The following is a 142930-nucleotide window of genomic DNA, read 5'->3' as shown; positions in this document are numbered from 1 at the left end:
GGTCCAGAGGCAGCAAAGCAGGCCCAAATCATTATGCTGCCACCACCATGTTTCAGAGATGGGATAAAGTTGTTGTGCTGGCATGTGGAGTTTTGTCGTCACTAAACATTATTCTCATTCAAGCCAAAACTATCTGCTTTGGTGCCTGTCCACAGAACATTCTTCAAATCGAGCAGTTTTATGGGACACAGATGATTACGTTGTCAGAGATGGACGTGAGATAAAAAAAAAAAAAAGATAATATCTGTTGTTCTAGAGGACATAGAAACATTTTGTGGTTTAATTTAGAGGCCTCCACAATCATGTAACCTCCCCAGAACTGACATAGATTCCATATTTGCTCTCTGTTCAGCACAGATTCTGTATATATTCAATCTATATTGAATCTAGTGTTGTAGATCATAAGCAATGGTGAGATTAAATATGTTTAATCTCACCACCTCACTATTAATTTTGTATACTTCATATCTGGTATTGCATTATTAATACATTTGTACATATATAGCATGTTAAGACGTGGTAAATATGTGTCTATATTTTGCATGTCTCTGTGGTATAAAGCAAAAAACTGTCATCCTTCTTTAGGTTTAAGTTAAAGCACAGTTTTAGAACAGTGAGACGTCGTCGGATGCCTGGATGTCCCAGTGTAATTTTATATTTCTTTTTTTTTATCTCTAGTGAGTGAGTTGCCAGCTTTAGTAGTATAGGTTACAGAGCAGGCACGCTGGGGGCTATCCGTTTACCACGGCCTGTGTGTGCTGTGGGCAGAAAGGAGTGTGGAGAGAGGTACGGGGGGTGCGTTTGTTGAGTGGAAAATGGCCTCTAAAGCTCCTCTACTCACCTTTCGCAGTGACAACATTTAGCACAGTGTGCCGACCCCCCCACCCCCACTTCACTCCCCTCTTTTACCCACTTGCATCCACATTTCCTTTTTCAGGTTTCACAGCCTGTTTTTGGAGTGATAGAGGGATAAAGTGATTTTGTAGGAATAAATGCCCTTCAGGTGGTCAAACCTTACAGGGGACGGTGGATGTGGGTGTTTGTGTGTGTGTATGTGTGGGGAGAGGGGGTTGAGATCGGGGGGTGAATGTGACAAAATGCAAAGTGGAATTCGCCAGCCCCTCCAGTCCAGAATTGGCCCACGCAAAGAGCATGTGAGAGGCACGATGGCATGTCCTTCGCGGTCCAGGCGTGTTTGGGTGACAGCTGCGATGTTTATAGGCCAGCTTCGATGACAGTCGGGGAGGGGGGTTCGGCTCGGCTCTTTTCAGACAGGAATTAGGTTTGTCATCAGATTCTAAAATCCCTCTGATTTATGACATTTCCACTCCTGTTTTTTCCTCTACTCTTTTGACCCCCGCCAACAAACGCAGCAGGGAGACGATGACATTCTGCAAAACTGTTTGTTTGTTTACCTCTAACTTTCACCACAAAGGATCGATTTCCCGCCCATACCCCCATGCACCACACATCTACATCCACCTTTAGCTGCTGGTGTGTGTTTTTTGAAACCAGCTTTAGTCCAGGCTAGTTTGTTTGACTTTTTGTAAAAAAGTATTGACCTGATTTTAGATCCACCAAATCTAGTTTTCCAACCAACCTCCCCTGTGATTACAATAGATATATATTAAACAGGTGTGTACTGTACAGACTTTTACAAGTTTGAATTAAATAGAAACAGCTGAATCTTTTTTCAGAAAACAATAAATGAAGTGAGAATTAACGTGTTTGTTAAACAGCAGATCTGCTTTAATTCTGCACTAATTGGAAACAAATCAAGTCAAAGAAAATTATTTAGAAATATAAACATAAAGTAAACATGAAGTCCTAGTTCTGTTAAATTTCACCTCTACAGCTCCTCCCACATAAGAGTCCATTGTTTTCTTAACCTGCACAAAATGTTGGCATTTTAATTGAATCATGAGCTGCGTAATCATCTAATATGGCTGACAACAGTCACAGCCAAATTTCACATCATGTGTTGCAGGTAAGAGACTTTGCGTCTTCACTCTTGTTTCAGCTGGCGTAGGTAGAAAAAAGCCAACAATGCCTGCTCTTCTGTACATAATACTGTGTAAGAGTCATTTCATTATGACTTGCTATGATAACTTATCCTGTGATGAGCTTGGTTTCCGTCTCATTAGCCCCTGATCTCTGTGATCCTCCCAACCCCTACCAACCAGCCCAGCCATCTAATTAAAAGAGATTATCTAACCCTATCATTTACAGAGAAACCTCCTAGGATGAACTGATTGATTTAGAGATTACATGCAGAGCCATATCTCAGTTGACCAGGGTATGAAATAGCAAAATATCTCTCCTGACAACCAATTACTAAGGAGATTACATGTGGAACATCTCTTTTAATAAGAGTGTCATCAATACCAGCACGGCGGTGCAGTCATGTAGTGAGCCAGGCAGATCACCCTGTGGAGGGCGTGGGGTTATTTTAGGAAGCAGCATTTGGGGAATAATTGAAATTTGCAGTTTCACTATGTAAATTCAATGCAAAGTCGAGTTTCACCCTGCTGATGATAACTTGTTAAAGCTAACATTTAGATCTTCAGTTTGGTGTTTGCAACATGACGGCATCATATAGTCCAACTGCTTTTATATAATGTGATATGTGCATGTTTTTTTTTTGTAATCTAGATCTAGTACCTCGTAGTATGCATAGACTATGAATGGTTTGTATTGAGAATTTAAATTTAACTGATTCTACCGCTTATATTAGAGTTAATTCGATAATTATTCACAGGATTTAATAGACCTTGACCATCATTTTCAATTTTTCTGCTAAATATATAAAAGTTTATGCAGCATGGGAAACATATCACCATTTTCAACATTGCTGTATTTCAAGAGGAAATCGAGCTGGGCCGCATTTCCTCACATCTTAAAAAAATGACACTCAGCTATGTGACACTTCCCCTCTCCTTATAGTGGGAATTTATAAGCTCTCCTTTGCACCAGGTGCTGCAACTGGCAAGTGTACACACACACAGTATGGAATACACATCATCACAGTTGCAGTACAACCTTAAATACAGTACTTTCCCAGTGCATATACAAATAAATATAGAGTGAACTAATCTGTGTCCCAGTGCAAAGGCCCAGTATCCCTCCAGCTCCCACCACCTTGGTTCTCCATTCTTGCTCGTCTCATGCTGTTAACGGAGAGTATTTCACAAGCTGTAAATTCAGAGCAGATATATAAATCACAGAGGGCACAGTGGGCTTGGTGCCTGTGACAGGATTTGCAGACTTTTGCCCCAGAGGTCACTGGTACTATTCCAATACTGTTCTAGTCAAGCTGTTCAACCACTGATGGGAAGAAGAGAAGGGTGGAAGGTGGAGGGTGGAGGGTGGAGGGTGAGGGAGAGTCACTGCAATGAGGGGGAGTCAGACGGATCCACCACAGTGTGGAAAAATACACTTCAACAATCAATATGTTACAGCACCTATCTTATCAAGACAGTCCTATTTTAAATGTTATGTAATCACTATACTCAGTATCAGAACGCTGGGCACTATAAGGGCATTATGCAAGATCCATGTGCTAATATAGTCTGAAGACCAGAGACCGCTGTGGAAAAGTGCACAGACGAGGCCATCACGAGTAGATAAAGTCACATGTTTAATATTCAACCCGCCTAACCTGGTTGCTTGTGAACTAAATACACAAAAGAAACCTTTAGGCCATCAGACCAAAGAAAACAATCTGTGATTAGACCTTGGCAGACATTTAGGATTGTCCGAGGCTCGTCGGCTGGACTCATGGTTCAGTGACTGTGGTTTGTTTTCCCTGAAACCCCCGTGTTGCAACAAGATGCCCTGATCCCCTCCTCCATCTGAACTTCTCCTCTCCCAATGATCCATCATGAGATGACAGTATGTGTCTGTAGCTGAATTTCTGCTCCACAAATAGCTCAGCCAGACGAGCCTCACCTTTTTGAACCTCACCCGTCAGTCGTCTGTTTGTGTGCTGCAGTGGTGTCCCAGACAATTTTCATAGGGGTAATACATTAGATTTGTGTTTGTGAATCCGCATTTTACATTTAACCAACTATCCCAGTATTTGTTCTAATGTAAATCCGTGAGTTATTACTATTTTCCTTGTGGATAAACCTCTACCTTCATACCAATACACTCAAAGACTCCCTGATCCAACATGGCGGCCGAGTTGACGCATCGGGACAGAATCTATGTACAACAAGCTAACAAGCTGCTAGCAGCCAGCATTAGCCTAATGGAAAATTAGAGTCAAACTGTGTGAGGTGACTTAGTTAATAATAATAATTTTACAAAATGTTGTAATTTTATTAAACTGGCGGCTGCACTGTTTCTTCCTGTTCTGACTTTTCAAGTTACTGCGTTACCGCCCCCACAGGTGGGGGTTGGAAGCGCCTCAGACAGTTAAAACTGGTGGGTTGTATATTTATTTGGCGGATTTATTTGTTTATTCATGATTTATTAGGTTTTGAATTTGTGTCTTGATTGAAGATTAATGTATGGTTTGTCTGAAATCATTATTAGTTATTAAAGTGGGTGGGGAGCTTCTCTGGGGGCCCAGTGGTGCACCATTGGGGTGCTGGTCTGCAGGCGATGACCCTGCAGACCGTATCCTGCCGTGAGGTGCCGACCCCTCACTCCAGGATATTTTCGACCATCATCCCCCTGCACTCAACTCAAACTGTCGTCCTCTCTCTCACCTACAGTATTTCCCCATGCTCATGCTACCTCTCTCCCTCCTCTGTCATCCCCCAGTCATTAATCATCTGCCTGCCGGAGGGGGGGAAAAAACAACAAACAGTATCCCTTCTCGGACACAAGGGAGGATTCGAGTGGTGGCAACAACTTTGCAACTTTTCAAAAATATTCTGTCCCCAGCAGCAGATGAATCTGCCAGCTGACAAAAGTTGGCACTGTGTCAGTAACCTCAGCCCCCGTCTGATGGCAAGACATGCACACCAACAAGAACTTAATAAATCAGTTCCTCATTTTAACACCTTGATTCTTTACGGCATTTGAAGCGTGATGTCTTGGTTGGAGATGTCTAATCTTTGCTAATTAACTGTTCAGACAGGTGAGTGAATTACTGGAAAATGAAGGGAAGTTTCTTTTCAATAGTCAAATTATAATAATTCAACACGTGTGTTTGTATTTTAATTTACATAAATGGACAGAGCAGATGCTGATTATACTACAGGAGTGGTTTGAGAAGTTTCTGTGGATGCTTTGTTATCTTTGTCCACACTTTTGATAAATTTAAGCTGCTGTTCTGTGATGAAGCAAATTACAAACCTGTTATACTCACTTTTTCAAAATGGCTTCCCCACCTCTCTGCTCATATGCAGCTACAAATGTACAAGGACAATTGTGTGTGTGATGGCAAGTGTATGTGGGGAGGGGGCGAGTGGGAAAAACACCTGTGCAAAAGGCAATCTGTCTCTCTGTAAAGAATGTGACAGTGACCCCGGGATGAAGGTGAGTGTGTGTCAGTACTTTCTGTGTACAGAAGCAGGTGCTCTGTTACTAAGCACAATAATGACAGACAGTAAGTCATATCTGTTTAGAGCCTGTAGTTTAACGTAGAGAGAGTGGGTTAATAGCAAAGAGAGGCCTGGTTCGTATTGTATTACGATGCACTGTCCTCACTCTCTGTGACGTGGAAGTTCATAGCAAGTTGATAAAAATATCAACAAAGTTTAAAATTATAGGAGCCAGGATTAAAATATTGCTGTTAAATACTGTAAATGTCTAGTTAGTTACACTTAATCTATTTTTGTGCTCTAAAAACCTGGTAAATCTCTTTAGTTCTGTGCCATCAACTAACAGATATCTGTGACACTTACCCCACAGTATGCACCTGCTAGAACAAACTGTTTACAATTAAAGTTTGAGAAACGTCCTGAACATTTATTTCCCAGTGGTTCATTCTTTGCTAAATGTTTTGAATAAACAGAGGTATGTTTCCAGTAGCTATGGAACATCACAACACCATTTGCCCCCAGTTTGTCCTTTGGAGCCTCTTCTAAAGCTTGGTGTACATACCCTTACATGTAGCCACACTTTTTAATACATTAACGACTCTAACACGATTGCATGCAGCCTGTAAATGTCTGTGATAGTTTTCTTTTTTGTTAGCTTTCATGCTAAATCCCCCTGTCCAAAGCTGGGTATCCTCTGTATATCTGCATACAGTGTATGGACAACACCACAGTACTGTAACCGCTGCAGTGGTTTGAAGCCATGGTAATGTTCACATTCAAGCAGATGTGCAGCAACAAATCAAAGGCATTCCTCTCTCTTAGTTGAGTTTTTGAAATATGAAGAAACTCTTGATCCATGTAGGAAAATAAAAATCTATTTTAACGGGAAACTAGTCAAACAAGTTGAGATTGAATCTCAGATCAATTTTGACTGATGAACCATAAATCATACTCCTCTCATTTAAGTTCCGTATATGCAGCTCTTGCTGAAAGATAACAATCTGTCACTGGCATCAATACACTTAAAAACAAATGCAGCAGATTTTAACAGAGTCTATGTTCATGCTTTGATGCCAGTAGGAGTCCATTAATATTACAACATTTCACACATCCACCGACTATCTTGACCAACGTCATCACTCATCTAATTTTTTATTAGCTTAAATGTTTAGTTGACTGCTACAACATTAGAAGGTCTAGTGAAACTTAAACCTCCTCCCAAACATCACCTCTCGTTCTCACTTGGTATGCTCTGGATGGTCAAGTGGAACATTCCTGCAGACTGCATTTCACTCAGTTGGCTCAGATCTGCTTTAATCACCTCAGCGATGGCTGAGCTGCAGATATAAAGTTACAGTACCAGGGAAATAGAGAGAGACGGAGACGGAGAGAGGGCGGACCTCTGCATTACTTTTCCATCACTGGGCCAAGTGAGGTTTCACGGGGTCAGAGCATGTTCATATCAACTGGCAGTGACAGCACTTTTCAGAGATTCTCTTAATTTTCCTACAGTTCTGTTTGGTACATTTTGTTTCCAGTTAGGTGCAAAGACATGATTGGCTATAAAACAAATCAAACAAAACCATAAAAATGTTTGTTTCAGTTCCTCCTGTGTCACTTCTTTGGTTAAATCAGTATTAATTGACCCACTACGACGACAATAGACGACGCTATAAGCATGTTATGGTATATAGTATGAACTAGATTTACTTTGGACTCAAACAGTAACTCCTCTTTAATCTCTGTTTTGGTCCCCACCACATCCTGAGAGAAATAACAGGGTATTTATCAAGCAATTGCGCAAGTGTGTTCACCAGGCATTCCTTTTAGTGTTGGACAGGTGGTCTACAGTGGGTTTATTCCAGTTTTTTGTTTCCAAAATGTTCCCTATTTCAGTCAGCAGTCGATTGAACAATTTACTAAAAAAGTACAAAGTTACCTGATAATTTTCTGTAGATTCTGTGAGTACAAACACAAACATGTCACCATCACACGCTCTGTTGATCCTTTGAGTGTTGGCACAAATTCTGTTTTTCCGGTGAGGACATTTTTACAAATACATCCATGCCACTAACTGGTTTACCATATAAACAGTTAATTATCAGTCAGAGTGGGAACCTGCTTTTGTTTTGGAAGAAGCTCAGGGATATTTGATATGTAACCCAGATCCGTCAATGTTCCCTGTTCCGCTCAGCCTAAAATCCAACTACAACAGGCCCCCCTCCGATTTGAGGACAGATATCATCCATCTGCAGTGGATCAAATGCCTGTCGGTGCTGTTAAACTAGTCATCTGTACATATAATGTGATATTATACACTATCGCCCTCTCTGTCTCTCTCTCCACTACCCCACCCTTACTTCACCCCCACTGTCATAATGCCATGGGTCTGATCGCTTACACTGCTCATACTGTGTGTCAGCAGGTCGTTATGTTTATTTCAGACGACCACCAATTAGCTGCCTTCTAATTAATCAGCACGCTCCCTGATTCCACGTGTCAGATGAGTTCAGTCTATCACCACGGTGGAGCTGGATCCGAGTTTTATGATTGTCAACTAAAGAGCATGCAATCAATCTTTGTTCTTTGGAAAGCTTCCTAATGGGTGTTTGATGCAGTGCGTTGCAATTCTTTGTTCCTGGTCCCGGTGTAAACGTTGATTTACATTAATTACAGTACTTGTTAACTGTGGATCTGTTTTTTTTTAAACTAAACTTTACATTAATAGTAAATTAGTTTATTTTTTCTGCTGTCACACATGCGTTTTCTTCTTGACTGTAAGAAACGTCATCTTAAATTATGTTTCAGCTGCATTGTACTAGAAGTTTGAACACATCTCCTGAAAGTCTGTAACTATTAAGCAACTAACATGAAGGATGAGCAGATTTATTATTTTATGTCGAGAAATAACAGTTTTCACCTAGCTGTATATATATTAATGTGCCAAAGGACTGTGCTGTGGTTCATAATGTGTTTAAATACTGACAACACTATATTCTAATTAGAAATGAATTAGCGATGTGCAGTTCTGTGGGCTTTAGCTTACTCCTGACTTACATATAAGTGAAGGCACCATTAATGAGGATGGATTAAACACTGAACCAGGCCCCAAATATAGTTATCATGTTATCATTTAATTCAAATATACTCATCATGTAGCAAACAAAACACATCTGTAGATTTTAGCAATATCTAACAATTTCTTTTCAAGTTACAATTGTTTACATGACCATATGTTAAGATGCACTTATCAAGGATGTTAGCATGAGCGGATCTAATTTCTAATCTTGCTGGTATTTGTATCTTACAAATGTCAGTACTTTGCTGAACACAGTGGAGCTATATGTTTCAACATATAAAGTAGTAGCCTGCCTAATAATAATTCTAGATGTGAATGAAAAGTTGGCTCACAAGTGTGAACCCAGATGAAAGAGAAGAGCAGAGTGGTTCACAATTTGATCACTCCATCAGTGAAAATAGCCTGCAATGCTAATCATTTCAGAAGACATGATATGAGCTGCTGCTGACTGATAAATAGTGATGTCTGTAATTATATCTAAATTGATTTATGGGGATACATTTCCAGAACGCTTTGGCTGCATGTAAGGTTGCACCTGTTCAGCCAGATGGAGATATAGATAGACCACAAGGTACAGAGCATATGTACAATGCATATGGTATATAAATAGAAAAGCATGCATAGTAAAACAACTAGCAGCTAAATAAAAAAGAACATTATTATGACCACTATGAGTATGGTGAACATGATTCACATGCTCAATTATACATTGTTAATTTAACATTTAATTAATGAGCCTTCTATTTTTGATAAGTGGGCAATCCATTAAAGTTCAGAAATCAAACCCATCTATGTCTCTAAAGCATGAATATTAAAGCAATAAATCTGTTGTCGTTGTATATTTATATTATATTTAAGTTACAATTTGCAGTGAAGCAACATGTAAGCTGATGAAGGATTAACAGTCCTGACTTAGCGTATTCCTGGATGGGGACATTTGTGGTTGCAATAAAGTTTATGTTACATTCCCAGTCAGCTGCTTTTTAATACTGCACTGTTGAGGCCTTTTACAGGGTCAGTGCAACCTTTCCCGTCATTGAGTCACTTCTCTGCTTTTGAGGAGAGGAAATTACAGCAGGGTGGGCTTTTTACATTAAAGGCCAGTGGAAATCTAAAAGCAGGATCGGGAGCCGCCACTGGCATGCGGGTGGGCCGCCGCAGCATGCTCCAGATATCGTCACATCACATGAAGATTCCTCATTTCACACATTAATCTCTCATCAGGATGACTTTTTGTACCCTGAACCAGAATCTACCAATCTGTGCTCACAAATGTGGAGCCAGCAGGTGTGACTGTGTGTCATGTTCAAAAGGAGATTTATTGTATTAATCGAATAGAAGTGATGCTGTGCAGAAGGTGTTTTGAGTTGCAGTGTGTTCAGTTAAGTTGAAGTTTGCTGCAATAGACAAATATTTTCAGAAAAATACACCTGTTCCATCAGTTTAAACCTACAATGTGCAACTTAAGCTAATGCTAGCTGTAAATCACAGAGCTCCACTCCTCCCAGCCGTCCTCCTCCTTGCTCTGGTGTTCTTAGCATCTACACTCGACCACACTCTGCACAACCCATGATGTATTATTTTAATAAACTATATGTTGAAAATGTCACTAATCAACCAAGAAGCAAATGTCTGTGCACCACTGGCAGTGGGCTCTGTGAGTCTGGACTTACTTATCACTACTACTACAGTTTTTCTGGTTTTCTCTCGTACTTCCATCCTAATCAGCCAGACTGATTTCACTACAGCTTCTGTTAAACACACCAGCTGTGCTGCTGAGGTGCTGATGTCCAGCCAGAGCCTGAAAACCTGAACTGTCCCTACCCCACCTCCAGTTTAAAGTGACAAATTAACAAATGCAGCCCCTTGATTGAACATGTATAGGAGACATCACCTGCCACCATCATTAAAGCTTCCAAATGATGTATTATTGAATTTTTACTACATAACAGCATCAGTTCCTCATTTTAGGTCATCATGCGTCTCTTTGCTTTCATTGACCACCACAAACCAGCAAGCTTGATGTTCAGGAATGAGTTTCTGCAGTATGTTGGGGTATTTAAGTTCAGATATATTAAATAGATATCTCTCACTGCCTGTTTGCAGAGTTGCTAGACTGTGAAGTTACCTATAGGAGCACCTACGCTTCTCAAGAACCTCCCACCTTCACACAATTACACACATTCACTCCTGAGATCTGCTCAGTGCAACCACAGTCTTCCTCTGTTGGCCTCTGAGCCACTGTGGGTTCATTAATTTCCCCCATCCCGCTGTTATCCATTGACATTTCTCAGGATTTGAACTATTGGCCCTTTGGCCACAAGCCTTCTTCTCTAACCTTTAGGATCCCGCCGCTGCCCCCAGTGCTTCAATCTCAGCGAGCCGCTGCAGAGGAATGTGAAAGTCAAATAAAAGTGCTGAGGAGTCGCAGAGAGCTAGACTAAGGTAGGAGGTGTGCAGCACCAAAGTTTGCCCTGTTTTAGCCAAAGATACACTCCGAGATATCCAGCGCCAGAGATTACATCTTTTCAAAGTAAATAAATGGAATTATGATGTTTTTCTTGGCCTTTCACATTGTTTATAAAAAAGCAGAGTGGGCAGTCCATTCACACTTTAGGTGATAACTACAGTAGGCCTTTGTGAAGCCAAATGCTGGCTCAGGAATCATAGTTTACCTTGGAGGCTAAAATTGAGCTCAACTTTGTGTGCAAAGTTGTCAGGATTTGTACCTTGTTTACAGAGCATAACCCGTTTGTGAACTTGTCAGTGTGTGAGTGCATAGTGTGTATCTGGAATGTATGTGTGTGTGTGTGTGTGTGTGTGTGTGTGTGTGTGTGTGTGTGTGTATGTGTGTGTGAGTCAAAATTGTATTTTATCATTTGTAATATAAAAAATAAACATGTTTTTAAAATAAACGTTTTTCAGGTTTAAAAAAATACAACTTACACTCTGGCCTGAAGAGAAAAGATTTTGAGTTAATTACAAAGTGCAATTCAGTAGTTGTGTAAATTTAGCCAGGTGAAGTAGCTAAAAGTGGACTAAATATCCAACAGTGGTCTAAATCTACAGTATTCTGGCTGATTCAGCTCATAGTTACAATACTGGAAATGCTTTTACCAAAATAACTTCTTTTTCTACACCTACATAAGTGCTGTCACCGATGCAGGCCTGCTCATCATTCCTGGACGATGTCTCCATGGTTGTTTACAGAGAAAGTCTCTGATAAGGACTGACAGGTCAATAAAAGCAGAAATATCAACAGCGTCATCATTAACCACGTCCCTGGCTGTAGCCAAGATATTCTCCACGGTGTTGGCAGGCTCCTCCCCAAACATCACCACCAGTCATTTAAAAAGGTGCTAATTTTATGACACTGGAACACTTAAACCTGCAGATACGCCACAGAGTTCAGCACCAATGCACCAAACTGGAAACCAGGGTTGCTTATGTTTTCCCAGCTCGTGGTGATTCTGGTGCCCGTGGTGCTAACATGAGTTCCCCGAGTCGCTTCCCACATACGACCCTGTAACAGACCAATGCTAATATCACCCTAATGCATCAAGGTGTTTACTGACCGTCTTCACACGTGTATTACAGTATGTCACACTGCTGTAGCAGCCCACTCTAGCAGCATTCTGACTATAAGCACACAGTAATTTTTACTGCTGATAATCTTTAGATGTGTAGGCACCCAACTTTATCTCTTCTTTGCTGCTTCTTTGCCTCGTTGCACAGACCGACACATGGAATAAGGATTCTGATCCTGTGATTACTCTAGGGTGTTAATATAAGTGATGTTGTCTACTAAGGAAACAGATTTCTTATAGTAATATATCTTATGAATGTTGATGCGTTTTATTATTATATTTTGAATGTTGATATTCTAATTTTAATATTTAAGAATTGTTTTTTTAAATAAGAAAGAACCTATAAGTTTGCACTAAAAAGAAATACATTTTAATGGCAACTATTTGCATTCCTGTGAGGGAAGTTCTTGGACTGAATGAAGAGGTGAGATTTTTGTTATCAGAAGTCAGAGGTTGTGACCTTGTGCATGTCTTGTTCTCTACAATGCAATCTCTCTGACTGGCCAAGAGGAAATTTCATCTGTCATTATCTTTTTCTGGAAACCAACACTTTCAGTGGTATGTGACAATAAACACATTATTTGTAAGACACAGATCGCAGTGTTTTTCAAAACACAATCTATCATGATGTTTTATCACAAGAATAAAGACTGATTTTATTCAATATGGTATTTATAAATTTATGCTATTCAGCAAAATAAAATCAAATAAAACTTTTCTTAAACTGTCAACAACAGATTATTGACACAAACACTTGTAAATACTGAGAATGCATTAAATAAAAAAGACACTATTGTTAGATAAAATCAAAAACTAAGTGTTGCACAATAAAAACCTAGATGGGTGTGGGCGCCTCGTGTCCTCCACTGGGGCAGAGCGGCTGGTTGAGTTTAGGTTGTTTTGCTGTTTTGCTGTTGTCCAAACTGTTTGATGTTCTATTTCAGCGCACACTTGAAAGACCTCTCTGTCACATTAATCAGGGCTGCAGTGAATGCCAAGCAGTGTTTTCTGTCAATCCAGCACCAGCAACAATTTATTGAGAAAAAAAAAAAAAGCATCTATATTTGTAGCGGCAACCTTTTGGAAGACTTCAGCAGCTGATGTCAGTTAATTATTTGTCCCCTGAATCTAATACGCGTTCCCTTTGCCAAAGCTCTGGGCATGGAGAATCACTATCTCTACACATACACATGCTCACACAGTATAGATAGACACACACATAAAGCTCAGATACTGACGCGCACAAACAAACACACTAGCAGATGCTGTCTCTTGCTTTTGGTCAGTGCGGAAAATCAGACACTCCATCCATCTGCTGGTGTTATTCCTAGCAACCAAAGTTATGTTGCTATGGTAAAGATCTTCCCACATGAACTTGTCAATCAAGCTGCAGCAACTTAATGTTTTTATTGTTCTGACCACCCACCCACCCCAGCTTGTCTTGCTAACCCCATTTGAATTTTTGTTCTTTCCCACAATGCGGTTTCACTGGCTCATCAGGTCGACTGTGTTTCTGTTTACAGCGTTCCTTTGCTAACTTTAGATGTTCTCATTAAAACATGAGTCAGAGCTGAGTGAATCAAAGCAAAGCAAATCTTGTTCTCCAGACAGAAGCTTTTCAGACCTTCTGAGTGAATAACAGCTTTAGTCCAGAATCTGAGTACAGATTACAGTGGTGCACGTCCCATGTGGATAGTGCCACACTACTGAATAAATCAAAACTTGCGTGTAACTAAAATTGAAAAGGTGCTCTGTAAAAGTTGTACGTCACGGTGGGTGAAAACCACATCTGTTTAGACAAATGTGTGATTTAGTATTGTGGGTTTAAGGGAGAAAAGCCAGGAAAACTTGATAAACCACACAAATCCACCATAACCGCAGAAAGCCTCTGTAAACTAGAGTAATGCCCAAATGAAGTGTGAGAAAAAGGGGGAAAAGAATGACTTTGTAATACCTTTAACGACACGGTTTACTCTAGGATGAGTGTCGTGTTTCCTCGGAAATACTGCAGTGTCCGAAATGCGGGGCGGCATTTGTCTCATTTTGCATGCTGACTTATGTTTTGTTATTAGACTGGAAATTGTTATGCTTGGATTTCAAGCTGTTGCACTACGGCATTGAACTTCTTCCACTTCCGATGAAAATATACTCCCATGGTATGTGTGTATTGGCAAGGGACAGATTACTATTTTTATGTGAGATTATTTCTCAGCACAAAAAGCTGATCATGTTAATTATTACTATACTCATGCTATAGACATTTGGTGCAAAGTGTACAGCAGTAAAAAGTAACTACTTCCCTTAAAGTACTTTACTTGAGTATTTTTTGTTACTTCAATATCTGTAGTATTTCTGCTTTAAAACATTTCATAAGAAAATGTTGTACTTACTAAAGTACTTGTGAAATATTATTATAATAATATTAATTATTTAATAGTATTTTCACAGTACATTTGTTTAACCTGTATAGTAACTATGCTTCCACAGTCATTATTGAGTTTGCATTTAATCATATGATCAGGTTGCAAAATATGATTTTGGTTTTGTTTTGTTTTAGTTTTTTGGGTCTAAAGTGCAAATCTGACAAATTTATACTTTTACTTTTGATACTTTAACTACATGTTAATAGTACTGTATTGAATAGGATTTATAGTTTTGACATTTTACTCACTGACTGACTACTTTTACCTTTAATCTGAATCTTGGCTATTAAGTGGGTCTTTAAGCTCACAGATGATGTGCAGGGCTTGATTTTTCATCTTGATGTGTTCTCTGCTCTACAAAATAGTGACAGGTGGCTAAATCTCAGTGACGCTGATGGATTTCTGGGAAGGCCCAGGGTCTGACTGTCCTGCCCAGTCACTCAGATGAGATGAGGACCTTTATGCATTATGGACAGGCTGCTGACCTGTAACAACACGACCTTGCTCTTTGATAACACATCTACAACTTAACACGGACGGGCTCAAGCGGGTTGCGATGGAAAAGTTCTCAGCGTTTCCTGTTTCTCTGTTCCCACTGCAGCCCCAGCCGGTGCGTTCGGCGGCCTCTGCTTTCCCTTTGTAACTTCACAGACGCAGAATCTTAGCCGGTTCTATAAAACCGGTGTTTAAATGTGATGCGGGCAGCAGGTGGGGGCTCCATGCCAAGAATGCCGAGCAGGGAGAAGGACTCTGTGGGGGCTTAAAGATGCCCCTTGGCACTGCGGAGAAGACCTCTGCGGGGTTGCCCTTTAAAGCTGCACGACCAGTGAGAACGAAGTTCAGCTTGAATTCTCTACATGTGAACCTGTCACTCTTCCAAAGTGGAGGCTTGGAGCAGAGGGGGGGGGTGTGTGATTTAGATCATTAGTTCTGGGCTGCCCACACTCACATGTGTGTGCAAAGTCACTGAGGTCTTTCTGCTAATTATAGGCTGAAATCTGGCAGAGAAAAATTAGAGGGAAAAGGGACAGCTGCAAGGTCCTGTGGATGATGATGGGAAGAAGAAAAGGGAGAGGAAGGGTTTTCGATTTCTTTCTAAGTCCTCAAACCCTCCCCCTTGAATGAAAAACAAAATTCAATCATCTTGGTGTCCTTCTCACTCTCTTAGTCCCTCATAACACAACCTCACTGCCATTCTAGCCTTCTCAGACGGGAGTTCAGAGGTCAACCTAAGACAAGATCATCGTGGTTGATCCCTGCTGATGTCAGTGGGTCTCATATTCGTTTAGTTAGTGTTACTACTGCTAATAATATATTCAAAGCTACAATATGCAAGTTTGCTATGCTAGTTGTAGCATGAGATTCCTAAAGGCCTCAAAAACTGATTCTGTGTCTGTGGCATCTCGTAGATGGGTAGAAGAAGCCCTTTTGTTTCGACATGAGACACATAGGGTTTGACCATGTCTGACTGGTTAGAAAGAGGCATCTCTCTCTGGGCTGTTCTGGGAGTCTGTGCCTCACGAGGCTTTGACAGCACCTCACCACATTAAGACAAGAAGTTATGGAGCATATCTCTGCAAAAAAGGGGGACTCACAACTAAATCACTGCACATGGGCTCTACTGACAGTCACTCAAGTCCTTATGAAGGAGTTACGCGATGAGCTGGGAGCGGGAACTGTAGTTTGACAGTTTGACAATGTGCAGCGGATGAATTGAGTATTAATACTGCATTTTTCTCCTAAAAACCATGTATGGTAGTGATTAATTCATCAGTATTACAGTCCATGGCTTATGGTCCATGTATGGTGCAAGATCCCAGGTTGTTCATGAAAATGTACTTCTGTGATCAACTTGAAAGGTTCCTTGAAGTGTCAATTTGATAATTGGCACTGCTTTAGTATCATGGGTAATTTGGGTTTTAGATTTTATGTTGTGCGAAGTATGTTGAAAGTTGACACTCTCTGGTATCAATTTGAATTTGACGTCTTTTGAAGATCCATAAATAAATAATATATTTTTTAACCCGCTCACAGTGGTTTGGACAGATCAGCATCCCAACAAATGTCACACAAACAATTAAAAGTCTGTTTAGTGCTGAGGAGTATGTTACTCATCTCACCATTCATAATGTGCCAGTGTGCAAAATGTTTCTCAATGTCAGTGTAATATTGTAAGATCATTATCTTATTACAGGCGTTTCCGTGAGAAGATCGTGAGCTTGCCTTGGGCTGGATTAACTGTCTTACAGCTGAGGCACAGTAGCCAAGTGCAGATTGTTTCCCTCCTTGGTCTGATTGACAGGTGTCCTACAATCCCCCTGGCTTTGTGCCGGAGATCCGAAAAGGCTCAGTTGAGGCTGTGGTGGGGTCAGGACTGACCTTGCCCAATTCATCAATAGCATTCATTGCTCCCCGGCTGTGTATGACAGGTGCTCAAGCCCAAACTTCTGCCCTGGCCCCCTGGACCTAAATCCAGTCTTTCTGGTCCTCCTGCTATTTCCCTCATCCCTGTTTACTCCAGGGACATTTAGGAGCGAAGTTCAAGTCTCCTCTGGCTCACATTAAATGCCTGTGGTTAATTAGCTGAGGCTGCTGTTACCAGCAGAGGTGGAAACCCTTACCAGTGCACCCAGGCCTGGGAACGCTGGGAGTTGTGTGGCCTCCTGTTTAAAACAAGACAGTATTTGTAGTAACTCATTCCTGCCCCAAACCTTTGACGAGAGGCTTCCTGGCATGTTCCCTCATCCTTAGTCTAATGTATGTGAAGCTCCTGCAGGGAAGCAGGGAAGCAGAAGAAGACTCACATCTCCCCCCTAGTGGTGGTCACTGTACATGGAGCTGTCAAGTTTAGAAATGCAGTTTTGATGCTTTTATTTGTTTTATGATATAGTTTCAGTGCAACTTAGTTTAATCAGCAATTCATTATAAAACTTATTGTGAAAATAAATTTGCAAAATAAACTGGATATTAATATACTTCATTTAGTCTTTTGGCAGATGCTTTCATCCAAAGACATTTACATGTAAACAACGAGAAACTTGGAGATTAATGTCTGTCTCTTGTGTTTAGAAAAAAAACTATTATCCTGAACAAAGCAGACAACTTTGAACTGGCAGTTGAGAGTAGATTTATGAAATCAGCTCTGCTCTATGCACTGATCCAGTATTTTCAGTATCTTGACATAACTCAGCAGCAGAGACCACACTGCCACATTAGCTGGGATGTCTGGGAAACCCCTGGGCCGACTGACTCTGACATTACAGTTCTTACATGCAGCTCACTTCTTTAATGTCTAGATTTGTTCATGAGTCCAAGTTTTGTATCAGAAATGAAAAAGTCAGATGAGTGCATTCCTAATTAGCTCATAGTTATTCAAGAGATAGCACTGACGTAAGTCCAGATCTTACAGTCTGGATACAAGCACAGCAGACTGTGTATTTGTGGAGCCTGTAGTTCTGTAAAAATGGTCTATAAGAGGAAAATGCCTAGAAGGAAAATTCAGAAAGAAGTGTATTAAAGGAGAAACTCAGAAAACAGCTGATTAGTTCATTCCTTATCATTTCTCTTCATCTGTTCCTGGGGAAGATAACTTGTGCTCACATCCCAACAAGATGAAATGCAAAAGTTAAAATGATCCGAAATCTGTCTGAAGATGTTTTAGAGTATTTTAAAACAAGGAAGCAGTAGAGAGGGCAGAAGATTTATGATTGAGTTTTTGAGGACAACTTGTCTAATAGAGCAGACATGGCCAACCATGGTCCACTAGAGCCACAGTCCTGCTTATATTATTATTCATGCCCCGACCACTACTGATTACCTGGATCAGGTGTGTTCAGTCAATGAGAAGCTGTAAATGGTAAGAAAACAAGCGGGACAGTGGCTCTGAAGTATCAGGGTTGGACACTCTGATAGACAGAGTCACAGTGGGACAGTGAGAAAGAAGGTGGCAGTAATGAAATACTGGAACAACCAACTACTATAAAACAAGGAGAGGAAGAAGAAAAACAAAATGGCTGACGGTGCAGCTACCTGCAGTGAATGGCTGGAGAAGAAGAAGAAGAAGAAGAAGAAGAAAGGTGTGTGTGACTGGAGCAAATATAGGTAGAAAGGTACGAAAGACTTTAAACTTCAACACGTGTAGAATTAAAGATGTTAAAGTAACAGTTAAATGAGCAAAGGAAGATTTTTATTTTAACTAAATACCTGGAGCACTGGTTAGGCTTGAGGCCTATTTACTGGCTAACCTAGCTAAGCTAAGTGTTAGCTAGACAATGTGATATCATATAGAGGTTTGACCAGTTTATTTGACTATCACAGCAGAGTGGATCTGGCTATTTTAGTAGTAGTAGTAGTAGTAGTAGTAGTAGTAGTAGTAGTATCAGTAGTAGTTGGTAGACTTGCCTGCACTCTGATGCTGTTAATACAAATCCTTTATTGATACAGGAACTTTGTTGGTCTCACAGTTCATCTTTTGTTCTTTGATTGCCGTGGTTGTGGTTCCTTGGTTACAGGGGTTTGTGTTTATCTCTAAATGTGCTATATGATGAACAACATTCCTGTAATGTTTGGCCTTTTCAAGACCTCAGCACACGAGAGTTGCACTGGAGACTATGTCTCACTCTTGCACAAGTCTTCAGATGATATCCACTCAGGATAGTCATTTATAATACTATGATACACAACAATTCGTCTGAAGGGTGGAGCACCTCTTGTCTCTGAAATCCACGTCGGCCTATAGAATTGTTTTTGTATGTTTTGCAAAGAACGCACATTTTATCTACATATGTCCTTCCATCCATTTTACTGTGTGAAAAATTTATTTCCCGATGTGCTGCTGGCTTAGGATGTCAATTTATAATGATCACTGCTGAGAAGTGTGCACTTATCCAGATGTTCCTTCCATGTACTGTATGAGTGTGTCCTGGCTTCCTCTACAGGCCTGTCTGCTGAGACACCTCCATGTCTTCCCGATGATTTACATAAATCCATGGTCCTCTTGGCCTGAAGACAGCAGGAGTACAGGTGAGACTTGAATGACATCCTTATCTTTCCTGTGCCAACTGTATCATCACATATGCTGATGATACTACAGTAGTGGGCCTCATCCTCAACGACAGCAACCGGGCCTACTAACCAACATAACAAATAGATTATAGTGGATTTCAGAAAGAGCCAGCCAGGCCAATCCCTGCTGCTCACCAACAACAGGGCATTAAAGATGATGCCAAGCTTCTAGGGGTACACAGACAGATTAACCTGGACTGAGACTCACTGATTCTGTAGTGAAACATGCACAGCAGCAGTTTTACTTCCTCTGCAGGACGAGAAGATCACACCTCCCCTCTCCAGTCTTTACTATTTTCTACAGAAGCACCACAGAGAGCATTTTGTCAAACTGCTTCTCCGTGTGGTGCAGTAGCTGCACAGCTGCAGACTGGAAGCGTCTCCAGAGAGTGGTAAGGACAGCGAAAAAGATCATTGGGACTTCTTTTTCTTTGATCCAACAGATCAGACACTAACGCTGCATGTGTCATGCGCACAGCATCATCAGAGACTGTTCACACCCACATCAAGAAAAGTTTATTTTGGGACCTTTTCAGTTGGCATAGCGAGTCAGTGCTTTAAAATTTCATTCAGTTAGAATCTGAATCTGAAAGTGCACCTGATTTGCGTGAACTGTCCCTTTAACACAGTTGTGAAGATTCCCAACTATAAAAATACAGATGAACTTGTGCCATAGTGTATTTCACTTCTTTATCTCTTACTTTGCAGTCTTGTCATGTATAATATTAGTAAATAATAATATTTAATAACATTCACTTATTTTGACTGACGCACTGCAAAATGATATGTTACAGCCAGTGAGCAGCCAGTGCTGCTGTATAACTGTGCTGTGTGAGAAGTTGTTAACACCGTTATTCCTAACCCAGATGAAGGCCGCCTGGCCGGTTGTTCTCAGCTGTGAAGCCTCCGCGGCATCCTGAGGGACCAAAGCGCAGCGACTGTCACATGATCGGCGGGATTAACTCCTAACACCTGTGGGAAAGAAACAAAATATAGCCTTGTAGCTCACAGAGGTTGAACATGAGGGGCGATAAGTCTTGTGAGTTTGTGCTGATCAGCAGTACTCCGCTGTATTTCGAGAGCTGAATAGAAGGTGAAAACCATTCACAGCGAGTCCTTCAGGTTTAAACGAAGCGTCTGCGATGTGCATCATACAGGTGAAAGAGAACAGACTTGTCATGTAGTGTAATATCTTTGCCAAGCCTGGTAGAACTTGTAATCTCCCCGATCATGTCATGTCCAGAGCTGCAATGAAATGCAAAACAACATGGCAGGGTTGTTTTCTAAGACTTAATGACAGAGCTCTGTTTTTAAAGGGTTATTCCACCAAAATTACAATAAAGGCTACTGTCCAGTCATCCATAAAGTGAGAGCCAATGAGGTTATCCTGGATCACATGGCTTCACATTCTCAGAGCTGCATTTATCACTACTAAACCATACCATAAACTAAAACCATATATACATAGTTCTTCCATGACGACACATTTTGTACTAACCCTTATTGAAGACTACAAACCAGAATCTTTTCCTGATTTCAGTCACCTGTGTAACCAGGTTTTTGGAAGTGCTGCACTTAATTGCTCAGAAGTGTTTTAACAAGTACAGAACTGTAGCAAGACCTGAACTTTGTCCTCCTAACCAGCACCACATTGCGTCATGAGGCTTAATGCTATAGTGTATCCCATATTTTATTATGTGCCTGGTTTTCCCCTTTACTGAGTTACTGGGGTTATTAGAGCCTGAATGTAGTGGACCCCTTGCTGTAGATTAGATTATTAGATTACCGAGAATTACATCAATGTATTTTACCAACAGAAAAGAGGTGGAATATGTTTTCCTGCCCCTAGCATGTTTTCACTTTCTGCCTCGCAAAATCCCACAGGAGTAAAGCAGCATGTGTGGGTCTGAGTGTGTATGTTGGAGCACATGTATTTCTATTTGGAGTTGGGATATGTGTGTGTTAACTGGGCTTGTGTGGATGGAGGTGATGTGCTCTCCCTGGCTCATTAAAGGCTGGAAAGGTAACAGCTAGTGTATCCTCACTGACCTATATAATGTCAAAGGCCTTCATCCAAAAACCACCCAGCCTCCCTGAACTAGAAGCATATGGCAGCTTGCTGTATTGTTTGAATGTGTGCATATGTGTTCTGCTCACAGGACAATGACTGAGTTACTCTGTGAGTGAAAAAATGATTAATGTGGTTTCTCAGGACTACGATGTCAACTTTTTCTGCACTTTAGGCGGACGAACAGGTGACTATTGTGTCAGATTTAAAATCACACTGATAAAGTGTCTTCAATCAGATGTTGTGGTGGATGAAGAGGAGATGATTCTTTTTCTTTTTATCTTGGGGATTAGTAGGTAGTAGTTACGCCCATAATCACACACTCTCTCACACTAACACGTTCTCTCAAATCCACATTTGCTCTCAAGCATTCTCTACACTTGCACATTCTCTTAAACACACAGTCAAACACATGCTGTCAGTCTGTCTCTCTCTTTCACACACTCACACACACACACACACACACACACACACACACACACACACACACACACACACACACACACACACACACACACACACACACACACACACACAGAGTTGAGGTTTGAGAGGCGGCCAGCCCGTGAGCACTGTGAGGCCACATGATGGTTGGAGGGAGATTTGAGAAGGCTTATCTGAGGATGGAGAGAGCGGCAGACTGCAGCTGTGCTGAAATGATTTATATCAGCAGAAACACACACACACACACACACACACACACACACACACACACACACACACACACACACACACACACTTTTTGAAGCCTGTACCCACAGACGTGTGCATATGTGTGTGAAACACAAGTGCATGTTATTGCAGTCGAATTGCACATGACACGAATACTTAACTGTAAAATCAATTTGCACATTTGTCTGTGACAGAATCTGATGCAAGTAGATTATTACCTTTGTTTAGTCACAGTATGGACAACAAGCATTTCTTATATTCTGTCTGCAGATGTTCACTGCTCAACATTTCAAAGATCAATCTGAATGGACTTTATCCTAAAAATAAAAATAAAATGTACTGCAGCTAAGGTACTTGCGGCCTTATTGGATAGAAAATGCCTCTTTTCACTACTGGGACTTAACTCTCACTTATTGTCTTAGCATTTAAAAGAGTTGGTGTTCTGCTGATGCTGCTTTAGCAAGAAATTATCACTGACATCAGTTTATTATGTGGTTTCAGTTGCTGTGAGGGAGAAATACTTATATTTACTACAACTTTTTGTCAGCAGATCATAGATAAGATGTCACAGCGTTGGCACCTCATTACTTATGTGAACTTGGTAAGTGTGAGTGTAAATATTTTGTAACGGGGCCAACTTTGTCCACAAATATTCTAAAATGAAACGAAAGTGAGAAAATGAAATATGATTAAAAGCGGTTACTTGATATGTAGATAAGAAGCATTCTTCTGTCATGTGTGATTTGTAATCAGCGTTAACCGGCTTTAGACACCCTCTCGACACCAAGTATTTGGATGTGAGATACAAAAGTCTGAACAGCCGTCAGACTGTCAGGGCTGATGTCGTCCTGGCAGACGAGACTGAGTGGGGCCACAGATGGATCTCTGTGGTGATGCTGTCAGCACACTGAGATCTGTCACTTTCACACTACAACCACACTTTCTCAGATGCCCAGGCGTCATTTTGTGAGAGGCCTTTCGACAGTTTTCTTAGTAACACAGACACTCCTAGCAGTCTGCTTCACTGTGCAAAATCATTAAAGTAGGCAACTTGTACAGCCGTGAGTGTGCACATGGTCTTTGCTCCATCAGCATATTATAGAGCGAAAGTAAAACTGGTCTGTTAACTTGAGTGATTGTTGGAGAACCAGACTGCTGCTTTATTCGACAGCAGATTGTTACACAGCACTTTGCCTTCATCCAGGCTTAAAGCAAAACATTTACCACCTTTACTGCAGCAGTAGTATTACTATTCTCCTCCCTGAAGCCAGTCTGATATTCAAATATAATACTCGTCTTATATACTTACATACTATACCAAGTGTTACACGGATTTTAGCCAGCACAGACCTTTCTGAGGTCTTTCAAATGATCCTTCTCACAATAAAAACCCTTAACACAGAGGTTAAATGTGTTTTAGAATGTGTCATTAACTTTAGCTACAAGGAAAAATATAATGGACATAATCAGAAGAGTTATTATGACATTCACTACAGTAACTGTATTAGTGCATCTATCTACCTAATTGGCTGAATCCAACTAGCAGCAACAACATGCAATGAAAAAAACCTCTTTTGCTTTAGTTTGCATTAGTTTTTCAAAATACCAACATGAGTCTTTTCATTTATATTGGTTATAAATAGTTTCTTGCCTTGTGAATATCACTGCGCCTTGAATTTCAGGTGTTAACAGCTCTATTTATGACAAATAAATGGGTCTGATAGAGTTTGATGCACTGAAACTTAGTAAAAACACAAGCAAAAATAACTGACAATGCTATAAAATATAAAATAATTAAATCCATCAAATAAAAAAATAATATACCACATGAACACAGCATCACAAGTAAAAAAAAAAACAAATTGTTGCACCTAAGATAACCATGCAGCGTAACATATACTGTACATTTTATATTGTGGACTATTTGAGCATTGTGTGAACAGCAGTTGTTTTGCTGAGGGCAACGATCTCTGCCCCTAAGACTCATGTACGATGTGATGGAGCTGTGCTCGCTCACTTGCTGTTGTAAAGGTGAGCATTAGATATATATAGCTCTCTGTCCTGGGGCCCTACAGAGCAGCGTGGACTGCAGTTGGCTGGGGTTTGGGTTACGGGGGGCTTAAAGTGTAAGTTAATAGAAAGTGTACAGTGGCACAGAGATGAGCTGACGCAAAGCACTTTTCTATTTTCACTTCCCAAAACCCCCCTCCGACCTCCTGGATGGAGTGAAAGGGTTTTGCTCTGATGCCGTTAGCAGATGCATGCGTGTTATTGCGGAGAGGGGAATTGGACATTCTCCATATACTGCGCTATAAATAACCTGGTGACGTTTATTGTACTCTCTTGGGTTCAGGTGCTAAAGCGCTTGGATCTGACTTGACCCTTTTGTCTTTATTCATTGTTGTTGTCAAAGTCCAGTCACTTCTGAGGAGAATTGTTAAGATGTGAGTAAGAACTGACAAGAGTGTCCTGGAAAAAACAGAAGCAGGGTTTAAATCCTTTACTTGCCAACTACATTTAGACTGAAGATGTGTTTTTTCCTTTGAAAGACAAAACAGACCAATAAAATACTGAATCAATTTGCAGGAACACAGTCCAGTCCAGTACTCCAATGAGTTGTTTTACTGTAGCCTGGCCAGTAGCTTACTTTATGTACCGCTGTATTAATTACTTTATTTGTGCGTCTGTTTTACTATGTTTTAGCTTGCCAGAGATAAAGATTGCTATGGAGGCCCTGCTCAACACACTGCAACTGAAGAAAACACATGTAAATTGGCAAAACACATGCAAATTAGGAACCAATCAAACAACACAGGTTCAAAATGTATTTTAAATAATTCAAAATAAGAAAACATAACCAAAGAAATGTGCTGCAAATACAGAAAACACAAGCAGATAAAGAAACACGATGTAGCTACAGGGGGTCCTGTACCTGTGTATTAGGAGAATTCAACACACTGCATTTGTTGCAGTTTGTTCCTGTTCTCTTTGGCCCCCTCGCGTACATATAATGATTCACTTGCACTGCTCTAGATTATCCATCCTATTTTCTGTTGCTTTGCCAGTTTTCTGCCTCTATGACCTACTGTAGAACAACACACAGAACTTGCTGTGATTTCAACATTGTGCAAAACAAATGCAATGCAACTACTAATCAGTGCTATTTAAACATTCAATCAGTTTCCTGATTAAAAAAAAAGAGCAGCGACAGTATGTGAACAGTGAATGACAGAGATACAGAAGCAGCTTTTCTACAGATTTATAGGATTCAGGGTTAGAATGATGTGAGATTTACACTGTTGTACTGTGACTTTAACATATTTATTAAAAAGCACTTTTTTTTCTGTGACTAAGTACACATGCTCAGACAACATACAACCTGAGCACAGGCTAGAAAAGATTTTATGATAAGAAATCCTGTAAGGGATTCAAATGTCTTAGCTTATTTATTTATTCTGTTGTGAATTCAATAAATGTAATCTGAAGCACACAGGGTGAATTAGTAGTGTTTCAGTCCTTCCACTGTCTTTCCCCTCGACACATCAAATTTTGATTCATGTCGACAAAATCTTCTCAGGTGCTAATTGTAGTTTGAAGTTTTGGAGGTTTCATTTCGTATGAACTAAACTGTGTAAATATCACAGCCAGGAGCCACTCGGACCTATATCACACACCAAACTTGTTTTATAGAGTCCCCCTAAAATGGAGGGCCCCTCTTCAGCCTGGTCTCCCTGCAGATGGTCTGAATTACCTCACTGTATGGCTTAGAGTTCCCCTGAGATTCAGAGCAAGCATGAGTTGCGTGAAGGTTTTGTGTGGTCCAAACCGTTTCCCTTTTTTCCCCTGCTCTCAGATAACAGTCCCTTTCCCCTTGTTAGAATAAAAAGATGGTGGGGATTGGTTCATCTTCACTTTTTAATCTTTCCCTGAATATTCTTCACCTCTTTTCCTCTGTATCTGTTCTTCTTTATCCTATTGTTTTTCTGTTTCTCCTACACTCTTGTTTTATATCTAGACAGAACAGACATGTTTATAATTTTCATCTTGACATATTGTGTTTTGTAGAGAATAAGAAGCAGAACCTTGACAGCAGAACTTCTTTTGGCTCCTTCACCATCCAGGTTTTTTTTTCTGCAGCACAAAGAAGGAAACACCCGGATTTATAAGAAGAGCTTTGATGACAGAGATGTGCTGCTAATAAGGAATGTGAGCATCTGAGGCTCTCTGTGGCACGTGTACACCGCCTGTTCCCTGGAACACACTCAACCTGATATCGCAGACTTTTCTGAAAGGCCCTGTGTCAGATCACACCCTGTGCTGTCAAAATAACTGTTACTGTTGAGGAAAAAGTACAACATCAGCCCAAGATTGATTTCTCTAGACTTTTCTAGACCTTCTGTCCGAGTTGCTAGAAGAGTGCTCTACACACATTAGACAAATCAGTGCAGCAGAACCAGAGACATAATCTTGTAAACATCTGGCGCCTACATTACCCATAATGCCAAATATTTTGTATGAGATTCAGACAGATAATGTCTTTAAGCTGAAACTACAAACATGCAGCAGCCTAAAATGTCAATTAGAGGTCATGTATCTGGGCTGGTTTCCCCAGATCGTATGTTGTGTGGGGTGAAGAACAATTGTGTTAACAAGCCCCAAGCTGACAGCCGGCCGGCCTTCCATCCCTCAGCTCTTGTCAATGGACTTTACAGACCCACAAAAACTAATCTGTGTGGGAGTGTGGCTGGGCAGATGTAGTAGTAGTAGTAGTAGTAGTAGTAGTAGAAGTAGTAATAGGGGGTTTCAAGGATGGGCGCAGATCTTATATCCCTCAAATGAAACATTTCCTGGGACACTGTCATCAATCATTTATAGGAAGAGTCAGTGTTAATAACAATAGTGTTTATACTGCTGTTATGAGATTGAGGATGACAAACTCCCCCACCAGGAAAAAACTCACTTATTATGTGTTTGATATATTTTCTATATCATCTGTATCTTGTTTACTGTTGCATATTCTTATGAAAAGCTAATTCCTCGTGTTGCGTAGCTGGCAAAAAAGTTCCTTTATCCCTCTTACTCTGAAGTAAATCTACCACAAAGTAGCTTTAGAAAAGAAAGGAGACTCCAGACCTGCTGTGGAATGAGAAAAAATTTAATTTTTCTTTAGTAAAGGATACTTCAGTATTACAGTTTACTGTATATCAGAGAAATTATTGATGATTTGTGTTTCGCCGACTTTGGGACAGAAATACCCGACAGCCACTTCGTATGTTTCCAATCTAACTGGCTAAAGGTTAAAGTAAAAGCGCTGTATGTGACTCACCTCCCCGATGTGATCTTTCTCACAGGGGCTAAATGTAAACCTGCGATCTCCTTTGTGGGTCACACTATCATATTAATAAGCAATCTCCTTATAAATAGAAGAGAGATGTGGATATGAATTCACCAGCATGTTCTTTGCTGTGTTTAATGGGGCTCGTTTCATATTTCAGGTGTTTATGTGCAGACAAGGCTTCACTTGAAAACATATCACTTAAACTAAAATTTAGATGCCATTTTTACATGTTCTATGTGCCGCTTGTTTTATCTTTTGTAGAATTAATGATAAGTAGTGGGAGGTTTGTGTCTGTGTGCTTCTTCCTAATAGGCATGAATGAGTATTAACATGTGTGCAGGTACCTGTGTGTGTGTGTCTGTATTTTATGAGTGGGTGTGCATGTTTTTTCTCAACAGAAGTGAGTGATTGTTTGCTTGTGAGAAATTGCCTGTGTGAGCATGTAGCATGTGCATGTCTGTAGTAAACTATGGGGGTCACCGGAGGGTTGACGCGTTCACTCGTCTAGAATGTATTTGCATCTGAAACTCCAAGGTCAGGGCTAACGTTTTTCTCTCTGGCCGTGTCCCTGAGGAGGGCAGAGAGATTAGCTTGTCATATTTCACCTGTCAAACACTTAAAAAGGACCAGAGAGCCGGTCAGATATGCCTGTGAGCTGGTGGGTCTCCTGAGGTCACAGCTGCCCAACTACTGCCACAGAAGCCCAAAAGACAGGGAATGCTGTGAGAGGAAGTACATCCAGCTCACATCTTTCAAAACGTGGTATTTGTCGGTATGATAGAGACCTTGAAAGCGATCCTGCAATGACAACTGATATTTTTCATAACTTTTAATAAATTCATGTGACTGTGGATCCGCTGTGTGTAGGCATCATGACCAACCAGTAGGAGTCATTGGTGCAGCACAAGGACATGTCCTTGTCCTAGTGCTGCATGTAACAAACAGCCTTGACTGGTTTGAGTGTGCACGTGAGATACCTTGAATCAAACCTTTGGTATATGTAACAGTGAGATCAATTTTCACTTCTGTGGCAACAGTGAATTGAATTGAATTTCTTAAGCATAAAGCAAGGTGACACTGAAGCTCATGTGTCAATTAATCCTGCCTCAACTTGGTTAGAGATTCTCCTGAGAATAAACTTAAGCCTCTTAAAATACAGTTTGTACTGACTTCTAGTGGTTTAATTTTTCATTTTGCTTTGGTAAACGGGTGTACTTTGCCCCCCATATGACATCACTAGTGGGTTTGGTTACAGGTACAGTAAAGCTCAGTGCTAACCACACCTGCCTATCAGACTTGACACTAAGAAAACCAAGCAAAACACTTTGAGCTTTGTGTTCTTTTCAAGTGTAATGCCATTATTATTATTATTAAGTATTACACAAACTTTAAGTATTTCAGCTAAGGCTAAAACATCAGGTGTAAGTATATAAACAATTTTAAAGCTTTAAGTGTTCCCAGGAGCACAGTCGCCTCAGTAATTGTGAAATAGAACCTTGTTTGTTTGATGAAGTGATCAGGAACCCAACCATCAAGCTTCAGTATATTGATGATAGTTTAAATCCTGTAAGAAAACTTTTTTTCTTAATTTGAATAATAAAGAATAATAACCCAAAATTGGCAAAGCAGAGAAATCAGCACCTCCCCAGTTCTAGATTGGATGTCGTCAAGTTCTGGTTCTTTCAATGCCTTAAACGTTTGTGAAATTTCAAAGGGCCGTGGATCTGTTTCCAGTCCAGCAGGCTGTCTATATGTTGGCTTCTTTTCTATAGGTTTCCGTCATGCTTCTTCTGCCAGGAATCCATGCCAGAGTCTGTATCCACAAGAAGCCAACTTCAATGAAGCCATGGAGAACAGAATGAGGGCCATTTTAGGCACAATCTACATCCTCAGCTGTTCACCCTACAACTGAATGTGGTTTGCACAGGGCCAGTGTTGTAGTACACTATATAGTTGCCATTCAATTTCCTAACTGCTTGTCCTCTTGAGGGGCCCAGGAGTGCTGAAGCCTACCCCAGCTGTCATTGGGAAAGAGGCGGGGTAGATCGCTAGTCTATCACAGGGCCAACGGTATATAGTTGTGATGTACAAAATCCCCCAAAACCCAAGAACTCCTATAATCCTGAACATTGGTGATAACGGAGAAATGTCAGTTAATGTTGGAAGATGGAGGGAAACATAATAGTTGCAAGACCGAAAAATAATAAGTGCAAAAACAACATTAAACAGGGAAAAAGGAACCAGGTAATAATTTTAGATGTCTACCACGGGAATTCGACGTAACGACTTCTACAGATACAAGATTCAAAGCTGTTGCATCCTATGTATCCCCACACTCACCTACCATCCCTCTACCCCCCCTCCATCAGGGGCAATGATGTCAGATCCAGTATTTCACAGCCAGAAGCAAGCGATGACGTTGACAATTTGGCCTGGGAGTTCTATCCAACCTTGGACATGGTGTTACAATTACACGCTCCACTGCAGGTCTGACATGCCAGTGATGAAGGGGTGATGGTGTGTACGTGTGCATGTGTGTGCGGGGAGCTGGGGAAATAACGTTCATAGAGTACAGTTCTATCCTTCTCTCACCTCGTAAAACAGAATAACACTGATAGATATCCAGAGGTACAGTAAGGCAGATGGCTATTACTGGAAACATGCATATTTTTCTCCCGCAGCAGTGTTCGCCTTCACTTCCGGTCCAAACAGCCTCCCACACATGAGAACAGACCAAAGTAAGGACCACAGAGAATTATTTAAATTGTACAGTTTATCAGTCAGAACCTGCAAACAGGGAGGGAACTAAGGGTAGAATAATTAGCTTTATTCTTCTGTTTTGGTACTTTTAATTTTTTACATTTACAGGCAGAGTTTAGTTTTCATGACCAGAGTTTGGCCTTTAGGCCGGGGATGGAGCAAAGAGGAATTCTGCCTTGACTTTGAGCCAAGGGAACCCCAGGAAACCCAGCATAGATACTGTAACCGAGTCCGATATCTGAGATGGAATATCTCAGTGTGATGAGGGAAGCTGTCTTTTCAATGTAAAATAACCCTGAGGAGACAATGATGCTCACCCAAGTCTCAGGTGGTTATTTGAGACATAACTGTATTTATGTAATAGTTGAGGTAGTAGATAATGTCAATGAGACATGGAGGGACTCCCCACACAGGCTCAAGTAACACCAAATTCACAAAGCATATATTTTACATGGTTTTTATTGGCTTTCTGTAAAACCACTGAAGAAACAAAGTGGAGATTTGAGAAGGATCCATTCAAGACAAAAGCGAATTTGCAAACACAACTAAGCATTTAATCTAAACACATTCATGATAAACTGATATTAATAAAAACATGCTAACATACTTTTAGGTCCACATACGGCAAAACCAAAGACATTAAGTATGTTTTCAGGACTTGGTAAGACAGAGGTTGTTGTAAATAGCAAATCATTTCAGTTTTCATGTCTTCAAACTGCTCCTACCACAGAGGACTTTGGAAACTGGGCTTAAGGACAAACATCAAAAGATCAACAACTATCTCATACTAAAAATGCTCAGTCTCTATCATGTAGGGGTCAATCCCTAAAAATCTAACCATGACATGTCATCAGAAATTAAAGTAACATGCTAAATTGAAACATTGCCATTGTGACAACAGAACTACAGCCAGTATATTCTCCTTCAAAATCCCATTCCAGCACAGAACGTCTGTTTCTGTTTTAGCATGTGCGATCCCACCCACTGCCCATTTGCCCAGTTACCATTTGATATCACAGGTTGCCAGGCATGAAACAAATTGGCAGGCAATCACAGCATGCTGCAGCCATGGAAGCAAACAAACTGGATCAGCGGTGATGGATTCTACATCACCTAAAAAGCCTTGGCATCCTTTTAAAATGCTCCATGATCAGAAATGTTGAGTGAAATGTGGGTGAATGTTGTAGATCCCTTTGGAAGGGGCACACATCTTAGAACATAGAAGCATTTTAAGTTAAGACAGATACTAAGTTGGATAATTTTGTCCTGAACAGGTAAGCGCTGAGCTTCAGCTAAGGTTAGCCACCTTTACAGCATATGCTGGATGGGCATTTTAAATAATTATGACTGGAAGTCATACTCTGTGGTCTGTGCACATCTAGATTTTTAGCATGGCATGTATTTAATACACAGGTAACTTAACGTTAACGCTAACGTTAACTGCAACCTAGGAACAGACGGTTCCAGTTGTTTATTACTTTTGCAACAACCAGCATAAGAAATAGGTTGCATTGGAGAAACTACAAGTTAGGCAGGTCTGTACTCATATCAATTCAGGTGCAATTTTACTTTTACTTTGTTTAATTTGTTAAGTCCTCAGAGAGACGTTCATCATCAACCTTCTCTGTTATTGTTAGAGCTTAGATTGATCTGAATAACTCAACACCTCCTTGGCCTATCTATCGGATCTGCTAGTGATTGTCACTCTTAAAACTATCAGTGTTATTGACTTCCCAGGAGTCTGTGACTGGGACTTGTGTGAAGTCTAAACACTGTTGTAGAAGTGTCAAGTCCACATTGGATACATCAGACCTATAACGGTGAATTATCCCGCTCATAGGAATTGGCTGCCATATTTCATTCATAGGAATTCAGCAATGACAGCCTTCTCCCCATGGAGGAATAAACATGGAGTCCTCACTCACCACGCCTCTCTCCGCTCACACTTCTTCACCCTGTGCTCTGACATATCCGCTCTCCTCAACACACAGATATCAGCACTGCTCAGGTTTGTGTTGACAGGAGTAGGTGTGATTATGGTAGATGCAGTACAGGATGTTAATGTGGCAGTTTTGGAAATGAAACTGTGTTATCTGTGTTTCGATTCCAGTTCACTTAATTGATTTAGCACATATTTACACTTCCTTCTTATTTCCTTTTGGAGCTGGGAAAGATTTTAGATCCCCATAAACTGATCTTAAAAAAAAAAAAAAGAAATTCTTTGCATAGACTCAAATCATCTCTGTCTCATGTCAGATATATTATATATTATTATATATTTTCAAGATGCTCTCAAGCATCAGTGTTTATTCACTTGATATAGGCAAAAACATCTCATGTTTAGCAGTTTACCAGCTGACAGCATGTTGACCAAGTTAGTCATGCAATTAATGTCTAATATACCACCAGGTGCCTTTTTCAGATTGGTCTAATTGAGATGTTTGCCAATTGTTTTGTACATTGATCTTTTGCTGCTAGCTCAGCATCGAAGGAAAGATGCACCAGCAAAGTCGGATGATCAAAACATGTTAGAGTTTAGTAAATCCCTCTTTGATTCTTTGTTCTTCCTCAAACAGACGTCTGTGTTACCAGACGTGTTTGATAGGTCTGTGAGACTACAATTATTCTGTATTCCCTGTTGGTTTGAGATTGACATGTGAAATGTGAAAGATCCCGGGGCTTTCCTGACATCCAGTGATGTTTCAAATCAAACTTCACCAGACACATTCATGCCACACACGGTGTTGTTTTTATTATGTATTCAGAAGATTAGATTAGTGATGAGTAAGCAGTTTAAGTAAACCTGAATTTCTAACACATGTGTATTTTATAAACTATTCCACAAAAATGTTGTGGCCAGATCCATCTCACTACTGCAGAGTAAGAAGGATGGTTTATTGTAATCTTTCTTGTCTTTACTGAATATTATATTGCTTTTATTATATCAAAGATTTTGCTGAGGAATGTTTCAGACTTATTGTGTCTACGTCCAAATTATAGTTACATGTGTTTTGCTTTGTTTGTTCAGACAAACAGTTTAAAGTGGTAAAAAATCCTGACACTGTGCTGCTTATCTGTCCAGTCCATAAGTATTTGAACACAATGACAACATCTAATAGAGTTATATTTGGACCATTCTGCTAATGTCAGTTTTCTGTTTTGCCAGCCTCACATACAGCACACACATAAACACACGTCACTGCTGGAAAACACTGCTGGGTGAAATTTCAGACTGAAGGCCCAGCCCAGTTCCCTTTAGATTCCCTTTACTCTTTCTCATGACTGATCAAGGTTGGGGTCAGTAGCATTTCATGTTGAAATATTTCCCAGTTTCTTTTAATTGTCAAAATACTGAAACCTCTTTCAGATTGAAATCCAAAACACATGGTCCCAGATCTAACGACTAAAATAAACCGTAAATCTCTTTCCAGTTTGAAAAGTCACATTTGCAGAGTCTAACTGAGACATTTGATGGTTTGGCATCTTGATTGACAGCAAGACCAACAGACAGCTTGGCTTAATCAGTGCCATGTGGGTTTTGTATATACTTCTACTGTACTGTGTGTGTGTGTGTGTGAGTGTATCTTACAATATTTGTGCAAATAATCAGCTAAAGTCTCTTTATTCTAAACCAGTTGAGTCCTCAGTCATGGCAGCTCTGTGAGGAAGGACTTGGATGCAGAAGTGCTTTGAGGTTAATGGGATTTTCAGCATACTTCCAGTTTAAAACTAATGACTATCAATAAGATTAATTGCATGTGTATAATTGTAACATTGATGACGAAGGTCTAAAACTATGATCTTTCCCTAAACTTAACCAAGTTGTTTTATGCCTAAACCTAACCAAACCAATGAATCTCTTACTTACTAAGACGTAACCACATGTGATAATGAAGGTGTGATACACCTGCTTGAATAACGGTGCTATTGCAGGGAAACGTTTATGGATCTATATATCTTTACTGGTATAAGTTGGTAGGGACAGTTTTATTCCAAACTGTTCTGGGCGTTTCTAGCTTCAGTCTCCTCTTTAGCAGGTGAAATGAATGTTCAGTTGGGTTAAGGTCTGGTGATGGACAGCTTCCACTTCTTCCATTTTGTGAAGTACTTTGTTGAGTTAACAGTGTGTTTTGAAATATTGTCTTACTATGTGATGAAGCTCATCCCAGTTAGTTTAAATGTAATTCTCTGTAAATTGGCAGACGACATGATGCTGTCCACCTCTGAATTCATCCTGCTGCTTCTGCATCACATGAATAGAGAAGAGTGAGCATGTTCCAGCTACAGTTAAACAAGCCAGGCTGTGACACTGCCTCCCTGATCTTGGACTCGCCACTCTATATTATTTTGTTGCAGAATATGTGAATCATCTCTGTACTTTTCTTTTCTTACTACTGATGGACTCTTTAGTGTTTCTTAGAATCCTGGATCGTCACACCTGCATCCCTGCTCTGTTGTCGCTGACTGTTGGTTTTAGGTTTTTCTTCACAGCTCTCCCAATGTTTCTGTCATCAGCTGTTGGGATTTTCCTTGGCTGACCCATTCTGTGTATGTTGCTCATTACGCCAGTGGTTTTTAGTTTTTTAGGTTTTTCCAAACTGTTGTACTGGCTGTGCCCAATGTTTGTGCAATGCCTCTGATTCATTTCCCTCTTTTCTGAAATTCAAAATGCTTTTGTTTGCTTTTTGAACATAATGTTCATAAGGATTTATCCTATCCTTAGGCCTTTATGCTGATAAAACTAATTATTATTTTGACTGACTGAAGAAGATAATCCCATTTTTAAAAAAACTAATATTTAACATGTTTTTTAACTTTCTCAAACTGAAGACCAGAGGGACAAGGAGTACATTTGGAGTCTAAAAGAGAAACAGAAACAAATTAAAAGAAGTTGTAAGGTTGTCCATCTCCAACTGGAGCTGCAGGAGTCCTTGTGCTGCTGATATGATATATGAGGCTTCCTCTGTCTGTCTATGCCAGCTCTATAGGAGGAAGTTTCATCTCTCTCTGCAGGAAGACCAGATTTATGAAGCTGAAACTGTATGCCTGTATATATGCTTTTCCAGCTTTCACCCAATGAGAAAGGTTAATAAACAAAAAGCAGATGGAGCCATCACCACAAGAAGGAAAACAAATACTTTTAATATTATTCTTTCTCCTGTTATTTATGAGAATCAGATATGAATCTATTGATGACCAACAAATGTCTGACAGAACCACTCATTAAAATGCAAACTGTAAAAACTGCGTCTACAACAATAAGGCAGGTTAGTTTTGCGTTGTTTTTTTTTTCTCTCACAGACGTGGACACATATTCTCATGCACAAACTCTGTCACACACACTCTCCTGTGTTTATAGACAGCAGGTCTTCCTCCTCCTGCTTCCTCTGCCTTCCAGGCTGCCCGGCTCCTGCTGCTAAGTCGTAAACTCAAGTAATATGTTTAGCATGCTCAGCGATCATCTCACTACCGCTGCTCAAGGCCACTTGCTGTTATCATACCAGTGAAAGTAATGTAATACTGATATTAAGTATCTGAAGTGAAATGTCAGGAAAGCCCAGTGGTTTCTGGTTTCATTACAGCATTTTTATTTTAAATCTTTTCTTGTTTTTTCTTACTCAACTTTGTGAGTGAAGTATCTTCTGTGCACATACAGACATTAAGCTATGATGTAAGTAAAGTAACATTAACCCTATCAGTGACATAAACCCACGAAGGATGCTTATATATTTTCACACAATAGATGCAATTTGAATGTATTTCACCATTTTTTAGAGATCTTGTTGGCTTTCTAATAAATCATCATCTAGACTGTGCATCCTTCTACTGCATATTCAGAAATTATAAATAAAATATATATATAATATAATAATATATATTATATATGATATAATATAATACTGTAAATAAAATACTGACTTGAAGTTTGCATCACATATGATGTCAGTCTTTGTGGTGTGTTTAAATCACTGCTTTACCTTATTGTTTCTCCACATTCAAGACTTTCAGGCTTGTTTTCACTACAGGAACTTTTCTCAAGGACCAAAAAACGTAGTCCTTCTAACTGTGTTTTCACTTGAGGAACCAGCATCTTAATTCTGTGTGGAGCTGTAGTTCTACCCTACAAATAAAGTTCCTGATCAGTGGCTAGAACCTCTTGAACTATGGGAACAGGCTTTGCAGTCACAGATTGCTAGTACCAGGAACCCACTAGGTCCATGAATAACTTTTTGTGAGCCTGCAAGGTGCAAACATCCGGTGGAAATGAACTGTGTCAAAAAATAAGATATATAAATATATAAAGATATATATAAATATATAAATAATTGCCATATACTGTATGTCATGACTTTTATTTCAGGCTTTGCTGCATTAGGTGGAATATGTGAGTGCATCTCAAATGAAGTCAGCCAATAATTGTATCCCTGCACCATCTAATCTGTAGCATTTAATCCAGTGCTTGTAGGACTTATCTTTCATGTTTCTGACCTTGTTTCCTCTGCTTAAGAAGGTTTTCAGCCTCTTAGAAGGAGCACTGTCCTTCTCTCAGGTTAACTTTTCCAGAAAATGTCTTGTTCATTGAGGCTAAACTCAGATAATAACATTTTCTACCTCTACAGCAGTTCTGTCTCTGAGATTGGACTAAATTTCCAATCTGTGCATAAATGAAATTCAATCTGCTACATACATACATGCACATGCCAGCGGGAGTCAGGGACAGTGGGCAGACAAATAGACTTCCCAGTGAACTAAACTTCCCCAAAGAAAGCCTTAGAGAATAAATCTTATAGAATATATAATACGTATTCACAGGAGAGCCATCAAAAAATGGGCCTCCTTCCTACTAACTCTTTCTTACCTTCAGCTCTTATCTTTCTCTTGCCAAACCTCACTGGATCCTAAACTGCCATAGATCAAACCCGGCATGATTCTGGGAAACGGTTCAGTTCCAGATTCGCTCGTCTCTGCAGCAAATAATGATCTGATCAGGTTTTGGATTTAGCATGAAACCCGTGCATAACTTGCTCCATGTGGTGTGTGTGAAAGTAACCCGTGTGTGTGGCTCGACTTACAGTAAGAGCTGCACAATAATGCCAAATGTTTCTTCTGAAACTCTCCATTTTCCATCTCACTTTATCCTGTGTATGTTTTCCTGCAGTAGACAGTCGTGACTAACCTGTCATTTACAAGTGTTTTAAAGGGTAAAGAATGAGGTGAGAAATTCTCTAAAAACCTGTTATACTGTGTCGTAATGCTTCAGGAAAATAATTCGTGAAGCACATTTTAACATACTGGGTGTGATTAAAAGTGATTATAAATGTTTAGTAACCCATTAACGCAGATATTAAACTTACCTATTCCTGATTGTTTTTGTTTGTTTGTTTGTTTGTTTGTTTTTATACTTCACAAAAGAACTGCAAATAAAAAAACTAAGAAAACACAAAATATCTTGACACCTCTTGTCATTCTTATTTTAATGTAGTTTACTGTACCTGAGAACAAACCTTAATATTATCCTTTATAATATTAGAGCTATAGAGTTCCGACCTCTACTGCTCTAAATCCTTTTCCAAAGAAGACATTTTAAAATAGTCCATGCTTGAAATTGGTGGTAGAAAATAACTAAAGATATTAAGTTAATTGCAGTACAAAATGGTACTATTTTGAAATGCTTCTATCCATGTTTCAGAGAAAAACAGTACAAAGTACTTTTTTTACTTTGTGGCATTTATCAGCTGTAGTTACTATCTACTTTTCATTACATTACAAATATAAGCTTGGCACCAAACTCTACAACAGGGAGTTTCAGGCTTATCTAACTTATTAAAACTAAATCTTTAAAGCAGGTTGACTTTCATTTGTTTTAGGTAGTAAAGATTCTACGCCATCTTGGAATTGTACTGATCGGACGCACGCGAAACTTGGGTTCGTAACTCCTCTGCTCTAAACTTTGTTAATCTCTTTGTACTACTCTCGTTGTATTTCTCACTTTCTCATATCTCCATATAAACTCGATCTACCTTTAAACGGTGTTTCCAAACTGGTTATTTTACATCTTTTCGTGGTAATTTCACAACTAACAAACATTTCTCTTGTCTGAGCTCAACATGGCGGCCGCTGTTCCAGCACCAACTTCGCCCAGAGAGGACAACGTGCTGCTTCTGAGAGCCTACAAGAAGATCGCTGACCTGAAGGAAGACATCCGTCGCCTGTCTGATGAACTTCGACAGAAGGAGTCCTTGTTGACCAGCGTCGTCGATGTGGCCTCGGAGCAGTCCAAGCGGATTTTCTCACTCACCACGGCCCTCCAGGATACGGCTCCGTGGGATCCCTCCAGCTGTCCGCGACCTTCCCTCTGCTCGACTCCGAACCATCAGCCGTCGTGGGCCGAAGTTGTGACGCTTGGGAAGAAGAGGAACCGGGACCAGGAGCCTTCAAGTCTACAGATAAACATTTCCAACCGCTACGCGGTCTTGACCTCCGACGCCCCGAACCACCCAGCTGACGGAGTTTCGGCCCCGGCTCCCGCGGATCTTGAACTCCAACCAGCATCGACGCCCGCCGACTGTAACGACTGCCCGGCCCGGAACGCCACCAGCACTCGGCCGACGCAACACTCACGGACTTCGACAAGGTCTGCTCGCCGGAGGATCCTGAAGGAGGCCGTGCTCAGACGCTCCGGAGGACTCCCGAGCTCTGAGTCGGTGGAGCCGACTGCTCCTCATCGCCCCCCCTCTCCCGTGTCTGTAGCCGCGGCTACAGCTCGGCGCTCATCTCAGGTGCACGGCGTCTGAACATGGACACAACTTCAACGGCTCCAGCTCGGAACGCTCTCCTCAGCCCCTCTTCTCTCCGACCACTTTAATTGTTGGAGACTCAATAACCAGACACATCCGGTTCTTCAATGCAGCTACTCACTGCTTCCCTGGTGCCACAGTCCCGGTAATTCTGGATAAACTCCCGAGTCTGTTAGACTCTCTTCCGTCTTCCATTGTCCGGGTCATCGTTCACGTTGGATCATGTGACACCACTCGCCAGCACTCTGAACTGACTAAGAAGGACTTTAATGCCCTTTTTAGCTTCTTAAAGTCCTGTGGCAAGTCTGTCTTTATTTCTGGCCCCATTCCCACTCTAGGCAGAGGTATAGGACGTTTCAGCAGAATCCTTAGTCTTCATACCTGGCTCCAGTCTGCCTGCATGTCTCAGCATATTGGATTTATTGACAACTTTAACCTCTTCTGGGATAGACCCTCATTTTTCAGGAATGATGGTTTGCATCCTAGCCGTCATGGCAACCGCATGCTCGCTGCTAATATACAGCACGCCATTCAGTGTACTCCTCATGACTGACGGTCCCTCCTTTTACCACCTGGAGATCCTCATCTCCTACCTTCACCTCAGGGATTTGCTCCCCTCACTTCCCCTCTCTGTTCTGTGATCCCCACTAACCTAAGTTCTCTCTCCTCTAGCTGTATTGTCCACTCTGTACCACCTCTGGACAACACACCTGTCACAGGTTATCATCAAGGGGGGAGCAGGTGTTACTCCTCATCAGTGAGGCATTTCACCAGCTCCCTCAAAAGTCCAATCAGTGTCAATATTATTCCAGTTATCATCAATGGCAGACAGCAAACAGGTCACAGAGCAGCACAAAGAAACTATTCTAATCTTGTTAGGCCTCTGACCAACCCCAGTACTAATATTAGTTCTCCTACTACAAGACTTGGTCTTCTAAATGTTAGATCCCTCTCTAACAAAACATCTCTCTTAAACGACTTTATCCTCTCTCAGAATCTAGACTTCTTTTTCTTAAATGAAACCTGGCTGAGGATAGGTGAATCTATCCAGTTGCAGGAGCTCTGTCCCCCTAATTTCATTTATTTCACCTCCCCTAGATTAAGTGGTCGGGGTGGTGGTGTTGCTGTGGTCTTTAAAAATCAATTCAAATGCTCAATGCTATCACTTAAACAGGTTCACAGCTTTGAAGCTCTGTCGTTTCTTATCCACTGCTCTGTTCCTGTATGTTGTACTGTCATCTACCGCCCACCAAAAGCTAATGGTAACTTTTTGTCAGAGTTTTCCCAGTTTGTTGCTGACATTGTTGTGAGGTATGATAAGGTCATTATCGCTGGAGACTTTAACCTTCATATTGACAATAATACTAATACTCTAGCAAATGATTTTATCAGTCTTACTGAATCTTTCAACCTGGTTCAACATGTCAAAGGTCCGACCCATAACCAGGGCCACACCCTTGACTTGATATTCACTTTAGGTTTGACTCTAAATTCTATTGAGTTAAAGGACTCCATCTCTGATCATAAATGTGTCCTATTTGATACTTGTCTTCATCCAATCACTGTACCTCAGAAATCTACTGTTAAACGCCATCTATTTAACAGCCAGTCAGCAGCTAAATTCACTAGCACCTTCTCTGTGTTGAAGCAGGGTATTTCTTGCACATCACATGTTGATGATATCGTCCGCCTTTTCAACAATAATTGTGCCTCTGCGCTAGAGGCTGCTGCTCCCTTAAAAACTTCAAATGTGTCTCGTAAAGACACCAACAAACAGCCTTGGATAGATGTCAGCATTCGTAGTTGTAAAGCTGAGTGTAGGAAAGCTGAGTGTAGGAAAGCTGAGCGGAGATGGAAGAAAACCGGACTTCAAGTGCATTATGAAGCTATGAAAGAAGCATTACTCCACTACAATACGATGGTAAAGAATGCCAGATCTAAATACTTCTCAGACCTGATCACTGCTCACTGCCATAATCCTAAATTTTTATTTCAGACTGTTGACAAGTTAGTAAACCCAACCCCTCCTAGCATCCCAGCTGAAAGTGATGCAGATTGTGAGAAGTTCTTAACCTATTTTAATGATAAAATAGAATCAATCAGAGCTTCTGTCATCCCCAACTCCTCACCAGTCATAGTTGCACACCCTTTTAGAGAATGCACTTTAAGCCAGTTTCCTCCCATGTCCGTATTTGAGCTACTACAAACTGTCTCTAAAATGAAACCATCTTCCAGCCCAGTTGATGTCATCCCAACTAAGTTCTTAATCTCGATCATTGATTCGCTTGCTCCCTCTCTCCTGAATATTTTCAATACTTCTCTGTCCACTGGGATTGTGCCAGATTATTTTAAAATTGCATCTGTGCAACCTCTTTTGAAAAAACCTGGTCTAGATCCCTCATCCCCCGAAAACTACAGACCAATCTCCAAACTACCCTTCATATCAAAGATTTTAGAAAAGTACGTGTCTAAACACTTATTTCTAGCCGCAGAAAACTATAACATCTTTGACGAATTGCAATCTGGTTTTCGCAAACACCACAGCACAGAGACCGCCCTACTGAAGGTAACCAATGACATTCTGTTGGCTTCTGATGCTGGTTTGTGCTCTATTCTTGTCCTCCTCGATCTTAGTGCTGCTTTTGATACAGTAGACCACCAAATTTTGTTAGACCGGCTAAAGCACTGGGCTGGAATAGAAGGCACTGCACTGGACTGGTTCTCCTCATACCTGTCCAACAGATCGTTTTGTGTTACAGTTAATAACTACAAGTCATCTTTTTCTCCTGTAAAGTACGGAGTCCCACAAGGTTCAGTGCTGGGGCCAATCTTGTTCTCTTTGTATATGCTCCCTTTGGGACATATTATTCGCAAACATGGTGTTTCTTTTCATTGCTATGCTGATGACACTCAGCTGTACTGTCCCTTTAAGATATCAGACCACGGGGGACTGAGTTCCTTACATGAGTGTATAAATGAGATAAAAAACTGGATGGCTCAAAATTTCCTGCAGCTGAATTCTGACAAAACAGAAATAGTTGTTATCAGTCCACAGCGTGTAGCCAGACACATTCTGCCCTGCACAGATTCTCTCTTAGCTAATTCTAAGCCCACTGCAAAAAGTCTTGGTGTTTGGTTTGATAGTAAACTTAACTTCGAGCATCATGTCAAAAAGCTTGTCCAGGCATGTTTTTATCATCTTAGAAATATCTCCAAAATACGTTCAATTCTTTCTTTTCATGACACTGAAGTAATCTTACACGCATTTATTTCCTCACGCCTTGACTATTGCAACAGTCTGTTCACCTGTCTCAGCCAGAAATCTATTAATCGGCTCCAGATTGTTCAGAATTCAGCTGCAAGACTCTTAACTAGAAAAAGAAAATATGATCACATCACTCCTGTATTAGCTTCCTTACACTGGCTGCCAGTATTTTTTAGGATTGATTTTAAGATTTTATTAATAACTTTTAAAGCTCTGCATGGCCTTTCCCCCAGCTATTTATCCCAGCTTTTAAAGCCTTATGAGCCTGCACGTAGCCTGAGATCCTCTGGTAGAAATCTTCTGTATGTCCCCAATGTCAGAATGACTACTAGAGGTGACAGAGCCTTTTCAGTTAGAGCCCCTAAACTCTGGAACAGCTTACCCGAGGATATAAGATCAGCTGACTCAGTAACATCTTTTAAAACTCTCCTTAAAACATACCTCTACCGGCGAGCCTTTTGCGATCTTCTGTAAGCTAAAACAAATCTGTCCTTGGGAAGACTCTCCATTAGATTACAATGTCTTTACGTTGGAACTGGTCTCCCCAAGGACCGATGTGGTAGTTGTTTGTATTATTGTTTTGTTTGTATAGCTGTTTCCTGCTCCCCAACCGGTCGAGGCAGATGGCCGTTTAACTTGAGCCTGGTTCTGCTGGAGGTTTCTTCCCCCAGGGGGAGTTTTTCCTCTCCACTGTTTGCCCAGTGCTTGCTCAAGTTGATCTTGTTGGGCTACATGTGTTTCTTGTCTGTCTTGTGAAGCACTTTGTAACATATGTTTAGAAAAGTGCTCTATAAATACATTTATTATTATTATTATTATTATTAAAGTAGTAAAAGTAGTAGTAAAAATGTTCCCAATAAGACTTGTTTGATGCATTAATAATAACAGTGTGGTAATGTAAAATACTGTCATTGTTAATCAGTAAGAAAGTACTTTTACTTTTTATACATTAGATATATTAACTTGACAATCTTTATGTACCTACTTTGACTTAAGTTACAAGTTTGGCTTAAATGATTTTTACAGAATTGGATTGGTCATTTTACTTCTGTTGCAGGTATTTCTTCCACCACTTGTAATCATGTTCATGTCACCGCTGCTTGACATCATGCTTACAGGCATATACAAATGTTTTGACTTGTGTTACTACATTGTTATTTTTAGTCTTTGGATCAGAAGAGGGTAACCCCTTGGCATCAGTGTAATGCATTTCACAATTTACAGAAGGAGAACTATAAACTATATGGTACGGTTGTATAAAATTACTAAAACAAGTAGGCCTGCACATAATTGTTAGTAAAACCTTTGTGGTTAAACAATCCTCAGGAGGGGGCTCAGTATCTTCTTTCCATTCATCAGCCTTCACTGGTTCAGCCCAGTGGAGTCAGAGATATACTGCCCTAAGTATCCAGATCGTCAGGGAGCTTCCTCCTCTGACATATACACTGGTCTTATGGGGCCTGAGGCCAAGTGGGAGAACTCTGGAGAGTTTCACACAGGAGAACGAGACGGGGAACTTTTATCTCACATGCGCTAATATTGTATAAAGCTAGTGACATAAAATGTTTTTAAAATATTATGCTTTTTAAATACAGCAGTTTTTATGTTCTTTCTGTTTATTTTGTATTGCCGTCAAAGACAGTCTCCTCTAGACCCAGTTTATAAATCATTTATATAAGATATAATGGTATTTGGACTGCACCACTCGTGTTGATAACATGTTATGTGTTTATGAACTGAAACACTGCCCCTAAATGTGTCCACAGAAAGAATGATTAAACCCCCTTTTATGTTTTTCATTTTGAAACAGTAGTGTCTTTGCATGTACTGCATTAACTAAGACCAGTCATACATCTGTTTACTTTCTTTTCCATTTTTATTTTCACTAGTTTTACAGCAAGAGATGAACACAGACAAAAACAAACTGATGAAGCTTAACTAAGAAATTGTTTTGCACAGTTGATGGTTGTGGGGCTTTGTAGAGTTGATTGCTGGATTAGTTTGCAAAGTGAAATTAACTGTAGTAAAAATGAAAAACACAAACCAATTGTAGATTCAGGCAATGAGAGGGATTTAATAAATTACACAATACTATGTTATTTGGCTTCACTTTGAAACCTTTCCACCAGCTTTCTATGATGTTTTTTTTTTTTAATCTATTTTACATTATCTTGTGATCTTTTTTACACCGTCATTTTTTCAAAGCTTAAAAAGTGCATGCATCCATGAACATTTATAGCTTATAAAGTTTATTTGTCCATTTAGCAAACAAGGACACTAACAAAGTCTACTGCATGCTCTAAAGACCTGCCATTTCCCCGACTATCAGGGCTGATACAAAGTTAGGGCTACAGTAACAGCCATACACAGATCTAACAGCAGATGTATTGTTGAGCTGCACCTCAGAAGGGCGCAACTCGAGGCCAATATTCTGCCTTATTTTCTGAGCCTTTTGTAAAACACGGCTGCAACAGTAAAGGCAGTAAGGCAAGCAAAGGCAAGGATGCCAACAGCCGCACCAAGCCCCCCACTAGAGCTCGATTTTTGTTGAGCGGCAATGGGGTTCTCTGTGGTCGTGGTACTGTCAGCTTTGGTGACGATCCTCTGAGAGGTGATGGTGTAGGAATCAGTTGCACCATCTTTAGGTTTGGCTGTGTCTCTCTTCTTCCTCCCGCTCGAGCTGCACTGCTTGAATGAGCTGCAGGTGCTTATCTCACACAGCCGGGTGATGCAGTGCAGGTAGTAAGTGGACACAGTCTGGTTCTGCTGCTCAGTGAAGCGGAAAGCTGGGAAGCTGAAGCGGGCACTCTGGCTGTCTCCATTCAAAATGATGTTGGTGAGTTGACCAGTAGTGCAGGGAACAAACAGGTTGAAGAAGCTGGAGTTAGAAGGCAGTGGGGAGATGGTGGCATAGCACCGGTCCAGCAGCACGTTGTATTGGCCCGTCAAGTTGATGGCCTTGACCTCCACATACACAGTGGTTTTCAGTTCAATTCCCAAGCTTGGAATGATCATTGGTTGAGTGTAGTTGACGTCATTGAACAGCTTCATGGTCAAAGTGCTGATGAAACTCCCGTTGTTGTCTTTGATTGCTATGGCAGAAGATGTCACATCAATCTCGGTGTTGTTGATCAGATATTCTAAAGGATAGGCGCAGGAGTAGTAGTACTTCAGCTCAGTATTGTAAGTGATTGTGCCTGTTGTAGGATCAAAGGACCGGACGATACCACTAATGTTGACTGTCTGGATGTTGGAAAAGTCAGAGAAGACACCAGTCCCAGCAGTACTGGTGGTCGTGAACACACTTCCACAGGCGCTGGTCAAATTTACTGGGAAAGTAAAGCTAGCCACAGGTGGAGTCGCATTAACATTAAGGGTTGCTCTACAAGCCGGGTCCAGAACGTTGTTCATGATCAGTAGACTCTCGTTGTAGCCACTGAAGATGACGGGACAGATCTGGATAGACACACAAATGTATGAAGTACCACACTTCACAGAGATGTCAGTAGGCAGTGGTCGTCTTGCTTGTGCGCCACAGTCGCTCACTGATAGAGCACTGTTTCTGACAACCAGGCAGAGTAAAAGTAAAAGAATCTCCATCGTTGTTCTTCAGCTTTGTCTGGGATTTGTTAGTCTCTCTTTAGAATCTTGATTCTGCTGCTGAGGGCTTGTCGATCTTCTGCTTGTTTCAAGTCTTCTGACTCGTTCAGGGTTTTTATAGGGTAAACGCGTCCTATGGGATTGGTCCAAAACAAGGTTGTGCACCTATTTGTGCACAACAGCTTTGTGTTAAGTAGGAGGGAGATCTTTGGCCTGGACCATATCCTAAGGGCAACAAGTGAAACCTGAAGCATCTGACTTCTTGAAATACACAGGCAATAGCCTTGTTCCTTTGTTGAGTATTCTACAAAATATAGCTATCCAGGCCACCCATTACTGAGCCTTCATGAAGTAAGTGAACATAACACTGTGAGATGTATTCATGAGAAACCAATACAATACTTCATCTATCCGGTCCACACACAGAGCATCTTCAATCATGACCTGTTTAGGATATATTGGTGCAGGTAGTGACCTACTGGACCATTTGACCACTGTCCTTATTTATCCTGTAGAAGAAGGAGAATTTAACATAATTTGAGAAACCTAGGTATTCTTCATAGTGGTTATTAAAAAGTCAAACTTTAGGGATCATTGCATGGGGGTTGTGACATGAACATTTTGGCTCCATATTAGAGTCACATATGGGAGGCGTATCAACCTATTATGTTGTTGTACAGTATGTTTGTCAGCTATTGTTTCTTGCATATATTCAGAGGCTTTTGAAGAGAGAACAAGATGATCCTGTTCCCCTTATTAAGGTAACTAAATCTAACCAGTGTCCGGGGAAACAAAGATACTAATTCTTAGTGTATTATAACAGTAACCAGGTGGGGCTTCAGTGGAGTTGCAGTGATCCAGAAAACAATATATAACTTGGAGACAGCATCGACAAACTAAAGGTAATACAATAAAGGACATAGAATAAAGGGAACTCACATAAGACAGTATTTACAGATTCTCAAGTAACAAACTTTTGTCTCTATACAAACACAAGCTAACCCCAAACACCACAAGCAACTTTTGTTGTTTTGATGAAGCACATTTAAAATACTATAATTTATGAAACAGTTGTAAACTTAAATCTTTTTCAGCATTTCATCAACAGTATCTAGCAATAAGCTTTATAGTGCAGCAATTTCTAATCCTTAGTTTGTAAGTATTCCTAACAATGTCAGCTAAGCTAATTTAGCTTCTAGGCATAATCTTAAAAGCAATGAGGGCATGTTACACCGAACAGGTACATATGTTGAAATTTAAAACGGAAAAGCTGCTGTTTATACTCAGAGGGAGGTGTTTGACAGGCAGACTAGGCGTCAGCGTGTCTCACGCTTCTTTTAAAACCTTTGTCTTGAAGTAGGCGGGATTTTTTTATGGTAAAGAAAATATCACCAGAAAGGCTGCATGTAACAGGCTGTGAGGGATTTCAATTACTACGGAACATGTCCTGTCCCGGTTTCACTAAATCTTTCAGAAAATGTGTAAAATCTTAGTTAACAGGCTTTAAATATGATAAATACACTCTTCAATCTTATTAACAGCTATTAAAAAAATAAATTATGCCAGTTGACAGCAAGACATATTTTAACTTCAGAGTAAGATAATAACACGACATCATTAGTTATTAACTTAATAGTTAAACACCTGCCGATTAAATTTTGTAGAACCTGCTGACAAGACTAATTTAATTAAAGTCAAAATTAAATAAGCATTAGTATAAAATTGACACGATTACATGTATATATAATTACTTTATACTAAACCAGGTTGTACTCAGTCTTGTCCTTTATAAATAACATCTCTTGAGTGTGATGACATCAGACAGGAAGTTCAAGGAAGAATGACAAACTTTGAGTCTTGCTGCGAATTTACTCGAGTAAGGAGATGGCGTTTGGGGAGTCATGGGGTCACAGGGGTGGTGTGGGAGGGTCACCTGCTCTCCTGCTCACTCACCTCCGCTCCGGCTGTGCCGTTAAAGTCCTCCAAGTGTGTGATTAATGGTCACAGGCTACAAGTCAGGGTCTGCGGCGTTGAGCAGTCACAGAGGCGGAAACATGAAGAAAGGGGGGGAAATGAGGTGGGAATTCTGTTTGGAGGGAAAATACAGCCCTCTGTCACTCCTTTTCTGCACAGGTCGTGACCAAATGGCCCTGTGTTATGATTGGGCCTTATGGGTTATTTTGTCTAGCAGCTAGCAGCGGTGAGGTGATGAAAGCTTCTGAGACAGAGGAAGTGAAGTGATGTGACACTCTATCAGCAAGACTGTGCAGAGAACACAAGCGAGTGTTGATCTGCTGCTCCGTTGTTGAATTGTGGTCCACACTGTTAGAGGATACAGGTCGGTCCACAAATAGTCACAGATACTTAGTCCTGCATCTATTCTGATTTAATACTGACAAGTATATATATATATATATATATATATTTTAGACTATATTTCTTTTAGGTAAATGTTTTTGAAATGGACATAAATACAGTGACGAGATAAAATACATATATTCATCATGAAATGTGACTGTTCTTCACCAAATTCACAAATATCACCAGGCACAATATTTATAAGCTGATGAAAAGAGTGATGATTTTTCATGTCTTTATTGAACAGACACATTAAATACACAAAGTGATGAAAAAGTAAGTGAATGTGTTTTTTAATAACACAATAACCTTTGGTAGGAATATTCTTTACCTGTGGATTAGACCAACACAACATCCAGGAGGAATTTTGGACCATTCTGTATCACACATCTGTTTAAGCTCATATTCTTCTGGGATCTGATGTGAATGACTGAGCTTCATCTTGCAGATAGCCACCTTGACATTATTCTTTAAGATATGATTAAACGTGGGAATTCATGATAAGCTGTCCAGGTCCAGAGGAAGCGAGGCAGCCCCAAATAATGACTCTCCCTCCACCATTCTTCACTTTTGGGATGATGTTGTCATCATACAAAATGCAAGTGCAAATTTATTGTACAGAAAAGATGAAATTTCTGGCAGACATTTGGTGTATAACACTAACACACACCTGAAGCCTCTAGGATTTTTCTTTTGATTGATTTGACGTGTGTTGTATGCTGCACAGAATTTAAAACCCCTTTGAGACAAATTAGTTATTTGTAAAATTGGGTTGTATAGATACAGTTTGGCTCTGTGCTAATTTAAAACTTGTCCATTTCTCTTTTTATACAGTTTTATCATCAGCCTGCTGCTGTTTTGCCATTCTAACTGCTGACATGGTTCACATCAGATAGTATATCACTCTGTAAAGAAAGCCTCCATAGGCGTTGACCCAGCAACCAAATATTATGCTAAGGAAATTAAATGTCACGTATTAAATGTGTTAATACTCCAGAGTACTACATGATGCATGTATTATAGCACAGCACACTGGAAAATACTATTATTTGAAATAAAAATACATAAAAGACGAATGAGAACTGAGAGATCGTGTGATGTCCCAAATCTATTAGAGTGCAGATTTGGTTGATAGGCTTGCCAAGGATTTCCCTGATGAGAAAGAAAGTTGGCATGACCACAAATTTGAGAGGCAGTAATACACCTTAATGGGTGGTGGGTGTGCCAGTGTCAATGAAGCTGTACTGTAAAGTCAGTAACTGAGAACAGAACCTCCTGAGCACTTGAGCTTTTATTGTCTATATGTACACACCATAAACTAAATGAGGTCAAGAGAGCAGTGACAATACAGTCAACTTTTCTGGTGGTAATTTGAACCTTCATTGACCTATGTGCTGAAACCAGAACTCCTTTCACCATCTGACGTCTTTTCAAAGAGGTTTGGTATTGTTAGGTTTGTAGTGGAAACCAACACCAGATTCTAGACTCCGAGTGACAGAGTAGTTCTACATCCCTCTATAGGGCAGATGGGCTTGATCAGATAGTGGAAACGTCGGGTTTATTAAATTATTGCTTATTATTATGGGTGTTATCTTCACCAAAATTGTAATGTAGAGATGAGAAATATTGTACCTTTGCAAGTGATAAATTATTTCCTTAGTTAATTTTAAATCTGTGCAAAGTGGGTTAATATGTGATTGGATTATGAGAGGATTTTTTTTTTTTTATCAGAATAGTTTGATATTCATTTCATATTGGTGTAAGACATCAAGTCCATCAGATTAACACCTGAGGACCAAGTAGATGCAATGTCCCTACTTTAAATTACTAGATTCCTCAAGTGTAACTTCTTGCATTTTGTCTGCATTGAGTGGATTAAATGTTTTTATGACCTTGAAATGTGATTTGTATGTATGTATGTAATTAACAACAGCATCTTAGAAGTAGACTTGTATGAAAAACACTTTCCCACACAAACACACAGAAAGTGTTCTGTTAAAATCATGCACCAGTCTAGAGCTGATTTATGAGGCATTGAATATTTCTTAGTGATGCCTGTTGCTGCCTTTCTCTTTCATGTCTCACATGCACACACACATACGTGTACTCGCTCTGCGACTGTTGCCCTTTCGTGTGTGGACGAGGGCAACAGCAGGGACCAGCTGTTAAGAACTGGAGCAGATATGTTCCCCGGACCAGTTGCTTTTTCAGATCTCACACACACACTCACACACACACACACACACACGCATAAATGTATACACACATGACATTATAAAGTGTCATTGGATTTGACTTAGTGTTGACTGCCATTCGCCCTGCAGCTTCTGGTTTGATAGAAAGGAGGCTTCATGTCCTGTAGTGCAGCATATCTGCTTCTCGCCTCTTTTCTTCCTATTCAACCATCTCCTAATATTTCAATGTGATCTTCTTCCCTCATTCTTCCTCTTTTCTTCTCTTCTATTTTTTCCTGTCTTCTCTTTTCTTGTTCTCATTTTTTCTCCTTTCTCTTCTCATCGTCTTTGCTCTTCTCCACCTTTTTCACTTTTCTTCTGCTTTCCTCACCTCACCGCTCCCCCGTTTCTTTCCTTCCTTCCTCTCCTGCTTTTTCTCTTCTCTCTTTTTGCTTTCACTCTTTAGCTTTAGTTTGCCATCACCTGCTGAATCACCTCTCTTCTCCCCCCTTTTAGTCTTGAGTTACACCAGATGTGGAATCTTGCTGGAAGACTGATTTTAGTCCTCACCACAGTCCAGCTGTTGGATTTGTGAGTCTTACTTACCTTTTGTAGTATCTAGAATGAGATTGATTTTTCTTTTTATCTCTAGTTACTTTTTCAGATTTCTTTTTGAGCGTTAAAACTTGGCTTAAGGGTTATAATTAGCTTTTCTGAGATAAACATTCAAGTTAGACATGTAGTTGTAATGAGCTAGGAAATCTATGTTGAACAGCAAGGGTCCTCACAAGCATCTTATTACCCACATATGTATGCATATACTGTATGAATGTGCAGGAATGCCTGTGAGTGTGTGTTTCCACAACTGTGCGTGAGCATGTGCTCTGTGCTACACACTCTCACACACTTGCAGTCCCCCAGCGTGCGTGAGTGTGTGAGCAGCGGTCTCCCGGGCCGGGCCATAACAGTGATGGATGGGCCGTGTGTGGAGGCCATTAGTATTTGTTATGTGAGCGGGTGTGTGTGACTGGGCCGAGCGGGCCATACACCTGCTGCGCGCCCAGAGAGCCCCAGCGAGCCCCAGCGAGCTCAGAGAACAGCTGGACGCATTGATTTAGCAGCTTGCTCCACAGGCTGCAGGAACAAATCAAGCAACAGCTAATAAAACGGGCCTTTATGACGGCTGCTCCACTTGCTCTCCAAAACAACTGGCTACATCATGTGTTTTTCTAACGCCCGCCGCCACACAAAATTAAATCCTAGGCTAAGGTGTCACTTCTGGACGCTGTGGAGCTCAGGGCTTATGTCTGGCTGTAATGCAGCAGGGGTAATCAATGTTGCATGGTGTATGTGTGAGTGTCTGTTTGCATGCAGAAACCACTTGCATGAATGAAAAGCTGTATATTTTGTGTGTGTCTGTGTCTTTGCATGAGTCACCTCAGTTGCTCAGTTGTAGATGTTTGTCTTTACACCTACGTCGATGTTATTGTGATCAATACTTTTCATGTTTGTGTCCGTTGAAATAAGTGTTTGCTCAGTGCTAAATGCTGCTGCTGGTCAAATGACATCTTGGTGTTTGTGTTTGTAAGTCATGTTAAAGCTCAGAGCAGCAAGCGCAGCTGTGACGTGTGCTGGCAGATGATACAGTACATCTACTATGAGTCTTTTGTGAAGCTTTTATCACGCCTGCTGAGCCAGTAGATACACAGAAACAGATTAACTAAGTCTTTACACTTTGCTTTTTACAAATTCTGCTACCAGTCGTGTGTTAGCTATCTAACAGAGGCACCAACCACCCAAAAAACATCTTGGTGGGTCTTTGCAGAGATGGAAGCCAATGAACAAACCAGATCTCAGCATTTCTGCACTAATTAAGCCAAAAGGTTGATCCATCTGTTGGGTTGTGGGTTAGAAATGGAAATGGTCTGCAATTTATTTGATTGAATCCAGTTTGAAGAAGCATGATCTAGTTAGAAAAGTAATCAGTGAAATGATCCCTTGTCCTTAATACTAAATAAAAAAACTAATCAAAATCACACATTCAACTAACTAAGTACTTACTAAGTTATTACAAGGGTCATCCTTTCCTTTCAAAACAACAGATCTGAATCTTGTACTGCATATAAAAAAAAATATAATACAAAGCTCACAATACAAAAATAAGAAACAAAGTGATGATATGTAGCTTGGTAGATGAGTTACAGCACATAGCAAAGTATGTGATTCTGTGTAAGAGGATAAATACAACAGTATTAACTCATTTGACAGAAAAATAACCAGAAATATCAGAATTTTAGAAATCAGAAAGTTAAAAGTATACAGTTGATTTCCCAGTGAATAATGTATCCATCCATCCATCCATCCATCCGGGAAGCAGGAACCTGCTAGTAACAGATAATGGCTGTTGAAGGGCATCATGACATCCAAATCAAAAAATCTGCAGTAACTCACTGTAACCAACAATTTGGGATATGATTTTGTGGCAACACAATTGTTCAATACGAGCCTTCTGCTATTAGCTGTAAGAGACAAAATGCTATCATAAAGACTTAATTGTGCAGCCTCAGCACACACATAAACACACTGCTGCAGCTCAGTGCCAGAATATGAATCTATCCATGAGTGATCTGAACCTACAGGCAGGTGACAGCTGCTGCAGCTTGCATGGTGTGATCCTGTCAGAACAGGAAAGAGGAGGAGACGACACAGTGGTACCTGGTCCTCACTGCCACATTGTAAAACGCACAAAGAGGTGACATGGTAACACCACTACACCTGTATTAAATAGCCAAAGTGTGATGCTGTGACCAATGCTGTGACACTGTTAAACGACTCGAGTGCGTGGTGAGTGACACCACTTAGTGTCACACTGTGGGGTCGATGAAAACAGACAGGCTTTGCTGTGCAGCTGATGAGCCCATCAGCCTGTTGTTGATGCGAGGGTCTTACATTCTCCACTTGCACTATAAATACATAAGTAGCAGTAATAGATTTGCAGGTCAACATATATCAGTTACAGATCAGAGGAAGGATGAGGGGGAATCGCAGCCAAGCGGAGTCATGATCCATTACAAAATGACTTTCTGTGTAACAAAGGAAATATTTACAGCTCTGTCTCAGCATCTTATGACCTTGGTCCACATTAGTAGTCACCAGTAATAAAATCAGATTCAATAATTGAAGCAAAACAGAGTAGATGAAAGATCACCTTTGATATTGTAGTCTCACCCACTTCTACGCTCTGCGATATCTATTTCAGGCATCCTGTCAGCCAAGCCAAGACTGTAAAAAACAAAGCTGGACGTCAGATGGTAAAGCCATCAACTGTGTATGTGCATGTGTATATACAGTAGAAGTTAGTACCAGATGCCTGCAGAACCCGCACTCCGTAGCTAAACCATACAGTTTCACTGTTTCCTTTGTCGTCTTTATTCAGCCGTGTGATAAAATCCCTGGCGTCAGAGACAATGTGAGAGATGGACAAAGATGTGTTGAGCCCATCTGCTCTGCTTGTGAAACACTTGCTCTCTTCTATCCTCACTGAGGAACCTGGGATCTATTCAGGATGAGCAGGAGCTGCAACATCTCTCCATGCAGACTGTTCTTGTTTTACTCATCCAGGTTAAGATTTCAGCCTCCATCCAAGTCAACAGTCAGAAACAGTGTTCCTGTTACTATCAATAACTTCAGACTTCACTGTGAATATTTTATTATCCAACTGCTCCTTCAGCAGCTCCGGCCAGTTTGTCCTTCAGAGTCGTTAAGCCCAAGGTTAAAGTCAGACGTGGCCTCTCCGATGTCCATGCTTTGCGTCGTTCACCTCTGACCTGTCACCCTCTGAGGTCGGATGGACCACACACACCTCCTGCAGCAGGTGAGTATGAACTGTGGAATCTCATAACTTTTACAAGTGTGGGAGCAGGTGGCGCTAAAGAGGATGACAGTCACTACCTTCAATGAAGCAAACGTCTGGCCAAAAGCCGAGTGCATTACATTTCTCTGGACCTTTCCATCCATTCTGAATCCTAAGGAGCTATCAAGTTAACAGTGTTTCCATGAGAACACAGTAGTCATGAAGATGCTATTTACACACGCAGCAAGACGTCGCTGATAGTTGACATTTATGCTCCTGCACCAGGGTTTGTGGACGGTGGCTGATTCATGCCCAGTGCCCACTCCTTCCCAAGGAACAAGCCCTAAATTATTTGAAGGAGAAAAAGGGCTGCCAGACTGAAAATTAAGGAGGAAAAAACTTTTCAACGTGAATTATTCACTGGACACGACTCAGGGGCCTCAGACGTCCCTTTACAGCCTGGCTCCCAGCTTCAGCATAAGTCTCCTTCTCTGTTTTGTTTTTTTTATTCTCCGTCACAGAACAGACTGGTTAGCATGATGCCGTTCAGTCCTGTCGCCCTGCTTGTTTTATTATCACTCCCGAAATGTCAGCACAGAACGCTTTTTGTCAGCTCCCGAAGTCGCTGTGAATTCTCACTGTGGCCGTTTCTGTGCAGACAAGTCCCGCATGGTACAAATGACATTTACTCTTCGCAGAAGTTTGGCGGGGACGGCAATAGGTGAGAGCTGCCATTTGGCAAAGTCATCAGCAGCACTTTACGCATCTGACCTTCACGTGTCTACATGTAGTAAATATAACCCCCCTGGCTTTTGTGGATGAGTCCTAAGCACACTGACTTCCAGGGGGAGAAACACGGAGAGGAGAGCGTGAGAGCGTTAGATGTGAAATGTTTGTCTGCAGCTTCACATGATAAGATTCCTATCCATTTACTATAAATGTAACCTGACACTAGGTATACATGTCTCTATATATTTATATACATGGTCTCTCTCTCCTCTCGTCACAATAGGTAGCTGTGTTTTCTTCATGCCTTGGAATAATTAGGAAAAAATTCACACAATAGCAAAGGTTGAACTTTATATTCAACTAACTAAATGTATGCATTAACCCTAAAATTTAAATACGGTCGTGAGTTGTTCATTTTCTTTTTCCAAGTATTTTATTTTCCCACGGAAAAACACATCCTGCATCACTGTAAATTAATAAACTTGTTTCACACGCTGCAGCAGTGCTATTCTGATAAACTTGCACCTACAGTAACTAATCAGCACCCGGCCTTCAACGAGGCTGATTGTCCAGCAAATGGGACGTTTTGGGGATTGATGGTTCTTATGGGACGGAGGAAAATTGATGAAATGAAAGCATTACTCAGTGAAAGACGGAATGCATTTGTAAAAGTCGTGAATGTACAAATGCATGTTAGTCCGGGGGGTGAGCCAGGTTCCTGTCGGAGTCTGTGTCACTCCACAGATTGAATCTCCAGAGCTGAAACTTTCCCTCAGCAGCACATCTGGAGACCAGCAGTGACACACTATCAGTGTCCAGCAGACCACCTCTTTTCCACAGCTCACATCGTCTGGCCTTCAGCTCCCTTCAGTTCAGCCACGGCTCGGTCACAGTGTAGCTGTGTATTTAATATCACAGACTTGGTTGAGAGAGTTTCAAACTCCAGAGTTTAATACTGTAATAAACGCTTAAAATCATTCTATTCATCTGCTGTAGTAGACCTGTTTTAATAAAACATTTTCTTAAATTATTTGCTTTAGATACCTGTTTGTAGCTTCATCGCTGCTTGAATTTACCTAATGATAACATGAAGTTCAATTTAAAATAGATTTTTACAACAAGGACTTTTGACTTAAGGTGTTTTCACATTTCATTAATTAACAATTCAATGACTGCTTTATTTACAATAAAACCATCTTCATAATAATTGTCAGAAATCGACATTCATTGAATCTCAAAATCTTTGACCTTTGCCTCCTGGAAACATGTCTCGATGTCGCTGGTCTCACTTTAAATCCCCCGACTGACAGAAAACTGTTTTATTTAAAAGTGTAAATAATTTAAACCTGCTGAAAGCTCATAGTGTCCCTGAAGACAGGAGGGGGAAAACGCTGCTGCAGCAACAGCAGAGAGAAAAATGCAACTCATGACAGCGTTCAACAAAACCTTTCAATTTTCTACGACCACTTCCTGATTTTAACTACTAACCACCGTTAGTGACCACTGTTAACTACAGAGTAGATTTCTGACATGGGGCTAAACATCCTCAAAATGAGTAAAAACAACTAGATTTGAATTGATTGCATTTATTAACCGGAGCAATTCCATTTATTTGTGTAATTTATCAGCTTTGCATGCCGGTTAACATGGACACAACATCCTAATAATTAGGGTGAAGTGTCTTTGTCATAATTGTTGTGTAATTAATATGATTGTTATTAAAACTAACATTGCTGCCATTCAAAGTGTCTCACATTATCCTGTTTGATTTGGAGGAAATCAAATAACTTGAGAGCGATTTGAACATATGATTATTTATTTATTTATTGAGAATCGTGTAAGATTTGGGATTCGTTTTCAGCGTCCACTGTGTCGAATCGGTTCAGTGGCTTTTAAACCCTCTGTGGAAAGTGTGTGTGGACTGAAGGCGTAGGGTTACTCAGTGATTCTGTGACTGAGGAGCTGATGGAGGCATTGCTATAAATTGACCTGCCACGCTGACATGCTGCTCTCTTTGAGGTCTCCTCTTCACAGCATAAGCTGTTCACCGTCAATGGAGCAGATCCCAGTTTAATCTCTCCCCAGACACAACGCACCACCGCTGAACTCTTTGGTAGAAGTTGAGAAAGAAGACACACATTCTTACTTAAAAGTGGTTAAGTTTGAGTTTAACCTCAGGGAGCAGAGCTGGTTACGTTTTTTTAGGGTTTTAAAGATTGAACATAATTTGGTAAATCTGTCCCATTGTGCTCTTGGTGATACCCTGCACCTCACTTTTGTTAAAGACCCTAATTAAAATATTTAGTCTTTGGCAGCTCCTAGTGGTAATATAATAAAAAATATCATAGGGGGCAGCAACGCAATCTGCTGCGAGTGCATGACAGCAGCAAATAGACTGAACCAGTTTTAACTGACAATAAAATAAAAACTCTATTTACATATAAAGGCTTTAAGGTTAGAATAAAATATTTTGACTTAGGGTTTGGTCGTGTGTGTAACATTCAAAAACGTATCTTGCATTGTCAGATTTGAGAGTTTTATACTAACATATACGACAGTATGATTCATATCATTAGATACGGTCATAATACCTTCGTTCTCCTTTTACTTTTTAGCTTACTTCTAGTTAATTAGAAGAATGCAAAATGACCATAAAGAAATACTAAAAAAGACATATGATGACCACTAATAGTGATTTGATAACACGAATGATAACAAATAAACAAGACCAACCAAAAAGACACACATAAGAACCAAGGACGACACAAAATAAGACACAACAGTTATCAAATGACTGCAAACGATGTGACAGGATCATTTCTAGTTGATTTGATTTTCAGTTTTAAGGATCTGGTTTACTGTAGAAGGGGAACAAAAGAGACTAATGGCACTGCACTCACCTTTTAAAGCTTTTTACTTTGCTGCTGCTGCCTGTAAACTTTCGTGTGGAGAGAATGAGTCGAGAGAGAGGGCTCTAGGAGCTTACTTACAGAAAAAAGTGCCCAATGACCCCCTCACCCCTCAACCTTTATCCACCAACTCATCTCCTGTGGACCCTGTAACACCCCTAAATTTAGTTAGGGTATTTGGGGCAACCACTCCTACCCATTCTTCAGCCCCTCCCACCTCCCCGCTCCACTGGCATTTCAGCTCAATTTGTCTTAGTCGGGAGCGGCTGGATGATGCAGCGGGCGCAGACATCTCATGGTGAGACATGAATGTTCTGATAAGCTGTGAACAATGTTGTTACACGTTAATGATCCTGCCTGGAAACACGATGTTAAACGCAGCGAATAACCCCTTCTACAAACACACGAGGGCAAACACATCCCTGAAGCATCAAGATCACAGACAGAAAGTTTAGTTTTGAGTGTTGATGATGGTGAAATAGCCAAAGCATGTCGGATTTTATCAATCAATTTCTCTTTGGTAATTTAGAGTTACGAATTACAAGATGAGGTTCCTCATTTTCCACCTGATTTGTTTCCATATTTAAAGACAATAAAAACTCATAGAAATTGAACTTTCAGATTCTGATGGATGAATCAGGCCTCGGCTGTAATTCAAACTGGTCTCGTCTGATGAGTAAGACAAACAAGGACGGGAGAGTGCATCTGTGCACATGTGTTGGCGCAACACAGAGATGTAGAGCTGGATAGACAGATCAATAAAGAGAAGTCAGATAAAATGACTGGTTTTCAAAAGCAAATTACGACTATTTACTTCCACCATCATTCAACTTGTGCCATTTACAGCAAAAAATAAATAAAATAAAGCACATGGTGCACAGTGGTGTGTTTTTCCTTTTGGCACCTGAGAAGTTAACATTCGACAGATTCAAAGGTGATGACACTCCCTCATTTATCATTTCCACCATAGTGGAAACCTTTTCACATGGTGTGTGTTGTGTTAATGTGCTTTTTTTTGTGCGTAAAAGTTTGTATATACACTGTATATTCACACCATTTGAACACTGTCATGAGGATACGTGTGTGTGTGTGTGTGTGTGTGTGTGTGTGTGTGTGTGTGTGTGTGTGTGTGTGTGTCTGGTCTGGGTGGGTTTGTTTGACCAGCTGTTTGGAGGGAAAGCCTGATCCCCAGTGACCTCGTGTTTCTCCAGCTGCTCTAGGATCAGAAAAACCAACTTCTTCCACCAGGAGATCTGAAGGGCCGGTCCAAGCCCGGTTAACCCAGATTTTTAGGGTTTTCTTTTATAGTCTTACTGTTGTTGGTCACAGTTTTCTATGAGTAGGTCCAGTAAAAAAGAATAAGTCATTTACTATTCTTTCTAATTTCCAGTTAAAGTTTTGTTTTTTCAGGGGAGTTTTTCCCGTTTCAGGGTGTCGTTGTACAGACTCTGGTAGTATAGATGTAAGATCCTCTGTAATGGGTAAATGTTAAAACAGTGATATTGTGATAGGATCCCTGCTTTCATTCATTGGTGGAAATCTGTTCATGATTTATTCTTCTGAAACAGTAACTATCCAAATAACTCAACTTACAAAATGTAGTCAACCAGTGAGTAACTTCTACTGTAGTGATGAAATCATTGTCTGCAGACTTTTTCTGTTAAATAGCATGAGACATATTGAAGCCTTAGAACATACAGTAAATATAAATGACTAAAAAACATGCAACTTGCAGTCTTGTGCAACAAATAGTGAAAAAATCTACACAAACATATCTAAACTGAGTTATTGTTATATATTTATATATTACAGTACGTTCTAATTTACTCACAGAGTTATTGTGACAGAAATGCACCAGTAGTTAACTGCTGTAGCACTAAATGTTGGTTCTCTGTGAAAACCTTTAATTGACACTAAACTGAAATGTCTCAAGTAATAAAAATGTTATAGAGAGATTTTGACATGTTAGGATTAAATGTTCAGTAAATAACTTTTCTTACTGTAGCTTCATGAGACCAGCCTGTGTCACTGATCCTAACAAAGCATAAGAAACAAATGAAAATAAACCAAACTTCACTAAATTTACCTCCACTGTGATAAACAGCCTAAATCTCTGAGACGACAGTTACAGGAACTAAAAGCCAGAAACGACACTCTTCAGAGGAGCACATAAACACACATGTGCACACGTTCACACACAAAGCCTAATGTCCCAGTAGGTATTTATAGTGTTGTTCACCACTAGAAAAGACTTTGATCTGTGTGTGTGTGTGTGTGTGTGTGTGTGTGTGTGTGTGTGTGTGTGTGTGTGTGTGTGTGTGTGTGTGTGTGTGTGTGCGTGCGTGCGTGCGTGCGTGCGTGTGCACCAATTAAATTGACAGGACAGCAATGACTGTCAACAGCCAGGTGCTGGATGTTAGGTGGAATTTGGCTCATGACCGCAACAAACCCGGACGCTCGTCTTACAAGGTAAGAGACAGCGATGCCAGCAGATTCCTCAAACACACCGGTTTGTTCTGAAATGAAGACACATACTGTCCATACATATTCTAAACAATGTATGTCTGTCTGTAAATAAGAATAAAATATCATCAGTCGAACATTTTCATTTTCTTCAGCATTGATTGTATTGTACAGTTTTCATTACATGCACAAAGCAAGTTATATATATTATATATTAAGTTATAAATGCTCATTTGTCATATAACCATAACTTATTTGATGTTGTCTGAACAAAAAAAAACAAATCTAGTGTGATTATTATAATTAACTTAATAATATAAAACAAACATTAAATAAAATAGAAAAACCTCTATTTTATATTATATATCTAAACATTTTATTTATCTCAGTGAATATACAGTCTTGACAAAGATGTTTTAAATTAAATTATTACTGTAATATAAAGTATAAAGGCCACATTTAATCTCTGATCTAATTAATATTTAATGGACAGGTCATTTGTCTTGCAGAGAGACAGTCAGACAGATAGTCCTCGACATTTGCAGTAATCCCTCGTCTGGTCCTGGCTCTTGTTTACAGATGTCTTTCTCTTTGCTGCTTAAAGTTCGCTGATGTTTAAAAGTGTCCGGGCGGCGTTTTCAGAGCTTTCGACTGTCACTAAGGCTTCCAGCTCAGCTGGCTGCACATGTCTGTCAGCACTGCTATTACCATCCTCAGTGTGTGTGTGTGTGTGTGTGTGCGGCTGGGTGGAGGGTGCTTAGGCCTGTGACCTTGAAACTAATGCTGAACATTATACTCAACAACTTCCCACGTGCACATGTACACAAAAGTTTGCCAACTCATATTCTCAGCCAGAGGCTATTGACCCTTTTTAACTGGTTTTATGTTGCTAACACAAAACCTTTTTATTGTGTTCAGCTTGTATAAATGCAGATTTTAAATAAGTTTGAAGCACAGTTCAGCTCAGTTTACAGGTCCTTTTTTTAGAACACGTCCTGTTGAGATGCTCCATCACACGGGGCTTGTGACAGCATCTTTTCTTTCTTTGTAGGCGAATACTTGCTGCGTTGACCTCTGCTGGTCAGCGAGCAGCGGTATTCAGCCCGAAGAGACGGTCACGTGTTGAGAATTAGAAGAAGAAGTAAAAATATGAACTATTCTCCACATCACTAGTTTTTTTCTCCTGCTCCTTTAAATTCATTCACTAAACATTTACACAGACTTTATGTTTTGGAAAGATGTTTTATATGTAAATGTGTTTCCCCCGGAGGGAAACGTGTTTGAGCTGAAGTGCCACGGTGCTAAAGTGAAGAGGCTCAGAGGCCGTGACAATGTGCTAATGCTACAATGGGTCTCTAACGAGTGAGAGCCAGCGCTAATTTCCCTGTTTGACAAAAGCAGTCTGTGATCTTTGGCTGTTGGCGGTTTCGTGCTAGCAGGTGTAGGAGAGAGCTAGATACTGAAACAGGTTATGTGCCAGCTCAGATTTTAAAACCGGGCGTCTGAACACTAACTTGTGTTAACTTAAACACATCAGTGCAGCGATTTGTGTGTGTGTGTGTGTGTGTGTGTGTGAATCACCTGCGTGTTTCACACGTGTATAACTAATTGCTGAGTTGACAGGGTTGCCGACGGCCTGCTGGGGGTTACTGGGAGCTGGTCACAGAGCAGACAGGTTGAGTGACAGATCACTGACATTTCCCAGCATGCTCTGTGTTTTCTTGGCATGGGAATCGCCGCTGTTGCTGAAGCTCTGATGAAGACGAGCTGTCAGCGTCGAGCTGTCGCGCAGGACGTCGTCAGCGAAGAAACAGGGAAGTGAAGAGAAATCAGAATTTACAGCCAAGACAAATCGACTTCACAAATCACAGTGATGTTTGTAATTATACACAATATAAATAAAAGATATGAAGGACATTTACATTGTTATGATCACCCACATTCTCACAGTTTATATATCTGTTTTCAACACCTGACCCGACTCCACCCACCTGCTCACCTGCACTGCATTCTCCAGTTTGCACCTATAGCACTGTATATAACAGCAGCGGCTCAGGCTTTTGTTACCACCCTGTCTGCCCTGTTCGCTATCTTAGATTTCTGCCTTTGTCTTTCCCGTTCTGGATTTGTTTGCTTCTCGACCTGTAAATTCACTCTGGTTTGTGATCTAGGATACTGTACCTCCTGTACTTACAGACAACCAGGTTATTTTACTTTTCATTACACTTTCAAGGACGTGTCTCTTCTCACGCTCTCTGTTTTTAGTCCTACTCACATGTACACACACATCAAGTGGGTGTTTGAGTGTCAATACAAATTAGAAAGAGTGCTGAGTGTTGAGATTCTCTGCCTGTATTTCTGATACCAGGAGATTTCAACATTCGCTTACTTGCTTCTTAAACATTTGTTGTACCGTCCTCAGCATGTGTCCTGTGTAACACCATCTGCTCATGTGTGTTATTTTGATCACAGGCATTAAGAAAAGCCTAGAGCCTGCTCAGAACAGGGACAAGTTGATGAAGCAAGATGCAGCTTATCTGTGAGATTCACCTGCACCGAGTTCTGCTTCTTCTTCTTTCTTAAATTAGTGCCTAAAGGGTAGATTTGCAACCCAGGAATTCGATTTTTGTATTAAAATAAATTCTCTTAAATACATCATCCAGTTTACACTTGGTCTTAAATTGCAGTTGGACAGGAACTGGATTTTCCTCAATCAAATTGTCAAATATTATTGATGTAATCAGGCACCACAAGTGCAAGCAAATCGCTTTGTATGTATCTTAAAATGAATTGTCTCATTTTCACACTGCTATCAGATGACGGGCTGTGATCTGCCCGAGCCGTATAACGGCTGGTGTGGATTTGAGATTAGGCCACAGCTGTCCCCGAGAACCTTATCATGCCTCCATATTTGTGTTTCTCGCAGAACGGGATAACCTTTCCATCCCTTGGGGTCCAAGACGGCATAGCTGGGAGCATCTGACACCAGATCGCCCGTGTGGAATTGGAGGAATGGCACAGTCCCTGCACCTTGCTCGCTCCACCGAGGCAGTGTCATCTCCGAATTGTGTTTATCTGTTGGCACCCTGTCGTGAAAACCTTCCCATCAACTGCATGTTAATCTTGTCAGTAAAAGACCCCGTAGTGTAGTTGTCTTCTTCCAAACAGTCCATGAGCCTCTCCTTCCTTTTTCATTGATCATTAACCTGTCCTCTCCTTTTTAAATGTTCACTATTTTCAACAGTTATCGTCTTCGCTGCTGCAATTTACTCAGATCTCCAAGTCCCAAATACACACACATCAACACATAGCCTCACTATCAATTTCAGGTCTCACGCTACAGCTGGCTTGAACATTGCCCAGGGAGGAAGGAGTTTCTAAAGCACTTTAATGAGTTAGACATGGCTAAAATGTATATATCTCAATGTTATTTATACAAACACTAAGATTTATGACCGTCTTGAAGCTGTCTACATCAAATTCCTCAAATAAAATGGCGGCAAACTGAGTTACCCTCAACTCACATCCCTGATCTCAGCCACTCACACACTGGTTAATGGAAACACTAGTGGCCACATAAGTGTAAATCATCTAAACCTCATGTTTTTCCTACACATTTGAAAAGGCTGAAGCTGTGTCACACAGCTGCCACAAAGAGAGATGGATTCACACGAAGGAGAGGATCGACACCACAGAGAAAATTACCTCGACCATCCATCACCGAGTTTATTTACTTGGTGATGAGATCAATATTTTGTAGGAGAGCCTGGTGGAAAGTTGGACGTCCCGACTGCATGTTGAGCCACATGGAAAAAGTGTCGCTCCAGCAAATGGCTGAAACTCAGCCAGGGAGTGTGACCAACTGTAGTTTGTGTCTGAGACGGATGAGGGATCTGAGAAAAGAGCTTCACAAGCAACATATGAGCATGTTATCGTTCATTACATCAAAGTGAAACCCACTTCTCCAGACGACGGGTCACTTGTCAAAGGGTCAGTCTTATGCTAATTAAAGCTCCAAATGTGAGCCAAGGACCTGGGTCAGTCCAGTTCTCTCCTCCTGCCCCCTAAAGTTCCAGCCTGACGTGAGCACATCAAGGAAAATCTGAGACCAGCAAGCATGAAATGCACAGTTTGGAGATGAGGTGGAAGGCAGGCACTCGGTAATAAGGAGATCAGAGGGCAAAAATAACAAAGGCGGTGCTGCAGACGCACGGAGCGGTCCGTGCACTGCGTAGGTCAAGTGTACAGCTGGTTTGCAAATGAAAACCCCACCACGTCTCAAAAGGTCGTAACTCACAACTGTCTTCTCTGACATGAGTTACTGTCTCTCGTTAGGATTACACATCCCCGTCTCTCACCTTCTGCCACTCGCTTTCCTTCCCTCCCCTCTGTCTCATTTGTGCAGCCAGCAGACGTATCCATTCTCTGGGGTTTGCTGAACAAGATACTCTTACTAAATCCACCAAAAATGTGCCGCAAGTGTGCAGGAATAGGAAGTAAAAGCAGTGGTGGTGTCCCACACACACTTTATTTTTATAGTTTGGACACACGACTCTCTCCTGCGATATGGGTGGGTAATTTCCCAGGGTGTAAATTAATATTCTGTTCAAGCTGGGGATCAGGCAGCTTCAGTACGAGGCCTCCTGCTGTTAATGGCTCCCTGCCCGGGACACCCCTGCCATCTCCACCACCAGCGGATAGTGGTCCTTAACCCTCTCAACACCCCATGCTGCCAGAATTCAGGAGCAGCCTCGTATCATATCACTTAATTTTCAAAAGCATTGATTTATCTGAGGTAAAACATCACCCTCAACACAGCAGCTATATTGTCGTCTTATTTTTCTCTTTGAGCTCGAGCTATGGATGAAATACTGAGGGCTTGAATCAACATGGACTTTAACAGGAGTGTGATGAAGGAAGGAATTACACAACTTCATAGATTTTCCTCCTTTTTTTTTTTTTTGATACGGTAATTTAGGAAAATGAAATATAATGTGCTGCCAAGCGGTGTAATCGAACCGTGGGACTCACTGCGAGCACGGGGGAAGATTTATCGCCTGTGCAGCAGCGTGTTAGCCGTATAAAATGTTACTCGAGAGAAGTTAAAACCCCGGCTCTAGGTGTTTAGAAATGAAAACAGGACTCAGAGTGACTGGGTGTGAGAGAGCGAGAGGGAAAGATGTCGATTGATAAAGAGGTATGAGGTAAAAAGAGAAAGTGGAACCAAAAGAAATCTCTCAAACATGCAGCTTATCTTTTCTGGCTGCCTCTCAAAGGCCTTCTCCTCTCTTCTCCTGCAGCTGATAAAATAAGTAGGGAGAGAGGAGATTTCATCTTTTTTTTCTACCCTCCCCGACATCCGATCATAGCCACAGCAGCAGCCTCTGGAGAAAAAGCCTGTCCATGTTTATTCAGCGCTAAAAAGGTTATCTGCAATTTATGAAGGTGCTAAGCAAAGATCTGTCAATGTGAAGGAGGGATGGGGAGGAAAGAGCAGATGAGCGGCAGCATAAATTGCAAATGAGAAGGAGGAAGAGGGAGGGAGTGACGGTGCTGAAAAAGGAGCAGAGGTGGTGAAAAAGACAGGATGTATTGGAAAAAGAGAAGAGGAAAAAACACAGGAGTCAGACGATGAAAGTTTTGATAACACTTGAAATTCAAATACCTAAAAGAGGAAACCAGTCACGTCAGTGACTGTGTCTCTGTCATAAGATTAATTAACTTGTAAACTAGATAAATAATGTTGGAAACGACATAAATGACGACATAAATAACTAATATGTTAATATTAGTTATTCTATATCACTGCAGCTGTTGACTGTACCATAGTCAGCTATAAGTGTTGTTTTGTCTCTTATACAATATTAATATTATTATTTTTTGAGTGTCACTCACACATAGCTTTAAGTTAAGACTACCCTGCACATAAAGTTGCATAAACAGGGGGGAAATGTGTAAATGTATCACTGAGCCATTAAAATATACCCAGGTCATCCCTGATATAGACTCTTATTATCAGCTCAGTGCGTCTCTACTGAAGAAAACTCAGTCGATTGAGTTTAGTTTATATTGTTTATTTCTGTTAAATCACCTGTTTGGTTGTTGTGTTGTTGCTTTTTTTAATCTTCACTTTGAATCCTCATAAAGAGGGTCCAGTCTATCAGTATTGTCTTGATCTACACTCTGAGATGGATAAAGAGTATAGAATAACTGCCAGGAGTCCCGGTGCATTTAGTTCTGTATGTTACAGTCAGCCGTGAAGATTTTAAAAGAAGGTTTTAAAAACAAAATATGATTTTTTGGCTGACTGCCCCCTCCAGCATTTAGCGAAGCTGGAGATATAAAAGAGTCCTACGTGCTTGTTTTGGCAGCAGTGAGGCAGAACATTCAGCCGTAGGGTAAAACCTGAACCTCGCAAAGTAGGGACACTGTCAGAGAAGATATAAATCGGAGATGAGCAGGTATGAAAAGAAAACATAGTAAGCAGCACCAAAGACAAAGCAAAAGAACCGTTTGTGGATAGAAGGAGGTCTGTGTAATAGTTTTATTGAGTTAATCGCATGAGTGAGACATCAGCTATGGCCGGAGGCGGCTGCCAGGGCCGTCGCAGTGATGCCACAATCTGCTTTTTATGGCCTGTGAGGAACACCAGCTCAGAGCCATGAAAGAATAGACGACTTCAATTGAGTTAGTGGACTGCAAGAGGTGGAGAGACGGCTTTTAACTTAATTAAACACTAATATGAAGCAGTCAGTGCCTTGTTTTTCTGTGGGGGCTTTCATATGTGTGTGTGTGTGTGTGTGTGTGTGTGTGTGTGTGTGTGTGTGTGGCTGGAGGTGAAGTCTTTGACAGAGACGTTTGTGAGCTTGGACCCCCTCTAGAGTCTCAGATACTGGTCAAGTCAGAGGTGTTATTAGATGAAGATAGAGAGATTAACGACTACGTCTCTCTCTGTGCATGCTTGCAGCCATTTCATAGCATCAGACTGATGGGATAAGTCAGAGGCAACAAGTGTGTGTGTGTGTGTGTGTGTGTGTGTGAGTAAACTCAGTGCTACATGTCCATTACTTGGGCCACATTTGTCAATGCAGCTTTACTTTCTTAGTTTTTGGATGTCTGTCCACACTACTGCAGCGCCGCTGTGACCTAATAGATAGTGGCAGTAACATGTAAACTATATTAATAATATTGTACTACATTATTTTTGTGTAGAGCCACAGAGTGCAGCCTGGATGACGACAACAGGAATAGACACAGAGTTGTGTTAATTAATGTGAACAGACGAAAATGAAACGTGATGAGTGAATAAACACAGGAAATGAAACATAATCTACAACTTTTAAAGCTCCCCCTAAACGTCTCAGGAGGCTTTTTAAAATATGTATTTCAGGGAAGAAGTTTGATTTTTTTTTAAGGCAGCAGTGGGGGGAAGTTCATTTCAAACTTGAGTACCGTGCACAAAGTTTAGTCCATGAAGAAACGGTTTGAGTTAAAACTACTGTACGTTCATCAGGTCTTACATGTACAGGCTGCAGCCTGGGGCCTCGCCAGCAGGGGCCTCAGTTAGTTCATTTTCATTTAAAAATGTAGATTTCATGTGCATTTATGTTTGCAGTCAGTCAGTGTGACTACAAATAGAAATTAAGTAGACTGCACTAAGCTTCTTTCTCGATTTCCTCTGGGACGCCGTCAAGATGAACCCAGAACCTCGTAAACACGAAAGTGGGGCCGGGGCCAGTGTTGTGCCAACAATCTGCCAGAAACTGACGCGCACAGCTTGTTAAAAGACGTATCTCCCAGTTTAGCTACGAATCCAGCTGCTTATTTCTGAATCAAACTGCAAAAAACTGTACAACAAAACTAAATAGTCGTAACAGCAGAGACCAAGATCAAACTAAAAGATCTTTTCTCCTTGCCTCAGTCTAACTTTATTTCACTCCTATTAGTTATATTTACTGTATAATTAATAATATGACCAGTCAAACCAGTAAAATGCTGTTTTCACACAGCCAAAAAGTAACTCCCCATATTTATCTGCACTTCATTGTTGCATAATTCATCAGTATGCGGATGAAACACTGCAGATCATTTGCACAGGATGAATAAATGATTGCATGAGTATTTACTGCAGCAAATATGGCTTCAAATACTGACAGACTAGCGCTGCAAGTTTCCTTAACCCGGCCCTGATCACACAAAAGGATTTACACAAACTCCTCCAGCAGCGGCACAAACTTCTCCCTTGTATTAGCCAGATGCCAGAAAGCTGCGTGGAGGTCTGCACCGAGGCTGCAGGTTATGTTTGGACTGATGTTAAATGACTGGTGTGGTCGATTGATTGGCTGTGTGTGTGTGTGTGTGTGTGTTTGTGTGTATGTGTGTGTGTGTGTGTGTGTGTGTGTGTGTGTGTGTGTGTGTGTGTGTGTGTTACTGGCAGGAGGTCCAGCCATTGACAGAGGGATTATGGTGAGCCTGTGGTTCAAACCTCTGTGCTGACAGACAACTTGCCCCTGAGAGTCAATACACACATTGGAGACACACTCCGCCGGCGCCCTCGCCTGACCCTGGTGTCTGTGTGTGTGTGTGTGTTGATCACTGCGATGATTGGGCAGCTTTTCAGGACTGATTTTATCAATCTAATCTATATTATCATTATTATAAATTGTTTTAAATGTAATAACCGCACAACAAAAGCTGCAGAAACATACATCGGATTGTCCGACTGAATTTGAGCTGATGAAAAATGAATTGAATTTATTCTTCTTATAAAAAAATTCTTAGAAAAAAACCTGCACTCACATGTACTGTACATTAAAAAATATCCCTTAAAGAGAAATATGGAGCAATAGTTCACTAAGAAACAAAATACGCCAATGTTTATCCTTTAAATTAAATGACTGACAGCTCACTAGTCTGTCTGGGTGGTCTCCTGGCAGCGGTGGTGGTGGGTGAAGGGGGTGAAGGGGTTGACAGGCTCCACGTTACCCACTGAGCTCCCTCGTTTATCCCCACAAAAAATCTTTAAAGGCAATAACCACATTACCCGCACCATGTGTTTGCTCCTCATCCCCAAAGGCGATTCTGACATGATGGGCACAGATTGAAACACACCTTATTTAGATTTTTCTCATAATATGTCAGAGATCATTTCCAATTTGCCACTAAATTCTATTTTTTATTGAATTTTCAGAATCTTCTTTGCATGTTTGACATTTAAGTATAAAGACAAGGCAAAAATCTGCAGTTAATTAAATAAAACTTTCAAACTTGTGCAAAAACAAGTGGTCTGAACCTTAATTTCTCTTCAGATCAGGATAAACTGCTAATGTAACATCCCCCATTTAAGTTACAGTGAAGTTCAGTGTTTCCTGGCCTCAGCCATCACCTGAGTCCCACATGCACCTGTACACCTGTTCCCAATCAGCTGCCAGCACCTGTATCAGCCACCACGTTGTTCGGGGCCACCCGCTCCTGATGTCTACGTGTTATAAACATTTGCCTTCCTCACTCCACATTTGCTCGTAACGGAGAGGCAGAAGAAATCTTTAACATTTCACTCCATAATTTTTACCTTATAATTTACCCTTAGTATTGTTTTTTTAATCATCACAAACATCTGTTGAAAAATGAACTCCCACAGTTTCAGATACACTGTGCATGCAGCAATTTAGTGTTGACTAGTCTGTTAGCTCAATGCTAACACATAATGGGATTTATCATTAACATGCTAATAGAAATTACCATTGTAATATTTCTGCTGGGCAGCACAGAGTTAGTGTTGTGCACCCTTTGTTGGTGCCTCCATTTTCTCTGTATAGTTTAAATCACCCAGGAGAGTGCTGAACTTTCTCCGTCCATATTTTCTGGCTCTATCATTGGGTTTTCATCACAAGTTTTCCTCCTGCTCCCTAACACCCGTATCCTTGCAAAAGGCTTACAACAGTCATTGCCCTTTCACCCTTTAGGTGTCATTCCTCATCCAGATGTAGAGCTTTACCACCAACCAGACTTCACAGGCATTCTTTAGATTATTTCTCATTTTGTTTTATTAATCCTTGTTTCCTCAGTGGTCCGCGGTAGTTTAGACACCTTGATCCAATGCTAGACCAAACACACAGAGCTGTGGACATGGCTGCAGGGATGGACTACTGATCACATCTGTCCTAATGCCCCGGAGGATGTTTGGGTCAGCAGCGTGACTGGATTTTGGTTAATTGGTTTGGTGTTTGGGTTTCTGCTGAACTGCAATATGTTGTGCTGGCTGCAGAAGTCCGGGTGAAGCCCTGTGTGTATCTGATTTTTGTAGACAGGTGGGTTTTTGAAAACAAAGCATGATACGGTCTTTTTGCATGTTAAGGCACACTGATTTTATATATGATATTATTTTATCTGCACTGTGGCATGAATATATTATTATTTTTAAACATTAAACTTTTGAACAATAGCTTTAAATTTTAATGTTCCATTTCATTTGGACTGATCTGTCATTTGGTGCCAGTTGTGTAGCTGAACTCAAACATGACACTACTGAGATATGGGTTTTAAACAAGGATTTAATTGCCAATTTGCCCTGGTGAAGACACCACGGTTGCCTGTGTTTATTTTCATATAAAGCTCCACGGGAATCACATGAAATCCTAATGATCCAAACTTAACTCGTACATTTTAAACCACACTGCAAAACCTTTTTTTAAAAAAACATTTCTGGAGGATTTATGATAACGTCAGAGCTTGGATGAATGATTTGACTCAGTTTCAGATGTAAAAATGACCCAGTGATTTGATGTGTGTGTGGAATATTTATGACGTGTGCCTCCAGATTTGGGGAATTACATAAAATAAGTAAACCTTGCCGGCCAATTGTGCTGTCGGTGTTTATGGATTTTCACATGAAATACCATAAACGTAAATAGTCTTTCATAGGAAACTATGAGTTGAAAACCTTCAAGTAGTGACAGTCTGTCTCGTCTGGCGCTCTCTGCTAGTGGTTTGACTATTATTCATGTACAAATAGTTTCTGTCCGTGGCTTTCTTTGGTGTATGGATTAAGTTAGTGTTTTCTCACACAGGAAATTGCACGTCTGTCAGGAGGATTGCGGGTCAGCGTCCTGCCCATAAATCATGGCTCTAACAGTGACCACGCAGTAACTTCATGTTACATGAAGTCGCTCTCCTCCCTTCGATGTGTTTTCATGCAAACTATTATTTTTCAGTAAACTGTACCACATTTGATTTGAAAACTCCCCAAACTCATTTGCAGCAACATTCCCACAACCCAAAGTTGACTTCAGTTTACTGCTGCCAGTAGACTATTTTTCCTTTTAATGATCTCCTATGAGCATGACATTTTAGATTCTCACTGGGTTTTGTTCACAATTCACAAGTGTCCATTGGCCTCGTAGCCCAATGTTCCCAAAAACAAGAAAAGAAAAACACTTAAAGTTCAATAACCGACTGTGATGCCTCCAGGATTTTTGCAGACCATCTGCATTTTGCTTTGCTAATCCACATTTATGTTGTGATGTATTAAGATAATAACACAGATTAAGGCTTCAGCGAACACGGTATTTCACTGAGCAGCCAACACCACCTTGTAAATCCCCCAGCAAAGTGCTGCTGTTAAAGTGTTCTTGGAGCAAAATGGAGGCAGAACAAGTCAGCTCAATTTTTGTATTTATTTTCTGTGTTTAATTGGACAAATGAATAGCATTCCAGCCCGGGAGCATAGTGGCATTATTGTTCTGAGAGAATAAACACAGAAGGGTCCTGCATGGACTATAAAACTCCAGAATAAACAGCTCTCTCAAAGCCCAGTATTGAATGTCTGTTTATGACTTGTAATATGAAGTGCAGAGCTTTAAAATCACTAATTACATCAGCTATGTGGACTTCTGGGGAGAGCTCTAAAAGGGTGTAGTGGTGGCTCTAAGTGAGTTTGTGTGTGTGTAGGTTTGTGTAAGCTTAAAATGTCTAATGTGTTTGTGCCTTTGTTGATGTCTCGTGCCGATCTAGAGAATCTGTTGGTCTATTTTATGCTTTTCTAAACATTTACGCTTGTTCTGAACTTTCCATCTCAGTGTGCTGCAGGGTTACGAACATGCTAAGCGTGTTCTACATATGTGTACGTGTGTGTGTGTGTGTGTGTGTGTGGCTTCATAACAGCCCACAGAGGGCTGACCTCGGTGCAAGGCAGGAGGAAAAAAATGGTTTCCTCTCCCCTGATCTTTGCAGACTCTGGTTATTAAAACATGTTTCCCTCTTCCGCTGAGATGAGAGGAGGTGAGCTGCTGACTGCCGTAACACATAAAACCCTGACATGGAAAGGAGCTGTTACACATAACTAGAAAAAAAAACATTTTAATTGATTAAGTTGATGGATTTACTGTTGGATTAACTACACTTCTAGGATTTAATTGTGGGGAATATTTCACTATGGCAACCAGAAGAAATTAGTTCCTTTTACTTACAGTTTTATTTATTTAACACCAACGAAATGAGCAATTTCTGCAACTTTAAATTTTGACTTTTGACTTGCTGCGTCCGTTTGTGTTTATGAGAAGAAAAAAAAACACTGTACAAACCGATGTATGAAGAAATCAGCTGCTGAGAAGAGAGACCACACAAACAAATATCAAGGAATTAAGTGTGAAAAGTCCAAGGACAGCTGAGGGATGGAAAAAAGAGCCAGAACGCAGAGAAAGGAAACATTCATGGCTGTATGTGTGCAAAGCTGCGCGGTTCAGCTCAGTTCAGTTTGTGGCCCGTCAGCTCTGTTGGCCGCCTCTGCATGCACCGTCACCTCATCACTCAGCGGCCTGCCTGGACTCCCTGCAGCCACCGCCCTGCTGCTGCTGCTGCTGCTGCTGAAACAACCACATTATGACTGCGTCCCATTAGAATGACCCACCACCTCATATCTCAGCGCAGGCATGGGCTCATTCATGAGTGCTGGACATAGATTTAGCACGAGGCCCGTCCATGGGATGACTGGTGGCCTGGTGGACTGATGGATGGCCTGCCTGTCAGGTGAAGCTGTTCGGCTGTCTGACTGGACGCTGAGGTCACCGTAGACGAATGAATCAAAATGTGCTGCTGGGAAATGTTTCTGCACATCAGAAGCTGCTCTGATGAGCTATAGATTAGTTAAGCATGCACCATTTTGTCTCTAAAATTACTCTGAAATCCTCATGCAACAAATCGGGGGAGCAAAGAAAAATTGTGTTTGTGTAACTTTAGTTTTTCTAGTTACGTTAATCTTTTATTCTTTTACACTCTGCATTATATCCTAAAACAACATAATTCGATGCCTCTATTACTGGATCTGTTAAATATACCACCAGTATAAATGAATAATATCAGTATGGAGCTGCACTCACTTCTCGGTTTTTAGTTGACTCCACTTTAGGTTGTTTAAAAGTTGCTGTGCAAACTGTTCAACACAGGAATTGTGCTGCTGTAACAGGAGGTCTGTCCCCACCAGCTACATCTATCTCAAGTATGGGTCATACTCATTTATAGCCCATATCACATTCTCTGGCCATAGAAACCACCAAATCAATTCAGCAGCTATCAGTTGATTCGGGTGCTGCAGTATATAATGTCATGCAGACCGTATGATGACAGACCATAGCAGTGTGGACCCCATAAAGTTACAGTCTCTCCCACCTGTCAGAATGTAATGCAAATACCCACTGTAAAACAACACATTATACTGAGAGATGGAGACGCTGCACATTTAAGGCACTAACGGCCACTGCCTGGTGAGTCAGGAAGGGAAAAATCACTTGTAACATGGAAGTGATGTGACTTTAATTTCAGATAATACAAAGAGGGCACCACCTTTAAAAACTCCAAATTAGGTGTCAGCAACAGAAATTCTAACTAAATGCTTATTTTTCTGTAGCCGTGCTCCTAAATCTGATTTATACTGTGGAAAATGCAGCTGTTGGCTCAGAGCCAGTGATGCCAAGTGTGGAGAGGTGTGGAGATGTCGACCCCTGCCCGGAGCATCTCGGACTTTTGGCTGTCAGCCAGCGCTGGACTCCGTCCGACTCTCGACCATCATGGGCTGAGCGCTGCAGCAGGTGGCACAAGGCGCGAAAGCTGTGAACGTGGATATGAGCTCAGACACCAGAGGGACTGATCCTGCACTGGTTTATGAAAAGACAAGACTGCCATCTAGTGAGTACAAGGCAGATTATTCAGTAAAGACTTGTTTTCCCCATAATCTCCTGGAAATGTTCATACATTCTTAAAAATAATCTGGCATTTAGTACAATCTATCTAAGAAATTGATTATAAGTACAGTTGCTGAGTTGGTGCATGAAGTTTCTTTCTTCTTATTAACAGTTAAACACCAGCCAGTTTTTAAAAAGTGTGAAGAACATTTACAGCACTGGGTCTGTAAAATGAAGCTTTATTCTTTTTTAAGTTGTGCTAAGTTCTTACTTATCCACAGTGGAAATCAAAACGTAAAAAACATACAGAGCAGGTGTTAAAACATAAATGCATTACATAAAAAACATTTATGTAAGTACTGTAGTTAAGTAGAATTTTGAGGAACTTGAGGACAAAATATTAGATTATTATATAAATACTTTCTCCTGTTATAAACTTTACATGTCACTGGTGTTTGCTTTTTTTATTGCTACTAACATGAAGCTGTTCTCTTCTGATTTTATCCATGAACTAAACTTAACCTGAACATTATTAATTTTGCTCAAATGGTATTTGTGAACTAGACGTGCAACAACAACACGCCCAGAAAATGGCGCTGTGAGATTTTATATTCAGATGACGCATGATTCATTTCAAAACACTGAATTACTTACATTTTTAGCAGAAACTAAAGTGAAACTAATTCATTGATTCAAACGTTTTGTGATAAATAATCTGATCTGCTTTCCGGTGCTAATATGGCGTCAGAGTTGTGAGTGTGCACTCTGGGATTTTCCTGAAGAATTTTTAATTTTGGTAGGTGTGACATTTACAGCCTTGAAACCAAATCCAGCCCCATAAAGAGCTGCTCAGTCCCATTCCTGTTTTTTTTACCACCCTGTAAATACGGTTAATTTATTTTTTTGTCTGCTGACATTAAAAAAATGAACAGTGAGTGAGAGGTGTTTTAGAGGGTTTGTTTCATTATTCCTCGGTGCCCCCGCGGTCAGGAAATAAGCACACTTGTGCAAAATGAAGTGTCTGATGTGGGAGACTTCTCTAAAGGTCAGGGGATCAGAGGACTGAGCACGCTCAATTCACTTTACTCCATGTTTCAGCCGTATCGCCACATCGACCAGGCCTCAGGACTATAAATTCAGGTTTAAGGTCAAGCTACAACTCCGTGATCAGTGGTGGACATAAACAACAAGGCCAACAGGGATCAAGGGAGGTTTTTCCCTCAGCGACTCGGCTAGAGACTTGCCTGGTGGATTAGTGTGGTCACAACCAGGTGGTCGGGAGCTCAGGTAGTCTCAAAACCATCTTTATCCTGGTTTGGCTCTAGGCCTGAATTGCTCCCTTTAGGCCTGTAGGACAGAAACCGCCTTAAATCATACCTGTTCTGTGTGTGTGTGGTGATCGTGGAGGGAGTATGACATGAAATGGATCTATTTAAGCCTTAATCGTATGTGACTGTATTTTATAGAGACTTAAAGCTGCAGAGGGAGCTGCTGTGTATACACTCTACATTTCTCTCTGACGTGGAGGATTTATTTATTTTGAAAGCCCCCCCCCATAAAACTTGAGGTATTGCACGAAAACATTCAGACACAGTTTATTTAGGAAATTAACCATGTAACGAATAACACTGTTACATCCTGTCAGGATTTAATAACGTACAAAAACCAGCAGTGTGATCTTCCTGGAATACAGCAGGAAGCATGTTTCTACACAAACGGTCTAAAATGTCCAATATAACTCAAGCGATGGTGAGGACGGCTCGCTCCCTCTTCCTCCTCCTCTTCTTCTTCTCCTCCAATCGGCCCGTCGCCTCAGCGAAGAACATCACATCCTCTTTGCTCTCGATCTCCCGCTGGAGGAACTGGAGCGCGGCGCGGTTGAAGCCCATCACATCCTAAAAAAACGAAAAGAAGACAGTGAGGACGTCTCAACGAGAGTCAAAACAGCTCTTTCTTTGTTGTAGCGTGGATTCTCCTTTATTTCCAGTTACTTACTCTGATTTCGTGCACTTTTGACAGAGTGTTGGTTCGTAGCTCATCTATGACGGACAGCAGCATCTGGTTACTGGAGATTTGGCCAAAGTGGATCCTAGAAAGACAAACAACAGCGCCAGCTCACGCCCAGTGCTATATTCTCTAGAGCAATGCACAGCGGCTTGTTCAACCAAAATTAACAATTAGATTCATTGAACCATCTACGCTGCAAGAAAAACATTCAACCACATAAACTGTCCAAGCAAATAATTTACACTATTGTTGGTTTATCAGTGTAAAAGGCTAAATTAAACTTTGGCAATTACATTAACACAGCTGAAAACATTTCTCAGTGACTCCACACTTGTTTAACTTATACTTACTTGAGTAGGAAGAAAAGGCAGCGGCAGACCAGCTCCACCTCCAGGCCCTGCTGGATGTAGCTGTTAAAGAGCCTCAGCAGTTCGGGGACATATGGAAATGGTAAGACCAGCAGAGAAACCTCCAGCTCACTGGTGATTACAACACAAAAAAAGAAACAGCCACTCAGGATATTCATTAAGTTTTATGGGTAAAGTCGGAGTGAATGATCACACATGTTTGATCTCGTCACCCTGGGCTCTTACCTGGATCTGACCTTCTTTATGACATCTAAGACGTAGCGAGACGGCTGAAAGAAAGAGAGACAACAGACTTAGTTAACCACCGCTGAAAACGTCCTTCTAGGTTCATGTTTATTCTTCATCATGTGATGATACTTACTGAAACATTCCCGAAAGCCACAAGGATAGGATTGGGTTTTGGTGGAGGAAGCTGCAAAACAACATTTCACATTTTATTCATTTTTATTGTGTGATGTTTTACCGTGCAGTTTAAGCTGCTGGAATCAGTCTTATTAAAACAGCATGTTTGAGGATTTACTCCCTCCACACCCCACATTTGTAAAACAGGAAACAACAGTGTAGCTGCAGCAAAAGGGTTTTAAAAGTAGGATTATTGGATAATGTCTCTACCTGTTTGCCTGCATTCTCACAAGCATATTTATGCTCCTCCATCTTCCTCATTTCCTCTTTGTAAAGCTCCAAAGCCTCCATAATTCGCTCTGCCTGCAAAGAAATCACACAACAGCAAGCCTGCCTTTAGCCAGTCACAGTAGTTGAATGTCATAAACTACAGGTTAAACTTTATTTAAACATTTCAAACAGCAAAATAATAAGTCAACTCACAGCTTTGACTGTCTCGACGGTCTTCTTGCCGGCTGGTGCTGCCTCTCCTTGAGTCTCTCCAGGTACCTTTGGATTAAAACGTGTTACTGCATCACTTATTGTACAAACAGGGCGTCCAGCTGAAGCTGAATTTGTTGGTGATGTCCTCTGTTGTTTTCTTTAAATTAATACATCCGTAGTGGTTTGATTCAAACTGTTATTTATGCTGCACTTAAGCTTAATTTAATTCTGGAAATCTCCTTTAGATCAAGATTTTGAACCATTTAAATAAACATGGTGCAAGTTTAAAACTCAGTTTACCACAGGTGCATCTCCTTTGGACATGCTCTCCTCAAACTCTGCTTCTCGCACCTGTGAATATATATAAAAAAAAAAAAGTTAAGTCAGATACAACAAACTTACATCTATTCAAGTCAATTCAACTTCTGTCTCCTGCCTCACCATCTCCCGCTCCTCCTCCAGGATGATGGGCTCCCTGGTTCTCTCCCACAGACGCAGGGACTTGTCATGGGATGAAGACACAATGTGGTCTCCGTTGGGGCTGATGGTCAGACACCAAACCTCCCGATGGTGGCCCTGTACGGCAACAAGGAAAGGTAACTCGTCATAACCTCCTGTGTTTCTAAATCCCCAAGCTTCTGAATATTTACAGCTTTAAGATTTTATGTTTTGGCCAAAATTATCAAGCGCACTAAGATGAGAATCACCTCTAGTGTCTGGATGAGCTCAAACTTGTCTGCATCCCACTGTTTGATCTTCTTGTCCTTCCCTGCTGTGAAGAACAGATGAGTCTTGGGGACAAACTGGAGGAACATAACGCTGTGCAGAGGAGGGAAATAGAGAGAAGAGGTTAGACAGGAAACTCTGGGATGATTTAAAAGCAGGGAATAATAGGAAGCACAGCAAAAAACAATCAATCAGAAAAAATTAATAAAGAAGCAGAAAGACAAAACAAACACAGGCTCGAAATTAAGCAAAACAAAAACAGAAAGTGAGGAAACAGATGAGCGGCGAGATTAAAGAGCAGCTGGTGTGAAGTCACAGGATGATCTGTGTTAACATGACATGAATCAGAGTCTCCATGAAGTCAGAGCTGGAAACTCACCAGCTTAGAAAATGATGTCATCATCACATATTAAATAAAAACTTTTCTAACCCGTGAACCTAGAGCTCTTTGCTTTGTGCCTGTGTTGTTGGGTGTTACCTGTCGTCATGAGCAAACATGGAGCGGTGACAGTCACCGAAGTCCAAACCCCAGATCTTCACATTTCTGTCGGCAGAGCCGGTGGCGATGAGGGTGCTGTCCTAGTTGACAGAAACACAAGGTCAGGTCTGGGAAGCGGGACTGTGGGTCAGGACGACTTAATGACAAACACCAAGTGTACTCACATGTGAGATGTCCAGACAAAGTACAGGCAGCTTGTGTCCATACAAAGACAAGAAGAACTAAAGCAGCGAGAGGGAGAAATGCTCAATGAAACTAATGGTACTACTAATGAACGTGGTACTAATAATTAATAAAGCTGTAATTACAATAGTTTATTATTGTGTAGGAGTTACCTTCAGAGTATCTGTGTAGAAGATCTTTACAGTGCAGTCTAACAAAGAAACAGCCAGCAGCCTTTGGTCGGGGGAAAACCTCACACACAGAACGTCTTCCTCCAACTGCAGAGTGCGTGTGTGTTTCACCGTCAGCCTCCTGTAATATGAAATGTAATATGACTGAAAGCTGCTCTATAATATAAGATTAAGAATCAACAAGAAGAATAAAATGACTGGTGACTCACTTCTGGCCAGTTCCCTGGTCCTTTATCAGCTCAAACTCCCAGAACTTCACTGTCTTATCTGCACTTCCTGTGACAATCCCCCTCTACAGGAACAACAACATAAAAATATGAGCCGGATTTTTTAAAACTACAAACTAAGAGAAACAGTAGAAAAAAGTGTGAAACAGTTGTGACAGTCAGGTTTACCTGATCTGGAGCCAGGCTCAGAGACCACAGGGCTCCATCATGGGCATCTACAGTCTCCAGAAGGCTTCCTGAGGCCAGTTCAAAGATCTGTAGCTTTCCGCTCTGATGAGAGGAACAACAGAGATCATAAGGTCTACAGTTAGTAAATGAACATAATGAAATAAAGATGAATAAATACGTTTTGGAAAACATTTCTACCAAGAATAACGACACTGAATTCAAAATGATGTTTAATCAGACCATAAACATGTTGCCGAGTGACTCTGTTATCTTCAGTATACCTTAGTTCCCAGGATGATCTGTCTGTCTCCAGGCACGAAGAGGGAGCACAGGGCGTATTCACAGGCCATGGTGCGAATGACCTGCAGAGTTGACCTGTGACATGGGACAGATATCCAATTAGAAGACGGGTCACTAAACACAACAGCTGTCTGAATGTTTCACAACCGCAGCTTCTCACCTGTTCCACACTTTGACCGTGTCTCCGGAGGCGGAGAGGACGGCCAGGTTGTCCGAGCTGAAGGCCAGCGTCCGCACATCAGTGCGGTGGCCGCCCAGTGTGAGGCGAGCCGTCTTATTCGCTGTGGGGGTCTTGTCTGACGTCTTCAGGCTGTAGGTCTCGATGGTGTTGTTCTGCAGCAGCAGCGCCACCTTCAGCTCGCCACCTGGACATGACAGACAGTCCACCCATCTGGGAGGAGATGGAGGAGATGAATGTAGGGAACTTTGGAATCTATTTTATTTTAAGACTGTAAACAAGTTTCCCGTTGTGTACAAGTTCACCTCCCACTGACCTGATCTTAGCAGAGGCCTTGACATTTGTTAGTCTGATGATCTCGTCCTTCAGCGTCCTCTCCACAACAGGCACCGCTGCCTCCTCGACTGTATCTTCCTGAGCTCTACAGCAGGGGGCAGCAACACAGCAAGCTTTAACAAGCTGATGTAAAAACCCCACAACTGAACTCAGGACACAGAACAGCAACAACACAGCGTTGGTTTGAAGTAGGTGAAACAGTAGATAGGATTTACTGTGCTTACTTAGCTGCCTTCTTTTTTGCCTTCTTCAGCTTCTTTGTCATTTTCCTCTGCACTTCCTCCTCTGACAGCACCGTGAAAAGCTCCAGCACTGAATCATTGCCCTGATGGAGGGAGAGATATGTATAGTGTTAAATAAGAAATTAACAGCAGCAATGAAAGTCACAAATTCTGATAAACATAATGTGCCATGATTCGCTTATACCTCCACTAAACAACAGGGTAAAAGAACCAACACCATAAAACTAACACAAACAATGATCAGCTGCTGCCTCACTTCAACTCATGTTAACTGAACACTGTAAAACTAAAACCTGGAGCTGAACGCCGATAAGCATGTTCATCTTTGTCATCATCCAAATTTAAAAACTTAAAACAAACAAGAAAACAAGACATTTCATGTGATTGTGAATCATATTGAATCCATGAATTGGTTTGTACTAGTGTTGTGTCGCTGTGATCTTATAATTGTGCATAAAAAAACACAGATGTTTGACTTTAACCTGTTTTTTTATTTAGATAATTCACAGAAACCTTCACATTCTCTGCACTGTATATTCCTGATATTTTAAAATCAGAGTGAACCAGAATACGCTTCAGCACTCACGTGGCAGGCGATGACTCTGGCTTTGGCGTCTGTCGTCAGCGAAATAACTCGATCTCTGGCCTCTCTCAAGATGGAGCCGGCTTTCTTACAACTCAAGATCCGCTGAGTGAAAGAAGGACAGGTTAGTTTAAGGACAAGTACATAAGAAGTTGTTTTCATGGTTCCATGGTTTTCTCAACAATACATTAATGACTCTTGTACCTCTTCAACACTTTCATCCTCCCCTTCCTCATTGTCTTCATCATCATCTTCATCCAGCAGAGTTTTCCCCTTCTTCACTTTGGGCTCGCCCTCAGCTTTTTCCTGAGCAGAAAGAAATCAGACACACAGAAACAACAACAAACAATAAGCTGTTTTAGAGTTTTATTGCACATTCAGTCACATTTTGGCTCATGTGTAATCGATTTACTTCTCAGCGCCATTAAAATCTTGATTTCTCACCTCCTGCACGTAGTTGATGTCCCAGGCTCGAAGTTCACTGTCTGCTGAGCCTGTTAACAGTCTGGTCTCCAGGTTTAACAGAAGCATGCCCCACACCTAACACACGCACAGAAACATTAACACAGATGTACAAATTAATCTCATTCATCCATGTAGGATAACGTCAAGCTGGAAAAAATATCTTGATGTTAAAGATCGTAGAGTATAAAGCTCCTCACCTCGCTACGGTGGCCCACCATGGTCTTGAAGCAGTGCTGTGTGTCCAGATCCCACCATTTCACAAAACTGTCCTTGGAGCTGTAAAGCAGCAGCAGACACAGACATTACTGTGTTGCTTGTTTTTTATAAAGCGAAGAGTCTGTAGTAGCTTCGAAATATGGCAAATGCTCTGAACTGCTTTTTCCGTAGATGAGAGTGACACAAAATTCAACTATTCCAGTTGTTTTTCTTTTTAAAGTTACAGCAAATAATTTTTGGGATCCCTGATTAATGGTTTCTTTGAGCAACCAGTCGATTAAAATGCACAGATTATTGTAATGCAATGATTTTATCAACCAGTGTAGAAACTGTTGTTACCTGGTGACCAGGAGGTTTTTGTCTTTGAGAAACAGGGCCTGTGTGATGATGTCTTTGTGGCCTCTCAGTCTGTACAGACCACACTCGTTGATGATGTCCCACACGATCACATCGGTGTCCTGAGATGGGGAAAAGAATGCAATACATGTTTAGCACATGCTACGAAAAACAGATACCCAACAACTTGCCCAGAGTCCATATTGTGATTTGATTTGAATGTATAAAGTCTACACACAAAAAGAAATGCTGTACCACACAAACTTCATCAAAACCAAGACAAACACAGTCAGACTCACCTTAGAACCAGTAACGAGTCGCGCTCCGAGTCTGTCGTAGTGTAGAACAGTGACAGCAGACTTGTGGCCATTGAAGGAGACGTTGCTCTCACCACTCAGAAGACTGAAGATACGCACCGCACCGTCCTCGTAACCCACAGCGATGTGGATGCCATCAGGTGAAGGGCAAAGGAAGGTCACCTCATGCTTCTGGCCCTGCAGGATCAGGACCTAGACAAAAAAGACAGAGGGTTGAATGTAGGATTAAATCTGGAGACAGTGTAAGATGGGAGACGTTACTGCTGTCAGAATCAAAATCTCACCTTCTCTCCTTTTCGGACATCCCAGATGAAGACGTGTTCACATGCAGCCACAGCGACGTAGCGCCCCCTCTCTCCTCCTCGAAGGGTCACGTATGCGATGTTGGCTTTCTGGCTGCCGATTACACCAAACACCGCACTGGTAACGTAGCGCAGGTACTGCTTAGTCAACCCCATGACCGACAGCCTCAACAGGACACTGAATCCTGAAAAATAAAATTAAAGAAATGTGTTAATGGCACCGAAATGTTCAGTGATGCTTCTGTACCAGTCCAAGAGGAGTGTGTGGAGAGAGGAGTGTATTTGTTTGATATATATGGAAAAATGTGCCAATATGTTCAGTTTCCTTGAAGATCATTATACCAAGATTAATAATTTAAACACCTGAACAGAAGCTTTCTATAAAATTAGGACTCCTGTCTGCAGGGATTTGCTTCATTCATTTCCTGCAGTGAAACTATGAAACCTTGTAAAATACTACACCAAAAGTAGGCTACTTAGTGTACTGTCCAATCATAATAACTTGTATTGCTTTAGATTATTACTGTAGATGTTAGTAAATGTAGTGCTCTACTTACACATCTAACAACATGTGCATTACAGTATAAGACACTTACAGTGATCAACCGTAACGTATTTTTATATCGTTGTAACATCAATTTAGTCTGTAATTCTTTACAGGTCTTATAATGTGTAGACTTTTCTGTTGCTAATATATATAAACAAAATATAATCCGTGTGAGCTACAGACTTTGCTGCATATTTTCTAGCTAGATTCAGGGAGCTAATAGTTTGTGAAACACGTTTGTTTTATACAGCTGTGCTGCCCGAGTGATCGGGGTTTAACATTAACCCGCCGTTCAAAACAGTACGCGACAAACCCCGCTCGCGTAGGGAATCAATGAAGTGAATATCAAGCGCACCTAAAACACACTGCCAGGCTGTTCCTGAACCCACGTGGTGAAGTTCTTGCGTAAATGTAGTTCATCAAATCACACGTAAGACTTGTTTATGTCTGTAAATGTTATCTACATAATTTTAAAACTCTACATTTAAAAAGTTGAGCGTTTACAGTTTGTTCGGTTTGTGATATCTTACCCCTGAAACGCGGCCGCTAACTTCTGTTGACTTGTGTTGTTTCCTGTGTGACGTTTCAGACTCAACCAATCGATCGCACATCGACATTTTTACATCGTTCACTATAATTGGTAACATTTAACATTTACATAGTTAAACTGTATGGAAATCAATTTAATTTAATTAAACAGTGTGTAACATTTGCATCATTAGTAATGTTTACACATTAAGGTATCCGCACTTATATACCAATAATGTGATATATACCTACAGTGTCTATGCTATTCTGAACTGGTCATTCTCTATAAATATTACTTTGGATACTTTAAGGTGGTTAATTTTGCCAAAACGTTTCACTTTCACATAAAGATATTTTACATTTCTCCAGAAACATTATTTATTTTGAACCAATCTCTACAGTTCCAAAGTGTTTAAAATACTTTAATTGATCAGTTACTCAGTTGGATTGTTGTCTAGAGAAATATATTTCTTAGTGGACGAGGCTAGTTTTACTTTTTGATTAAAATAAATTAGAGAATGTGTACTGTACTTATTAGTTAGTGTTAATGTAGTGTACTTAGGTAAGAAATGTGAAATGCTACTTTTATATTATTATTTGGCAAGAACCTCCAGTCTGTCTTAAGTATTGACTTTACTTCTCCCACATCTATGTACAACAGTGTTTAAAGCAGAGTGGTGTTATTAGTCTAGTTTGACTGATTAACAGATTAGCACTTTATTTATTTTTGAGTTCATCTTCCATCCCAACTTGTATTCGCTCGACCTTTCTGTTGCTTTTGTCTGCGACCCCAGGAGTGCACAGAACACCTGATCAACCAGAGCCTTTAATTAATAAACGTGTTATTTCAAAAGCTATAAAATAATCCTCCGATTTTGCTCCAAAATATTTTTTATTGTGTTCATTGACGGAGACGTTCACAGGCAGAGATTTAGCGGTTCAGAAAAACGCTGATTCCTCTCGCGTCTCTCGACGACAGCGGAAGTGTCGCTCGTTAGTCAGCTGATTGAAACGACACGTGCGTCAATTGTTGGGAATTAACAGGAGCGGCTCCGGAAACTGGGCACAAAATAAAAGCATGAATTACTTCAGTGCTGGGCATCCCTTTTGGTTGGCACTTTAAATGAGGGTATTTGTGTTGTGCTTTGAAATAAGTCATGTCAGAGTGTGTAAACAGGTTAGTTTCTGTACTTTCTAAATATTAGTATCACCTTGTGTGTGTTCTGTTTGTACATGTACGTGTATCTGACAGAGTTTTGGCCAAATGTCAGATACATTAAGTGGGAGATCATTTGTCGTTGGGACAGATTCATAAAGAGGCAAAACCAAGAGTTCACTTGGAATATATTTAACTTGGATGTTTAACATGGGCATCCTGGACCAGTACGTATTAGATTTTTCCAAACACATGCAGTCTAATAAAAAAAAATAAATACATATGTTACAAAAAGCTTCACAAAAGAGACAAAAACACATGTAGTAGTCTTCACTTAAAACTGTAATAGCATAATGGAATTTTAAAGCATCCTTATAAATCATTGTAGAATAAATAAAAAACACTATAAAAAAAAGCAAAAATAGATTTTGAGCCGCTTGCTTGAATTGTATTTTGAAATTCATAACCGGATGTAGCTGCCTCTCCTTTAGCAGCTTTGACGTTGTCACGGTGAGAAGCTAGCATGTTGGCTACAAACCCGGTTAATCAGCACTTTTAAACTTGATTTTTGACAGTTTTGCGGTTATTTTACTTGTTAGTATGAGAACTCCGGAGGACGACGGCACATCTTGAGTCTCTAAATTGCCGTGTCAAGATTTATTAGTTGTTTTTATGCCTTTTTTTTGGCGTGATCATCACCTCTGCCCGGAGGAAACACAACTGGCTAATTAGTAGGTAGGTAACTGCTGAATTTGTGGTTCAAGTAGACAGACTTCATCGATTTATAAAGGAAATATTACTCTTTGGAGTTATTTTAAATATGTTCAGGGAATTAGAGAAAGTCAGGTATGAGGTGGGAATCATTTTTTGACAGTAGCACGCTGACTATCGTCCTGTGTTTTGGTTAATTTAATGCTCTGCAGCTGTTCCTCAGACTTCATCTAAGTGATTCCTTGGTGGTGGTTTTCATTTAGCAACCAGTAAACCACAAAAACAGAAAAGTATCCACGTATTTAACATAAAGCAGAGATAAATTAGCTTTGTTTGCTTCCTTGTTTTCCTGTACACAACAGAATTGGAGTTCATAAAATGTTTCAGCATCTGTAACAGTACAAAAACAAGTTTTAGTGTTCTGTGCAATCCAGTAGGAAGATCATGAAGTTGTGTGGTATAGAAAGGAAAGGAAGAGAAAAAGGTCAAATTACAGCTTCTTACAACAACTCCTTGAAAACAGGAGAGCTCAAAGTGTGTCACTAGATCACTTATTGTCAGGGGAGCTAATAGCACATTTCTGGAAATATGTTGATTTTAAATTGGTCATTAGTGACTAAATTTCTCTAGTTCACCTCGTTAAATCACCAACAGTAACTTTCTATCTGACATCTCCTGTCCTGTCGATCCAGATGTTATGAAAACCAGCAATGGTCTTTAACATTTTCTCCATCATTGTTTTAATTCATCAGCAAACTTAGGTTTTTCTTTTTAAATAATGGATAAATCATTTCAGTCCTTAAATATTTGCATTTTTTTTTTTTTTTTTTTACTATTTTCTGTTTTTAGACTCTTGTCTAAATGTGAAGATTTGCTGCTTTTAATCATCACAATCAAACTGTACCACTGTGTTTTGGTCAGATGTCTGGATACGTCTATGATTTTCAAGATGTCACCTTGGCCTCTAGGACATTTTACTGGACATATTTCCTACCTGAGAAACTAAACAGAGGAAAGATTAATTAATAATCTAGTTGATCTCTTGTTGATGACTTAATTAGGGGTTTTCTGTGTATGAAGCAGGAACCTCCTGGAAGGCTGATGCTAAACCTGTTTGTGGCATGTTTTAGATTATTTTTATACTAAAACTAACTTGACTTCGTATCTAATGCTACTGTATGTTTTTTTCCTGCTTGCAGTGCAGCTGTCTGGAGATTCAGTACCAGCCACAGCGTCTGAGGGGATGGATCCTCTGGGCGCTCGCTCCCAGTTTATAGACATCCAGACTCTCCCTACATGGCAGCAGCAGCTGGGCGAGGATAGTGAAGTGACACCGCAGGATCAGAGGGACAGTCTGCTCAACCAACAGGCGTTCCCTTCGCCCTTCCCCTTCAGACCAGACATCAACCGCAAGATCATCCTCTTGTGAGTCATTTGTATTTCTTCACGTTGTGCTGTTGGGTGAAACTTTCCTTTCTCCAAATGTTGGACTTACTACATAACTTAGCCTTTCATTGATGTAATCAGAAACAGTTCAGCCCAGAAATTGATTTTCACTCATCACACTTCTTATAAGTAAAGTGGCCAATCACTGAGAACAGCGAACAGTGTTGTGTGTATTTGTTCAATCTCACAGGAAAATCAATGATTGTGTGACACTGACTCAATAACACACTATTAGTTGCTTTTAATGTGTAACAATAACTAAAAGATTAGAGGGTTTCTTTACTTACTCAGTCCAGGGTTGTGCACAGGTAGTAGTTTGGTCTGAAAAGGAACTGATCTTGTTTTTTCATTTTTGAAAACTCTGTGCCGTATGTAGTTTAAATCTTGTGGTTCCACTGTTGAAGAGACATTTGTCAGAGCGGCCCATGCGCACACCACCTGAACTCCTATACTACATTATTTGTTTTTGTGTCTGTTGCACTTTCCAGCAGTTTTAGCACTTTAGCACCATGAATCCTGATCCCAGAGTGGAATTCACTTATGCAACTTGGATCAAAGTGAGAGTTAGAATTTCTCTGACTAGAAACTTCTCTGTGACTAGAAATATTGTAAAAATTACATAATTTACCTGAAAAAAACTTTGCAAGAGTAACATACACACAGAAATGGTTGTGAAAAGGTTTTTTCTTTTTTGGTTTTTTTACATGTCTCTCCAAACATTCCTCCAAACCAGTTCACATCACCTCATAAATCCTCTTTGTGAGGAGCACATGACCATCCAGTGCCCGTTTTGGCAGCAGTTTTTGTGTAAGAGTCTTGTTGTAGCAGCCCTTCTCTGCTCAGTCATCAGGAGCACGCACATTCCTGCTGCACTAACATGACCAGGAAGAATTGACCCAGAGCAGGGGGAGAATCAGCTTGTGACTGCCTAAAACGACAATAAATCTACATGTGACGCCTTTTTAAAGGGTGGATAGGAGCCTAGCTTGTTAGATTGTTGAATAGAGACAAAACTATTTGCTATTTCTCAAGCAAAAAAGTAAAACAGTCAAACCAAAGAAAAACTGAGTAATGTTCTCTCTTTTTTCTGGTAATTATTTTACTGCTCATCAGAATTGTGTTGCAGCTGAGGCAGTGATGCTGACGCAGAGGTTGAGAACCACACACACACAGTTAGGAGCAGATGGTGTCATGGAATCCAATACGGGCATGACATGCATTTACTCAAATGGGACGAGTAGCCAGTCCTCATCATCTTTACAGGATGATATCAAATGCATTAAGATGTGATCTTACAGTATTTTCTAACTTGTGCAACAATTCGATTTTTATATCGTTACAGTACAATAGTATCATTTGACTAAAATAAGTCAGATTTTAAATAAAAAGGTGATGAGTAGACTTATATTATTAAAATACAAAATGAAATGAATCTACACTGAAGTCTGTGGCAGATCACTACACTGTTTAACTGGCTGATGAAATCGGTTAAATACACTCAAGATTGTTTTTTACTGGCAATAATAACAGAAGTGTTTAATATTGATGCTTCATCTGTAGTTTTACAATAACTGAAATGGGGCAATAATGCCTGAAAATAATATAGGCTAAAAGTGTATAAACTGCAACATCACTGGTTAGAGGAGACAAACATTTGCATTGCGTTAATTCTTGTTGGGCATTGGTCTCTGTACACCACCACACTGAATTAAAATGAAACACTACAGGTGTGAGTGAAGTCGAGGCTTTTAGCTTTGATTCAAGGGGTTTGACAGAAGTGTGGCACTAACCATTCATTACAAAGGATGCCACCATTACCGTGATCTTCATTGTAATTCGAACACAAGCCGCGTGCAAAGAATATGGTTCTATTAAAAATGGGAGTGAAGTATTTATATTGGCGTAACCCAGCATCTGTAATATCCTGCTTGTTTACAACTTCTTATAGTTCTTCTTATAATCTTATAAAATACATTCAGTGGAGGATTAGACAGTAAAACAGGATGTGAGAGGCTGTGGCTGCTTACACTTTTGTTTCTCTCTCTCTAAGTCTTTTTTTAATCAGCTGCGTGACTTTGGATCGTGACTCATCACCGTGTTTCAAGCAAAGAGACATAAAAAAACAAAGAAAAGGCTGAATGTGTCTTGTGATAAAGTGACTTTCAATACATGCTCCAGTAGTACTTCATCACCATAAAGGACACCAGAGTTTAGAGAAATTACACAAGAAATTACTTTACTGAGGCAATAAAATGAGTGTTTTACTTTGGCTAAATGCTGCATGTTCAAAGTTTAGATATATTTGCATGTGTGTGTAGCGTGCGTGATCACAGTTTCTCACAATGAATAGACCCTTACAAAACTGGTATGACAAGAAAATACTTTTTTGGTCTATTTTCTGTCTTGCAAGAATATATGATATTCTAATATTGTCTTTTTTTTCTTTGCACAATAGCAATGGGGACATTGCCCTACTCAACTGCACTGCCATCGTAAACACAAGCAATGAGTCACTAAACGACAAGAACCCAGTGTCTGACAGCATCCATCAGCTTGCAGGACCTGAGCTACGAGAGGAGCTGCTCAAACTGAAAGGTAGAGCTAAAGGAAAAGAACTGTGGTGTGGAAGATGAGCTCTGGCTCCTACTAAAAACCCAGATGCTGAGCTAAGGCGAACAATAAAATGGCTGCAACAACACTCTGATGTACAATAAATCACCTTTTAGAAAGAATCCACAGCTGCTCTCATAAGGAAATCAGAACATCAGAGAAAAATTAGATTTCTTCCAACTTAATCCGAACACATCTGTAATAGATATTTCACTACGTCTCAATACATCTAAAAATCATGAGGTGGTGGCTGCAGGTGTGGAAATAAGGTCTGGATTTTGTTGTTGCAGTTGCATATGACACAAATGTAGAGAATTACAGTCATAACCACCAGTTTTCCTTTTTTTTGTGTGTGTGTGCAGGATGTCGAACAGGAGAGGCAAAGCTCACCAAAGGTTTTAACCTGGCAGCAAGGTTCATCATCCACACGGTGGGACCAAAGTACAAAGCCAAATACAGGACAGCGGCTGAGAGCTCACTATACAGCTGCTACAGGAACATCATGCAGCTGGCAACGTAAGAAGCAGATCACATTTACATTTAGTTATTATACAAGCTTTTTTCCAAAGCGAATTACAAGTGAGGTACAAAGCAAAGTAGTTTCAGTTTCATGGGGTATAAGTGCAAAATATGAATGTTTATTTTGTTTTTGTTAAGGTTTTAACCTCAGTAAAAGGTTGTAAAGACTTCTGTTTTCAGAAAGTACAGGTATTTGAAAAATGAGAGTGAGGCAGCTGAGTGTGCAGAGGTGGTAGGTTGTTCCACCATCGTGCAACCACAGAGCTGCAAAGTTTTGCCTGGGATCATTTGAGGTGGGGTCAGAGGACCGCAAGACGTTGTTCACTTGCAGAGTGCAGTGAGTAAGAGGGATGGTAGACCTGGATGAGGGAGTTCAGGTAAGCTGGTGCTGTTGAGTTGACCTCTTTGGAGGCAACGGTCAGGGCTTTGAACCTGATGCAGCAGCTACACAAAGCCAGTGCAGAGATCTGAAGAGTGGTGTAACGTGTCCTTGTTGGCTGTTCAAAAATGAGATGTGCTGGAAGGATTTGATGGTGCAGCTGGTAACCCCATCACTAAGACACTGCAGTAATCAAGCTGAGATATGACCTGAAGCCTGGATAATGACCCTAACCCTCCTATTATTCTCAAAAACATATTTGAAAGACAGCAGGAATAAACATATCATAACACCATATGGGGAAATGCTATATCTGTGGGATCTGAAACCTCGTGCACTAGTATAGTATCGTTTCTCTCATAGCACCTAATGTTCAAAGTGTGTACATCAAATGAGTTTCCTTTGTTCTTCAAATGAGCCAGGGCCAGATTCAGCTGTATTTTGAACAGACAAGATAGGTGGTACAAGAGAAGAGGCTTCTGTTTAGATACATGCATCCTAAACAGAAGTGGAGGCATTAGACACAATCTGTGTCCAATTTATCATACGGCCTCATCATCCTTCCCAGAAAAATCGACTTTATATGTGAAAAAAGTTCGAAAGTAGACCATTCAGTGACGCCTTATAGCACGGAAAATATGGTAGTCATTCAGAAGTGAATCTACTGTAGGAAAAAATAGATTTGCACATTCAAAACTTGGCATATTGGTGTTTACATATCTCAAATTCACTTGACAGGACAGTTTTCTTCGGGATTCGGTTTTGCTGAATACAAACTAACAAAATGATATTACATATATTATATTTCATATTCTACAACGATCAAATTGTTTTTTTTAAATAATAAAAGTGCTTTGTGTGTGTATCTGTCTTGTCGGCACAGAGAGCAGTCGATGGCATCTGTTGGCTTCTGTGTGGTAAGCACGACCAAAAGAGGTTACCCACTGGAAGACGCAACCCACATTGCTTTCAGTAAGACACACACACAAGCTCACACAGTTGTCATTAAGAAAGACATGTTTATCAGTAAGTCACTGATGTATAAACGTCTGTATTTAATTCTAACACACACTGTGATCCTTTATGTGTGGCTGGCATTGAAGCTATTCGGAGAAATCCTCTGAGGTGTCTCATGTTGGGTTAGCTCAAATTGCACAACTTCTTTGACATTTTTTAAGTGTAGCTATCAGTCAAAATGATGGATTCCTTTAATTGTTAAGTGTATGGCATGTCTTTAAGGTAACAGGGCGTGTTTGTGTGTTCATAGGAACAGTGCGAAGGTTCTTGGAGCATCATGGAAACAGCATTGAGACGGTGGTGTTTGCAGTGTCAAACACTGAGGAGGTTTGTATGACTTAGTAGTTACACAAAATCATATTAAGGGAATGTTTGTTTTTAGATAAATCTTGTATTAAATAAAGAAAACAAGCAAACCTTTTAGCTTCCTCATATTACCAGGAAGAAAAAATTGCTTTTAAAAAGTGTTTACCTCTTTAATTACTAGATAGTTGGCTATTTGAGGGCAAACATGGAAAGCTCTGACTTTCCAAGTTGACGGATGAGCTCATATTAATATTTGAACAGCCTGGCCTTTGAATCTTCTGGAGGACATATTTTCCCGGGCTGCATCATCAGATGTGTACAAATAGAAAGTGACAGAAATACGTAGTTGTGTGAAGTGTAATCAACAATAAATCCTTAGAGAGAAATCCAAACCCTGCTGAAGGCCAGTTTATACTTCCCTTTGCACACATGGTCTGCACTTATCTACTGCTTTTCTACCTTATCTGCCCCTAGAACACTTTACAGTGTTGTATCTCCTAGTCTCACTTCTACCTACCTATTCATACACCAATGATGGTGCTTGTGGACAAGAAGGGCCAGAGTTCCCCACCGCCGCTGTACCTCCTGAAACCCAGCCACCTGAGCAAAGTGGCTTGTACTGTATTTGACTACACAACACGAATAGGTGCAAAAAAAACAAAACAGAATGAAATAAACGGCACATAGATGCACGAACCTAGCATCTAGTTTGGATTTCTGGAATAGCAGAAAGTCTGTGTGTTCACAAACGTCTGATCTACACATAGACATCTGTAGAGAATCCGGATCACAGATACTGTAGAAGACGCTGGAAGTGGCCAACGTTCACTTTGCAGACAGAATTAAACATTATCATGCTTTTTGACACTTGTACGTTTTTGAGCATGCAAATGAGTAAACGTCATGTTTGTGTGTTCTTCCAGCTGTTATTCAAGAAGTTACTGCCTCTGTACTACCCTCGCTCACACGAAGAGGAGAAGGCCTGTCTGCCTCTCATCCCCGCTGACATCGGCAACTCTGAAGGTGAACCCGTCGTTCCAGAGAGGCAGATCCGCATCGCTGAGAAACCAGGCAGCCTGGAAGGTACACAACTTCCACACAAGTCTTATTTCTTTTATTGTATAATGTGATGAAACATTTCCCGGTGTTAGAAAGGACACACGTTGTGCTTGACTTTTATTTCAACAATCTATTTGTTAGACTTGGCGTCACGTTTTTTCAAGTGATTCATATTTTGAACTCAGACTAAAGAAATAACAGATCCAACATCAACTGATGTGCCCGCATGACTGTAAAGATCAGCAAAATAAACACACACAGGCTCAATTTAATATTTTATTCCCCTTCATTTACGTCATAAAGGAAAATGCAGCCATTTATTAGATTTTTTTCCTGTAGTTCGATTTTTACCTCAGATTTCAGTTTTCATTACAGAGTTCATAGAGTAAAGCTTCTCCTACTGACTGTGTCTCTGTTTTTTAACTTAAAGCAGACTTCAGTCTGAATCTGCTAGTCAGTCAAATCGGCCATGTGGTGAGTCAGTCACCCATCCAGTGTCACACTCAGTCAGGTGAAGGTCTGGTAAGGATTACATTTTTAATTTTAAATTTGGATGTTCAAGCTCAGTCAGCTTGTGAGCCAATCAGTGAGTCATTCAGAGGACAGGAAGGAGCGGTGTAGCAGAGTATTTTGTGACTGGGTCAGTGGAACATCTGGCTGCTTGAACCTTTGGTGGTACTTTCACAAACTTAAACACATCTCTTCACCAATAGAGGACTTGCATACGGAGGGCATGATCTGATTATTACTATGATTAATTTTACTCTGGAGCCTTGAATGATGTCATGCATTGAGTGAATATAGGACTTTAGCCTGGTAAATGAACAGTTGTGAATGGATCTTCCTGTGTTGTTGTAAAATGTGTAATGAAACCTGCCTTATCTGTTGTTCAGCGTATTTAAACAATGTATAGTTTCAGTGAAAACTGTCCTCTCAGAGTTGGAGAAGGACTCGCTGACTCAGTCTGGGAGTTCAACAATAAAGATGGCACCATTTTAAAAACACTTGGCTGCAGCCTACTAAAGTGTTTTCCCTTTTTAATTATATTTTAGTATTTCTACACTTTTGCTTTATTTTATTATATTTATATGCCAACTTGCCAGACTGTCCTGTTTTCAGACTACTTGGTATAAGGACTGAATAGAAGAATTAATAAATGACTATTCATTCTTCTATTCATTTATGCTCCTGTAAACCTGGACTGACCATATTTAGGACACTGAGCTCAGTCCACATTTGAGCCCTCGTCATCACTTTATTTCTTCAATTCCTCTGAATCAGATTGTATATGAAATATTTCCCAAAAGCATGGATGCTACCGTGTCACAGTCAGCATCTTAAAAGCTAAAACATCTAAAAAGAACTTGAGTAAAGTTCAAGAGACTAAAGACCAGAATCTAGAATCTGTGGCCCAGCACTACCAAGACTCTTTATGTACTGTAGTTTTGCCACATTTAGCTGAGTGTTAGCTTTAGCTGAAGGAGTAACAGTGTGACAGTAACAGCAGCCCATGTGTTAGCAAGTGTTTGTGGTTTCTGTGTTGACCTCCAGTTTGATGTCAGCTGGCGAGATGCTTCAAAGAGCTGAGATGTGGCTTTGAGGAGTTGATCCAAAGCAAGCAGGCCGCCTTCAAGTGAAACCCAATAACAACAGGCTGATGTATACACGCTGACAGACACACATGCCCAATTTGGACGTAGATAAAATGCGTGGACATGCATACAACACTACATGTGGTTGTAGAGAAATGAACAAAGAGACAGACTTGACGCTGAGCTGGATAAAGAGATAAATTATGTTCTGTGGAAAAGAATAAACATGAGCAAGTAAGCACAAGCACTGATGTGTTCCAGTCGACAGCAAAGCTGAACATGCTGAAGTATTTGTACTATGTGCAATACAACAAAGCATTAATTAAAGCTAGTAAAGAAAACTAATATAACCAATTATCTGTTTTATTATGTTTGTTTTGTGTAGATGATTCTGAAGAAGAGAGTCTGGAGTCCGATCTGGGTCAGGTGGGGAATCACGCCTTCGCCCGAATGGAGGGTGACGTGGACAAACAGCGGAAACTGATTCTACAAGGCCAGATGTCAGAGGCGGCCATGCAGAAACAGCACCAGAGAAAGTAAGTACAAATACTTTAAGTATCAAAAGTAAAAGAACTCTTTATGCAGGATGGCTCATTTTTATAATTTCATCACTTTAGATATTGCTGTACCTAGTAAATATTTACCTCTGAATTATAACAGAAAGTAGAAATTGTACCTTCCATCACTGATCTAATTGAAAGATCTATCCAACAGCATATTGGGGAATATCTTATAGTCAGAGTAAGTAAAAATTAAATGTGGTGGAGTTAAAGTAACATTATAGTTGAAATGATTCAGTAGTTGGTTGTACAGACAGAAGAAACTTAATGTGATGCACTTTACAAAAGACCCTGAAGAACAAATGAAAGAGCTAAAAACACTAGAAAACAGAAAGGAAGCTAAAAGACATCTCTGGTAACACCAACATGGGCAGTGGGAAATGCTCAATAGCAATCTTTAGCTGGACTTTAATTTCTAGATTTGAATGTATGGTATGGATTAGATTTGTAGTCTCAGCCTTGTGATCTTCAAAAGCACTGAATAAATTACTATGTATTCCTACGAACCACTGTAGAGTTAATTTATAGCTCTCTTGCTCATAAATTAAAACAATTTCTGTGTTTATGTTTCTCTTTTGCAGTTACAATCGATGGCTGTGTCGAGCAAGAGCAGAGGATCTATCAGACATCGCTGCGCTAAAAGCTCTGTATCAAACTGGTATGTGAGAAACTGTGAGACTCTGTCATTGTTGTAATGTAAATGTAAAATGAAACAGAGAAACAAAAGGCGGCATTTACTAAACTATATTGTTAGCGCGGCTGTCTGTGTGTGTTTGCGTGTGTTGGGTTTTCCTTGGTGTGGGGGAATTTTCCTTCCACTTCATTGAACACAGCGCTGGTTACATGTAGGAACAGTCAATCCGTTTCACAGTCTTTGTTCACAGGATAAAAAAAAAGGCCACAAAGTGAAATTCAGCAACGTGCAGTTGATGCTCATCTCCAGTAAGAGGCAGTCTCGTTATACTGCACTGTTCTCTGATTCGCTTTGAGTTCAGTAGTATGGTATGCAATTTCCCCATTGTGGGACTAATAAAGGTTTTCTTATCTTATCTTATCTTATTACGGACCAATTTGCCCACAAGCTACTGACCTCAGATTTGATGATACTGGAGAACTTCTGTGACTGTCTTTGTATAACTAATTTGCTTCTTTCTTTTTTATTTAATTGTCTCATGATGATCACAACTAAAAGCCTTAGCTGTGCTAATTAACAAACGTATCATCATGCAAACAGTAGGAAAATATGAATATTTATTTCAGAAAGTTACACTGCAGAGAACAGTTTTCTATTTTTATGTATAATGATTTACATTTTTGGTCAAACTATGTTAAGTGTTGTGTTGTGCAAGAATTTAAAGGTTATGTTTATCTCTCATTTTCCACTATATTAAATAGTTGTAATGATTAATGACTAATAACTAATTTAGACATTAAAACTGGCATTATGTTAGGCAAAATGCACCAAGACAAATACATACAACTGAGGTTCAAAGGTGCAGATTCAAAACAAAGACCTGAGTAAGTGAGATAATGTATTAAGATGTAATATATGATGACTGAATATATTGACAAGATGCAAAGAATTAGTGTTTCTTTCTTTGGTGCTACAGGAATTCATCATAAAAACAGTAACTTGCTTACAGAGCGAGGACACAGAACATAAATTAAAATGGTTTTAACTTTAAACAAAACACAAACCTCTGAAAAAACTTGTCATGCACCACAGAAAACAACACAAAATCAAGAATGTGATTTGATTCACAGTAGACGGGGCTAAGCTGCCTTAAAGCCGGACACTTCTCAGTGCTGTTTCAAAGTGAAGCCAATTCTTTTGTTGGGGCAGAGTTTTATTTGCAAAAGGAAGCAGCACATAAGTGATTTTCAGTTTCACAGCTTGATCTGCACTCAAACTTCATCTGTCTGTGTTCGTGTCTCCAGGTGTGGATATGTGTGGCAGGACAGTGATGGTTGTGGTGGGGAGAAACATCCCAGTGACACTTATTGACATTGAAAAGGTAAAAAAATGAAATCATTGCTTGTTATAAGACAAATTTAATGCAATAAAATAATACATTAGTTATTATTCAATAGCTGTTACACACACGCATGCAGCCGTGTAAACCTGTTGTACATTTACCAGTGTGACTGAACCTGCTATTAAACCCAATGAAAGTGAACTGAATTTCAAATTAAAGTGCGAAACTCTACAAGAATAAATGAAAGTAGTGAAGACTCCAGGACTGTAATTTACTGTCAGTGATTTTTGTTGTTGTTTGTTTTGTTTTTCAGGCACTGTTGTACTTTATCCACGTGATGGATCATATCACAGTGAAGGAATATGTGATGGTTTACTTCCACACACTGACTGGCGAACACAACCACCTAGACTCCAACTTCCTCAAGAACCTCTACGACATCGTCGACATCAAGTCAGTCTGACATTTTGCATTTAGCTTTTTCAATCACTTCCTCTGGTGAGGTGTCAAATGTGTATATACTGGGATATGTTGTATTACACCGGGCAGCTTTTGGTCTTAATATTTTAGCATTTTCTAGTTGTTGAAGGTTGAAAACTCCTCATGTGAAATGTATTAAACTAGATTAGTTATGAGCTGGTTTATTCTTCCTTCTCTCAGTTTGGTCTCATCCCTCTCCCCCACACAAAGGCTGAAAAGAAAACTGGAGCTGTTTTAACATTGAACACAACTGAAGGCAGCAACTTTAATGTTCTCTGCTTGCAGAAGCACAGAACATAGTATGTTCCTGGTATCAGAATATAATCTGGCTAACTATGCTGCTCAGCCAAGTCCTTGTTCATTAATAGCCATAATTAGATATCATACTTTGAGCCTGAAGCTTTTTCTTAAGAAACGTATAATGTATTATAACGTCTGACAGGTTTTGACAGCTCCCTGATATTTTTGTGTCTGGATTTATAATAAGAACATTGAGTTTTGCCAGATGCAAGAACAAATACAATCTGAAAGTGTAAGATGCAAACTCTCTCTTGCCTCCTCAATGTCAGAATGTAAAGCTGGATATGATAATAATAACCACACATCTTCGGTGAGGCTGTATTTGACCTTGACTTGGCCTTCGTTTGGCGCTCATTCGGTCACCCTCTGACTATGTTGACTTCTGCAAGTGCATTGAAGTCCAGATGTATTGTTCATGCTACAGTATGACCCCGCCAAGGTTGCAGCGATTAGACTTTTGGAGAAGCAAAACGAGCCGTGAAACGCTTTTGTTTCATTGTGGGCTGTGGAAATCTGGCGGCCATATTTGGAACAGGAAACCCAAGCTTGGATTAAATTCTCCGGGTGATGTGTTGGCTGTGACCCTGCCTTAATCATAGGGTTGAACGTTTTGAAAGCAGATCTTTGTTCTGAACTAGCTCTAAATCACTTTGAATTATATATTATGCATATTATGCTGTTTTATAAGCAATTAAGTGAAATTGTGCACCTTAAGTGGTTCATCTCATCTCTAAGCGAAGAAGGTTTGTAAACATAGACACTACTGAAATACTAGACCACTCACCAGGATCAGCATCAGTGGCTCTGTAGTAAAACTTCAAAGATGTCATTTTTTAGAATGTGCTGGAAGATGTCTGTCACCACACACACACACACACACACACACACACACACACACACACAGCATTATCACATCAAATAATATAAACATGTAGTGTTTGGGATAGCAGTCTCACGTTGCATCTGTTTGTTTGCACTCTTGCTGTGAGGTTTGCCATAGATGAATATTTTCATCATGCTAGATAGGAGCCACATCCTCCAAATGAAAACCAGAGTTGTTTACAGCTTGACCTTACATCACAGTTCTGTATTACCTAAAGTGATTCTTGCGCTCTACAACCTTCATAGATAGTTTTTTGTGCTCTGTGCAGCCATGTAGTGTTTAAAGTTTAGTCAAGGACTTAACTTTTTTAAAGTGGGTTTGTAGAAAAATGTGGTTTAAATCATGCTTGAGACATCACTTTGATTCAACAGTCATGAAAAATGGCATCTTTAGTTTTGGAAGATCTCTGACAGAATAAGAAACACAAGCAGTCAGACAATCAGATCCCCAGCTGTGGGTTTTTGGAAGAGAAAACAAGTCAGACTTTGACCTACAGTTTTTTCACCTGTGCAGAAATGACATTACCAACAATTTGGATTTGTTTTAAAACAAATTAACAGTAAATAAGTGCTTTAGATTATCTGGTCAAACTGTTGCTCATTTATCACCTAAACTTTGGCTATATGAAAGTTGGTTGTGGAAAACACATGGTAAAAACATAATTATACATTAGTGTTTAATTGACTGTAGGGATATTGTAGTTTTATTGAAGCATGTGGTGCAGTTACCTTTATTGTACAGTACTCTTTAACAGGGGAGAAACATTTTTTTAATTCAAATTTCACTTCAATTTATAAACTCAATTAGTTACATTCATGTACCCTCTTAATTGCTTTTGTGGCATTTTATAGTTTACATGTAGTTGAAAAAGTATGATTCTTATTGAGGAAAAGCATTGAATCTGGAAGTCAGTGGGTTCATTAAAGTTTTCTAGTCATTGCCTCTTTCTAGTTTCTAGTAACCACAACCAACCAACCAAACAAACTTCCCGTGTGAGTGGGAAACTCCATGCAGTCATTATGCACCTTTCTATCCCCATATTCTCCTCTTCACCATTTCCAGAGACTGGTCATTCAGTTGGTTTCACCACACCTTTTTTAACGCTTTATGTGCCTGAACATTTTAGTCCAGACCTAAAGAAGCATTTAGTAGTTATTTCCCTTAAGGGCTGTGTTTAAAACATAAAAACATCCCTGATGTTTGTTTCCTTTTACATGAACAGATTAAGTCAGTGATGAATAAAGGTATTAAACACAAAAAGGACATCCTATGCAAACAGTCAACTTGTATATGAATGAAGCCGACTTCACTCAGCTTCCTCTTTCATCAGAACAGGAAAACCCCATTCTGTCACAAATGCGTACTGTGACTGTTTTAGTCCACTCTGCTGATTCATCACAGAAAGTGCTCAGCTCAGGGTGAAATGCTAATTACCTTAAAATGTCAAGGTTATTTAAAGTCTCTGCAAAGTTGTCGCTTTGGCTCATTAAACCTTATTAGGAGAAGACGGGTTTAGACTGCAATTAGGGCTGGAAGATATCAAGCAGCTGTATTTAGTGTTTTTGAAGAATAATTTCATATAAGAGGCTGCTATAACATTTTCTTAGTGGATGGTTAAATATATTAAGGTTAATGGGAATCGCCCCCTTTTGTTCTTGCTGTTCTTATTCTACTCTGCCAACAAAGCATCACAGATATTTTGTTTTTCAGATCTTGTTTGGGTATCACATTTGATATAAGCACAACTTCTATCTGGAAATGTTATTTGAGGCTTACATAGACGTCCACACTCTCTTGTCAGGATGTGTAAGTGCTTGTGAAGCTTGTTTTCCCCTTACAGTTTCACTTCGCAAGCAGTTACTCTTTTTTTGGCCTGGTGAGGCCACAGTCTACTAAACCTAGCCTGGCATGTCCAGCACATTCAACCCATCCAGCTATTGATTGGCTGCAGATGCATTTTGGCTCCAGAAAACCTAACTAGCAGACTAAAGTCAATCATGGACACAAAAAAGTTTCCAAAGCTGTCTGGCTAAGTGGGGAGATGTTGATTGCTTTTTTTCAGGAGACAGCTGCTTGTGAGTTTGGTTATTGTTTTTGTCTCCCCAGGGTCTGACACTAAACCAGAGCAGAAGTCTCACAAGATAGTTTAGTACTCCTGATTCTCCTCTCAGCTGGTTTGTCAAATAAAAGATCAGGTTCCTTCCTGTTGTGGCCAAATATTTTGTATTGCAGCAACAGATGCAGCTTAACTGAGCCAGACAATGCAAAGCTGCATATGTGGCAGTATACTGTCAGTGTACAACATGAAATGAACAGCCAGCTTACTGAAATGTGAAAAAGTAACTGCTGATAGTGTGTGTGTGTGTGTGTGTGTGTGTTTACACACTGTTACCCCAGGTTTGTTTGTGTCAAAGCCTTTAAATCTTTTAGAGCTGCTGTGGTGTGAGAGTTGCATGGAAATCAGGGACAGTGACTCCCAAGGGGCAGAAAATGATGGTGCATCCCATCTTCATACAAAGAGGCAAAGTATTCACAGGCTTAACTGGTTTATTCTGGTTTGTGAACCTCAGGATTGCATCTGTGCTTTTTGCCAATTAATGTGGGTTTCTTGCTTCATTGGAACGTGACCTCCTGCACACACATTGGAGCGGTTTGCAGCCAAGGGTGAAGTGGCTGGGATCAGGGTCAGTACCTCCAGTTCTGAGTTCATGATACTCTGCCAGACAGTGGTGGATGGCTCCCTGCTGTGTTGGGACAGAGTTGCTGCCACAAATGAAGGAGTTTCAGACGTCTTGGAGTCCTTTTCATGAGTGATAGTAAGGTGTGTGACAATGATCGACTGCACTGAGCTACATATTGTTGTAGTAATAAGAGCTTTGTCTGATAGTGAACCTGATCTGAAGGATCGGGGAGACAAGGGACTACTCACCCTTGGAGACAAGTTTAGGACTTGAGTTTATGTGGTTCTGATGTCTGATTAGTTCTAATTAGAGTGGCATAGTTACTGCAGCTGCCAAAGTACAGTGTTATCCTATAAACAATATCAAAAAACATTAGCAGAGAATTTACTATTGACAACCTGGAGGTGGAAAGGCCATTTAAATTCTTCTTTTAGTACTATTACAAGTTCTTGTCAAGAACTAAAGTGTCTGAGAGATGTTGACAGTCACAACTTTGTGGTGGCACAGGATTAAAAGATGATGATATAGTCTTTGAGGTTTGAAATATTTGCCTGGATACAACTGCACACAAAGATGTTGTCATCCCAAAGCACACGGCCATTATCCAGCTGTCATGTACTGGGAGATAAATCACAGCACTGTACAGGGATTGGAGTGTGGGTACAGTGAAATGGGTTAAAACAAAAAAAAAAAAATAATTGTTGAGGTTTGATTAAAAGCAATAAAAAAAAAGAGTTGTTGAATTGAATTGGTTGACTAAGGGCACTTGGACAGCCAGCCCGTTAATGTTCACTTGCGTCAGGGTTCAAACCCTAACCCTAACCCTACTTGATTTTCTACCATTGTGCTGTAAATATGTCCTCTGTAAGCTGTTATCTGTCGAATAGAACAAGACATTTCCATAAAAATGAGGGTCTGCTTTATGCTTCCCCAAATAGATAACACATCTGTGATTCTGTGTGTGTCTAAATCATGGCAACTTTTCAAATTGCTGTACTTTGTGAATGAGGCCAGCCAGAAATGTCTTTGTCCATCAAATCCAAAGCATGTTCATTCCGACTGAAGTCATGGAAAAACACATCATAAATAAATAGTTTTAGATTAAAGAAATGTTCAATAATTTTCTAAATCAGTTGGGCAACGTAGTTTTCATAATGTGCTACTCAAACAGGGAGTAGAGCAAAAATAGGGCTCATCAGCACGCTGAAAGCTGGATTTAGAAAGTAGATTTATTGCAATGATTGGACCAAGACGCAATGATTAGACAGTCAGGCGAACAATTATGTGAACACAAGCTACAACCCTGTTTCAAGTTGGCCCGTTATATAAAATCAGAATGCACTGATTTACAAATCATTTAATCCACAGGTCTGATTGAAAATAGCACTATGATATATCAAATGGTTCATACCAGATGCTGTTTTTTTTTTTTTTTTAGAAAAACATGGGTTTTCAGCTGCTCAACATGTCAGGAGCTCCTTAGTCATATTTTTCACATGATAATGTGCCAAATGTTTTCAGTTGGTGACAGGTCTGGAGTACAGGCACTCAGACTCAGTTAGCACAGAGCCATGCTGTTGTAATGCATGCATCATTGTAATGTTGTTGGCATAAGAAAGGGCTTCCCTGGGAAAGACTCTGGCTGAATAGCAGCATTAATGGTGCCTTCACACATGTGTAAGGTACCTGTGTTGTGTGCACTGATTCACCCTCGTACGCCTCAGATGTTGTCCGTTGAATTGTGCAGTGGTAACAATCCAGATGGTTCCTCTGTTCTTTAGCCCAGAGGACGCAGTATGCATGACTCTCAGAAAGTATTTAAAAGTTTTCCACTTCACATCAGTCCATTTTAAATTAGCTCAAGCCTGGATAAGGCACCATATGTGGTTTGATCTTCACATGGTAGGATTTTAACTTGCATGCTAGTTAGCTTGTTTACATTTATTGGACCTACTTTTATCACTTTGTTCCATGAAATCTCTTAATTGTAGGTTGGGTTGTCATCCCCTGTCTATATATAGCTTGTGTCTTATACACATAAATGTTTGCCTGACAAAAACCATGTTGGTCAAAACTTTTTGGAGCTTCCTTATTTCAGTGTGTGAACGATCTCTTTTTCTTTTCTTAGTCGTGTATTTTGTGCTCCACGTACCCAACTTGGGTTGGATGTGCAGTTTCTATCTACTGAAAATAAACCACATCAGACCTATGTTTATGTAATAAAGATGAACTCCACACAGTGAAACAGTGTCGCTCACTGATTTGTTTAGTAGAGAACCTGTTTAGGATCAGTTCAATGTTGGTTCTGTCTTATTTTTGTTTAGTTTGGAAGGAACATACCTGAATAATTATCAACAGGAGCATTAGAATAAGTTACATAAGGCAAACATTATCCACACCTGTCAGTGCATATGTTATTAATGATTTGCTTTACAAAGACAATCAGGAGCTGTTAACTTCAGTGATTTCACACATCGTGTCTTCGTCTTTCGTAGGGTTAATCCCCCCTCACTGTATCTCTGTAACAACTTCTGTTCTTTTCTGTTTTCTGTTTCTGCCATTGTCATAACTTTACTTATTGAGCACTGCTGTTTTTCTTTTTGCAGGTTTAAAAGAAATTTGAAGGCCTTCTACTTTGTACATCCGACATTTCGCTCTAAGGTAACATTATGTCTTGTCATGTAGTAAATGAATATGTGCAGTGTCAGAGCTTACTTACTGTATGTCCAAGCCCAGAAGATCAGATTAGTGTGCACATTTCTGTCAAGGACCACCAAGTTCCCCGAGACATATACCACTATTTCCAGTTTCTTTTTCCATCTCTTTTGTCTAAATATTCTGATCACCGTAACATTGTCATTAATCTATTTCTTTTCCATCTGGCTTGCTTTTTGCTTTTTCCTAATTGTATCCCTATGTGTTCACATAATCTACTGTGACTCTTAAACATGTCATGCAACTGAAACAGCATCTGATCATCAGCCCTGCAAAATTTGCCTGCTAATGCAACATTTCAAACAGCTTATCAATCATTATTCATGACTCTACAGAAATTTTGAACAATTTTGATATTGGACAAAGGCCTAATATTCCCTTGATGAGGTGTTATCAAGAATCAGTGCACTGTGTTTAGTTTCAAATCCTGATCCAGACGCAAAATCAAAACTTCCATTGCAGTTAAAATAACAAATCGAGAGAATTGGCAGAAACGTGCACTTTCTAAGTGCCTTTTGTGTCTTTAATGTTTACAGGAACTACAACATTTTTTACTCTAATTCCCAAACTTCTCAATGAGCCCTATTAAAGTTTCATTAGACTTAATCTAGATTGGTTGTTTGCAGAAAGTTATTTTCTGGTGCTTATGGCAAAATGAATGAATGAATTAATAAACATAAACTGATGAAATTCATCTCTTTCATTTTAATTTATCACGACTCGACTCAGGCCTCGACGTGGTTTTTCACCACCTTCAGTGTGTCAGGGATAAAGGACAAGGTACGCTACCTGGACAACCTGCAGCAGCTTTTCACCTGCATCAGACCTGAGCAGATTGACATCCCTCCATTTGTCCTTGAGTATGACGCACGGGTAAGTGGCATCACACAGATGTTGTTGGAACATTAATACAGTGTCGGCGTGTGCAGCTCCTTTTTGCTATTTCTGATTAATCCTGCATTTGCAGGTAGCGAGTTACGCAAGCTTGTGTTTTGAGTTACATATTGTATAGCTGTGCATCTGTTCTCTGGCATATTGTGTTTTAATGGAAACCTAACCTCCCACTGATCTCCCTGTGTCCTCACATGCCAAACATTAACACTCTGATGTGTTTACACCTTTTGTTTTATTCAGATCACTATTCATCTGCTGTTTTTAGGGGCAGAAACCAAAGTCTGCACATTTATTTCCATTTGACAGAGAAAGTCATTACTGCAGCAGTCAGTTAATGAAGTGATTATTGTATATTTACATTTAGATAAACAACACAGATCAATCAGCTACAAATTCACAACGACGTCCAAGATGCTCTGTGTTGATCTCTTTGAAATTTGGTACCTGATCTGATAAAGTCATACAGACTTAGATATCAATAGCTTTGATTGAACAAGGCTGCAGTGCTAGAAAAATTGGACACCTGTACGTAAACAAGTCTTTGTGAAGAAAAAGGACTAGAGGAGTATTTAAACCACCAGACAGCTGTTTTTGCCTGGCACTGATCTGAATACCAGTCAGTTAAGAAATGAGTCAAATTAGGACATCAGACAGGCTGGTTTTCACATGCACTCCTTAGATGTCTAAAAAAAGATGCAGTGATCATGTTAGTTGTCATCAGACTCTTATTTTGACTTTGTTGTGGTTTGTTGTTTCCGTTGGCTGAAAAAAGGTATAAATATATGATTTTTCCTTTGTTGAATCTTGGATGCTGATTTAGTGATATTTGCTCCAGTTGAGCAGTAACCTTCTGTATCTGGATTGATACGGCGCTGCATGAAATGACTTTGATGTATCTTCAGTAATCATGATGTCAGGGAGGTTCACAAATAATGAAAACTACAATGTTGGAACCACATGTCAAGGAAAGTTAGCAGATGTACCATGAGTTTTAAACTTGCTGCCAGCTGTGTTTCTTGGTTTTCGAAGTGTCTTGGAAGTCTTTTTGCAACAATGCATCACCATTGCAATCATTTTCACAGCTCCTTTATCTTTGCCATCTTTAAGACCTTCATATATATGTGCATCACAGCTAAACCTCTCTGAATAATTTTGAACGCAGCTGTAATAGAGATCTTGTATACAGGGTAGTGAGAAAGTGATGGCAAAGTAGTTTTTGAGCTCGTCAAGAGATTTGATTTCAGTGCAGACTTTGAACTTTAAGGGTGGAACAGTACAGGACTTATAGTATAAGAAGCAGTTCTTAAACAGCTCATCTGATTTAGATGCAAACACCCACAAGTTAAACCCCACAGTCATTGTTTCAGTTCAAATCCAATCAAGCTGGAGTTCAAAGCGAAAACCAAACAGTCCTAGTATTTACTAACCACACTGTATACAGTATAATTAGTGGTGGGGTAAATATATAACTTATATCTTATATACAAATCCATGTCCAGAAATGTCAGGACTTTTTTTTTATTGTATTAACAAGTGTAAACTATCATTGTGTGAGACCTTTGTACTCAGATGCTGCTTAAAATCTGTCTCTGAAACATTATGCTTGATGCTGGTACAATTATTCTCTCAGCCATGTTCAGTCATCAGGAAATTATGTTAGGTTCAGCCTCAGTCTTTTTCAGGACATTTAACTGTCAGTATGTGAAAACAGTGGGCTGTAAGAATATAGTATGGCCCATTTCTCCTCTCTAGCGCTGCAGCCAGCCAATGAACTGGACAATAACATTCACATCCACACCAGAGAGGTGATATTACCCAGAAATAGCTTGAGCCTCCTGGATTGTATTACAGTACATTGCTGATGGAGTCCAAGAAATAATTATTCTTTTTATTCACTAAAATGTAGCCTAGTAGACAAAACACTTACAGTACCCACACCACATTAGAAATGCTATGTGTAATGATGATTTTAATCACCTTAAAGTGGTTATAATTAGTCCTTTCATAACAGCAATGTGTTATGTAGCTTTACAGTGAGTTTCAGCTCATTTTGTCTGATCTGCAACTTCCCTCACTGGTTTTATAGTATTGTTTGCAGTGAAACGGCTCCAAAAAAAACTGTATACAACCAGTGGAGCACTGAACAGCAGACAGTCAAAGACTTGCTAAACATTTTGCAGCTATAAAGAGCCACACAATTCCACAGAAGAAGAAGCTAGAGGCCAAAAACAACACAACAATAGGGACAATTTATCATTCGTCCAAAAGAACTGCAATCTTCTTAAGGAGTAACTTTCCTGGAAAGTGCGTTGAAAAGATAAAACTACAGTTGGGTTCACCTTCCTGAAGGCCTCTCATGGTGATCCAGGTCTCTTAATTACTTCATTAGTCCATTGGTATGACAAATTACTGTGTTCCTTGGAGTTTGCCAAAATATGAGGAAATAGATTAATTATACCATTGCCATAAGTTGCATCATTTAGTCTCACATGGGAACATTCGCTATTATAACTGTTAATCCAAGCCAGAACATGGAGAGTGCAGTCAAATTACTGTCAAAGAAACGCTGCCTGCATCAGTGTTTCACAATGAAACATCCCTCAGAGGACATGATCCTGTCCCATTGTTGCTAATTTTTTAATTGTAAGCATATGTAAGACATACACTGTTGTCTTGGCAGTAACTTAAAGGAGAGATTCATGTGAACACAGGCAGAGGTTTTTCATGCTCTATTAATTTCTCCAGTTTATTCTTGCCATGGAGCGATCCTTTTCAGAAGCAATGGGGATCTAATTCCACAGTCTTCACATGCGTGTGTAAAGCTTGTACACAGTTCATGTTTTTAAATCAAACAGGTATTCCATTTATTTTAGTATAAAATTCCCTCTTTTGAGTTGCAGTGGAAGCATAGAAATAAATAATTAATTTGAAAGGCTGAAGTCTTTAAAAATCATGTTAATAAATCTTTACACAGACGAAGTCTGTAGACAGAACTTTACTTAGATTAAAAGCATCTTTTAAAAGAATATCTTAAAGGCCAGTGTGGACTGATTACAGAAAGTAAATCCTGTTTCTCCTTGAATCATGGGTTTGAATTGTTGTATAACAGTTGGTTTCTGTGCTCATGCTGTCAATGACCCTACTTTTTATTTTAATACATTTAATTATGTTATATATTATATTTAATTGTACAATATGTGTTGACCTTCACTTTATTTCTCCATCTCAGGTAAATGGACCTTACCATCCCTCCCAGTCATCTGGTCTGTGACAGGAAATCAGTCAGACCTCTCCTCTGCCAGGGTAACAAGGTGGTGATAGTCCGTCTCGTGGAAGCCATTTATGGACATCCATGTTGCCCGTGTGGTCTGAACTCCTTCCCTCCTTTTAAGGCTCCGAACCATAGTTGGGGAAACTCTCCTTTTGTTCTGTCCTCGCCAAGAAAAGGACAAAATTAACAGTCACAACCAACGTTTAGCAGCATGTGGCCTGGTGAGAGGTCGTTTTCACTCACCACAGCCTATTTGTGGATCTGGTATGGTTTCTGGATTATGCCTTACACTGGGAGTTCTCATATAGGAGTTTCCTCAAACATCCCTAAATATGAAGTGTCATGTTAAGCCTAACAGTTGCTCAAAGCCTTTTCCATTGTGTGTGGTCACATCAGACGTCCTCACCCATGTCTCAGAGTATTGTCAGACTTTTCAAATGCTGGAAGATGACATCTGTCTGGATTTCACAGTTTCAGTCTCTACCGTACTATCCTGGACTACAGAAACTCTGGATGATCTAAAGACTAATGCAGAATTCACTCCGTTTTGGAAATTCCCAACCGGTACGTTGCAATAACAACTTATGTGTTCTCCTGAAGTCACACAGAGGAGAAAAATTAACACCTGGGACTGCTTCAAGCCAACCAATGTCACCCTGTGTTAGCTAGCTAGGTAGGTAGCATCAAACATTACTTTTACATCATAGCATTATCTTTTTACTTCTTCACGTCTTAAAACAATGGTCAGGTGCTCACATGAAACTGTTTTCACTTGCTGTTTAATGGTTCCTCCTGTTCTCACTAGCCTCTAGTTTTTAATGCAAGTAAAATTCAGACGATGCTAGTGGGAAAAATGGTTTCATAAGTTTATCTGAACCAAATATGAAGATTCAACAGTGTGAGTTGATCGAATTAAGAAGGTATCGTCCAATGCCAGAGTTAGAAAATGTTTCTCTGAGCAGAGCTGTAGTGGAAAAATAATACATGTGATAGAATATATTATAATTTAAAATAAGATTGGATTAAAATTAAAAATCATGTTAATTTGGAGAATATCAATTTAATATGTAGAACTTAAACGATAACTAACTGTAGTTCCAACAGTTCCTGTAAAGACACAAACTGTGATTATGCCTTTACCCTAACCTGTAATGTCCATCAGTCTGCAACCTGGATAAGTTTATTCATCTGTGCCTTAAACCTCCATTTAATGATTGATCCAATGATGATTAAAAGCACATCAACCAGTCACACTGCTCCACTGGTTAAGAAATGTTTTTAAAAATACTGCATCAAATACACCAAAACAAAAGAGGAGATCTTGCACAGGCACAATGAACTCTTTCATACTGTAAGATGTTACGGTCCAAGGCACAGACAAATAAGAAAATCCATGTGAAAGACTGATGGACATTCAGAGTAGGTTGTAGTGTCTGTATGGGGATTGTTGAAAATACAAACATGTAACCTTGAAGACGGCTGAGACCTAATTTCAGGAAAACGTAGGAGGTGGTATGAACAGGAGGAGTTGTCAACAACCAAAAAGTGTTTCCAATGTTTGTAGTGACACCTGTTTGAAAATTTGAGTTAATAACACTTCATATCTTACCACTAAATATGGAGACTTAGAACTGTTTAGCTCACTGTAGCATAAAATCCAGAAGCAATCGGCTGTATTGTCATCTGACATCACACTTGGGGCAGAACGTTCATCAAAAGGAAAACGTCATATTGTTGTGCTCCAGGTTGTAAATCCTTTAAATGTAGAGAATCTGATTAAAGGTTTCATCGTTTTCAGAAAGATGAAGGCCTAAGATGACGTCAGGCCACGTGTTGGGTAAAACATGTTTTGTAACCCATTAACAAACTTCCTAGCTAACGTTTGATAGTGTTACATAATAGTAGGAGCCAACATGTTACCGACTTAACCAGCACATTCCTGAGATTGGATGAAGAGAAGACTTGCTGCAGTTAGCTGGGGAGTGGGTTCAACATGGTTGACGTCAACGTTGGCTGTTGTCAAATAGTCACATTAGTTAATGGATTATAAAATATGCTGCTTTAACTTAAACTATGACCTGATCTCCAGTTGTAGTTCATGGTCTTTCAGAAAGCAGTGAAGTGGTAAAGTTTTTTAAATGCTCTACATTTACCTAGAAGACGACTAATGCAGCGTAATCCCCAAATACGATGTCAGAGGAAAACGACCACCATGTGAATATGGTCTGTGGACATACAAAAACATCTTTAAAGATGTTGGTAGGCAGATTCTGTCCTTTCTAAACAGCTAAACAAGCCTTAGCTTCATATTTAACTCATAGATTTGAGGTAGCTGCTCTACTCTGTTATAGCTCTACAACAGTTTCAATTAAAACTAAACATTGTCACTTTCACAAAGAATCTTTTATTTATTAAGCTGCCTTAGTTTAACTTTGTCACTAAAATAGTTTAAAGAAGCACTGAAACAATCAGTTTACCAGAAAATGAATCAGCAGCACGTTTTAGAGTCAAACATTCACTGGTTCCAGTTTTTCAAACGTGACAATTTTCCATTTTAAATTGTTCTAAATGTACTTTTGTTATGGACCTTTGGTACAAACTAATTTAAGGCGTCACTTGGGGCTCTGGAAACTGGTTTTTTGAAACTTTGTAGATTAAATAAAGTGATTAATTAATACAGTAGTTGTACATTACGTCTTGTGAAATCAGGGCTAGTGTACAGCTGCTCTGTCGACTCTGAAATTCTTCAAACTTAAACTGTTGATGCCTGTTTTGTTTAGTTTTTTCCTCTTTTTTCAGCCATTCTTGCACAATGAAGTAAAAACAGCAGATTTGTTTTCCCTTTTTCCAGTGGACCATAAATGCTTTGTTCCTGTCTGCCTGTTAAAATCACTATTTTGTTTCTCAATCAGTAATTCCCTCTTATTTGTATTTAGTGCTGTTACTCTTACTTGAACTACAGACAGGTCGAGTTAATTTATCAGGGTAATTCCAAATCAAATCAAATGTCCCGAATGAAACTTTGGAAACATTACTGTGATTGACTAAATCTTCAAGGAGCCATTACATAGTAAACGATGTCTGTCTTGGACCTCAAGAGGTAACACTATCACAGTCAATATAGATTATCTGGCTAACATTCGTCCCTGCTGGGGGTGATTTCACCTGTGTGAAGTTCTGCTGCATTTGTGCAGCAGGAATGTGAACACCTTTAAACAATTTCACTTCTGTTGGCTGGACTCTCTCACAGCTCTTTATGTTTAAAGCTCTTGTCCTTAGATAGCAGTGATTCAGAAGTCCTGGCACAGAAGCATGTCTGCACAGTCAGAAAAATCACGTGACACTATCCTAAAACGTACATTTTGAACTTTAAGGATTCTTAAGATGTAATTTACCTGTTGTTGGAATTCGTAGGTTCGTCCAGAAAGAAGATTTGATGATCATACTTGTTTTGTTTTTTTTAGATCCAACAGTCGATCACTCTGTTGAGAAAATGCAACACATGTAGAAGAACTTCATTCAGCTTCAAGTGTTTTAAATCTTATTTTTCTAAAAGTACGTGAAGTTAAAATAAACTGCAAACTAGTGTTTTTCTTTTTCCTCATCTCCACGGACAAAATGTCCTTCATGCTTTTACAATAATGAAGATTTAAAACTGACGAGCTGTTAAAATGAGTGTTTAAATCTGGTTGCTGCCTGTTTACCTTTCAGTCGTCTCCACTACGACTAGAAAACCGGCTTCAGATCAGTGAAGTCTTTAACAAACTGTATTGTTAAAACTGTGATTATGTTGATGTGTATATATATATATATAAATGAGCCAAATGTTGACTTCCTGAAGATGTATATTATCTTTTTTTATGATTTCAGAGTAATTATTGGGGCCTGAAATTTACAGGAAGTGATATTATTAGTGTTGACACTTCCTCTTCTATTGGGTTTCTTTTTTTTTTACTTTACACTTGGGTAACATGATTTTGTAAAAGTGTTTCTATATTTGATTATTAAAGGCTCCGATTGTCCTTTTAGAAAAGAATTGTGGTCAAAAAGGTTTTAATTTAAGGGTTAATACAAAGACAATAAAGCTTGTATGTACACTTTGCCACTGCAGAAGCTTTGTCTTTATATCAGGCTCTTTAAATCGAGAACAGGTGTTATTTACATTGACCTGGAACCTGAGGTTTATTTTTTATATTTTATTTTTACTGACGTCAATAAATTAATCCCTTACTTTACAGGTTAAAATCTTACCTATCAACTCTGCATAATGTACCCCTCAGGTTCGGCTTCACCTCACACAGAACAAATGTTGAAAAAAAAATATTACAAACTAAAACTAATGTGTAATAATAATAATAATAATGTTATGCATTTACAAAATATGTTGTCGAGCACTGGATACGCTGAATTTAGTTCAGGGAAAATCTCCAAGACTGTCAGTTATAACATGTTGGAGAAATATTGCAGATTTTTCTGTGAGACTACTTCCAGCAGCGTTTACTTGAAAGTGATGGATACCCTATGTATTTTCTAAGAACTGCTGTGGCACTGAGTTTTAGCATTTTAATATTTCATGGTGGAAGGGATGATGGTTTCACTTGACTACAAAGAAAAGCAACTGAATGTTCCCTTCACTGATCAAAATACTGGTAACACTGAAATTTATAAGTTGCTTTTATGTGTACATGTTGAGAGTTTTTATAATATTTTTCTTACCTTCAAACTCGCTGAATGAAAAATCATTTTGGGCGTTTTCATCCTTTTATGAACATCGAGACTCCATCTAGAATCAGAGGATATGATATGAACACAGCTTTAGAAACAGCAAAGCAGCCTGTAGTGGTACATTAAGTACAAGTTCTACTGTAGTGTGAAAATACTGCATCATGTAAAAGGTTCAGGATTCAGATATTAAAGTTAGTGCTACTATTCAAGTAGTAGTTCACTGAACGACACAGTAAATACTGTTAAGATAACAGTAATTCAGTTAAGTAGTAATATTGCAGTTGTGTTTGGAATTAGCTTTAAGTGGATCTACATCTGGGTTTACATCACAGCAAGCTAGAAAGATAAACAGTTTATTTAAAGCTACAGATGCAATGTTTGATTATTTTCTTTAGAAATTACATATATTGGGTTATAACTGATGCATCATCTTGTTCTTGTTCAATGATGGAGCTTATTTGTTTTACTTTTTACACTATTTTGATTTGTTAAATCAAATATTTAGAATTTGAAGTACTGTATGTATTGCTAAGTAACTTGTGAATATCATATTCCTAAATGATTATACAGTTTGTGTTTCAGTTATTAATCACAATCCAAACTCAACTATAGCTATATAATAGCATAAATGTAATAGTAAAAGTATATTTGCTTCTGAAATGTAGTAAAGTCAAAGTATAAAGTAGCAAAAAATGTAAATACTCAAGTAGGAATTCTTCAAAAGAGTACTACATAAGTGTACTTTGATACTTTGCACCACTAAGCTCTGACATTATTAATACTAAAAAAAAAAAAATATATATATATATATATATATATATATATATATATATATATATATATATATATATATATATATATATATATATAAATTAAAAAACAGCAAACATCGATATTATACATCCAAATCTCTAAGATTTTTCTGTTTAATTAACTCATTGAACAAAATTTGTTGCTGGTTTTAAATTCATGAGATTTAGTGACACACAGGATATCACCAGCATCACCAGTCCACATATAGTTACATCTATGAATACACATAGATGTAATTAATCTTTATGAATGTACATTTGGTTTACAACATGTGTGAGTGATTTACCTGCAAAGACCAGACAGACTTTAAATCCAGTGAGTCCTTCGCTGTGTTTTTCCCCTACAAACACAGGAAAGATGGAGACACATAAGTGGCTGAGTTAAGGAGGATAAACAGCAGGTGTTGCACTCTGTTTTTTTCCACCTGTCTCACCTTCCCTCTGCAAAAACAGCATCATGTTCCAGGAAGTGAAGAAGTGGGCCTGGTGCTGATTAAAAACCTCCAACCCACATGTCTGCCTGCCCTCTTCACCTGTCCACATCCTGCTGACCGCTGTGACCCTCTTTCATCGTGTCTCAACTTCAGTTTTTTTAATCTCTCTATTGGTTCTAGCTGGATTAAAGTGCTGAGCAGGGGATGAGGAGGGATGGATGCTTGTGTCTGCCCTGTAAATGAAGAGCTGTGGTGAGTGGAGGAGCAAATCCATCTTTTATGGATCTCCCTCTGCGACAGGCAGGGATTAGCTGGTCAAAACAGAGAGGCAGGCAAAGCAGGGAAACACAGGAAATCATCTATAGCCTTTGGCCTGGGTTCAAATTCTGCTCTGAGGAGTGTTGTTGTTCAAATGCACAGACACAGACAGACCACTGACGTAGGACAATAAAACCAACCTCATCTATTCTGCAGCATCATGAAAAGAAAAACATGCAGTAACGACTGTAAACTTCATTTGCATAAAAAGGACCGATACCACTTTCATCCCTGGCTCTAAGAAAAGCAGCCTACCAGCAGCTCTAAAGCTAATTATTTCCCGTTTGATTCATCTGTCCAAAAGCTCAAGTGTCAGAACTACAATTTGTGGATTACTCGCTGAATTGCTTCATGGAGGTAACTTTCCGGAGCCTCTGCTGTTTGTCTGGCCACTGATCAGAGCCAAGAAATAGACCCGTGTACCGTAAAAGTGGGTTCTAGATGTGCCGATAAGTGGATTTTGTCAGCTTAGTGTTTCCAGTCTTTGTGTTAAGCTAAACGAACCATATCATACCCTCCTAAAAGCCGAGAGCACTCTCCCAACATCCAAGACACATAAAATGACCGGCTGAACAAGGCCGTGTCTGTTCGCTGCAGTTAGCCAGCGACAACAACGACTTGACTTCAGCTTGAAGAGAAGCTAAATGAACTGATTACACTTAGCTTAGATGTTCTGTAAATGTTGTTTTAAGCAAATGTCCCTTTAAACACTGCATTTGTTGTAAGGTTTTTCTCTTTGTTTGGCTGTGTGTGTGCACTCTATGAGTTTTTCCTTTTTACTTTAAACCAAACTGACGTTTCGCTTCCAGAGAAAGAAAAGTTATTTCAAACAATACTGTAAGAAAAAAACCCACTAGATCTGCAAATGTCCAACAAAGGCTTTGGATGACAAAACAGTGCTGCTGAGTGAGTGAATAATGTCCTTTTATTTGCCATGTTTACGTCTCTGCATGTAGTTTAAAGGTTAAAGAAATGGCTCTGCACACACACACACACACACACACACACACACACACACACACACACACACACACACACACACACACACACACACACACACACACTGCATGTCTGATCAGTGCGCTGAACAAAAATGAACATGTTCAACTTACAGATCTGCAAATATTCAACATATAAAGTAAAGTAACGTTGTGTAAAGTTACACAAAAAAAGGACAAGAGTTATGTTTTTGGAGTAACTACACTGATCTAAGTGATCTGAAGTTCCTTCTCCTGCTGAAACAATCTGGCAAACAACCTCCACTTTAAACCATTTTACCACTGGGTTGTTGTAAGAACTAAACAAACCAGACAAAACATAAACTAGTGAGTTGTAGAAATATTGGAAGATGGATTTTGTTGGCTCAGGTCTAGATGTTTCCCTCAATTTCCAACATTTCTGCAAAGTGAAATAGTTGAAACTTCATATTTCTTGTCCAAACTTAAGATTGATGGAAATCTCACCACCCAGAAACTGAAAGACTCACCTGATCAATCTGAACAAAAACGTCCAAGTGGTCGTGATGAGGAAACAGCCCCAGAGCCTCATGAGTCATGTTGGACATGTTGTGCAGCTGTTTTACATGATGACATTTCCCATGACACCACGCACACCTGTAGGAAGTATGACAGAAAGGAAACAACAGGAGGTTCACACATTTACACATGTCCAAATGAAAGACGGACAAATTAATGACAAAGTAGCTGAACAGCAACATCAAATCAAGAGCAGACTTCAACAACACACTGACAGCAGAATTCATTCACTTTCAGCAGCTCCCACGTGTGGATGCACGACATGTGCTCACTGGGCTCGGCGTCCTCTTTGAAGACGGCTCTGCACGATCCTTTGATCAATCAAACTAGGTCTGATGTCCAGACCATAAAAATATGTCCAACTGTCCTTATTACTACTTAACAGCAGTACACAAGTGCTGAAGTGCACGTGGAATCGATGTGGCGATTTGTCCCGTTTGTCGAGTGTGTGTTGGGTCAAGTTCACGGTCAAACCCATAAAAAGTGTGTGGGCCCGCTAATGAGACCTCCTAGGGAACGCTACAGTTTCCAGTGTCATTTTCTACTCTCATGCTGCTACACTTCCCTGTGTTAGACGAACATTTGAACGCAGATACGGCCTGAAGAAAATGAGTCATGTGCTTTTTATTTACTGTCACCCACCCAACGTGGTGGTTTGTCCCTTTAACCGCTGGTAACCACATTCCAAGTGTTTGTGGCCCTAGGAAAACTCTGGATTGGTCCAACATGTCTGGTCTTCAGTATAATAAAAAGGAAAGGAGTATATATACACACACAGAGAGTCTGAAACAATTTGAATGTCTATAGAGGGAAAAATAAAAAAAACAGAGGAAAATGTGATACAGACTAAACTGAGGTGACACTAAAACCAAAAGTGCACGAACAAAAAGACGAAGGCTACGTTCCAATTACGAGCCTTGCAGCATAATGTCCGTCTGTGCCATGACCACAAGTGCCCAAAACATTAGAACCACCACTCAATGTAATACACTTACGTGCAACACAACCAACAGTGACCTCAGTAATAAACACATAGTTAAATTATCACAAAACAGTGATTATAATCCTTTAAAGGCAGAATTCATAGCAGAGCTGCTGTATTGTATTGGACTGTATTATTCTCCACTTTGGGATCAATGGAGGCTCCACCTCACGACTGTCATTGGGTTCATGTCACGATGGGTCAGAACTGTTTTAGTGGCAGAGGGACCAACACAATACGAACCACATGGTTTTAATGTTGGCTGAGCAAAACCAAAAACCCTGACAGGAGAACGTAGCAAAAACAGCTCAGCCTTAAAGCATACGATCTACCTCAGCACTTCATAATTCACACTTTACTTATAGAATAGAAGCTAAAACAGGTGGCATTCAAGCTACATCTTGAGGCAATACTTGTTCACAGAAAACTGTTTCACGGAATACATGAGTTAAGAGTTTATCCGACTCTGCGCTGGCATCGCCGAGAGCGAATGCGCCATGGTCAACTCAGTTGTCCAGCCTGTCTTTTATCACAGCCCAGCGAACGTGGCAACGTTTCAAACGGAGCATGTGCTTGCTTGATTAAAACCAAACACCCACCCTGAGTCCGCCTCTTTGAATGCTGGGAAGGCACAAAGGGGTCAGAGCGCACTGACGCGGTGTGGCCACAAGGGGGACGAGCTGGGCCAGAGTGGAGTAATGTTTGTATCTGCAGGTGTTTAAACTAAAACAAACACTTTAAAACATGTTTCTGTCCCTTTTTTGTATTTTATCTACTTTATATAATTCTGTGATATATCGCTAATCTGCATTTCTCTTTAATAGTGATATATATTTCTGTTACAGGGTGAACAAAGGGCTACATTAGTGTTAACCTTCCAAGACCAACATCTTGACTGTATCCACATGTAAACAAGCAATCACTCAGGATACTCAAGCATGTCATATCTCAATGCAGCACACTCACAGCTTCACTATCAATGGTGCAGATAAGCTGCTGTATGACATCTGCCTTATGTTGATACAAGCAGACACACCAGGGTATGTGAAGCCATTATCCCAACTGAAATAAAAGAACCTTAGTTACAGTATATTTGGGATATACATGTGTTTACAGTGGAGCATTTTCCAACTAAGAAACACAACCTTAAGTCCTTTAGAAATCCAGTGAACAGTTAAGACCTACATACTTTCTGTGGTCCACAATAAATATTAGTTATTTTTAATCAGGACATGCACAAAGAAACAAGTATGAAGACGTAAACACATTTACTAGAACAAATAAAAAGGCCAAGATTTTAATTTAATTTATACATCATGCAAGTACTGTGGATTAGTACTGTTCTAAGTAAAATATATGTACCTAAGAATATATTTTCAGGTAAATTATAATTAACTGCACTTTAGAGTAAATGCACTTTAATTCACTACATTTATCTGACAGCTAGAACCACAATTTATAGTAATACAGTAATTATGAAATGTGACTTTTCATTAAAAAGCTTAAAGTAAGCACCTAACCATCTTATTACAGTAAAAAGCTACTTACAATGTAAATATTGATGATGACAGTTTATAACTATTCCAAGTATAGTTTGATAACAGCTGTAGTTTTAAGGTAAAGTTTTATTTCAGTCCTTGTTCTTGGCGACCGGAAATGACGTCACCCTAAAATAATAAAGTGTATTAAAGTTTTAATTTTATTTTAAAGGAAAACGCGAAGGTAATGTGCACATAACTATAGATAATACCTCTGTAGACAAACAGACATTATTAAAACCTTTTCCTTGAATCATGAATGTGACATGGACTTAGCCTGTTAGCAGACGTTAGCTTCCTGTGTTTCTACTTCGGGTTAATTAAGGTTAATTAGCTTCTCTCACCGCCTCCTCAGCTCGTCTCTCTCTCTCTCTTCTTTCTCCTTCGACGTCTTTTTATTCACTGGAGAATCAAAACGTCACGTAGAACGTAGAACAGCAGAGGTTGACCCACCTCAGGTAGACACAGCACACACCTGGTGGGTGTTTGATTAGTGTCACTTGTCATCCTCGCCGGGTGGAGCAATTAAGCTCAGTCAATTAATTAATGAAAACAGCTCATATAGCACTAAATCACGAAAAGGAAAGTTTCATTAATATATCAGATATAATAATATAATAATTATAATAATATACAGGAACCAACAATATCTTTTGGCTCCAGTTCTGTCATATTTACCTGTGAAACTCTGTTAATTTCAGTTTCATTTTAAGCAAACTGAGTGTTACTCTTCAGTGACGTCATGTTGTGAAACATAAAAACATATAGATACTTAAACTATAATGATTATGAACTAAGTAGCTCATACTAGCTCGTCTTTTAGTGAGCAGAGATCAAAAAGGAAGCACAAACACACTTTGCTTACATTTCGCTTTTCTCTAAAAATGTCCAACTGCCAGAGAAACGCACAACTCAGCTCTATCCGGTTCATCGAGTTTCACTTTCCTGTATTTTAATGTGTTAAAAAAAAAAACAAAGAGAAAACAAATGTGTGAAGATGAGGTGAAAAGAAACTTTCACATAATTCAGTTTTTAAAGTTACAGACAACTGAACATGAAAATCAAAACAGGACGTCGTCTCTGTTACATATCAGCAGGAATTATTGTACTTTAATTTAGTTTAATTCCACATGTTATTTGTTGAATTTTACAATAAATGTCACGATCTGCTTGTCCTGGGGATAACTAGTCTAGTTCTTCACTGTGCAGGTCATGTTGGGGTGACATGTGCTGTTTGAGAGAACGCACTGAAAAAGACCTATTTTCTCATTCACCTGGACGGAGATCAGAGACCCTGACGGAGGAGGGCTTCATCCTGAAGGGGTTTAATGGGAGCCGCATGTCAGAGCCCTGTACATTAACAGCACGGAGACGAACTGTCGGCCAACAGTGGTACAGACTTTTAGGGAGACGCTTCAAGGAGACGTTCAACGTCACCAGATGGACGCTGAGGTTTTGGAGCATCGACAGCCGAACACATGTTGCTCTGCTGTACGTGCACAGGATGCAGGAATCTGGTGGTACAATATACATAAATCCTCAGGAGACCGACTTGCAGGCAGGTCCATCTATCATGGTTGGCACAGGAACTGTGGGTCTGTGGGTGGATATTTTACATAGATTGATGCATAGAATGTGATGGGGGGGGGGGGGGGGGTTATTGCAAGTCTTTCTGGGAAACAAACCACCGGTGCGTGGCAGGTTACATGAGACTACAGACTCTTTTTTTTCTTTCTCTGTTTCAGCCACAGGTTGCTCACCCTCCATACACCACCCATCACCTGTTTCTCGGGACCTCAGTGTCCTACATGTGGCTGTCCTCTGGGGCTGTGCACTGTGGGGTGGGGGTGGGGGTGGGGGTGGTGGCTGATGATGTTTGCGCAGCTTGCTCAATTCCTGAGCAGGGTGGACAGTTTACACAAGCTGCTCAACTTCTCTCAGTCTACTTCTTTATTAATGTCCATTCATTTTCCGCTTGGGTCAAAGTCCAGGCCGTGGTGGGGTGGAGGCGAAGATGGAACATGGAGGGGACGTTTAATGGGTTTAATGGACGTTCAGCACTGATGGGTACTTGTAGGACGGTGATCTCAGTGATTCCAGCCAGTGTAATCAGATTGAAGGTGCTAAAACATGTGTTTTATGCCTCCACTTGACTAAAAGTGATTTTACGAGAGTGAACTTGATCTGAAAACTCCTCAGAGATCTGGAGATGTGTAAATCAGACAAAGAATAGTTTAAACCTAACTTACCTGCTCGTATTAAACTTTTCAGGTTGGCAGCTCCACATGACAACAAATATTAGTTTTAGTTGAAGGCTCAGTCAGTAAACTGTAAACCTCATGCTATAAACCTAGTGTTTATAATTACACACACACACTGTGCAGAGAGAGGAGTTCACAGTAGCACAGCTTCAACTGAGAACAGATGGTGAATGCAGAGTTTCAGTTTGTAGGAATCTGACAGAAGACACGCGAGTGATTTAAACTGTGATGAGCAGCAACTGCAAAAACATAAAACTTTTAAATTAGAGCTTAAATTAAATTGAATAGTAGATTTTAAATTGAACAGTTAAAAAAATCATCTTGAATTTTGTATAAATGACATATTACAGTGAATTAGAGACATAAAAATGTGTTAAGACAAGAATAAAGACCAACAATATTTGACCCCTGCTGCTAGTCTGCTGCTGCTGCTCGGCCTCCTCCACCTACCTGCTGCTCCGCTGGAGGAATTTCCCCACACCACACGCTCATCCTGCAGCGCTGCTCTCTGTGAAATCTGTAACACTCATCTCTTCTACCTGCTCTGCTGTTTTGCTCTCTCACCTACCTATAGTAGTTGTCTGTCCCAGCTCCTCTCCGCCCGAACCACTGCTCTGACGCCTCCATCTAACATCACCTGACTTACGCCGTCTGCACGTCTTTGGGTAACTGAAACGTTAAACCTGTGAAAAGAGAAACTGCCACAAACATGACGGTTAAGTAGAAACTAGTCCTGTAGTCCTGTCTAGTCTGATAGAGGATGTCTGCCAGTGGTTTAGAGAAAGTAATTCTGCACACATTGTGTCTATGAACAGCTCAAACACTGGTGGACATGTTTGATGGAGGCAGAAACAGGTTCTGAGTGCATCAGTTCATCGTTCTGCAGCTTCTCCTCTGGCAGCAGGATGAGACACGAGTAGACAGATTTGTCAACATGCTCCCGTTATGTGTCTCCACCACAATTCTCAGGCCTCATGAATGAGTAAAACTCGCAGCAACACATAATCGGCACAATCACCATCCCAGGGAACAGATGCCATCGCTGCCACAGCTCATTACTTTTGGAGCGTTTGCATGGATGCTGATGGGGTTTCTCAGGAAACTACAGCCAAGTGCTAATTAATCTGCGCTAACCCCGAGGACCCCGCGCAGTCCCACTGAAAACAGGCAGGAACAGAGAATATTAAAGCATTTTTCTACATTAATTACCACACAAATGAGTTCCAGTTAACTGGGGGCAATAAACTCCTCAGCTGCGACGCCAGTGTGAATGATGAGCGGCTGCAGAACATTTAGTGCCTGTTTGAGTGTTTCTAAACACAACATCCTGCTGAACGGAGACTCTGGTAATAACTTGTCATGCTAACTTTATTCTACCCCACACAGTCACACAGCGGTGGGTGTGAAGAAGCAGAAAAGGAAAACACAAACACCACCTCCTCTGTGAATGCCTCTGGTACACAAGCTCAAATGGACTCGTGACATTTTCATCTTTTACGTCCCACTTAAATAAGAAATGTAATAACAGCGACCGGAGGTGCACGGCAAGCAAAGTAATGATGTGTTAACAGGAAGCACGTTTTGGTATTTCATGTACCAGGTTATCTGTAGGCGGTGGCGGCGGATGGTGGGCGTACAAAGTGCAGAGCACGTGGTTAGATTTAGCTGATAAAAACACCTTGGAAAGGTTAGTGAAGTGTTGTGGTGGTGCTGGTTTGAATATTGAACAAGCACATTTGTCTTCGTGGAACCTAAGCACGCGACCAGTGCCACGTGTAGCTATTAGATCCATCTTGATGCCAACGCTTTCAGTCACCGTCCTATGACTGAAGCTTTCAGCAAAGAGAAGAAGTCCTCGGGTGGTGTCCATCTCTCCCTCTCTGTATAATCTGGACTTTGGGTCAGTGTGATCTCTCAACTGATGCTTTAAAATCTTATTAGAGTTAAATTTTCATTTGACTTTTAAAGTTGCTGTTGCCAAACAAACCAGGACTGAAACTATTTTACATGAATCCTTTAAACATTCAATTGTATTCATAAAAAATTGCTTTACTGAGCCCACATAAAAGGCTTGAAAGAAATCCAGAACATGACATAAAACCCGTGTGGTGTCCAGGGGCAGATGTGTTAACCGGTGAAAAATGGATGGTGACTCCCTCCACCCCCGTGCTCTCTGCCCCTCACACAAATATCCATTGTCTCACTGTCCCCTGCACTCTTGCATCAGTATTTTTCCAGAAATCACGCATTGTTCGACCTGGCCAAACACTGCTGGAGGGTGTTTTTTGTGTGTCTATGTGAATGTGTGCTGCACGGTGGGAAAAGGGGGCGGGGGTGTGTGTGTTGTGTGGTTTTGTTAAAGCCCTGAAACTCCCTCATGGAGACCAGTTGTCACCTCACTGTGTGTTTCTGCCTTCTGAAACTCAGGAAATGAGACAGTGACTGAGAAAATGCCCCCAAAGCGATAAGACAGCCACCATCACACAGGTGAAGAGTAAAGACTGAACTGTGAAACCCTGAAGAACTCGTCCTGCCTCCAAAAACAACCCAAAATAACCTGTGTATTCAACTATTCTGAATTTTCTTGGCTCCGCTTCAAAAGCAACAATACCAGACCTTTACTAAAAATATGTGGGAATAAGACCAAAGAAAACAAGCTGATTATATCAGTGGCTCTTGTTGTGGCTCTGAAGGCTGGTTTCATAAAAACACACGGACTGAAAACACAAGGTGCAGCTTCACCACACAATTAGCAGCGCTGACGGCCCAGGTGCTGCTTTGCAAGTGACAATAATAACTGCTGTTTGGGAAAGGAGTGTTTTCAGGTATCTGGTCCAGCTGCACTGTTGTTAAAACGTAGAATAAAGGAGGAATTCAGTGTCTTTCACAACACAAATCAGCTTCTCTAGATGATTCCTGCAGGTAAATTCACATGAAACCAAAAACAAAAGAGGAGAGAGAGGAAGAGGAGGAGAAGTAGTAGTTGGATAGAACAAATTTAAAGGTTAACACTCTATAAATCAGCATCAGCACAAGTGAAGAGTGGAAAATGTTGCTGTGTCACATAAATCTACACAGTGAGTCACCGCCGGCATTTTATGAACGGCAGCTGGTGACTCAAAGGTGGAGGGCTGATTTCTTGCCTCTGTGGAAAATGACCCAGTAGCTGATGAGCTTTGACCGTCTGCATCAGAGGATGAGGAGTCGACCACGAACACACAAGTCTGTGATAAGAGGGAAACATGTTCAACCACACTCGCTCGTACTTTCCCGTTTCACATAAGAATCCATTTGAAAGGAACGTGTTTGTTTTCATGAACTCGACAGTAAACACTCGAACGTACAGTGACGCTGAAAGTCGATACGCTTTGAAGTAAAACACCATGTTCGAGTGTCCAGCCTGTTATTATCCAATAAAAACTGTGGGAGAGGACGAGTGTTTTCCACTGCGTCCAGATCAGCAGGGCTTAAAGTTGCTGAGCTGTCTGATGTCCCCCCACTAACCGCTTCCCGAGTGATGGAGACGGAAAACATCTTCGGTTCAAGATGCCTGAAGGGAAGTCGGCAGTAAAGGACTCTAAAGGAAATATCAATGCTACTTTATAGAGGGATTAAATGTTCCTTTAAACTCGAGGGAAGGGGTTCAGTGATGTGGAGGAAAGTTTTCATGTATAAATGTATGGATATATATTTAAACAAGACCATTAGGATTTACATTAAAACATTATTAAATATATGTGGGAAAATAACATTTTGGTGTAATTTAATAATCAGTAATTTGCCTGACTTGACCCTTAAACAGCAACTTGGTGACAAACAAACTAAATTACCTTTAACTAAAAGTGGTGTTAACATTAGTTACTACAGTTCCTAAACACTTAAGAATCAAATCTGATAGTTGTACATTGGAAATTATTTTTAATCATGAAAGGAAACTTCGGTATCTTATCTTAAATCACCACCACTCAGCTCGATGTTGCATTTAATACTCTTTATTCATTATTTCCTCTTCAAACACATTTTCCTGATGTACATGTACATTTCCATTCAAAGGAAAAACTTAAGTGAGGTAAAAGTGCTGAAAAATGAAATAGTATAATGGTTGTAACCATCAAAGTCATTGTCACAATCACAAAGCTGACAAAAAAGCTCCTTTGCATTAACTATTTCAAAAAAATATATATAGTGCGACAAATTTCATATTTTTCCCCACTTTTTAAACTTGTATATCCACACGTATCCTTCCATACACACATGCAAACAAGCACACACACCTCCACGCTTTAACGTAAACACAAATCTGCTGCAAATAGAAGAAAAAAAAAATTCACAACTCATATAGAAACTGCAGGAGAGCTCAAACAAGGCCTCCGTCACATTCCTATGGTGTAAGACTTGCACTTTAGACAAGCGTAACCACTACATATCTAATCCACGGCTTTCTCTGCACCCCCTCCAGCAAAGAATACATTTACAGGTGTTATTAAAAACACTCTGTACTAATAAACAAAGGCTCAACAGAGAGGTGAGTGAGAGAAGCAACAGGATGAATAACAGTGACATGTTTACAGCAGAAAGAAAAGTGGGGGCCAAAAAAACAAAACAAAAAAGGCAAAATACACTTCATCTCTCTTTTCTTTTCCACGTCGTCCTTCACAAAAAGTTCATACATTGACATACATCAATCCTGACGAAGGAAGTGATTCAGCATGAGGCCTGCAGCACCTCGCTGGCACGTAGCGGCGAAGGTAAAGCTCTTAACAGGCGCACGTCAGGAAAAAACAAAGCTACAATAACCGTAAACACGTGAAGTTCGGGTGGACACGAACCAAACGCAGAGGATTCACGCTCCAGGCTGCGTCGTCATCAACTGTCTAGAAAACACAAGGAGATGGTTGCTGCATTTTCTTTGACCTCGCTTGCTAAAATCAGCCGCAAGCGAGGTCAACAAGAAGAGGACCAGGAGGAGACCGGTCCTCACCACGAGCTGCAGACTTCACCCTGCAACAGGGAGCTGCAGCAGAACCAAGCTACTGGTTTTCAACGTGGCTCCAGGCTCTGATAAACTAATTTATCACCACTCAAAAAGATGATTAAAGTGGGGAATGACCAAAGATCATCTGAGGGTTAGGATCATAGTGACAAATCCAGATGGCACTAATCTACGAGAGGACGACTCAGTGAGTGGTGATGAGGTCTCAGAGAGAATGGATGCACAGATCAAACCCAGTGCTGCGGTCAGGCCTGAACAAGCTGAAATCTGCTGGTGACCACCGTCAGACATGATCTACGCTGATAAGAAGCTGTAGTTTGAGTAAGAAGAGGAGTTACAATCAGTACAGAGGGAGGAAAAGACACAAAATGATGAGCATCAGGAGGGGACGTCTCCGTGTCAAGAGCAGATTGAACCCTTCACCCTCCTGAAACAGAAAAGGGACAAAACAAAGCCCTCAAAAACACACTATGTCCCTGAGAACCAGCTCAACTCCCTCACAAATGTCAGCATTAGCTTATTCACATTCCTCTCAGGTGGCTGGGTTTGGAGTACAACAAGGCTTATTCAAAGTGCTTCTGTCTGTACGGTGTCTGCTGGGTGACCTCCAGCGACTGTGCCACAGTACGGCTCGTCAGTGCACTTCAGGTATTGCTTTGGTTTGGATCGGGACAGAACTGTCAGCGTAGGACGTTCTGCCCGGCTGCTTCAGAGCAGGCGGTCCAAGTACAGAACGTCCGTTTAGAAGAATCTGAATCGATCAACAGTTGGATTACACAAAAGGCTTTGAGGCAGGACTGAAATCAACATGGCTGCCAGTGACGATAGGGATCAAACTTGCAATAAAGGCAAGAGGGGAGTAAAAATGGTTAACAAGACTGTGGCAGGAATGACTAGACAGACAACAGTACGGTTTGGGACAGAAACTAAAAGAAAGAAAACAAAAGGGAAAAAATAAAACAAAAACTAACAACTCAACAAAATCATAATTATTATAGGATCTATAACAACGATGCCAGTCTTGTATCAACTAAGTTTTACAGGGTTTAAAGGGACAGAAAAACTACTGTTGCCAACCCTTTCCCTCCTGATCACCATTAAAAAAAAACCTTTAAAAAAACTACAGTACTCTCCAAAAGGCACTTGAGCGCTTGAGTTGCTGGTTGTAAAGAAGGCTTTGGTCCAGAGTGAGAAACTGTGGCACTTCATCTGTTGTTGTTATAGACTATGGCAGCTCCCAAACTGAAGCTCAGCAGCGGAGCCAGCACACGGCCGGACTCCTGGGTGGCACCGACAGAGGAGGCCGAGCCGACCTTCCTCCGACTCTTCACCAGCCGGCATGGAGCTGTGAGCGAGCCAGATAAGAGCAGATCCTGGTTATCTGGTATAAACATGAGCTGCAGTGAGACGAGAAGCAGCAGCAGCAGCAGCAGCAGCAGCGATGCAGTGAGCAGGAATAAGGCAGGGTTTCTGAGGAACTGGGGGGCGTGACTAACGCACAGCAGCTGCCACTTGAATAATAAGTTTAAGAGCAACTTTTCTGTGTTGATGTGAGGAAAGGGACGAGGGGAGGTGACAGGTTGAAGTCACAGTTTAGCCCATCTGCTACCAATACCACACTGCAAATGCTTCAAATTAACAGCTAATAATATGCTTGGCTCTAAATAGAAGTTCATTCTGTTTGGGGAGGGAGGTAACTGCTGGCTCACGTCAGTTGTAGCTTCCACGATAAGTCAAAATCCGAAAGGGGAGTGGTATCCCTCTGGCAGACATGCTGGCAATTCTCTGAACATACCACTCGCACTCCCTGATGTCTGTCCTCTCATGACCACAAAAGGGGTTCAAACACTGCACAGTCCACAGTCAACTGGAAAGGAGAGGACAGGAAGTGATTCAGCAGCACATGTAAGGTGTCAGGACTGCTGCTGGTGCTGCTTCTCAGGCACCCATCCCCAGTTCCCTGCCGATGGTACCTCCTCCAGGAATTAAAAAAAAGGGAGAAAGAGAACGAGGATAATTATAGACGGCCTGTAGTTTGAGAGCTGCGTCAGGGGAGGATCCCATTTCAGGGCTGCTGTCGAGCCTGCAATGGTTGTGAGGGACGACCCTGCAGACTCGCCATGCGCTGCTCCTTTTAAGGGAAGGGACATCCAGTCAGCCTGCCACTCCAGGACTCCCAGCAACGAGGCCAGGTCCACTCTGTCCTGTCAGTCTGCCACAGTAGTCAGAGTGGTGTGACGTCTGGAGGTCACTAGAGGCTTAGGAAGTGACTAAAAACAGGGAAAAAGAAACTCCTCAGACAACAAGGAGCCCATCTAACTGAGACTTCCACTGTTCGCTGGTGTCGACTGAGAAGTACAGGGCTGAGTAAACCGGGCACAGGTGGAGGAGGGGAACTCGTCCTACACTGAAATTTAGTGAAAAATAAAAATACACACATCTTCTCTTGCATTATTTACAAATCAGAGGCACTGCCGGCATATAATGGAGAGCACAAATGTCTCTAAGAGACATTTACATTTCAAAATGATTAAAACAAACTGACTCCTCGCCTCCTCGTCATTTCTGATGTGACCCCAAACTTATTAGTGTACCACCTTTCTTCCCTCCCCAGTGACAAATGTTTCCACACCGGTGCTCTGCTTTTTTTTGGGCCGTCACCTATTATTTTACCCCTTTCCCAATAATACAAATTTTCAGTATTTTTTGCTTTTTTTCTGCCTTTTCACGTTTTTCTTAATCATAGGAGAAAATCAAATTTGAGGCTATAACATTTTCTTATTCCTTCTTCTTAAACAAATAGCCCATATCTAATTATTGGGGGGGTAAACCTGGAGGATAAGGCACAAAACACAACTCCATTAAGAATAAGGTTGATTAATAGGGAAAACAACCAAACATGATGAGGGGGGGGGGAAAAAAAAATCTAAATAACACTTAAAAATATCACTTTCTATTCAATGACCTAGACACCTCTGTAGATAAGGAATGAGAAAGGATTCCAAAAAACAAAGCAAAACACTTGTCCACTTAAATATAATTGTGCCTTGAGAGGAACTTTGCATTTATTGCCTCTTATATTCTTTTTTTTTTGGCAGTTTTTTTTTTTTTTTATTCCTTTTCTCTTCTCAAAAGCAGCAGCAGTGGTGCCCTCTTGTACATCCTTCCACTTGTTTGCGTTATCAGTTACATGGCAGCCATGTTGGAATGTTCTGGTTGGCCACATAGTAGTTGCTGAAGTTGTGGTCTCGGACATATGGCGCCGGCTGGTAGTAGCAGGTGACGCAGGATGCATCGGGGATGGCGTTCTGCTCCGCCAACACTCGGAAGGCCATCAGCGAGATGAGGTGGAGGGTCTGCCGGCGCTCGTGGCCCATGAGGCACACGGTGCTCTCGTTGACCACTCGCCGCAGGATCATGAGGTAGTCGTACTTGCTCTTCTCCTCGCCTATAAAGTGGCTCTGGAGGTAGGCCTCCACTTTACGCTGCTGCTCTCCGATGTCGGGGAAGTCAATGAAGAAGCGTGAACACATGTACCGCTCCAGTCCCTTGAACTCCTCCTCGCTGGCAGGCCGGAAGTCCCGCACCAGCAGATTGCAGTATTTCAGCAGGCCGCCACCTCGGATCTCCTCGGGCCGCTTGGTGGCGATGAGCTTATTCCGCAGGTGGCTCAGGGCCATACTGAAGTCTCCGTACATGCTCTCACCGCACACGGTCGGGTGAAAGGTCTGTGACATGGGCGTCTGTGCCAGCTCGTAGAAGGAAAGCATGGAGTCCAGTAAAATCTGAAAGGAGTCCACACTGAACTCAAACTGCCGACGTATCGAGTCCACAAACTTCAGCTCCACATTGCGGCCATTGTTGTTGGAGAGGGAGATGAGGCTCCAGCGGTCCTGCTCTGTGTTGACCTTGACCAGCTTCTGGACGTAAGCCTCTTTGAGAGTCATGGATGTAATTTTCTCTTTGTTCACACCCTCTGGTAGAAAGTCCAGCAGGGTACCGAGCACCACATCCTTAATGAGCCTGAACTCTGCCTCATGTGGCAGGTCCACCCTGAAGATGACGTCCAGATCCTTGTAGCTCCAGCCGATATCCTGAACCAGCACATGGCTGGCTGTGGAGCCATTGAGCCGCACGTCCTTTACTTTGATGCCACTTGACTCCAAGCGGGAGCGTACCCGTGCCACAATGTCTTTCAGTCGCACCTCTAAGGTAGGAAAGTTCCCCCGTCCATGAACAGGCACAGCCTCTGTCAGGACTTCATCAAGCCGGCTCACTTGTTCCCAGGTCAGGACACTCTTTGATTCCTCGTTATCCATCTTCTCACAAAGTTCAGATTAATTATGACTGCAGAAGAAAAAAAAAAAGAAAAAAAAGACGTTAGTTAAAAAAAAATTATAAAAGCAACCACTGTGAACCCACTTCCTCATCATCCATCAGTACAGAAAGCTAAAAGCAAGCATTTGTACAGTGGCTATGAGAGCTCTCTGCAACTTAAGATAACATGTAAACAGACATAACAGGCAAATCCAAAAAACGTAGTAGCTAAAGAAAACTTGTTTAAAGTTAATGATTTATGTGTTTGTATTTTCTGTATGTGCAGTCATTTTTGCATGCTGCCTGTGTGCTGTCCAATTTGTGACAATATATAACAACAAATGTGACAAATGTATAACTACAACTATCACAAACACCGCATTTAGTCTTAAAATGGTTCCTGCTGATTGACCCTGCAGCTCCCTCTGGTTAAACTGTATTTATTTAACTTATCTTTTTATGACTGATGAATCTCAGCATCAGTAAAATAACAAATAATAATTTAATCATTATTTAATTTAATCATTATTTAATTTAATCATTATTTAATTTAATCATTAAAAAAGCAGCATCAGGACCCGGTGAGCACGAGCGGAGCAGCACGAGACAACCTGCTCGCTGTAAAGGACAGAGCGCGCGAGGCTTCTAGAACAGCACACGCGCGAGCCTGGCTTTCAATCCAGAACCGCCGAGAGACGAACCGAACTCCGAGTACCGAGTACCGAGTACCGAGCCGGTACCGACCGTAGGAAACACGGTCCACACGCTTCAGCCAAACATCCTGACTTTATCAGTTTAACGAGACCTGGTTCCTCTGGGCTCAGTTAACCGGTTCTTCTGGGCTCAGTTAACCGGTTCCTCTGGGCTCAGTTAACCAGTTAACCGGTTCCTCTGGGCTCAGTTAACCGGTTCCTCTGGGCTCAGTTAACCGGTTCCTCTGGGCTCAGTTAACCGGTTCCTCTGGGCTCAGTTGACCGGTTCCTCTGGACTCAGTTAACCGGTTCCTCTGGGCTCAGTTAACCGGTTCCTCTGGGCTCAGTTAACCGGTTCCTCTGGGCTCAGTTAACCGGTTCGTCTGGACTCAGTTAACCGGTTCCTCTGGACTCAGTTAACCGGTTCCTCTGGACTCAGTTAACCGGTTCGTCTGGGCTCAGTTAACCGGTTCCTCTGGACTCAGTTAACCGGTTCCTCTGGACTCAGTTAACCGGTTCCTCTGGGCTCAGTTAACCGGTTCCTCTGGACTCAGTTAACCGGTTCCTCTGGACTCAGTTAACCGGTTCCTCTGGGCTCAGTTAACCGGTTCCTCTGGACTCAGTTAACCGGTTCCTCTGGGCTCAGTTAACCGGTTCCTCTGGGCTCAGTTAACCGGTTCCTCTGGGCTCAGTTAACCGGTTCCTCTGGGCTCAGTTGACCGGTTCCTCTGGACTCAGTTAACCGGTCAACTCACCCTCTGACTCCACACTAACTAGTACCATCACGCCATCTACTCCTCAGGTTCAGTCCATATGGCGACGAATCATCCACAAATTCAGCAAAGTTGCGTCAATAACTCCGGAGCGACAGCGTAAAGTGTCTAAATTAGGTTATTGTTAGTGAAAACAGGATTTTAAATATGTTTTTGACGTTTATCAAACTGAATCTATGGAGTTTAACGCGAATTAACCTAACGGTACTTTGCTAACTACGGAGTTAGCAAAGAGCTCCACGACAGACCCATCCAAATGAAGACAGAAAGGAGTACGTACATTTCCAAAAACGCGCTCTGAAGCACTCAAAGTCCGAAAAAGAAGATGTGAAGCTGGTGTTCGTGCAGACGCCTCCACATAATCCACGGCCGAGAAGGAACCACACGCCGAGCTCACAGGTCTCTGTCTGAACCGTTCCCCGCGGCGGACACGCCTGTTTTATACGGCCACAGTACGACCCGCTGACACGGATGTTCAGCCGTGTCACGACACAGTCCCTGTGTTTATACAGCGCTGCTTTCACGACTCAAAGACAACATGGATAAATTATAACTTCGTAAAGTTAAAACGAAACACTAACTTTTTAATATTTACCCCAATGTCCAGTTTCATCATCAGGAAATCACATAGTTAAAATGTTGGAGTTTGATTGTAACAATGCGCCGAGCGAAGCCTCTGATTGGTCGACGAAGTTTTGGCGTTGCCAAGTAACCAGGAGCGTCTCCAGGCAGGCGGCGTCCGGACTCAAGCTACGTCACGCTACGTCACGTTTTCATTATATTATTTAATTATGTTATTTTGTTGAACTAAATGTACATAAATATTAATAAATATTATCTTCAGGTAAACAGACACACATACTTCTATCTGAATTAACCTCCCCGTTTTTAAATAAATACAATTCTAATATTTAATCCACCTCTATTGACATCACATGAGAACAAAATACAGCTTTCAGTAGAAGCTCAAAGTTACGAGCTACTGTACATATAGATATTATATACTGTACAGCCACCAGCCACTTTATTAGTTACACCTGATCATCATCTGATTTGGTAGATCATGGACTACCTCACCAACCGTCCCCAGTACGTCCGCCTGCAGAACTGTGTCTGACACTGTGGTCTGTAGCACAGGTGCTCCACAGGGAACAGTTCTGTCTCCATTCCTCTTCACCCTGTACACCTCAGACTTCAGGTACAACTCAGAGTCCTGTCATCTTCAGAAGGTCTCTGCTGACTCTGCAGTTGTAGGATGTATTCAGGGTAGAGATGTCACAGAGTACCGTGGAGTGGTGGACAGTTTTGTTGACTGGTGTGGACTCAACCATCTGCAACTGAACATCAGTAAAACAAAGGAGCTGGTGATGGACTTCAGGAAATCTGGGAGTCCTGTCATCCCTCTCTTTATACAGGGGGAGGAGGTGGAGGTTGTAGGTTGGATGTTCTTTCTGAGGAGACTTCAACGTCTGCAGCACCATGCTGAGGATGTTCTATGAGTCTGTGGTTCCATTGTCATCTTCTATGCTGTGGTCTGCTGGGGCGGCAACATGAAGGTGTCATACACTAACAGGTTGAACGAACTGATCAGGAGGGCTGGCTCTGTTCTGGGGTGGAGCTGGACCCTCTACATGTCGTAGCTGAGAGGAGGATGCTGTCCAAACTCCTCTCAATCCTGTCTGTTTTTTGTCTGTTCTGATGGGTCTCGCTTATCTCTTATGGGGTCAAAATTTGGCATAAACAATTTCTCCAAGAAAAGCATGGATCCATTCTGCCTTGTGGTGATGGTGTAATAATGTGGGGGATATATTTTTGGCACAACGTTAGGACCAAATTAGCATCATTGAAATGCTGCAGCTTGCCAGAATATGTCCACAGTGTACTCGTTATATTCTGCTGGATGACTACTTCCAACAGAATATGGCACCATGTCACAAGGGACAAATAAAATACTTTAAATACATGTAGTTTCAGACAGTTGTACCTGGAATTCAGGTCACCAGAACATTGACTGGTATTATCAGTGTACTGTCTGAATTATGCAAAACACATGTGAACCTGTTGTGAATCAAACAAAGACTACTCACTGTGCTAATGTAGAGTACTATGTATAGATTAGGGCTGTAAAAACCTTGTGGTTTTGGAAATGGGCTAACAGGCTGTTAGAATAGCAGACGAGGCCTCTCTGCTGATGGCCTTTACAGCCTTTTCTACTAATCTCTAAGCCTGGGTGAACGCCAAAGACACAGCATGAGAAACTCTTCTCCCAATTTCCATGGAACTAAGTTCATTTTTCAGTCACTTCACCAGAACATATAAAACATCTCCTCTAAATCTCCCTTCTGTTGCACAAACACACATAATCTACATCTTCTGCTGCACTGTAGAACTCCCCTGTGATGCACTCTGGAGTTCTTCCTTCACAAAGGCAAAATTGTGTTACCCTCAATGATGCAAGGAAACCACACTAAGTATGTAAGTGTGATGATTCTTTGGAAAGTAAAACACAGGCATGCACCACAGAATCCCCCTATTACAATAAGAGCATGGTGCTTTGTAAAAGTGATTTTATTTTGAAAGAGGATGTTTGATCACAGTAGTTTAATGAGCACTGCAGAGTAGTTAAAGTCGAAAACAGTGGAACTTGACTGTGATAATGTGATAATGGTATACTCATTAGCAATAGGCACAGTGTGTGTTCTCGCAGGCTAAATTGTGTTTTTACATCCAGAAAAGACAATATTTGGCAGCAGTGTTAGCTAGAGGAGGATAAACTCTATAAAGCAGACAGTGTCTCTGTGTGTCATGGCTCCAGGACAGTTGGATTAAACAAGTCAGGAATCCAGGAAACATATTTCTGTACCTGCATATGCACTTTATACATCATTAGCCTTTGGTCGTTTCTTTGCATGGTTAGTTTTTAACATGACAACTAAAACAGGCAGACAACGCCGGGAGATTCAGACCAATTCAGTTCCTGTCAAGTCAAAATATCACAACTATAAATGTAGATACGTCAAATGAGTAGAAAGAGATTCTGCTGGTTGGCTCAGACTTGCTGTGTTTAGATAGCTGCAGCAAATACACACACATTGATAAGTAAGTCAGTGAGGAGGAGAGCTGGGGGTTACAGGAAAGAGATGTGCCTGGAGACTCAGTTTCTAGCAAAAGCACATTTTCCTTTTCTCCGTGGTGTCGGCAGTGAGAGAGCGACGAGGTGAGATGAAACCGCTGATCTGCAGTGTGGAGTTTGAGTCTTGTCAGCTGTACAGTTACGTTATTGTGTGTGTGTGCTGTAGGGGAGTTCCCGAGAGGATGGACTCTACATCATCTCAGTGTTAGTCAGCAGCAGCATGGAGAGGAAACTAGTAGACAGAGCAGGGGAATACCTCCCTTTGGTGCACATTTCTCCTCAATCAGTTGTTTCAGTCAGTCTGACCATTAATCCATCTGGGCTGATAGTACTGGCCTGTTTAAACTTCCAGTAACATAATATTATCAATATTTGTGGATAATAAATCGTGGTGCTTCAAAGTTTATGAACCCTTTAAAATTTTCTGTACTTCTACATAAATACTAACCTCAACATGATGGAATTTTAAAGTAAGCAAATTAAATACTTACATTATTATTATCATTATTGTAAAAGGAAAGAGTTTAGTAGCAGATTTATGTTTGTTTCCTGGTCCAGACAGTCGGCTGCTCAGACTGACAGGTGTCAGCACATGACCTCCGGCTGTTTGGATGAGTACTAACCATGTGTATACTGTACTAGTACAGATACAAATGTGCATGTTTTCATAGTGGTTTTCAGCAGTCCTGGTTTTACATTTCTCCCTACTTGGTCATTACATTGAACATCTAATTCTAAAAACCATGGGCATTATTCTGCTGCTATCACAGCCTCCGCTGTTCTGGGAAGACTTTCCACAAGTTTGGAAAACATGTTGAGTGGTAACGTCTGTCTCTGTGCTCCAAATTGTCCCAAAGGCTTTAGATGGGGTTGAGATCAGGGCCTGTTCAGGCCATTCAAGTTCTTCCACACCAGACTTGGTTTTCTTGGCTTTGCCTTTGGGGGCAGGAAAGAGCCAAACACAAACTGTAACTGCCAATTTGGAAACACACTAAAATATAATTGTATGTGGTGGCATTACAGAAAATGCACAAAAGTATGTGGACAGTAGTGTAAGTAGAACATCATGTACAGTTGGTAAAATAAAAATAAAACTCTGAATACTTCGTGCCTGACTTTCAGGAAACACACCCTCTGCATAAATCCTGTAAATCTACTGTAACAGAGGCTAAAGGTAGAGTTATTATTTTAATAGCTTTCACTGCGTGTGGAACAGGAATGATATGAAGGGGGCCGGCTCGATTCCTTGAAAAAAAAAACAAAAAAACAAACACAGACAATGTTCTAGGAGTGCTTTACTGCAAGTTTCTTAACCTGCTGACGGCATAAATCTGTGTTGCAGAAAGATATGATCGTTGTTAACTACAATAGGTTTGGTTTGATGCCAAGACTTCAGTTCCAGTGGGTTTATTCTGAAGAAAATATCCCTCATATTCTTGGTCGAACTGACTTTCACAGACCTTATCAAGGAACAGATGTTCTGAAAAGTTATTTGTGCTGCTGGAACATCACAAAGTTTGTGGACACAGGATGTAATCAACGTGTAATTACTGCAGGTTAGGGTTAGTTTCACACAACACTGAGGAAGCAGCAGCCTCGACTGTGTGTGTGTCGGGGGTAATGTTAGGATAAAATGCCCTCAGTTGGTGGATGAAATTATTATTTTGTGTTAGTCAAGTTAAAATATGTCTTAAGATATGTATGTCTCTACCAAAAAAAAAAGGTGAATGGATTTCTTTTTTTTGTGCAGTGAGCACCACCTGCAGAAGTTCATTCACCTCAGTAATTTTTGGGTGGAGGCAGACATTTCAAAACCTCCTCAGACAAAACTTGTAGCACGGGAGGTTCAGTTGAGGGATAGGTTGATTTGTAATTTGGGTGAACTGATCCTTTAATGATTTGGTGACCGTATATAATGAGAGGCAGTAGAGGAAGGATGGATGGAGCAAAAGACACAAAGGTAACTAGAGACTGAGAAGGTGGTGGGCTAGGTAGTGGACAGGAAAACACCTTCAGAGAAATTACAGTGCAGAGAGTTACAGACACTTTATTTTGAGCCTCTGCAGACTCACTACTCTGCAGCAGAGACCAGCTACTGCATCTAGTAAAACAGACTAGACCCGAGTTATCACTCGAGTTATGACCTGTTGAAGCTGGAGAACAAAGCATTAAGGCTGCATTTCCGGTAATATGTAATGCTTCGTCTCTCTACAGGACATTTAAGAAGGCTTTAGAGGTTGTAATTAATGGTTTTACTACTGGTTAATAAATAATTTACTAATGCTTCACACAGTTTAATAGCAGCAATGTTTGAGATGACTGTGCATGATGCTTTCCCAGCACCTAAATTCATGAGGGAGACGACCACAAGCTGTCAAGGCTGCGATTACACATTAATAAAAGGTTCTGTTATAATCGATCAAGTCTTCTTAGTTGCTGCTTATTTGGATTCTGGTCCAGAAGCACTTTTCAAACTGTACACCGTCATTATGGATCTCTATAATAAATTAATAGCTACTGGAGCTAAAATGTGTTGTGCTGAGGAGAGTTTTCCCCATAGCTTGTTCTTATTAATGGCTTCTAACTGATCTATAAAGCTAGAGATCCCCCCCAGCCCTCTCTCTCCCTGCTCTGCTCTTCAACCATGTGCTACGCTCTACCACGCTCTGCACAGCCCTTCAGATATTATTTATCATCAAACTTTAATAAATAAGCAGCATCACTCACTACTCAAGCAGAAATTCTCTGATTGGATAGAAGGTAGAGGCCCTAACTCTTTGCTGAAGAGTTAGTATGTGTGATGATAACTGCAAGCTGCAGCCGAACATGATGCTGATAACAGTGACATAATCTCAACTGAACTAAAACAGGAACATTGTGGGTCTAGATTCAAAGAGCTACCAACAATTCTGCACAGTTGACAGAAAGCTGCATTGTTGGGTGATATTTATCTGTGGTTTTGTCTCTACAAACGGTTCGTTTCACGTCACTGCGGCTGTGTGTACTTGTTAGTATATTTCCTGTCTGTGCCCAGGGGCCCCTCTGATAACCCGCCCACAGATGCAGCATTCTGCTCAGCGCTATGCACTGAATTCGACACCGTTCCCCGAGAAGGGGAACATGCCACTCTCATGCAGACATGCATATTTTAGGTTAAACCTAAAGCTGGCAACCAAATAGGAATGACAACTGTGACCCGTGACAGTGACCGTACTTGCACATTGACTTGTTTTCGACTATTATGCAAGCTAGCTGCTGTCAGTAACTGACAAACTGAAATGTCAAACAACAAGACCAAGTATTATTATTGTGCTTCTCAAACTAACACATGCACGCACAACGATCAATTTTAAGGCAGGTCAGGTGCCCAGGCTGGTTATAGTACACAATAATTTAAGTAAAGACAGCGCTCAACTGGCTGCACGTCCATTATGGAACGAGATATGTTTGCTGGTGGAGTTCTGTCGAAATGCACGGCTCGTGTTGACAGAACAAAATATTGCTACGTATCAGGTGTTGTCATTTTATCTGTTTATGGGATCCCGTTTGCGTACCGACTATGAAAACAGCCACAGACTTGAACATGCTCCGGACAATACGGTACAGGCAGCCTGAGTGAAGTATCTGTGAGGTGGTGACAGAGCGTTATTAAGATGTTCCTGTTTAGGGATGAAGGGCAGCAGGTTTGTGAGGTTTCTGTGGTTGAGTCCTTGGCTCGGTCTACCTGAACCTGAACTGTGTGTGTGTTAGTTCATCCTGTTTTGCAGCTGGAGCTCTGCCACCTGCTTCTCTTGGGCGCCGTGCCATCTGAGAAGTGACTCAGTGTGTCCAGGCCATGGATGGGTAAGCAGCACCAGCCATTAACACATTGAACACACACTAAGACGCACAATTGCAATTGATTTGCATGTACATGGCTGCACATATCGCGCCCATGTGAGCAAACAGACGGACACACATGAGAGTGCCATTAAAGTTTCCACTATGTCTGCTGACGAAAACATGTGCTAATCTTTTCTGAATGACTCAGTCGGATGGTATAAAGCTGCTTCTGGCGTCATTTAGTTGTTGTTGCTTATCTCAGGGTACATTATCTTACCCATCGTGTACTATTATTAACAAAAGGTCAAACTATCTGCATCCGCAGTTTTACGATGCTCTAGCTTTCAGATAAAAACAAAACGTCCTTCTTGCTCTCTTTAACAGTGATGTATGTCGCTCTTCAGGTTCACTTACCAAACAATTTATTATGAGCGCAAGTGAACAGTAAAAAGAAGTTGACTCAGCTGTGGAAAGATGGATCTGAATGTTACCTGGTGTTCTTCTCTAAACACAAAAGATAACTTACAATGTTTTTAGAACAGTCTATGAAACACGTTGGGCAAGTTTTTATGTCTCATCATAACAAATCTGTTGACTAAAACAACACGTCCTCGTCCAAACAGACAGAAGGAAGCCCCATCGGTTCATAACCTACGATGCCGTCGATTATTCCTACTGAAGCCATAGCAATCCAGAGCGAGGGAGGAATTCAGTGGCTTGGGATAGAATTGCCAGACAGAGCATGGAAAGAAAAGTGTCTGCCGGGGATGAAATTTGTGGAGAGATGAGTGAAAAGCTGAGAGGAAAGAGGCCACGAGAGAGGCGACACAGCTTTTAATGGTCTCAGTGTAACGTTACTGGTATCCAGAGGGGTCTGTGTATATGTTGGCAAACTTGCTGTGTTTATTGCATCAGCCCCCAAACAATCAGTTTTTCCAATAACATCTCTCTGTTTGTCTGAGCGACATGTCAGATGTGTCCCCAGAATAGACTGACTCATCCTCTGTTGACTCCATGATTTGTTCTATTTTTTGCATCGGGATCACAGTGGAAACAGGACCGTGACTCAGTTGGATCACAGTAATGTTTCTTTGAATCAGTTCAGAATCACAATAGAACTACAACAAAACAATAAACGTGGCCAATTTAATTTGACTTGTTTGACAATAAATAACAGAAAAAGTGAAAAGTGAAGTTTAAAAACTTTCAAACAGAATTAAATGGAGATTAACTGTGTTTCAACCACTGTAGTAGAACTGCACCGGTATCTGGAAGGTCCAGAAGGTCCACAAAGATTCAAAGCTGCCGTAGGCAATCATTTATTTACTGTTTTATATTTTATTGGAACTCAAAATCAGTTCATAAGCCTCCAATATAATTCAACATGTTTCTAGACGTGTTAAAGGTTTTAAAACATTTATACGCTGATGTTTTCAGGACCTTGACACTACAGTAAGTGGGGTTAGTGACTCGGACATCAGCCACTGCTGGTTTCTTTTAACTGTCTTTAACATTAACTGAGTAGTTTAATTGTGTCACGTAACTAAACCTCAGCTGTAGAAGAGGTTTGATCTTGATAACATTTTGATTAGATGTGTCATTTTTACCAGACAAGAAATATATTTTGTTGTTTAGTTTTTGTGACTTGTTGAACTGAGAACTGTCAATGAATTAAAAAACCCTGAATATTTAATCCTGGCTTCTCACCACGTCATCGCCCTTCACTTTCTGATTTCTTTCGCTGTTTCACAGTAATCCAGGATTAACATTACCATTTCTTTCTCTGCACACACTGATGCCATTTGTTTTTAACGGCTTCTAGCTAAACTAAAACAAGGTTATGAGTAACTTAATAAACAGCACAGCTGTGGTTCAGCAGGCTAAAATATCTAAAAATCAGCTTCGCTGCGTTAACAAAGCGAGCATGTGTTGAAATGACATGCGAGGAATGATGGGGATTACAGAGGAATGGTGAGACTGATCGCAAACATGTCCGTAAAATAAAACCATGAATCACCGCAGAAACAGCCTGAGATATTAAAGACACAGCTCTCATTTGGGAAGTAAACACAGAAAAGGAAATTATCAGAGAGGAAGTAATTATTTATATTTGCTGACATCTCACATGCTGCGGTTAGTACGACAAATTTCCTGTGACCCGGGGAAACGCTCTGGTGGTTTTTCTTTGACAGTTTTTGAACAACTGATGTGGTGATAAAAGTGCTAAATGTCACAGTCACTGTGATGCATGTGTTGCAGTAGTAGTACAACGTTGGCTTTGTGTACTGCAGATGTGTTTTCCTGAACAGAACAGGTAGTAGCAGAGTTCACCGAAACTACACACACTCATTAAGCATTGTCAAAAAACTGAACTGAAAGCTGTGAGACAAATAAAGTAAGTGTTAATTATTAATTAATTATATTTTAGTAAAAAGTGCATCAGTGTAACATAAAAACGTTGTTTCCCAATTTATTTTTGCAGTAAAGTCACTGACATGAGTTTCTAGAAATGGTGGACCCAAGAGCATAACAGGAATAAGGAGGAATCCTGAATTAGGGAAAACAAAGGCCTCACAGAAAAGCAAACAAGATAACTAAAAGAAAACAAAAACTAACACTAGCACTAACATGAGTGAAAACTAAACTACAGAACAAAATGAAGGAATAAACATGAGCTTAGGGGATAAGATTCAAACTAAATAACTAGAAGAACTGGGTATGAAACATAGAAACAAAGCCAATTAAAAATTCAAACTCAGTCCATGAACCAACTTGAGAAAAACAAGACGTGAAACACAGTCCACGGGAAACAAGAGCAGAGATCATGAGGACATGACACAAAACAGGCGACCTGACAAAGGGCGAATATTTGAAAATTCTTCTAAAAACCTCCAGCAGAACCAGGTTTAGGGTGGGCGGCCATGTGCCTCGACCGGTTAGGATGAGAATAAAGATGGACATAAGAGGCCCCGTTATAACCTATAGGAGACCTTCACTGCAGGTCGATGATTGTGCTGCTGTATTCACTTAACAAATCATAGTTACGACTGCGGCTCCTGCTCAAACCTGAACCCACGAGTCGGACATTCAGTCCACACCTTGTGGTGCCCAGGACTTGACTTGCAGCTGAGCGTGGGCATGAATATTGTGTGTTTGGCACAGACCATGAAAGCAACATGGTGAAGGTGTGGTGTAATATTCAGACTGTGACTTTGTAAACATAACAGTGTTTGTTTTTAACCTGGACAACTGGTTACAGCAGTGACAGATGGATATTCGTTACAGGCCATATTAGTATTCCTAACTCTATCCACAGCTGGATTCAAAAGTGAATTAATTTTAAATGAGATTTAAAACGCTGTATAAGGCTGTATGAGGAGACAATAAGGTTGTAATTATGATTAAATATTCTGTTGACTTGAATTGAAAGTTTTCAGTCTCCACGTGGAAACATCCCAATCTGTAATCTACTTGTCACGAGAATGAATAATAATAAAAATTTGATGACTTTAACTCATGAAATCAGATGACTACAATCATAGAGTGCGTTAAATTTAGCAGAGAAACTAAGCAAATATGACAAGATCACTTGATAAGATAGAAGCAATGAAATAAAACAGGGCAATCAAAGACAATGCAAATGTGTGGTTCCGTGCTGTAAGTGTAAGCTGGTGGCAATTTACACACAGTAAACAAGCCGCGCCTTAA

At 40.5% G+C, this 142930-nt stretch overlaps 4 protein-coding genes across 6 annotated transcripts; 1 reads left to right on the top strand and 3 right to left on the bottom strand.

Annotated features, from left to right (window-relative positions):
* Nucleotides 1–44982: 44982 nt before the first annotated feature.
* On the bottom strand, nt 44983–46146 carry LOC113173475 (zona pellucida-like domain-containing protein 1). Its single transcript, XM_026376887.1, has one exon. The coding sequence runs from the start codon at nt 46144–46146 to the stop codon at nt 44983–44985; it is 1164 nt and encodes a 387-aa protein (XP_026232672.1).
* A 30239-nt stretch (nt 46147–76385) lies between these two features.
* On the bottom strand, nt 76386–84392 carry wdr3 (WD repeat domain 3). The gene is made up of 27 exons (XM_026377296.1): nt 84335–84392; nt 83240–83442; nt 82938–83147; nt 82642–82760; nt 82284–82362; nt 82066–82161; nt 81826–81927; nt 81625–81726; nt 81021–81121; nt 80777–80881; nt 80443–80673; nt 80264–80357; nt 79983–80084; nt 79797–79879; nt 79570–79708; nt 79399–79455; nt 79214–79314; nt 78717–78828; nt 78451–78585; nt 78310–78360; nt 78010–78075; nt 77797–77889; nt 77546–77596; nt 77410–77453; nt 77167–77295; nt 76805–76898; nt 76386–76704 (listed from the first exon to the last, which is right to left on the bottom strand). Exons 2-27 carry the CDS (start codon nt 83411–83413, stop codon nt 76549–76551), a joined length of 2826 nt encoding a protein of 941 aa, XP_026233081.1. The 5' UTR covers nt 83414–83442; nt 84335–84392; the 3' UTR covers nt 76386–76548.
* A 1597-nt stretch (nt 84393–85989) lies between these two features.
* gdap2 (ganglioside induced differentiation associated protein 2) lies at nt 85990–112989 on the top strand. The gene is made up of 14 exons (XM_026376557.1): nt 85990–86223; nt 87399–87624; nt 90101–90240; nt 90618–90771; nt 92037–92125; nt 92421–92497; nt 93400–93559; nt 95513–95663; nt 96269–96345; nt 97626–97702; nt 97977–98116; nt 104614–104668; nt 105452–105595; nt 108846–112989. The coding sequence occupies exons 2-14, from the start codon at nt 87443–87445 to the stop codon at nt 108885–108887; spliced, it is 1488 nt and encodes a 495-aa protein (XP_026232342.1). The 5' UTR covers nt 85990–86223; nt 87399–87442; the 3' UTR covers nt 108888–112989.
* A 12481-nt stretch (nt 112990–125470) lies between these two features.
* On the bottom strand, nt 125471–132986 carry tent5c (terminal nucleotidyltransferase 5C). Of its 3 annotated transcripts, none has more exons than XM_026376547.1 (2): nt 132849–132986; nt 125471–130832 (listed from the first exon to the last, which is right to left on the bottom strand). In XM_026376547.1, the coding sequence occupies exon 2, from the start codon at nt 130802–130804 to the stop codon at nt 129668–129670; it is 1137 nt and encodes a 378-aa protein (XP_026232332.1). In that variant the 5' UTR covers nt 130805–130832; nt 132849–132986; the 3' UTR covers nt 125471–129667. The 3 variants fall into 3 exon arrangements, with proteins under 3 accessions (XP_026232332.1, XP_026232333.1, XP_026232330.1); XM_026376548.1 differs by having other exon boundaries at nt 132863–132952; XM_026376545.1 differs by lacking the exon at nt 132849–132986 and adding an exon at nt 132548–132685.
* Nucleotides 132987–142930: the final 9944 nt, after the last annotated feature.

The sequence above is a fragment of the Anabas testudineus genome, chromosome 21, assembly GCF_900324465.2.
Source record: "Anabas testudineus chromosome 21, fAnaTes1.2, whole genome shotgun sequence".
Lineage (NCBI taxonomy): Eukaryota > Metazoa > Chordata > Actinopteri > Anabantiformes > Anabantidae > Anabas > Anabas testudineus.
The sequence above is the reverse complement of the archived record's forward strand: the minus strand, read 5'-3'. Positions and strand labels throughout refer to the sequence as shown.

Excerpts from the sequence above, each read along its gene's own strand:
- LOC113173475 (XM_026376887.1), bottom strand. The coding sequence starts at position 46,146 with ATGGAGATTCTTTTACTTTTACTCTGCCTGGTTGTCAGAAACAGTGCT.
- wdr3 (XM_026377296.1), bottom strand. The coding sequence starts at position 83,413 with ATGGGGTTGACTAAGCAGTACCTGCGCTACGTTACCAGTGCGGTGTTT. Across the intron at positions 79,880-79,982 it reads TGAGCCTGGCTCCAGATCAG|AGGGGGATTGTCACAGGAAG; the intron begins GTAAACCTGACT and ends TTGTTCCTGTAG. Across the intron at positions 78,586-78,716 it reads AGCTCATCCAGACACTAGAG|GGCCACCATCGGGAGGTTTG; the intron begins GTGATTCTCATC and ends GTTGCCGTACAG.
- gdap2 (XM_026376557.1), top strand. The coding sequence starts at position 87,443 with ATGGATCCTCTGGGCGCTCGCTCCCAGTTTATAGACATCCAGACTCTC. Across the intron at positions 97,703-97,976 it reads CACTTATTGACATTGAAAAG|GCACTGTTGTACTTTATCCA; the intron begins GTAAAAAAATGA and ends TTTGTTTTTCAG. Across the intron at positions 98,117-104,613 it reads TACGACATCGTCGACATCAA|GTTTAAAAGAAATTTGAAGG; the intron begins GTCAGTCTGACA and ends TTCTTTTTGCAG.
- tent5c (XM_026376547.1), bottom strand. The coding sequence starts at position 130,804 with ATGGATAACGAGGAATCAAAGAGTGTCCTGACCTGGGAACAAGTGAGC.